The following is a 144,179-nucleotide window of genomic DNA, read 5'->3' as shown; positions in this document are numbered from 1 at the left end:
CTCGTACCAATAATCTATCAATATCAATATCCTGTTATCTCCTGGGAGCCCATTACAAACACCACCCTCGGCGAAGACTGGCACTTGAGCCTAGCTATTTAGCACTGTAGTTGGAGGAAATGCCAATGTAGAACCCGTAGCTTCGGGAAGGTAAGCCCAGCTCCCTGGGTTAGTGGGTTGGTGTCAGGCCCTACGAGCCAGCCGTAAAAAAGACTAGCACCGGAAAATCAACAAGAGAAGAATGCGAACCGATACCAAAGGCGACAACCACAGCGACGAAAAGGGACTTGGATTGGAAGCTCAGTACGTGGAACTGCAGATCTCTCAACTTCATCGGGAGCACCCGCATACTCGCCGATATACTAAATGACTGCGGGTTCGGAATCGTAGCGCTGCAGGAGGTGTGTTGGACAGGATAAATGGTGCGAACGTTTAGAGGTAATCATACTATCTACCAGAGTTGCGGCAACACACGTGAGCTGGGAACAGCTTTTATAGTGATGGGCGACATACAGAGGCGCGTGATCGGTTGGTGGCCGATCGACGAAAGAATGTGCAGGTTGAGAATCAAGGGCCGATTCTTCAACATTAGCATAATAAACGTGCACAGCCCTCACTGTGGAAGCACTGATGATGACAAAGACGCATTTTACGCGCAGCTCGAACGCGAGTACGATCGCTGTCCAAGCCAGGACGTCAGGATCATCATAGGGGACCTAAACGCTCAGGTAGACCAGGAGGAGGAATTCAGACCGACGATTGGAAAGTTCAGCGCCCACCAGCTGACGAACGAAAATGGCCTACGCCTCATCGATTTCGCCGCCTCCAAGAACATGGCCATTCGTAGCACCTTCTTCCAGCATAGCCTCCCGTATCGTTACACCTGGAGATCACCACAACAAACGGAATCGCAAATCGACCATGTTCTGATTGATGGACGGCACTTCTCCGACATTATCGACGTCAGGACCTATCGTGACGCTAATATCGACTCTGATCACTACCTGGTGATGACTGTGCCCAAAACTCTCCGTTATTAACAATGTTATTAACACGAGACATGGACGATGCTCGAGGAGGACCTACAAGCACTCGGAGTTTTCGAGCGACGGGTGCTAAGGACGATCTTCCGCGGTGTGCAGGAGAACGGTGTGTGGCGGAGAAGGATGAACCACGAGCTCGCTGCTTTTTTCGGGCGAACCCAGCATCCCGAAGGTGGCCAAAGCCGGAAGGATACGGTGGGCAGGGCATGTTGCAAGAATGCCGGACAACAACCCTGCAAAGTTTGTGTTTGCTAACCATCCGGTTGGTACAAGAAGGCGTGGAGCGCAGAGAGCACGATGGGCGGACCAGGTGGAGCGTGATCTGGCGAGTGTTGGGCTTGGGCGTGACCGACATTGGAGAGCTGCAGTTGCAAATCGAGTATTATGGCGGCAAATTGTTGAATCAGTTTTATCATGATAATGATGTTTACTAAATCAATGAAATGAATGGTAGTTTTTCTATAATTTACTGTAGAAATCCTGAACAGAACTCTTAAAAGCTTTTACTAAATTGCCTGAAATTCTTGGTATTTTGTTCATGCAAACCTTGAAGAATTTCTGAGGGTTTCTTCTTAAGAATTCCTGGAAGGAACCTAAAATGAAATTCAAAAATAGTTCTTAATATAATGTTCGTGAACATAAATGGAGGAGTGAAAGCTACTTGTGGCGAATTTCTGGAGTTTCTGAATTAAAAAATAATAGGAAAATACCAGACTGAATCTTTTGAATCTTCAAACCTTTAAATAATGTCCAGGAGAACCTAATCAAACGCTTTTAAAGCATACACGAACATTGATTGTTCTGAAAATAAACCACAAGAATTTCTGATATATGTTTAGTTGTTTTCTGAAAATTTAAGTATTTTTTTTTCACAATAATCAAATAAATTGAGTTATATATGCATTCTAGGATACCGTGAAACGTTAGTAGAATTCTTCAAAAGTTATAAGTAAAAAGAAAACCGGGTTAAGTACTGTTCCTTTTAATTCCACTTAGTATTTTTCTTTAAAAGTGGTCACGAAAATTTTGTATATCACGTAACATTTTGTTTGTCTCAAGAGCAAACTGATGTGTATGTGAAAGATTTTGGGCCGCTGAATCCGAATCCGGGCTCAGATTTGCTCCAGCACGTTACAATTTTGAGCTATAGGGTGCGGGCACCGGTTTTGGCCAGTCTAAGGGAAATCATTTTTATAAAAATAACCAATAATCCTATGAAAACAACCAAGGCGTCAAAAGAAAGGTTTTGATCTATATTTTGAAGGAAAAATGCAGAAATCATGCCAATACTTGATTTTTGTATTAAAAGTGGCACTGGCCAAAATAGAAGCTCTGCCGCAGTTTTGGCCATATTCTTAAGTTTGGTTTCTATTTTGGCCAATCACGTGTATTTCATATGGGAGTGGCCAAATTAGAAGCACCCTGGCCAAAATAGATATATGGGAGCAGATTTTTTAAGGAAATATATTTTTTTCTTCCAGTTCTTAATCAAAATGTGTGGTTTTCACAGCTGTAATCATCATGTTGTATTAGGATCTTCCAGTAAAAAATAAACTTACGCCGATTTAGATCGCAACAGGCTCAATACCGCACTATGGCCAAAACTCCGGACTGGCCAAAACTGAAGCTTTTACCCTACCTCAATTTAAAGGGTGAAATATGCGATGTTGGGCTTTTTTGATTGCAAACCATTAGGCATGAATATATATTTTTTAAGCATTCAAATGGTAAATTGGTCATTTAACATCTAAATTAACAACTCATGCACAATATTTCGCTTCACCAAATCAAATTTGACGGATTTAAACAACGTGCTCCGATTTTCATCCTATCAAAGCTAAAGTTAATAACCGTTATTTATTTATGTTTTTAAATTTTTGTATTATTTATTAGGAATGAACAGTACTGAAGAAAGGTACTCATTCCCTATATACAGATTACATCCTTTCCGCGTAGCAAATCAGTTTTCGAGCATAAGAAATTAAGCTACTACTGATTTTTTGTGGCATAATTGTTCCTTTGAAGTACATCATAGCTTTATCAAATTAGCAAATGAACCCACAAGCATTTTTAACCTTGTTACGGTTGTCCTTCAACGAATATTAACACTTTAGAACATGTAACTTGAATTTTAACTTCAAAGAATAAATGTAAACAACGACGGACGTGTGAATACATGTGTTTGTTTCTTTTTTCAGGTTTACAAGCCTTCCCGTACATTGTAGGCCTGTCTAAGTCCTTTGGTCTATTCACGTAGCAGCCCCATTTGGGAATTTTCGCCACATTCTGATTCACTTTCCCTCAAGCGATTCACCTATCTTCCCACGAACAAACAATGCAATGATAACGTCAGACAGCCAAGCCCTTCTTCGCACTTTTCTTCGACATCGACTTGCAGTCATGTGGAACCAACGCAACGTTTCTCGCATTCTCAGCAGCACTTCTCACCTATAGCATAATTTGATGCGTCGCCGACACGATGAGTCTCAAATGCCGTCGGAACTGACTGGCAGGTATCAGATGACTGACTCTTCGGAATCCATACAAGGAAACAAACAGTGTAGTGCGTTGGGAAGTTGTTGGCCTCCTGCTGCCCACCACCCCGTGGAAAAGAACCTTCGGTGAAGCGTTCAAATTAGATTTGTCTCTCAGCACCAGTCCCGCAAAATATCAGTCTCAGTGCCTGTTTTTCAGCCGAAAATGAATGACTGCGGCGGTCGTTTTCAGTTCCTCAATGTGAGAACTGACAGAGTCCGAGAGCTCCATTCGTGAGCGACCCAACAAGATCAATTCGCAATCATCCACACACTACTCATGCTGAAAGACCATTCGTCTCAAACGGTGGCTTGTGAGAGTGAGTGCCATATACGTTAGCACGGGTGAAAACACTCAACTACAGAAAATTGAATGGAAATTTAGCCCTGTCAGTTCTCGCTTTCAGCACGCTGCGAGCGAGTGTGAGTACCTATTTCATTTCGCTCCCGTGTTGCTGATCGGAAAGCAACTTTGACAGGAAAACCAAAACGGAGAAAATGAAAAAAGCAAAATATCGCTATCATAAGGTGAAGATATGACGAAGCCACAGCCTGAATTTTCAAGAGCACAAATCTGAAAAACCAAAAGTCCGTTTGCGCTAAAAAGTTGATCGATTGGTTACCCGGTGGTAGTGACCAATCGATCAACTTTTCAGAGCAAACCGTCCTGTGGTTCTTCAGATTTGTGCTCTTGAAAATTCTGGCTGTGGCTTCGTCATATATTCACCATAAAGGCCTGTCGAAAAATTGCAGCACTGCTCAGCACAGTCAACACTTGAGGCGTCCTAGTCGGCCAGCAACAGGAACAGGTTTCGCGGCTATGAAAATACGAACGGTATGGTACGATGTTCTTGGGTTTCGGTCCTTGGTTGCGTGAGCCAGACGCAATGTAGAGTTCAACCACGTGTAACTGAAAAGGCCGCAAGAGCTTATCGTCAGCCGGGCGGGTTGCACGAACACGAAGTCGCACAAGTGTCAACAACCTGTCTGTTGATGTTACATTGTGTACAAAATGTACGCATGTTTCATTTGACCATTTTCGATTATTTTAGTTGTGTAAAGTTTTTAATACCGTGGGCTGGGAGTAAATGACGCATAATAGAAGAATTTAGGGTAGGTCATTCATCAGTTGAAAGGTAACGAAACTGTGGGAAAGAAAATACTATAAATCTTTTCAGTTTAGATTAGGGCTTGCCTCTGCGTGTGAATTATCATGATAAGCTGTTGACATGCTGGTGTTACTGCAGTAAATATGTATATAGTGTCACACGCCACAACGTAGCCTGGCGAGATTACTGCGTCTTACCGGTTTAAATACAGAATAGAAGCGCAACGCGTATTATTGAATCCATTCTAGGATGGGTTGGCCGTTGTACTCACAGACTAGATGAAGTTCAAGGTTTCTATGGAGTTCTCAACTACGGGGGCGGTTCATTTTGAATAAGGCCTTATCTAATAAGAGCTTTTTCAAAATGGACGAATGTCAATTTATGCCTTCTTTGGAATTCCTCCTGTTTCAATATGAAGCTGAATTAAGGATGCGAAGCATTTTATGTGATACACGTTTTTATATAAAACATCCTCTTGCGAAACGTCTTGCGCAATAAGTCACCTTCTTCTCCATCTTATTCTACTACTAGCGTAAGGTGCCAACTGGGACAAAGCCTCCTACTCAGCTTAGTGTTTTATGGCAATTACACAGTTATTAACTGAGAGCTTTCTCTGCTCTCTGATCATTTTGCATAGATCTATCATGTATTGGTCACGACACGGTACTCTATACTCAAGGAAGTCAAAGAAATTTCTATTGCGAAAAGTACCTGGGCAGACTGGGAATCAAAATCTTCACTCTCAACATGACCTCGACGAATAAATAAACTTATTTGTTTTAGGGCAAACATCGGAGAGAACAAATAATACGTATCAATGCTGTTTGATAAATAAATAATGCGTAGTAAATTTGAGAACGTTACTGATATTTCCCAAAGTTATGCGTATTTGCTTACTCTAAAAATAATTTGGACTGGCGCTGTTTACGTTCAATGACATTGATAAGCAATGATGCAAATAACAAACAGTTTTAACCCAGACAAAGTAGCTACTCAGTTTAGGATTAGTCTGAGCAAGTGCGTTAAAGCCTGATCTTAAAAAAAATATCATTTTTTTGCCTTTCTCGTACACTAAGTGTACTGGAAAGGCTATATGTTCACTCCAAAAATGTCTTTTTGATAGAAGGCCCGGAGGGTCGAGTCACATATACCAATCAACTCAGCTCGACGAATTGAGGTGATGTCTGTGTGTATGTATGTGTGTGTGTATGTATGTGTGTATGTGTGTATGTGTGTGTACAAAAAACTCACATCACTTTTTGGCAGTAAACCTCAACCGATTTTAATGACTGACGGTTCATTCGACGCGGAATCTGGTCCAATTGTTTCCTATTGAAAATGGTTCGGATCGGTCCAGCCGTTCCGGAGTTATGGCCATTTAGGTGCTCCGGACCGGTACCCCAGGAAGGGGCCAGATATGAAAATGCTACAACCCTATGCATGCGACACATAAAACCGTGGCATTTTCCATAACCTGATGAACGGTATGCAGGAAAATACTCTCAGACCATATCTGAACCGGTAGTGTTCCAGAACCGGTTCCGGGTGTCCCGCTGGAAGTGGCCAAATAAATAAGTGAACCAAATCCATGCATGCGACACATCAAATAGCGGCTTTTTCGATAACCTGATTAACGGTATGCAGGAAAATAGTCCCAGACCATATCTGAACCGGTAGTATTCCAGAACCGGTTCCGGGTGTCCCGCCGGAAGTGGCCAAATATTAAAGTAGAGCAAACTTATGCACGCGACACATCAAATCGCGGCTTTCTCGATAACCTGATAAACGGTTAGCAATAAAGTAGGCTCACACCACATTAGAAACTACAGGTAGTGTTCCGGAACCGGTTCCGAGTGTCGCGCTGGAATTGGCCAAATACAAAAGTGAACCAAACCCATGCATGCGACACACCAAATTGCGGCTTTTCTGATAACCTGATGACCGGTAAGCAGGAAAAGAGTCTTAGACCATATCTGAACCGGTGGTGTTCCGGAACCGATTCCGAGTGTCCCACCGGAAGTGGCCAAATACATAAGTGAACCAAAGTAATGCATGCAACACATCAAATTGCGGCTTTTTCGAAAACCCGATGAACGATTAGCAAGAAAATAGAACCAGACTACATTAGAAACTACCGGTAGTGTTCCGGAATCGGTTGCAGTTGTCCTGCCGGAAGTGGTCAAATGTAAAAGAGAACCAAACCCATGCATGTGACACATCAAATCGCAGCTTTTTAGGTAATCTGATGAACGGTTAACAAAAAAAATCTCAGACCACATTAGGGAAAACCAGTAGTGTTCCAGAACCGGTTCCGGGTGTCCAGCTGGAATTGGTAAAATGTAAAAATGATCCAAACCCATGCATGTGACACATCAATTCGTGGCTTTCTAGGAAATTGGGTGAACAGTTAGAGGAAACTAGTTTCATGCCATATTTGGGACAATTGGTACTGTCCTGGTTCCAGATGTCTCGCCGTAAGTGGTAAAATGTAAAATTGAACCAAACTCATGCATTCGGTGCATCAAATCACGGCCTTTTCGATTACCTGATGAACGGTTAGTAAGAAAATAGGCACAGACTACATAAGTTACTACCGGTAGTGTTTGTGGTTCCGGGTGTCCCGCCGGAAGTGGCCATATACAAAAGTTAACCAAACTAATGTATGCCACACGTCAAATCGCGGCTTTTTTTTGATAACCTGATAACCGGTTAGCAAGAAAATAGGCTCAAACCACATTAGAGACTAGCAGCAGTACAGAACCAACTTTGGGTGCTTTGCCGGAACTACGAAAGTGAGCAAAATCATAGCAAGCGATAGATATGTGCAATTGTTCTCCTCATCATGACAAAACTAAAGTGATCTCAGAACTCATCAAATCACACCATTTCAGATTCCTACTCATCCTTACAGTCAACGTTGTATGGGAAAATTAAAATTTAATCGCAACAACCCTGAACATTTTTTTTTCAATCCCCTTTTGCGTCTAAAGTTACTACACAAAATTCTGATGTGATGGTTGCGCCCTCGCGCTATGTAATGTGGTTGAAATTTTATTGGGATTTAGTTTGGGAAATTTCACTTGCTTGCATTTTTTTTTGTTCAATTTTACATGGATCTTGTAATCAGCGATAATAAAATATAGCCTGAAGAGTACAGAAAAAACTTTGTCGACGACCCCAAAGTGATCTGTAGTTGTGAAAAAGGTTAAATCTTAGCTTGTAATCATCGTCTTCATATTGATTGGCCTCCAATGACAGTGAAGGTGGTCAGGCAGTCAACTCTCTCTCTCTCTCTCTTCTTGGCGTAACGTCCTCACTGGGACAAAGCCTGCTTCTCAGCTTAGTGTTCTATGAGCACTTCCACAGTTATTAACTGAGAGCTTTTCCTCTGCCAATGACCATTTTGCATGTGTATATCGTGTGGCAGGCACGAAGATACTCTATGCCCAAGGAAGTCAAGGAAATTTCCTTAACGAAAAGATCCTGGACCGACCGGGAATCGAACCCGTCACCCTCAGCATGGTCATTCTGAATACCCGTGCGTTTACCGCCTCGGCTATATGGGCCCTAGGCAGTCAACTGAGTTCTGATATTTTTAAGCTCTGCCTATACGTTGAACATAACGTCGGAATATGCGTCATCAATAAGTTATTATTATTATTGGCTCTTTATTATGGGGATTTTCAGCCCAAGACTGGTTCATCCCCGAAAAACATCATCAATAAGGTTTTCTATTCGAAAATGGCTTTGATAAAATTCTTGCTTTTCTCAATAAAGTATTCTCAGGATTCAGGAACACTTCGGCTTACGTCGACATCATGAGTACATATTCGTATATACATGTCGTTTAAATGTGTGTATGTAATATTAATTAATTTTATTCATTAAGCCTAACATGTCAGATGAATTATTTAAAATACAAGTACAAATACAAATACAAATATTCGACGAGAAAGGCGCTATCACCACTAGGTGGATTAATCAGGGTTTTTTTATTTTTTTAAATCCCGAGATTTGTTAGTATTCCGGTAAAAAATCATATTTTCCAACTTGGGTTAAAAAGGTTGGAAATGTGATTTTGAAAAATTACAATGGCTTTAAGACTTTTGTCAGATTTTGTTTTGGTTTTCAATAAATGTTCAACAATCTTTTTGAATGTTTCTTTGCTTTTTGTTAGAAATTCTTGTTTGTATTATATTTATGATACATATCACATTACTACTGGAACGTGTGATATGCAAGAGGCTATTTGATGAAAAATGCAGCTCAAAAAGATATGGTCTCACTGCTGGGCTATGCGTTTACCACGGCTATATGCTACATATCGCGTTTTTTTTTGTTCAAATAAATATCTGATGTAGTTTCTGCAGAAAACCTAGATACGGAATACCTTTTTTTTGTTATTAATATATCCAAAAATTCTACAAAATTCGAAAAGAAAATGCGTAATATCAATTCAATTCTCAGTCAAATATATTTCACCAAAACATACTTGTTTTCTTAACTTCTAGGGCCGAAGATGCTTACAGTGAAAGCTGAAATTGTATTTCAAATTATTTTCTTTTTCACATCAAATTCCCCTACATTATCGGTTTCCCACAACATGAAATTCGAACTGACTGCGAAAATTTACAAACTATAGTCAATTACAGAGTTGAGGATCTCCAGTTAGCCTAGTGGTTAAGGCTATGGATCGCCAATACGGAGACGGCGGGTTCGATTTCCGTTCCAGTCGGGAAAATTTTCTCGACTCCCTGGGCATAGTGTATCATTGTACTTGCCTCACAATATTCAAATTCATGCAATGGCAGGCAAAGAAAGCTCTTCAATCAATAACTGTGTCCTATTAAAAATCTGCTGGGTTTTGCTCACCATTATTGCCAAAACTGGTGCAATTGGTTTAAGTGCCAAAAGAAGACGTATAATCGCTATGACTTTGATATGCACGAGCGTTCAAATGTTTACAAACAAAAAATAAACGAAGTAAGAATTCTTCCCTGGGCTACAGGGTGCGACAGGAAAAAATACGAAAAGTTCAAGGCACGATTACACGCTAAATATGGGGTGTATATGACTATTTTTTCATGACAGTGTATCAGTCAATGTCTATATTCTAGCACTGAAAAATAAAAATGAACATATTTGATGTTTAACATGTGATAATGTAAGCCTAATAAGCGGGTATCAATAAACTGCGCGCCCAATGGTCATTAAACAAAATGACTATAACTGTAACAAAATTAGCTTTAATTCGATGAACAACCAGACCACACTGATGCAGAAACATGTAGTTCCACAAACTAGATAAAATAAGTACATATATTTGATGATATTGTAGAGAAACTTTAAAAAAAAAAATTTATCAGATACGAAATTTAGCGACCTGTGTACTTTTCTGCGGTTTAAAAATTCTGATTGTCTTCAGCTTCAGGCGCCGCCCTGTAAAGGTTAGTGACCAAAATGGGAAAACTTTTAAATTACTTTTCAGAAAACTAGCCTATTATAGATCATGGAACGTTGAAACATAGATTGGTTAATGTCAAATGTACGAAAACGAGGTTTGAATTTGAAAAACATTTTCGCATTTTTTCCTGCCGCATACTGTACATCCGTGCAAACAAGTAATTTCCAAATCTTTGTTGATTTTAACAACATATTCTGATATTTCATAAAAAAAATCGTACTGTATTACTTCTATGGTATGAGTTCCCTTACTCATCCTTAACCACTCTATTCATCCTATTTGCAAAAATGTTGTTTTAGACACCAACTGCTTCCCTTCTTTATAACCATGCCTGCTCACTTCTAACAGAATTGCAAAAATAAAAAACGAGCCTTGAGGAAGATCCAATCCAAGGATCGAAACGTTGACAATGATATAAAATTATGAACGCTTTTTCCCGTGACTGAAAGCCAGCTATCAAAAATCCCAGTCGAATATTTCCCATAAAAAACAAGGCCTTCTTATGAGAGGGATCACAATGGGACCACTATGTTTAACATGGGTACCGTTGCCCTACATAAAATATCAATCAGTCGGCTAGTCAGTCACAAATTTGGGTTAGTATAATCGGTATGCAAAAATTCGTTATCAGCAGTTAAATTTTTGCAATTTTTCCCTGTCATGGTTCGGCCACTCTTTGATTACGTATAAAAAAAAGCTTGGCAACGATGAAATAATTTTCTGGTTATTGAGCCGATTTCGGTTTCAATTTTTCTCTCTCTCTTCTTGGCGTAACGCCTCATTGGGACAAAGCCTGCTTCTCAGCTTAGTGTTCTATGAGCACTTCCACAGTTATTAACTGAGAGCTTCCTCTGCCAATGACCATTTTGCATGTGTATATCGTGTGGCAGGCACGAAGATACTCTATGCCCAAGGAAGTCAAGGAAATTTCCTTAACGAAAAGATCCTGGACCGACCGGGAATCGACCGAGTCACCCTCAGCATGGTCATGCTGAATACCCGTGCGTTTACCGCCTCGGCTATATGGCCCCAGGTTTCAATTTTTATAACATCCTTAAGGCTTAAGCATGAAGTAGTGGGAATCCCATTTTTAGTAGCTTACATAGTATTGTCTGTGGCGTTCAGTGGTTCCTAAACGGGATTTCATATTATTTTTCAACTGGTTCAATATCAGCTGGATGCAGATTTATTGTTCTCATTTACTCAAATGTCAATTTCGAAGGTATGAAAACTGTAAAAATGGAAAAAAGATAGTTTGAAATTTCAACACTTTTAATATAGTACTTATTCAAGTCCATCTAACACCGCATCACAAATCTTTAATACATTTTTTGTACAAACTTCCGCTTTAAAATGACTCAATTCTTCTATGAAGGTTCAATAACCCCCACTTGACAACCACTGACTAGACGTCTGAAATATGGGAACAGTTTGCTCATATTATAGTGTGGGTCGTTTTTCTACTTGAGATGATGATTGCACTCCGCAATAAAAGGCTTGTTTTTGTTTATCACTTAAGCTTCAGTCTAATGATGACACATTAGTTATGGGTGTTCAGCTAGTATTTTCTTAGTTGTCTGGCTTAGTTGCGACTTAGCTATTCCAGATCTCGTTGTCAAGATTTAAAGCTGTGATTTGTTTTCATGCCATAAATAACAATCCAAAGTCTGGTAGCAAATATTTTTGCTCAACATCATCCTTGAGCTATATACGTAGTCAAAAATGTACACATTTTGAATGGGTCCCCTCTATTATTATTATTATTATTTATTAAAGACACTTTACCACGTTTGGTAGTGGCATTCGTGTCTGAAGGGTCCCCTCTAGTTCAAATAGATTTAGATGCTAACCACGCCACAAAGATGAATGATTCGGCCAATACCTAAATAATCCGCGACATAGCTAATTGCGTCCAACATCAAACGATTTCTTATCAGGTAGTAAGTAAATCACCAGTAGCATGAGCTACTGCTCAAAGATCGCTACGTCACACGTCGAGAATGTGCTTAGTTCTAGAAACGCAAAAGATTTGTTGCCATTGCAAAATTGTCTTATCAACACGCGTGTACACTTTTTTTGGAATCTGCATAGGGTATAAAAAAAATGTTTGGGTTTTACATCTCGGTACCGTCAGTCGAGGTGACATTGGGCTCTAGAGGGAAAACTATCAAAAATAAAGTTAAATTTAATAAACTCACATACGCCTAACTGGCCATGAAAAGTGAATAGTATGTGTTTGACACTATGTGTTGATTGATTGATTGATTTGTCTTTATTAAAGAGACTTTCAGCCCTTGGCTGGTTCGTCACTATCCTAAACAAGAGGTGAGCCAGAAGGGCTCACCCGGGAAAATACAATATACGCTACAATATTCTTCAATAGCTGTAATTTTTTTTTTTTTTTTGGGGCCGGGGTCCAGGGGCCTTTCTTTCGTGCCTCGTCTTGTCGGTCGGGTTGGTCGCAGGGGGTCTGTTCCTTCGCTTGTTTGGAGGGGGGTGCGGCTTACCGCTCGGGTTCCGGAAACGGGGGTCCGAGGTGCGGGCTCTTCCGACCAGGCTGGTCGTGGTTGTGGGCGTGTTGGTGGGGGTCGCTTGGGGTGGGGCTTACCACTCGGGTCCCGGGGAATCCGAGAGGGCCGAGGTGCCCACGACCGGGTTGAATGACCTTGAGGGTCGATGTGGTCCCGGCGAGGCCGGGGGGTCCGGGGTATTGATGGTTTTGTGATTTGGTGGTTCCGTGGTGGTGGGGCTCTGCCCGCCGGTAGTTCGTGGTGGTTTGGAGGTACGACTTGTCACTTGGGTCCCAGGGAAGCCCGAGGGGCCCAGGGGGCCCACCGGGGGTTCTGGTTCGAGGTTCGTTGGGGTAGGCCTTGAGGTTGAGTGGGGATGGGACTTACCGCTCGGATCCCGGGAACCCGAGAGGTCCGAGGTGCCCACCGTTCCCGGTAGTTTTTGGATTTCGGTTTCTGCTGCTCCCATCGTCCTGCCGGCGCCGAGGTCGACCCGTCCATTCCGGTCCCCTGCCGGCTTCCGGTTGGACGGCGCCCCGACTGCCGGAGGGTATGCTCCGTATCGCCGGTTTCTTCCCTACAACGCCGAGGTCGGCCCGTCCATGCCGGTCCCCTTCCGGCTTCCGGTTGGACGGCGCCCCGACTGTTGCAGGAGGTTAACCATTGATGTTCTCCTTCGGTTGTATGTTGTGTAAGTGCCCGTGACGGGGACATTCTTTCCTCCTTGACGACCGGATTGATCGTGATGTCGTGGTGGAGGGGTGGGTTGTTTGGGGTGGGACTTACCACTCGGATCCCGGAGAGTCCGAGAGGTCCGAGGTGCCCACGACCAGGGTCCTTACGCCGATCGCTCAAATGTTGTCAAAGAGGCAAGCTTCCTTGAGGTAGTTGATCTTCACACTATGTGTGTTCCACTGGGTGAAATGCATTTTTGAACCTTCATCGGTTCAAAATTCATAACTTGAGACCTCTACCTATATTATGAATATGTTTTATGGTAACACGAGCCTACCCGGGTAGAGGTGAATAGCAAACCAATAACTAAAGAATAACATATTTTGTCATCATGTCTGAATTCGCAATTCTTTAGTTTTTTTTTTATGAATAGCTCAGGATGACACATAAATAACAAAATATGCTATCATTGTGAAACTTGTAATTGGTGAGTTATTATTAAATACTAGCTGTCCCGGCAGACGTTGTACTGCCATTTTGATTGTGATTGTTTGACAACTGCTGGGGAGCCATTTTGGCACCGCACTCTAGATTGGTTTTATTGTGATCGTTTTGAATTTCTTCCCCGCTCATAACAATTTCAGTAGTTTTACAATTGCTTTTCTTTGAAGTTGATTTTCATAACTTTTTTTTACTTATAAACACAGCAAATCGAAACGTGCAAGGGTCATGCTGATCGGTTCGGCCATTCGTGAGTTTTGTTGCCTCAAAGGGGCTGCATTATAATAACATAATAATAACAAATATTATTACCATACTATCAGCCATAATATCAAAACACTAACAAAATTTACCATCATATTGAAATTTGTTATTATTTTGACATTATTTTTGCTATTGTTTTGTTATTACAATGGCAAAATCAGTTATTCTTTAACAACTAACAACAACTGCCATAGAAATTAGGTTTTTATTTTTGTTATTTTAACAAACTAACGACAATTTTTGTCATTCCAACATTATATTTTCATGGTGAAATTTGCCCTTCATTTGCCATTTCGCTCTACCCGGGATACATTTAAGTATTAAATGGCTATGAGCCCGATGATATCTAAAAGTATCCGAGAACGCCCTGGAGCATAGGAAATCGGAAGAAGTGAAATCAGTGCTCTATTAGAACATTATGAATGAAATTCATGCTTACACAGCTACATGTAACTAGGGTAGTGGACATATTTTGTCCCGAAGCAGGTATTTTGGCCCACCTTGACAATTTTGTAACATTTATCATATATAAAAATGCAGTGGCATACGTGGGACCGCGCATAACTTGAGAACGGAACGTCAGATTTGGGTCGTCTTTGTTTTGTTTTATTAGTTTTCACCCAAGGAAGGTTTATGAGGCATAAAACATGGAAAAATTGAGAGTTTTTGTAAATCGATCATCCATACATTTCGATCGGGAATTGGTTTCGGCTAGAAACTTAAAACGTCAAAAAACGCAGTAGGCAAGACAAAGTTTGCCGGGTACAGCTAGTATGTATATAAAAATGCAGTGGCATACGTGGGACCGCTCATAACTAGCGAACGGAAGGGCCGATTTTGGTCGACTTAGTTTTGTTCTATATTTACTAGGTTTAATCAGTTTTGTTCTGTTAGTTTTCACCCAAGGAAGGTTTATGAGGCAAAAAACATGGAAAAACTGAGAGCTTTTGAAAATCGACCTTCCATACATTTTGTGACCGGGGACTTGGTCTTGGATAGATACTTGAAACGTCAAAAAACGCAGTAGGCAAAACAAAGTTTGCCGGGTACAGCTAGTTTATCATATAATCCAAGGTTGTTAATCGATAAATTACACTAGTTTACAGCATTTTTGAACTCGGTAAGCTGATGATCATTTTTGGTGTAGAATCATGCCCTGAGTTCGAAAACGCGAACGAAAAAAATTACAGTAGAGCGGAATCGACTTTCCATACAAGGTTGATGATTTGAAATCGATTTTTGTTCTATTTTTAAGCAAAGTCGCTCACTTCAAACATCTCATTCTCCGTAATCAATGCTCCGATTGAGCTGAAATTTTTACTGTAACTCGCCTACATATGATATGTCAAATAAACGTCGAGAAAGAATTTTAAGTTGGTTTTTTTCTTATTGAAAAAAAATACATTTCTTCAAAAAAATTTGGGAATTTTGCTAAAATTTAAGAAGATCGTCTCTAAAACTCGCCAATATCTTGAATTTCATCAATCTTACGCAAAACCTGTATTCAGATGATCGAATGGTATTGTATTCAGCTTTTAATTTATAGAAAAAGATTTAAAATTGGTAGAACAAAACGCAAGATATTTGAATTTTTGTAAATTACATATTTTGAAAAGTTGCAAAACACGATATTGAGCTAAAACTCAAAAACTGTTCTACTTAAAAATTTTTGAAGGTCGGTTTCGAAATCAGCACTAAATTGTGCTTCAAAAATTTTTGTCGTTGACATAAGTTCACGATTTTCATTTTATTTTGTAAACTTGTGTTATCGTTATCGTCGATAACGATAATTGCGTTCAACGTTATCGCTCACTGCGATGACGATACATTATCGCAAGATTAATCGGCCCTCGATAAATCATCGCAAGTTAACTGCAGTTAACTTACGGGAGTTTCAATCATAGCAATCTTGGGTGAAAATCTTTGACAGCAACATACAGAGATCCAATGATTCGAAAGTTAAGAGAAATCTATAAAGGAACTCCTGCCAAATTCCAGGACGGATTCTTGGAGGAATTTTGACATAAATATTGGAGCAGGTCTTGGAGAGATTCTTATTAGAGTTCATGTTGGACTTCTTGAAAGAATTTCTGAAAAAATTCCTTAAAGGAATTCTCGGTGGAATCCCTGGAGTTGTCCCGGGAGTATTTTCTTGAGGAATCTAAGAATCTAAGAAGTATTCATAAAGGAATTTCTGGAGGATTTTTTAAATAAATTTCAAAAGGAATTTCTTGAAAAATCCCTGGAGGAATTTCTAGCGGAATTCCTGAAGGGGTTATTGGCAGATATCTTAGAGGGTTCTCTGGTAAAATTCTTGGGAAAAGTACAGTAGGATTTTTTGGAATTCCTGGAGGGATTCTTGGCAGAATTCTAGACAGATGTCTTGGAGGAATTTCTGGATGAATTCTGAAGGAATTTCCGGAGCAATTTCTGGAGGAATTGCTGGAGGAAACTCTGGAGGAACCGCTGGAGAAATTTCTGGAAGAATCGCTGGAATCTTGAAGAAATCCCTGGGCTAGTTGCTGGAGGAAATCTTGGAAGAACTTCTGAGGGAGCTCTTGAGGAATTCCTGGAGGAATACCTGAATATATTCCAGGATGAATCCTTGGAGGAATCCATGCAGGAATCCATGCAGGAATCACTGGAGGTACTCCTGAAGGAATCCCTGGAAGAACTTCTAGAGAATCCGCTGGAGGAATACCTGGAGAAATTCTTAGGAAAATTCTTGGAGGAATTCCAGGAGAAATTTCTGGAGGAACTCTTGGGAAAACTTCCTTGGTGTGTTTTTAAGGAATGCATGAAGAAATCCTTGGGGGACTCCCGTGGAATCCTCGGGGAATTTCTGAAGGAATTCCCGATAAACTCCTGCAGGATTTTTCAAAAAGTTTTTGAAGTAATTCCTGAGGAACTCCTGAAGGAATTCCAGCATAGCTCCTGAATAAATTTTCGAGAAACTGCTGGGAAACTCTCGAAGAATTTCACGGGAAGTCCTGAGACATTCCCAAGGAATTCGTAGAAATATTGTCGGAGAATATCACGATGAATTTCTGAAGGAATCCTGGAGGAATTTCCGAGGAAAGCCTAGAGGAATTCTTGGGTAATTTCCGACTCTTCCAAATTCCATAAAGAACATTTGTATGTCAGTGGATGTACAAGTAACACAAATACTCAACAAATTATGAGATACAACATAGGTAATCGTGGAGGAAGTACATCAATAAAAAAAGATATACAATAGTAGAGCTTGTAGAGCTAGAAGGTCTTAATTTCAGAATAGTTTGGATGACCTAGATCACCAAGTGAATGTTTCTTAGTTATCAGAATTGCACTCAGAAGTTCTAAGAGTAGCGTAGATTATATTCCGCAAGCAATCGCTACAATAGAAATATCCTAAAATTATCTGAATTGCGACCCATACTTCAAAATACATTGGGTCCATTTGTATGCCAGTGGACACCCAAATAGCAACAAATACAGATACTCGTAATGAAATGAGGTGCAACAGACACAATCGTGAAAGAATTATGCCGATAGAATGAAGAAAAACAAGAGTAGAGCCTGTAGATCTTGAAGTTCCTAATTCCAGAATAGTTTGGATAGCCTGGAATATCCCATGAATGTACCAAAAGCATTATAGATGTGCACTGAGGTTCCATCAGCACTATAGACTACATTCCACGAAAAATTTTAACGACTAAAGCATGAGACAGTATGTAGATATCGAAAGCCAAACTTCAAAGAGTATTGGAGGCCATTTGTATTTCACGGAATGTCCAACTACCACAATATCAAGTTGCTCATAGCATTGTGAGGTGTAATGGACATCAACGTGTCTAAATTTCTTGGACAGAGTGAACACAAACGGTGGTAGATGTTTTAGATCTTAAGAAAATGAATTCCAGAGTAGTTTGGATGACCTAGATCACCCAATTCATGTACCATGAATTTTCGAGGGGTGCTTTGAGGCTTTTTGAGTACCGTAGACAATGTTCTGTAATCATTCATCGTGTATAAAATTTGGTTGAGAATATTAGATTTGTGTCACAAACTTCGGAGTACTTTGGAGGCCTTAGAATAGCTCTGGGATCAAAACTTCAACAGACTATGATGGGAAGTAATACGTCGCATGTCTAGGATCAGTGAAAACTATTGATGATTAGCACAACGATAAAATTTCAGCAAAAACATGTAGAATTTATAAAAAATACAAAAAAAGCCACGTATTTTCGCCTCCCCCCAAAAGGGGGGAGGGTGTAAAGGGGGGAGGTACCATGCATTTCTTAGCACAACTTTTCCCCTTGACTATAAAAAAAATCCGGGGTAAAATATTTTAAAACAAAGAAGATATTGCATTTCTGCCAAAAGTAGATCGTCCCGGGTGTTTGCGGGTTAACCGATCTCCAAGAAATCCATTGAATACTGGTCATCGGATCTACAAACTTTATCAGCTTGAAACCCTCTACATACATACATTTATTTGTTCAACATCACATTTAAGACAAGGCATAATCAACAATAGTACGCCACCATACTCGGTTTGTGGCTGCCGCTCTCCATCCTCGGTCGCGCCCAATGCTCGCCAGATCACGTTCATTGATCCGCCCATCGTGCTCGCTGCGCTCCACGCTTTCTTGTGCCAATCGGATCAGTTGCAAACACTAGCTTTGCAGGGTTGTTGTCCGGCATTCTTGCAACATGCCCTGTCCATCGTATCCTTCCGGCTTTGGCCACTTTCTGGATGCTGGTTCATCCTTTTCCGCCACACACCGTTCTCCTGCACACCACCGAAGATCGTCCTTAGCACGCGTCGCTCAAAAACTCCGAGTGCTTGCAGGTCCTCCTCGAGCATGGTCCATGTCTCGTGGCCGTAGAAAACCACCGGTCTTATTAACGTCTTGTACATGGTACATTTGGTGCGGGGGTGAATCTTTTTTGACCGCAGTTTCTTCTGGAGCCCATAGTAGGCACGACTTCCATGATGTGCCTTCGTATTTCACGGCTCACGTTGTTGTCAGCCGTCAGTAAGGATCCGAGATAGACGAATTCCTCCACCACCTCGAAAGTATCCCCCTCTATCGTAACATTACTATCCAGACGGATCCGGTCGTGTTCGGTTCCGCCTACCAGCATGAACTTTGTTTTTGAGGCATTCATCACCAGTCCGACCTTTGCTGCTTCGCGTTTCAGGCGGGTGTACAGCTCTGCCACCGTTCCAAATGTTCTGGCAATAATGTCCATGTCGTCCGCAAAGCACACAAATTGTCCGGATTTTGTGAAAATCGTTCCCCGGCTGTTGAGCCCGGCTCCTCGCATCACACCTTCCAAAGCGACGTTGAAGAGTAGGCATGAGAGTCCATCACCTTGTCTCAGCCCCCAGCGAGATTCGAATGAACTAGATAGTTCACCCGAAACCCTTACGCAGTTTTGCACACCGTCCATCGTTGCTTTAATCAGTCTATTCAGCTTCCCAGGAAAGCCGTTTTCGTTCATGATTCTCCATAGCTCTGCGCGCTCGATACTGTCGTATGCTGCTTTGAAGTCGATGAACAGGTGATGCGTTGGGACCTGGTGTTCATGGCATTTCTGGAGGATTTGCCGTACGGTAAAGATATGGTCCGTTGTCGACCGGCCGTCGATGAAGCCGGCTTGATAACTTCCCACGAACTCATTCGTTTTAGGTGACAGACGACGAAAGATGATCTGGGATAGCACTTTGTAGGCAGCATTCAAAATAGTGATCGCCCCAAGGATCGCCCTGAAGTTCTCACATTCCAAATGGTCGCCTTTCTTGTGAATGGGGCAGATTACCCCTTCCTTCCACTCCTCCGGTAGCTGTTCGGTTTCCCAGATCCTGACTATCAGCCGATGCAGACAGGTGGCCAACTTTTCTGGGCCCATCTTGATGAGTTCAGCTGCGATACCATCCTTACCAGCTGCTTTGTTGGTTTTGAGCTGGTGAATGGCATCCTTAACTTCCCTCAGCGTGGGAGTTGGTTCATTTCCGTCCTCCGCTGCACTGGCGTCGTCGTTCCTTCCGTTGCCGTGGGCTCTCGTGCCTACGTTCTCCACGCCGTTCAGGTGCTGATCGAAGTGCTGCTTCCACCTTTCGATCTCCTCACGTTTGTCCATCAAGAGGCCTCCGTCTTTATCCCTGCATATTTCGGCTCACGGCACGAAGCCGTTGCGGGATGCGTTGAGCTTCTGATAGAACTTCCGTGTTTCTTGGGAACGGCACAGTAGTTCCATTTCTTCACACTCCGCTTCTTCCAGGCGGTGCATTTTCTCCCAAAAGAGGCGGGTCTGCTGTTTCCGCTTCTGTTTATAACGGTCCACGTTCTGTCGAGTCCCTTGCTGCAGCATTACCGCCCTCACTGCGTTCTTCTCCTCCAAAATCGTTCTGCACTCTTCGTGGAATTATTCGTTCCGTCGATTCCGTTCCACGTATCCGATGGTGCTTTCGGCTGCGTCGTTGATGGCTGCTTTCACTGTACTCCAGCAGTCCTCTAGAGGGGCCTCATCGAGCTCGCCCTCGTTTGGCAACGCGGCCTCGAGATTCTGCGCGTATGCTGAGGAGACATTCAGTTGTTTAAGTCGCTCTAGGTTGCACCGTGGCGATCGCCGGTACCGTACATTGTTGATGACGGAAAGTTTTAGGCGCAGTTCGACCATCACGAGATAGTGGTCGGAGTCGATGTTGGTGCCACGATAGGTCCTGACGTCGATAATGTCGGAGAAGTGCCGCCCGTCAATCAGAACGTGGTCGACTTGAAATTCCGTCTGCTGTGGTGATCTCTAGGTGTAACGATAAGGGAGGCTGTGTTGGAAAAAGGTGCTACGAATTGCCATATTTTTGGAGGCGGCGAAATCAATGAGTCGTAGGCCGTTTGCGTTCGCGTGCTGGTGGGCGCTGAACTTACCAATCGTCGGTCTGAATTCCTCCTGGCCTACCTGAGCGTTCAAATCTCCTATGATGATCTTGACGTCGTGGCTTGGGCAGCGATCGTACTCGCGTTCGAGCTGCGCGTAAAATGCGTCCTTGTCATCATCAGTGCTTCCGGAGTGTGGGTTGTGCACGTTTATTATGCTGAAGTTCAAGAATTGGCCCTTGATCCTTAACCTGCGCATTCTTTCGTCGATCAGCCACCAACCGATCACGCGCCTCTGCATATCACCCATCATGAAGGCTGTTCCCAGCTCGCGTGTGTTACCGCAGCTCTGGTAGATGGTATGATTACCTCTAAACGTTCGCACCATGGATCCTGTCCAACACACCTCCTGCCGCACTACGATACCGAACCCGCGGTCCTTCAGTGGATCGGCGAGTATGCGGGTGCTCCCAATGAAGTTGAGAGATCGGCAGTTCCACGTACCGAGTTTCCAATCGCAAGTCCTTTTTGTTCGCTGGGGTCGTTGCCGTTGATCTCGGTTCGTATTATTCTGTTGCTGATTTCCGTTACAATAGTTTTTTACGGCTGGCTCGTAGGGCCTGACACCTACCCCCTACTTTCCGGAGGACCATAGTGCACAGTTGAGCTTAGAGTCCTTCCCTGGCACTCGGACGTTGATCAGCCGCCCCTAACATGGGGATCAGATGCTGTTGTGAGCCACTCCTGAGCAGAGGCTAGTGGATCACAATGGGATCTGAATTGCGCAGCATACCCAGCCTTTACCGTGCCTGAAACCCTCTAATAACCTTGAAATACCTCTGAAACCTTCATAAGATCTCCCGTGGAGATCTCCTGAAACCTTGTAATGCTTCTTAAAGCATCCGGAAACCCCCCTGATTTTGACGTAGGACTACGTCTCTCTTTTCTATACCGGGTGTCATTCCAAATTTTCAGAAATCGGCCGCGTTACGTTAAAAGTGGAGATTTTGAGCCTGAATAACTCAGCCATTTCTTGATGAAATTTCAAAATTTTGGCACCAATCGATTGCAAATCTTTACACCAATTATGTCCAATAATAACATTTACTGATTTTCAATAACAAACTATTGAAAAATTGGGAAAAGTGAACCCATGTTTATTCCAGCCAATCACGATCGAGCACATTTTCGATGCTCCCGTCGAATATAAAAGCTACTGCTTCTTCGCATCTTCCCTCATTTGCCTTTGTGGTCTCGAGGTGAACGCATCGAACGAGAGCTGCCCATTTCTTCGATTGCGTTTTCGCTGATTCTTCTTTTACGGCCGTGTCGGCTCGGCGTTAGTGGTTGTCGATGAAGGAGCTGCTGCGCATTCGCCTTATAACCGTCTAACGCGGCAGACCAAGGAAGGAATACTTTTCATCGATTGCTCGGCGGTGGTGGCAGAGGCAGCAGCAAAATCCACCAAAGAAAGATCCGCCACAACGAATGTGCGAGCTGCGTCGCTTTTCCTCGGGGATCGGTCGGACCTTTCGCGGATTGATTGACGGCGGCGCATTGCTGATAGCATCACGATGAACATCCAGGTCAGCAAGCGGCGGGCCAATTCTCAGTGGCGTCCAGCATTCAGCGCGAACAAAATCATTGGGTGGCATGACGAATTGATTTCAATTTCTTCCTAAAACCGCCCAAAATTCAAACGATTCTTTTCTGAACCATCGAAAACGCTTCCTAGAGAGTAAATTGGATAAATTTCCCGCATCGACCGAGAAAGTGTAGTGAAACCAAATAGTGAAAGATTGAATTCTTGGTGGTGGCTCAGCAACAGTGAAGGCGATCACTAATCTCATCCACGGCAGCAAGCGGCGGGCGAATTTTGGACGGCGTTCAGCATTCAACACGGGGAAATCTAACACGCATTGCGTGGCATGATAAATTCATGTCAATTTTCTGTATGAAATCGTCCAATATTCAAACGGTTCTTTTCAGGACCATAGAAAATTATTCCTGAAGAGTTGTGAATCAGATAATTATTTCATTCCATCGCTCGGTAGAAGTGTGGTGCAACCGAAAAGTGAAAAATTGTATGCTTGATGGCCCCGCAACAATAATGATGCCGGCCACTAATGATTCCACCAGGAATTTAGCAACGCTTTATCCTATCCAGACCATTTTCCGTGAAACATTGTTTAATTTAACAATTTTTCGAATTGAAATGATCTAAATCTTCCAATATTTTGGTTACTTTATTCGTTAAATGAAAGTTTTCTCATTTCTCGGTTGATTGATCGTTTGAAGTGTACGGAGCATACGGGGCGGGACATGCAATCGAAATAAACTGGCAAGCCAGCCGAATGGGAGGAGCTTCATCTGCCAATCTAGGGGCATAAAAGCTGTTCCCTCTGATTTCTTTCGTCATTTTCATTGGATCAGTCAGGGAGGGTGGAGGTGGATCACGTCCACGGCTGCGCAGCAGCACGTCAACTGCGACGAGTGATAGCACCAGGAATCTCATCCACTGATCACGGCTACGGTGGGCCCGGCAATGGAAGTTACATCCACCCACAGCTGGGTAGCTGCGCACCAACCCAGCGACGGTTCTCGGCTATCTATCTGATAGAACCAGGAATCTCATTCAGGGCAGCAGGCGGCGGCAGTTTTCGATGGCTTCCTGCATTCAGTGCGGATAATTTTCAATTGTCTTTCTAAAATCAACCGTTATTTGAACGGATCTTTTCAGGACCAGAGAAAATTATTCCTTAAAAGTTATGAATCGGATAATTTTCGGATATATTCCAACGATCGGTAAAATGTAGTGCATTCGAAAAGTGAATGGTTGAATGCTTGGTGGCTCAGAAACAGTAAAATCGATCACTAATCTTTCTACCCGAAATTTAGCAACGCGTTATCTTATTCGGACAATTGTACCTGAAACATTGTTTCATTCTAATATTTATCGAACTATAATGATCTTAACTGAATCTTCGATTAGTTTATCCGTTCGATTAGAAATTGTCTCAAAGAACGCTTGACTAGTCGTTTGAAGCGTCTGACACAATGTGGGCGGGTCATGCAAACGGAATAAACTGGAAAGCCCGCCGAATGGGAGGAGCTTCATATGCTAATCTAGGGGCATAAAAGCAGTTTCCTCCGTTATTTTTCGTCATTTTCCTTGGATCAGTCAAGGAGAAGGGAGATGTCACCTCCCAGCTAGGCAGCAGCACACAAACTCAGCGATGACTCTCGGCTATCGTGGTGGCAGCACCAGGAATCTCATCCACGACAGCAAACGGCCGCATTCAATATGGGTAAAATCGCATTGCGTGATGAATTCATGCAATTGTTTTGCGAAAATGATTCCTCAAGAGTTATTATTCGGATAATTAAAAGCGACAGACTGAAAGCTTGGTAGTTCAGCAATAGTGAAGTGGCTACTAATATGTTCTTCCTAGATGAAAACAACGTATTGTCGAAAGAGTTTCACGTTAAACTTTCGTTGAAAAGATCTATCTAACGCTGTTCAATTTTCTAATAATTTTATACGCTCGATGAAAATTCTCTCGTAGAACAGTAATTTAACCATTTCTCTTCAAAACAAAATAACTCTTGAACTAGTCAACATCTTTCCAAGTAACCGAACCAGCTGAATAACAGCTTCTTGAGCTAAAGTTAGCTTAAGAGTGATTTGTTTTACTCTTATACAGCAAAAATATGTTTTGGGTTATGAATGCGTTCAGCGAAAGCGATCACACAACAACTTGACTAACATATCAGTCCACCATTTGTATTATTATAACAACAAACATTGTATTATGGAAATATAAAAGTTGGAACCTCGTTCCAGCCTTTGTCCTACGTCAACATTGCGGTTATGTCTCAGACATTACCCACTCCTAGTTTTTTTTTTTCAGTTCACCCGAAAGCCTGTAAAGCCCCATGAAAATCTCAAGAAATCCTCTGAAACGCCTTTACATATCCTGAACAAGCTCAATACACATCTGTCATCCCCTGAAGTTCACCCCGGAAGCTTGTGAAGTAGCCAAAAGGCCCCGGGAGCCTTTTTGGGACCCGATGAGAAGTCTTGTAACGCCTCTGAAACTCCTCTGAAGCTCAGCTGAAGCGTCTCTGTCATCAACTGACCTATAAAGCATCAGGTAGAAGCTGGTGAAGAACAGAGCTATACAAAATACTTCTTACAGGTTGAAGAATTACACATTGTGAATTTAGTAAAAACTAACTAATTTACTCCACAGTTTAAACCAAATTTAATCCCTCAAGCTTCATACCTCCTAGCAAAAGGTAGCACTAGGTAATAATTCATCGAGTGACCGGTAACTTGAAGCTCATTATGTTAACTGATAGCCGCAGATCGGCAACGAGTCGCCAATTGAATCCACTAGTAACACACATATTGTGGCGATTGATGTCGATTTGCACCATCCATGCGCGTTGATCTGACGGTATGGCCAAAGACAAATAGACAACATATTTTCCTACCTCTGCAAACAAGCGTTAGATTGGAACCCAGCAGCAAATCGCAGCAAAGGCAGGCCCAGAGGCTCATGGAGGCGTTGCCTTAGCAACGAAATCAAGCAAGTCGACAGAAATTTGACCTGGCCACAGGTGAAGACGATTGCAGGCATTCACCCAGGATGGAGTTCTTTCAATCTGGATCTCTGCACTACCATGGTTGTTCAGGACTGAAAGTATGTAGGCTCAGTGTACCAGTTATGGCTATAGTACCTCAAATTCGTCATAGTTGGTTTTCAACCTTTAACAATGCAAATCAACAAAAAAAAATGTGGACGAAAGATCACGTTCACAAAAGATAATTGCACTCATTCAAACTTCACAATTTTCTTAAATTATGATAGAAATAAAGCATTTTCCTTAAAATTTGGGCTTCCTTGCACCCTATTTCGCCATAGTGTACCAGTTATGGCTAATCCCATTAGGAATGCATGTAAATAGTGCGAAATGGAACCGAAATTACAAAATGTGTCCATAACTGGTACAGGGTTCCTATCATTGGCACATGTCGAAATAAATACTGAAAGTGGATTTGGCTCCGTTTCTATATTGTTCCTGTAAAGTATAAAACAAATCATTTGACATATTGACGACATTCGTCGGTCTTTTTCTTATTTTGGTAGAAATAGTTTTCCTCAGGTAGTGCGATAACTGGTACAGACACCCTAAGTAGTATCATAATCTACACTGCAAATTTTGTTTGCTGGTATTCAGCAATTTTTGCTGATTTTTTTTGTGCTGATTGCTTTCAGCAATACGAGTTTACTGAATATCAGCAATTATTTTTCAACTTGCTGAACCATCCAGCAATTTTGACAGTTGATCAGCAACGTTGTGCTGATATTCAGCAAAAATGTTGCTGAAAATCAGCAATTTATTTTGCTGATTTTTTTTGTGCTGGAAGCATTTCAAAAAATTTGGTGTGTATATGGTGTCCAATGTTTACTAGGCCTAAATTAATTCGGTTAAATGTGTAACATAGTCAAATGAGACGTGACCCTCTAACAACGAGATTCATACTGATACAGAAAGATCGTTGGCAATGCCAGTTAAAAATTATGCCAGTATCACATCTGTTTATCTGTGATACGGCTATCATTTCGCTATCTGCCGTCGTCGTCGTCCAATTGGAGGCAAAGCAAAAAGAACTCCACTGCTGTACGCCGAAATGGCTCGTGGTTCGCCCATTCCAATCCATATCAAATAACGAAATACTACATATTATAAAGCATTCGGAAGCCGCATGAAATCTGTTAGTGTTATTCGGTCGTTGGAAGTGCAAACATCACTCTGTTCCCACCTCGAAGACGTGGGTCCTCTAAGCAAGGGTTTTCCAGTTACTAATCGGATTGTAAAAAAGTGACAACATTTGGAGAGGACAGCGCCGAACGGATAAACGGGATTTAACCAGCGGCCCAAAGAATGTCGTTGGCAGACACTCAAGTACTGAACAGTCCCGTGGTGGACGTTCACAGTGCCGACGAGGTGCAGACGGCTGCCTCGCAGAGTGCAAGCTTCTTCCAACTGGCGATGACTGCGTTGCGCATCACAGCGACAACAACCCCCAGCAATGACCGCAACAACAATAATCTCCGTCTGAGAAAGCAAATAACGCTCGATGAGGTGTCTTATCACGACACCATGCAGGACTGCTGGATAGTGCTGTACGATCGAGTGTACGACATTACTGGATTTTTGGAAATGGTAAGTGTGTACAGGGCAAGCGCATCCTGGAACGATCTATTTTAAGGCAGCGCAGTGATAATGCGAGGGTGTCCAGGGTGATCAATAATAGTGTGATGAACTTGTGAATGGTTGGGCGAAGCAAAGATTGTAAAATAGTGACGTAGGGCTCACGTTTTCATTGAGTGCCACACAGACGAGTAAACAGGACGGAAAAATATTTACATAGTGAAGTTCATGAATAGTTACATAGGTACTTGCTGGGCTGAGTTGTACTGAGAGTGAGATGGGGAAATCCAATCGCTAAAAATACTCAGAAAATGCAAGCTTGGCAGAAGGTCTTGTTGTGATATCTATAGTAGTTGCTGTTGTTTTATTTTCTTTGGATTTATGAAATGAGGATAGTTTTTAACTTCATTTTTATAGCGGGCTAACGTAAGTGGAACAGATTTTTATGAGTTCAGGACAAGAAGGATTTATTAGATAATTCAAGGTCGGAATTTGGAGAAAATTCCCCAGTATTTCATAAAGGAATAACTATAGGAAGTTAAACTTTCATAACAATTGTACGGTATTCTTTCAAATAATTACAAGAAAACATAATTTTAATGCGCTTAAAAAATAATTTTAAAATTTTGTTAAAAATTTTCAAATACTCAAAAAATTTGAAGATTTTTTAAGTATTTCTTTCTTAAGGATTGTTTGCAGTTCAAGGGGGAATTTTTCGCCCTATCTTGATGCATAGGAAATACCTTGCCTGAAACGCCCAAAAACCCCTTTTTTATCGATCGCAGTATGCAGTTGAGAAGAACTGACTATTTAAATGGCAGTCAGTGTAGAAAGTTTCTAGCAGGAATCGGTCAAATAATTTCTTGAGAGATTCCTTTTAAACACGAAACTGGGCTTTAAGTAAAAGAAAATTGAGTTCAGTATTGTTCCGTTTAATTCCAACTAAGGAGTGTATCGTACAGTAATAACAACAGCCTCAAAAATAGTGTGGTTTGGCAATTAAGTAAGGTACCCCGGGGCAAGTGGGACCTAAAAAAATGCTAATTTGGTTTTGTCATGCCAAAAATTGCAGAACACATTTTTTTAAATAATTCCAATGATCCCAAAAGACGTTGTTGGTATATTTGTACTTATTAACGTGCATTAAAACTGTTTATTTTTTTTTTACATTCCATATAGGTATTATGCATATAATGAAAAGTGTAGCAAATCTTCATTTACTGCGTTTCACGGGGCAAGTGGGACCTATTCAGAGTTTTTGTTCAAAGGGCATAATATAAGTTGCAACCTAGGTTGCAACAAATAAGGTAACATAATTCATAAATCTCTTATATGAATGACTTTGTTTAGAGATTAAAATAAGAAGAGGTTTAAGGTATCGTGTATAAATTACGTAACACATAAAAAATCGCTGGGTAAAAAAACTTGAATCAACTCTAGCAGCTCAAGCAAAATAAATTGTTTTTTTTTATACAAAAAGCGCCGTAAAGTGAAGAGGCAAAATATTTCGAAACTTGGTCTCTATATTATATAGTTGATGAATCTCACCAAAAGTAAATCTGGGGTTTCGAGATTTTCAGTAATATCTTCTCCCTTACATAATCTTACGGTTATTAAATCATGAATTTTGAAAAGGTCATTTCCCTATTTTATTTTTTTATGAACGGTTCCTGATTGTTCAAAAAAATTCATTATGCAGCGTAAAGTGAAAAAATAATGGAAGATATTTAGAGAAAAGCATAAAAAATACATGATTTTGTTTTTTTTTTCGTTTTACCCAAGGTTTTACCATTTTTAACATGAATTTTTTTTATCTATATAGAGGTAATAAAGTATAATTCAACAGTTGATTACTTGACACGTCAATTTTTATTGACTTTCGTGCTGATTTCATCTTAGGCTGGACAAAGCGAGATGAACCCATAAAATTGTGTTTGTTTATTCTCATAGGTCCCACTTACCCCAGATAGCGAAATGCACTGGGGCAAGTGAGAGCAGTAAACTAAAGGTAATAAATAAAAATAAAATACAGCTTTTTCGCTTGAAATCATTTGCAAGAACTTCAAATACTATCCTGAAATCGAAGAAGTATTTGTAGAATGACAAATCTATTTTTAAACGACGAATGTAGTAGAGCACGTCAATCTCACCTAGTGAATTGAAAATTACATATAAACAACAATAACGTATATGGTCCAAGATATGGTCTCTTTATGGTTGAAACAATAACATTTTTTGTATTTGAAGTATCCGTAGGTGTGATACCTATGTTTTCCATGAAGAATGTTAGTCTTAAAAAAAATAATAAAAAATATCAGCTATAGGTCTCACTTGCCCCGGGGTGCCTCAATTTTGCTATTTTATATACTCTATTAATCCTTGAAACAATAAATGCTAGTGTTGATTTTCTAAAAATATATTTTTATCGGGGGTTTTAACCTGGAATATCGACCAGTTTTTTTTTTTTTTTTGATTCCATACACCTAAAAAATTGAAATTGCAAATAAAGTGCTGTAATGTTTGGAAATATTTGTTTTTTGCTCTAATATATTTTTCCTCAAAATGCTCATGATGTACGCCATTTTTTTTAACACTATCACTGCATTTTAGCGTTATTCTCAATAATGGAAAATGCTATTTTTGAAGATCGTTTTTTTGTTATGCTCCTCCAAATCACGTTTACGCAAATAAAAAATTCGTAAGGTTAAAATTCGTATTTTTTTTAAATAGGGCATGTTTTTAAATAAATATTGTCTGTTAATAACTTACAGAATGGAATTTTAAAACTTTCGAAGATATTCAAATCAGAGTGTCAAAGCTTGACAATAAATAGAAGTTTTTCAGGATCGATAATTTTAAAAGTTGGTGTTGAATGATATGTTATGAGCACAGACAAACAGACGTTACACTCCGAACATTTTTCGATTCAAAACGTAGTCACGGGAACATATTCGCCCAATGCTAAAAATACTGAATTTGGCCAACCTTGAACTAGGTGGTGGTAGTGAGCAAACGTTAAACTCGAACAAAACCGATGCGAGCGCCACGGGCGGGTAGTTGGCCAACTTTCAAATTTAGAAATTGATCGTTAAATCGGTGTACGATGGGAATGATTAGAGTGTTACATCTGTTTGTCGGTGTAATGAGTATCTAACTGCTGACTTAAATCAATATTTTCCTGAATTTTTATCATACAAATTTTAAAGACCATTGGTTTTTTTACAACGCTGGATAATCTTTAAAAAAATGCATTTTGTACAGATGTTTATTTTGTAAGGTGTACTCGTTTAACCATATCTATAGTTTTTTTTATTAATCTGTACTTTAACTTATGAGCTACATCTACACTTATCTATATATATAAAAATGAGTTTGAAGTTCCTTTGAGGCAACAAAACTCAAGAACGGATGAACCGATCAGCATGGCTCTTGCACGGTTCGGTTCGTATTCGTGGTGGCTGTGTTTATATGTACAAAAAGTTATGAAACTCAGAAAGAAAATTGGAATATTACTGATTTTTATGAGCTGGGAAGGAAATCAACACGATCGAAATGAAACCAATCTAGAGTGCGGTAACGTTATGAGCTCTACAGTTGTCAAATCACCACAGCTTGGCAAGACAACGTTTGCCGGGACAGCTAGTCTTCTATATAAGGAAAAATGGAATGGTGTTTGTATGCCACAAAGTAAGCGGTTTTGTGTGAAGTTATCGAGCTTGCTTTATCCACGGCCGCTCGACAACGTACCAGATATTAAAAAAATCTCTTGGTCCCGATGCACCACCTTTCCATCGATTTCAAGCGGCGTACGACCGACGGCTTCTCCGGGAAGTTCACTAGACTGATTAAAGCGACGATGGACGGTTAAAAAAAACCTGCGTAAGAGATTCGGATGACCTTTCTAGTCTAGTTCGTTCGAACCTCGGCGGGAACTACGACAATGTGATGGACGCTCATGCATGCTGTTCAATATCACCCTGGATGGTCCGGACTCAACAGCTTGGGTACAATTTTCACGAAATACGGCCAATTTGTCTGTTTTGGGAATGACATGGATATTGTTACCAGAACATTTGGTTGCATTTTGTCTGAAATTAGTGCCACTGAGGGCAATTCCAATCAATCTAGCATTGCATAATATCTGTTCAAAACGAAGATTTGATATTCAATCCACTTCCTGTGTTCACACGGTTTCTTTACATCAATAGCGTAGAGGTATTTTACTTGGAAATTGAACCAAGCATTATCTGAGGAAAGATCAGCTAATCACGATTGCTTATCACCTTCGTTTTAGCAACAGTATTGAGATGCCATCTTTTGATTTTGATGATAAGGATGGAAACTCCATCTCAACCATTCTTCTCCATACTGTGCTTATTTCGAAGTAACATCGATTCATGATGCTGAAAATAATAATAATATGATGGATATATTTCCAGCCTTTCTTTAACACCAAAACCATAAAACATAAGTAATGTGTCAGGGGTGAACAAATGCATATTTCAACTAAATGGTATCAGGTTATGTTTACACCCGATTCTTTTTTTTTCTGCACAGGTTGATTTTTGGCTATAACTCCGTCAATTTTTAACCGATTCACATGGAAATTGGTACACCGAGATAAACCGTCAGTATTAGCCGTGTACGAAAAATCAAGTGAAGTCAAATAATATTGACTGATTTATGGCAGAAAAACGAGCCGTGCAAAAAAGAATCGGGTGTACCTTAGTGCATTTTTTTATTATTGTACAAACTTGTCTCAGACTTTCATGATTTGTTTTCCACAGCCAGGGTTCATGGATATATGAATAAAAAATGAGAAAAATTCAGGGCCACCTATTTTCCCAGAAAACTCAGGTGGATTTTTTTTATTGTTTCCCATGACACTATTAACTTTGAAAAATCATAGCTCAAGAACAAAGCATCGTAGAAGCAAAGTTTTTTTTAAGAAAATAAAAGCAAATTTTCTCAGTAATCCAAAAAATATGAAGTGGAAAAAGTTTTCCACCGTTGAGAAAATTCATAAAGAAAAGCCGGAAAAACTATGGCCGAACTCGTTAAAAATTCTCAAAAAAATATTTTTGAGAAGGTAATTTTAAAGCTTTAATCGCTGAAATTTTTGGAATGCACTTTTTTTCAGTTTTTTTAATGCCCAATTTTGTGAAAAAAATGTTCAAATGTGCCATATAAAACTTTTCTTTGAAAAATCATAACTCAAGAACGACGCACCCTAGAAACAAAGTTTTTTTAAATGTATAAAAATTTTCTCAGAAATAGGTACAAAGAAAAATATAAAGTGGAAAAAGTTTTCCATAAAATTTTCCACCGTTGAGAAATTTCATAAAGAAAAGCCGAAAAAATTATGCCCGACCCGAGCTCGCGGAAAATTTTCAAAAATATATTTTTGAGAAGGTAATTTCATTAGCTTTAATCGCTAAAATTTTTGGAATGAACTTTTCTTTTGTTCCAGAGTTATTCCCAATTTTGTGAAAAATGACCATATATTATATAAAAAAATACTACACCGTCTTCAACCAGAGGTTGCACAGACTGAATGATCACTAACATGAGATAACTATGGGAGTTTTTCGGCTTCAGTCATGGAAAAAGCGTTGATACTTCTATATCATTGTCAACGTTTCGATCCTTGGGTTGGGATCTTCCTCAACCCAAGGATCGAAACGTTGGCAATGATATAGAAGTATCAACACTCTTTCCGTGACTGAAAGCCGAAAAACTACCATAGTTATCAAAAATCCCAGTCGAATCTTTCCAAAAACTAACATGAGACAACGCACAACACACGAAACACCCAGTGGTCCAATGGAGAATTTTCCGTTCACCGACTGGAGCGGGAATCGATCCCACACTCCGAGGCTTACGATACGGCCAGACGACTGACGCCCCTGACCATACGGCCACGATGCCCACAAATATAGACTTATATGGTAATTTTTCACAAAATTTCAAAGTGCATTTCAAAAATTTCAGCGATTAGTGCTTATAAAATTACCTCCTCAAAAATATTTTTTGAAAATTTTCCGGCTTTTCCTTATAAATTTTCTCCACGGTTTTTCTTAAAAAAAAACTTTTCTTCTACTATCTTTCGTCTTTGTGTTACGATTTTTCAAAGAAAAGGCTTGTATGACACATTTGGACATTTTTTCACAAAATTGGGCATAACCCAAAATCGGAAAAAATGGCTCCCAAAATTTCAGCGATTAAAGCTTATGTAATTACCTACTCAAAAATATTTTTTTATAATTTCCGCGAGTTCAGGCATAGTGTTTCCGGCTTTTCTTTACGAATTTTCTCAACTGTGGAAAACTTTTTCCACTTCATATTTTTTTTTTGATTCCTGAGAAAACTTACTTTCATTTTCTTTCAAACTTTGTTTCTAGAATGCTTCGTTCTTCAGTTATGATTTTTCAAAATAAGTAGTAAATCTAGGTCCTAAGCATATTTAATTTAACTTCAAGTTAAACTGCGAGTAACATATCATTTTTGTATGAAAAATCATATTTTTAAAGAAAGTCAGACAATTTTGCAATAAATTGCCTACTTTTAGGCGTTTAATGCGAATCATTATGTGGGTAACCAAATTTTATTTTATTAATAACATTCGAAGTGCTCTTGAAAACTTGGGCAGGGGTTCTAGTTGGCCATTGTGGCAGCCCGCAAGGTTTTTTCAGTGATTCCACTATAAATTCCTTTTGGGATTTCTCCCAGAATTTCTATTGAAAAACTTCCGGAATTCGTGTAGATTCCTCCACAAATCCTTGCTAAGATTCCTGCAGGTGTTCCTCCAGGAGTTCGTCCGGAAATTCTTCGGGGAATTTCAGAAGAATCCCATCAGACATGTCCCTAACAATTTTACCAGGTATTCCTGTTGTGGTACATCCACAAGTTTTTCTTGGGATTCCTTCAGAAACTATTTCTGGGATTCCTCCAGAATATCTTGCTGATATTCCTGCAGGACTCTTCTCAGGATTTACTACAGGAACTCATCCAATGATGTATCCAAAAAATTTCTGTAGAAATGTCTGTAATAATTCCTTCTAGAATTACTTCGTGGATTCATACAGAAATTTATCTGTTTTCCAAGTGATTTTGTCAGAATTTTTTCTTAGGCTGGGAATTTTCCAGAAATTGTATCGAAGATTTCTCCATGAATTTCTCAGGAGTTCTCTAGAGATTTAAAAAAAATCCCATGAATGCCTTCAGTTGGCTCTCAAGAAGTTACTCAAACATTTTTTGTAGGTTTTCATTGGTTTTTCTCGGTGATATTATCGAGGCAAACCAATCAAAACTAGCAAATAAAGCAGACGGTGATCTACACCAAATAATATCAAACAATATATCCAGGATTTCTTCAGGGGATATCTCCTGTATTTCTCTATAGATTTCCCTATAGTACTTATTCTGTGGATTTCACGGGGGTTCCTCTTGAGGTTAATCCGGAATACCTTGGTGGTATTCCTACAGGAATTTCTCTTGATTTGGTCAATTCTTCCGAGAATCATGGTGATGATGTTTTGTGATGTCTTCAGGAATTCCCACAGAGATTCGTCTGGCATTTCTTGTTAGGTATTCCCCTGGAATTCATGCTAAAATCTCTCAAGCGGTTTCTACTGTAATTCCCCCAAGAATTGCTCCTGATATTCTTCCAGAACTTTTTTCTGTTATTCCTCCAGGAATTTCATCTGGAATACTAACAGGGGTTCCTTCTGAGATTTTAATGGGCATTCTTCTAGGAAATATTACTGGTTTTTTTTTTCCTGGAATTCCTCTTCGGATTTCTTCGGAGATAGCAGTAGGGATCTCTCCAGAAAATTTACCTGCAATTTCACCAAGAATTTTTTCTGTGGACTTTAAAAGTTTCTCTAAGCATTTTTCCTCAGAGATACATCCAAAGTTTTTCCATGAATTTCTTTAGGAACTGAGCTTACTGTAGTGGTAAGCGTGCTTTTTCTTTACTGGCGTAACCGCTTCCCAGTATTGGGTAAGTCTCATTCTCATCTTAGAATATTTTAAAAATTTAAGCTGAAAGTCAACGGAAAACAACCAGCTGTGCTAATCGAGTTCGCTTCCACTGTCGTCTACTGGTTTCACTACATTCTGTAGATAAGAAGGGACAAGGCTATGTTCCAGCAGGGATGTCATGCGCATAACATTGAAGATGACTGAAAGTCGCAGACGAAATAGGTATGTCTATCCAAATATAAACACAAATTATTCTTTTGCTTAGTTGGTTAAAGCGCCAGACTAACGATGCGCAGTCGTGGGTTCGAATCCCACCAAAACAAGTGTTATTTTTTCACAAATTAATATCTAAATTTGTCAATTAAACGTACTTTGTCTAAAAGTACTCCAATTTTTTTTGTCTCATTATACAGTAATGTTCCTGTTCACGCCGAACGTGAACAAAGCTTCTGAATTTTGGCCAATATTCTCCTACCACACACTCATGGTGCGCAGATGGTATATTTTGCTGTTTCTACAGTCGCTGAGGCGATCACACATGCTGGGATATAGCTGAGTACATCCGTACCTGTGACAATAGTTTTGCAGTCCGAGCCGTTTCTACACTGCTTCTAAACATTCTAGATGCTGATCCATACAGTAGATCTGGGTCTACGGTAGTAAAGAGATGTGTATATGGTGTGCACATCTAGCTATCGTATCGTAAGTTATACGAAGCAGAGCATCACAATTTTCTCTGCAGAACAACAACCCCCCCCCCCCCCACCCACTGCTACCTTTTCCTTTCATGTACTTCTACTGCAATAGAAATTCCATCACATCACCACTCCGGTCAGTACGTTAGTTGAACGCCAACTATTACGGTCCTGCGGCTCAGCCCGGAGCCGCGCGCGCTCGTTCTCCAAAGCGAAATAGACCCACAGATCGGGAGTGGTGCAAGACTAATTGTAATTAGTGTACATAGTCCGTATGAGTAATAAATGTTGAATTATTGTGAAGAGTTTGCCTTTTGCATTGACTATTGAAAGTTCACTTTAGTTCTACGGTATAAGTCTACATACTGTGTCATTTATCTGCGTTCTTGTGCTTCATCCCCGACCTGAGCTCGACCACCCGCACCGGCGTCAACATTGGTCCTTCGAGCCGGATTGATGCTCAGGTCTGGAGTCCGCATTGCTTCAGAAGATAAGGAAAGAAGCCCGTTTGCATATATCGCAATCGCCATTGCGACAACTCTGCGGATTCCATTGTTCGTTGATCTGTGAGGTCCTGAGTGCAATGGATGTTATCTACAATTGCAACAATTATTGTCACCGGAACTTATTACCATCTGTGAATTGCTTCGTTAATCGATTTCATCGCGAAGAAATTGTGCGTGTTACTAATTGTGGGCGAGCACCCAATGTTTGCTGCACACCATTGCTTAGCTCTCGACAACGACGGTTGTGTTCCCGTGTGATAATGGAAATAACCCTCCCCATGCTACACAAAATGGATGTACACGAAGCCCTACATGCGATAATAGTTGAATAGATCCAAAGAAGACAATGCGTTCCGATATCTGCACAACCAATACACACCACAATTGTCAATCCTCCGTCCAACGTACGCTTCATTGCACTCAAGTGGAGTGTGAGGTGTTCGGTAGCTTCGTGTTTGGTCAGCCTTGTGGTGCATTCCTTGGCAGTCTGCACGCAAATAAGGATCCCTCCGGTCCGACCACATGGTGGGGTCGAGGAACAGAATCTTTCTAGACGAACATTTGAAAAGGGCCTATCTGCTTTTTGTAAACAAACATGTTTTTGTCTCTGTAGGGCCCATCTGCATCCACCCACGCACATCAACACCCTTAACAGATAGCTTGGAAAACAATCTTTCTGATAAGGGTGTAGATGTGCGTGGGTGGATGCAGATGGGCCCTACAGAGACAAAAACATGTTTGTTTACGCAAAGCAGATAGGCCCTTTTCAAATGTTCGTCCAGAATTGTTTGTAGTACGATCTATTCTGTGGTGCTGTGTGAACGGCACGCAAAAGAAACTCCCTGCCCAACCACAAGGAGTGCGTTGCGGGAAGGATCCAACGAGAGGAGAAGAGTCGTGCTTGTAGTGTGATGCGTCAATCCTGTGGTGCCACGTTGCACCTGATGGACATCGCGACGAGATCAGCCCGATCGTACCACAGTGAGCCAGTACATCGACTACCGGCCGAAGCAGTGCAGAGCAAATATAAAAACATTCGTTTTGGGCGGGAGTATGTTGGATCTCGCTCCTCTGCTTCGGCGTCATCGTAGGCTACTTCAAGCGCAAAGCGCAGTGTGCAGAAGCAGCCCATTGATAGTCGGCTCATTGTCACCGGAGCAGCCTGATATTGCGTCGGGCTCCATGCAGGCAGCAGAGCAGCGCACAGCTGCTATTCATTCTCTATTACTTTTGTATCTCTGTTTTGTGTTGTTTCATATTCCGTACTAGCAGTCGCCTATAAAAGGCGCCTGCACAACCCTGTATGTAAAGTGTGTATCGTCATATCACCACTGAGTAGGAGCACTGCCTCTCAGCGGTGCGAATAAATAGTTAAACGTTTATTGCGTGTACTTCTTCTCCGCCGCCCGGAATCAAATTAAAAGTACACAACGTGGGGCTAGACATCCTGGCCGAATCATTGGTGCCGTGACCAGGATGGCATCTGGAGAGGATTACCGGACGTCGGAAGAAGCTACCCTCTGGACTGTGTGAATCGTCGTCGTCAACCCAACAGTGAGCACACCACCCGAGACATGTGCGTCTATCCGTTAGGACCGTTGCGTCCACCGTCAGACCCGTGCGTCATTCCGTTTGGATCCCTACATCCCCGTCGGACCCCTGCGTCCATCGTCGGACCCGTGAAGCAAGGCCGAAGCGTCGACTTGCCGAACCCCGTCGGACCCCTGCGTCCATTCCCTGGCCGCAGCGCCACTTTTCGGACCAAAGCGTCAACCCATCGGGCCGCAGCGCCATTTCGTCGGACTCCAGCGTTGAAGCGCAGTAGACGCTGGAAAAAGGAATTCTGGCCTGCCACTCCGAGCAGTCAGGCCGAGCTAGCGATTAGCAAGAATCTCCCGTCCATCATCACCGTTTCGTAAGTGCCAGCTAGTACCCCGGATTTCCGATCCAGCACTGGGCGTAGTCGGATCAAGTTGAGCCACAACAGGAAACTCCGGTCGGCGTCACTAGAGCACAGGACCATAGTCATTCACCACTCAAGCCAAACCTAATCATCACTACGGGGATCCAAGTTCCATTCAACCGAACCGCATTAAAATCAAGCCATCCATCCAGACGACGACGACGACGACGACGATCAACGATCAACCTCTGCACATCCAGCCAAACGAGTGATCGTGCCTTTCCTACCTACACGCAAGCACATCAACTCAACTGAAGCCAACCCGATATTACCTGAAAGAACGAGCGCGTATCGATCGTACAGCAGCAGCCGACTCCGAGCAATGCGAATATAAAAACATTGGTCCTTCGAGCCGGATTGATGCTCAGGTCTGGAGTCCGCATTGCTTCAGAAGATAAGGAAAGAAGCCCGTTTGCATATATCGCAATCGCCATTGCGACAACTCTGCGGATTCCATTGTTCGTTGATCTGTGAGGTCCTGAGTGCAATGGATGTTATCTACAATTGCAACAATTATTGTCACCGGAACTTATTACCATCTGTGAATTGCTTCGTTAATCGATTTCATCGCGAAGAAATTGTGCGTGTTACTAATTGTGGGCGAGCACCCAATGTTTGCTGCACACCATTGCTTAGCTCTCGACAACGACGGTTGTGTTCCCGTGTGATAATGGAAATAACCCTCCCCATGCTACACAAAATGGATGTACACGAAGCCCTACATGCGATAATAGTTGAATAGATCCAAAGAAGACAATGCGTTCCGATATCTGCACAACCAATACACACTACAATTGTCAATCCTCCGTCCAACGTACGCTTCATTGCACTCAAGTGGAGTCGTTTGAAGATATTTTCCAATGCGTATGGCTACAGTTGCTGTACCACAGGATTGACAAATCGCTTGCACAACATCAGTAGCTATCCTCCGTATGAATCTTCCCGCAATGCACGCCAAGTGATTGGGCTGGGGGATTTGTTTGCGTGCAGTCCACAGTCAGACTGTGCCACAGGATACGCTGCTACTTCACACTACTACGGTCAATCTTCCGCTTCCGAATCCTGTTCCTCGACGCAAACCATTGTGTTCGGACCGGAGGGATTCATCATTGCGTGTATACCAGCAAGGAATACACCACAAGATTGGCCGTAAACTCCATCGAAGAACGCAGTGCAGTATTGGAACGTAATATGCATCACCCACAACATTCCGGAGCAACGTCTGGACCGATTTCCAACGATCACCCTACCGCGCCAAGTTTTTATTCAACACTACTCTGCAATCGTCAATATCAACCCGTCAGTCGAGGGGACTCCTGACCCAAGCTCGGGGGAATCGAGTATGTTCCAGGATCATCTATAAAGAGTAACAAGGCTTTCCGTTTGGGTCCTCGGACCCAACGGACAGTACTTGGCCACAGGCAAGTACCTTTGATTTCCTTCTGTGTGCAGTCATTCAGCCGTTAAACCATTCTAGCTTCGGATGTCTCCTGGCTTCGACAGTGTAGTACCCTCATTTTCCAAGCACGATGATTACCTGCAATCATCTGTGGGATACCAGTCAGTACAACGTCGACTACAGAAACCATCACGACACCAATAAGAAGCAATTGTTACCAAGAACTACTACATAGAAGTCACCATTCTGGAATACATCCACTCCAGACCGCTTCGACCCTGCGTGACTGGCTATGACCCGTTTTATCGATGTGATCTTATCTAACGCACCTAACGACCTACACCACATGACGGAATTCCCAGTAACCCGCCTTCAAGACTCGACTATCCACAGCACACTACTGTTAGCAGTGATCAGAGATATTGCTGCAAAGTTTATAATCAAGTTGAACCCTTACGGGATTCAAGGCGGGCAGTATGTTCACGCCGAACGTGAACAAAGCTTCTGAATTTTGGCCAATATTCTCCTACCACACACTCATGGTGCGCAGATGGTATATTTTGCTGTTTCTACAGTCGCTGAGGCAATCACACATGCTGGGATATAGCTGAGTACATCCGTACCTGTGACAATAGTTTTGCAGTCCGAGCCGTTTCTACACTGCTTCTAAACATTCTAGATGCTGATCCATACAGTAGATCTGGGTCTACGGTAGTAAAGAGATGTGTATATGGTGTGCACATCTAGCTATCGTATCGTAAGTTATACGAAGCAGAGCATCACAATTTTCTCTGCAGAACAACAACCCCCACCCCACCCCCCCCCCCCCCCCCACCCACTGCTACCTTTTCCTTTCATGTACTTCTACTGCAATAGAAATTCCATCACATCACCACTCCGGTCAGTACGTTAGTTGAACGCCAACTATTACGGTCCTGCGGCTCAGCCCGGAGCCGCGCGCGCTCGTTCTCCAAAGCGAAATAGACCCACAGATCGGGAGTGGTGCAAGACTAATTGTAATTAGTGTACATAGTCCGTATGAGTAATAAATGTTGAATTATTGTGAAGAGTTTGCCTTTTGCATTGACTATTGAAAGTTCACTTTAGTTCTACGGTATAAGTCTACATACTGTGTCATTTATCTGCGTTCTTGTGCTTCATCCCCGACCTGAGCTCGACCACCCGCACCGGCGTCAACAGTTCCAATTTTATCACACACTCTGCGCTTCAGTCCTTCATTTTTAATTCATTGAGCTGATCGAGCCTAGAGCTGAAAATCTCTATAATAAAGCAATCATAATAATAAAAATAATAATTTAATTCATTTGCTGTTAAATTTGAGAGCAAGTGTTTCGTCTCTTCTTCAAAATAAATGTTGAAAGCGCGATTTCTAATGTTAAAAATATTGAAAGTGCGTTTAGATTTTGTAGAATATTTATAAGCATTTTTGAGCAGGGACGTATAAAATCGGAACATTACTGTATCACATTATTAAAATGATGATTAGTATGCATTAGTTCTGATTATTGACATTCAGAAACTACAGTACACAGTAGTTCAAAATTGTAAAAAGCTTGCTGTTTTTATGTTAAAATAATACCGCGCTTTGTCATAGTTTTAGTCTTGGCCGTTACAAATATTTATTTCACTTTTTGTCCCCCCACTTTTTCACTGGTCGAGGGGAGGATAAACATATAAATAAAAATTTAAAAAATAAAGGGGGGGATAGACAAAAAGCCAAAATAAAATTTGTATCAGCCTTATTATAACAAAATAAGTTTAAGTATTTTTGATTATATGTACCAGGTAACACATTGCTACGATTTAAGATATTTTAGCATCATCATGCACCTAGTTTATAACACAATAGTTTATTTAAAGTAATGACAAGATGGAAAACAATGAGATATAAACTTGATATACACGCTAAAACCGCTCAGCACTAAAATGTACAAGACCTACTCATAAGAGCATTATTTCTGGACCACTCAAAAAATGTGTAACAGTTACACATTCACAAAATCAGCTCCTGCGTTCGCAAAATCGTGAAATTCGCAATAATTTCTGTACTGCAATCTGCCTAGGTATACTGTGACCTTGGTAAACACAAATATCGACATTTCGCATCTAGAAGAGCGAGTTGATTTTGTGAATGTGTAACTGTTACACATTTTTGGTGTGGTCTAGAAACTATGCACTTATGAGTAAATCTTACACATTTTAGTGCTGAGCGGTTTTAGCGTGTAGCATTCGAGTCAACAATAAACTCAAGTCGAGTAATGAATGCTGCAATTCTGAAATGTGAAGTTCTGGTCCATCTTAAAAACGAACACTTTAGAGAACATTTTTTAATTGTCATAATTTTGTAAGGATGGTCGATCATAAATTAGGGAAATTAAACAAAGTTGTTTCTCACAAGGGTTCCCAGAATTAAGAATAAAGTCATATAAATAAAATTTCTTAGAAAGCCCCAAAGCTCCTTTTTAAATTTGGTTCTACCATCATAACCAGATAATTTTATAACATTACCATCCCCCCAAAATTGAAATAAAACTTCAATCAATTGTTTTTAAATTGGCTTAGCTGTAGCGAAAAAACGCCCTAAATAGAACTTCCTGTCTAAATGGTTTCGTACTCTATCCTAAAAATGATTCAAAACTTCACTACTGATCGTAACTACACTTCAGATGAACTATCAAAACTCCAAATCAGAAGTATTTGACCTGGTGCTCTATAGAATGGACCAATATTATACAATATTTAAACGCCTGATTTACTTGCATTGGCCCCAGAAAATATAACAAGAAGAAATGGGCAAATTCAATTCCGATAACCTTCTATAAATATATATAAACCGAATAATTATAATCAATCCCACCATTTATTTCGACTGGAAACCCCACGTAATGTAATATTACCAGCACGCGCCAAATGAAGAACCGCGCAATCCCGCACCGCACGCAATCACGACCATAGAGTCCAGTAGTATCTCTTATTCTCTTATCTTCTCTTTTCGGCAGCACCCGGGAGGGCACGACGTCCTGCTGGAGCACGCCGGCCGGGACGCAACGATTGCCTTCATGGGCACGGGCCACTCCAAAGCCGCTTTTGCATCGCTCAAAATGTACGAAATCGGAGAACTGCCGCCACGCGAGTGCATCTACCGGTGCAAGGGAATGCTCAGCGCCACCGCCGTGCTGCCGGATTGAAAATTCGGGGCGCGCGACTTGCGTCGACTGTGAAGATTAAGACTAAGACTTCTAGATGGGTGTGTGTGTGTTTCGATTAGTTCGTATACTATGAATTATTTTAATTACTTTAACTTTTACCTGAAAGAACCGTTTCTTATCAGTTCCAAGAGCTTCACAATTCAAGAAATGGTTTCCGTTTTGGTGGCAAAGCTTTAATTCTAAGAAGAATGTGCCGTATTGATAAGGCTTCGAGTCTGATACGCGATCCGTACGACAGTATTTGTAGAATGAGGAAACATTGATAGTTTGGCAAAAAAATAACAAAAAAGGACCTGAATTTACAAATTGCATCGAAAGCATCACATTTGCATGATATGAAATGATCAATGTGTAGGTATAGTTGCATATTTATCGATAGTGTAGACTGTTACTCTAATATTAAAAAGAAAACTGATAATGCTTGTTCAGAAACAATTGTTCGTGTATATTTCTGATGACATCCAATTCTATTTAACCCTCTTTGTGCATTACAATCATTGTTTACCCAAGCCGAATCGCAGTTGAAAGGTTTAATTTACAGACCCCATTAAGGCCTTTAAAAGCTCGGTACGTGGAACTGCAATTCTCTCAACTTCATGGGAATCATCCGCATGCTCACCGCTCTACTGTATCATGGATTCGGTATCGTAGCGCTGCAGGAGGTGCGGCTACACACAAATAGGGAACAGCTATCATCGTACCTTCATTTTCAACCGATTTTTACGAAATTCGGAAGATAGATCGCGTTACATATCTAGTTGTAAGGACAAATATTAGAATAATATTTTGGTCATTGAGGTCTGAATTACTGAAGAAGTTATGTGGGTCAAATCGGGTCACAACCCTCCTTTTTGTTACACATTCAAATCCGACGCGTTTCGAACCCTACCTGTCCACCGTACTTCTTCTAGATCTGTTGATTTCAGTGGCACTTCAAGGGGATACCGGGATGGCTCAGGAGGTGTTTAACGGGGTCTCCGGGGGTCATAGAGGCGATCCAGGGATCTAAGGGGCGTATCAAGTGATTTCAGAGTCGTTTCAGGAGATCTAAGAGGGTTTCAAGGGTGTTCCAGGGCGCCACAAGGGCTTTCTAGAAGGTTTCAGGTATCAGGGGGCCTCAAGAGTATTTGGAGGTCTCAGGGACATTTCAGAATGTCTCAGGGGGTTTCAGGAGGCCTCGAGAAGTTTCAGGCGGATTCCAGGGGATCTGTGAGTCACTTTCAGAGCCTCTTAGGAGCCCTTCAGGGGGTCTCAGGGACGTTTTAGGGAATCCAAGAGGGATTTAAGGGAATCTCAGAGGAGTTTCGGGGAATTTAATTGGGTACCAGGCAGTTCTCAAAGGCGCTTCAGGAGGCCCAATCGGATTCACGGATATTTCAAGGGCGTTTCAGGGGTCCCAGAGGGTTTCATGAGGTCTCATGAAGGTTCATGGGGTCGCAAGGGCGTTCCAGGGGATCTCAGAGACATTTTAAGGGGTTCCAAAGGTTGAAAGGTCCAAGGGGGTTTCGGGGGGTTTCAAGGGCACAAAAAATGCATCGGAAGACCCTTGAAACTTCCATAATCCCTGTGAAACATCCTTCAAATTCCCGTATTCTATTTAAAATACACATGGAACGTTTAAAAGGTTCTAGAGACTCCCAGAAGCGCCCCTGAAATGCAAACAGACGCCCCTCAAACCTGGAACACCCTTAACCTATTCCTAAAACCCCATGAAACTCTCTGAGAAAAAAGAACTTCGAATATTTCAAATGACCAAAGCACACAAAGGTTTTGTATTATCTATATTAAAATCAGTTTTAGAACGTAAAATGTTTATCCGAAAATCATACCACTCAAATCACAATAATCTTCCACTAGGTACATAAAGCTATCATCGCGGTTGTCTTCTTTCACTCTAGCAAGATTATTGCAAGTTTTCTCCTTCGCACTGTCCCGTCATGATCCTTCGTCCTCGAGAATCAATGGAACAACCTCACCAACAGAGCAGCAACAATCACCTGGAGTCCGAGTGTGACGGCAACGGCTCCGCTCTTGCCCGTCGGCACCGATTCATCCTTCGGTGATCGCTGCTTCTGCGACTTGATCGAGCACGAGTTTCCACAGTCTTCATTCTCGCAGATGTCGCACAGCCCAGCTGCCGGGCCATTGTAGAATTGACGAGCGATGCGAGCTGGAAAATGGGGGATAGTTTAGATTAGTTAGATTGAACAATCGAAACAGTAAAGGGATCACTTACAGTTATCGTAATAGTCATAGATGACCACAGGGGCGGGCTTTTGCTTGGCGACCTTATGCGTACGGAAGGCGGAAACCGTCGGGCACAGTTCGTTACGGTCCAGACTGTCAAAGTACATGACGACGACGGTGTCTCCGTCCTTCAGCTCCACTTTCTGGAATGGGAATAAACGGGTTTATAATACATTGTACAGACTTCAGGTTACCTTTACAGACCTTGATGTACTCGGTGTTCTCCAGCGAGGGCAGTGTATCCGAATCAGCGGTGAATCCACTTGGGAAACCAACCTCCATAACGGCCATGTTAGATTTATTTTGCCCGGCAGATGGAACGAAGTTCGTGCAAACAGTCAGATGCAGGTAGTCCTGATTAGAGTTCTTGTTGACCTGTGGATCCAGGACGAATCGCGGCCACTCTCCGGTGACATTCATGTTGTACTTGTAGCCCAACGAAACGACGGCGAATCCTCGTCCAGTTGCCTTGATGTCGATGTTCTTGGCTGACGGCGGAAGCTCGAACTTTTGCAAGATCATGTTGTTGTCAGCGTTGACCTTCATTTCCTTCTGCTGGTTTTCGTTGTATGTAACAACAATGGTAACGTCATTGTTCTTGGTGGAAATCTTAGCTGCCAGTTTGGCCAGAGCTTGCAGACCGACGACAGTATCCTGGGTTGACTGGAATCCACCTTTGTCGTTACGTTGCGAGATCAGCCACTTCATGATTGGCAAGGCATCGCTATCCAGTCCTGCTTCCATGAATGCAAGCATTCCGTATGCAGACATTTCCACGTTGACAGAGTTGGGCTTGCTGTACCAGGGGTTCTTTTTGTCGGCTTCCGGAATGGGCTTGTTCCACCATTTCTGGTCTTCATCGGTAGTAGCCTTCGTATCCAACTGGGAAAGAGTGTAGTCTTTAGCGCTGTGATCAGCCAACTGAAGAGCGTACGCTGCGATCGCCAGAGCGTAGTTATCATCTAGTCCGTCCGTATTTCTCACGATGTAGTCCAAAGCTTTGTTGATGACGTTGGTGTACTTGGGGATAAGGTTCTTGTTCTCCAAGAACGCAATTAAGGTGTAGGCGGTTAAAGCGATACCCTGTCCAGATCCACCCTGCATATCCGTGTGCGAAACCTTTCCTACCTCCGGGAAACTACCATTGGAAGATTGCTGATCACTCAACCACTCCAGCGACTTGTCGATGATCTTTTCGTCAACGCTGATGTGATCGGCGGCTTGCTTGAACGAGCGGGCGACAAACGCAGTCAACCAGGTGCTTCCCTTAGGATCCGACTTGCCGAATGCACTGAACGATCCATCATCATGCATGTAGGTCAACTCCCGTTGATATCCGGACTCCATGTACTTCTTTGCCTTATCCTCAATGCTTGTCGTAAGTTGATTGGTGTTCTTCAGATAATCCAAAACAACGATGTTCGGTACAAAGTTCAACATGTTCTGTTCGCCGCATCCGTACGGCATGCGGATCAACGAGTCCAGGTTTTGAATCGTTGAGCCCAATACGTCACCTACAAATCAATACTGACAAAATTCAAAAGATAAAACTATAGGCATAAACTTACCGATGACAGCAATCTCCACACGAGTCGAATCAGGAACAGCATTCTTGGGAACCTCAACCGTGAAGTTGTTGTTCACCTCCGGAGTAGCACGCAGATCGACGAACGCAGCCTTGTTAACGTACTGGGGTAGACCTTCCGGTTCAACGAGCAACTGGCGCTCAACACCATCTCCAGCCAGCTGGGTAGTAGCCGTAACCTTGATTGTAATGTGTCCCAGTTTCGATGGCTTTATCATGAACGGGATCGTTTTGCCGCTATTGGCAGGGACGTGGACAGCCTTCTTGCGGAATAGTTCAAGTTCTGCGACAAAGAGATTTGTTAGGAATCGTGTCCAAGCCAACTCGCACAACAATACTTACTAGCATTTTCATGAACCTCGTTCTCCACGTCGGCAAATTCAAACTCCTGTTCGGTATTGTGGAAGGTGACATCGGCCGTTTGATCTGTATCCATGTAATTGAAGACCACGATTGGAATCGACACCACTTCTCCTCGTTTGACCGAGTATGGCAGATTGGTGGATACGAAGAATGGCAAGAAGACATTCAGCTTCCTTGGCTGGCGAGTCAAACCCAGTCCATAAACTGGACTTACCGAGAAGCCAGTGATCATCCAGGAGGTTATGGTATCGGGAACCTTTTTAGTGATAGTCTTCTCGCCAGAAAAACTGTTGCACGGGATGTTGGAAGAAAATACATTAGAATTCATATTCTGCAATCGTGTTTGATTCTTATGAAAATCTAACATGCAGGTTAATTCATCACATTGCGGAAACATACAGACATTAAAATACCACACATGCTACAATTAGTTAGTATCGGAAACACTATTCTACTAAGCTACAAACCCTAATATCAAGCCATAAGCTCACCAACCACCAATGAATGTCCCAAACCACCCATTTCAAACATAATTAAGTTCGTTGAAAACCTTCGGTATTCGTCAGCAGCATTTTGTTATGCAAGTTGATTGATATTGACTTTAGTGATTGGTTATTGAACCATCGTCCTGGAACTCTCTGTGGGAATTGGGGAAGGACTGAAACCTTCAACAGCATTAAAATCATTAAACAGCAACAAACAGCGCCATCAGCGGATTGTGAGATTGTAGTTATTAATTCTTGGGGTTACAGTGTAATAACAAATTCGTGATTAACACGGCAATTAGTTTTGCGAATGCTGTTTGTTTGCTTGCGAGCGAGGGGGTCAGTGCACCAATCGTGGGATATTTACCCCGAGTAGGCATTCTCAAACAACCAGGTGTCGGCGATTTCACGCGACAGGAACACCCGAGGAATGTCCCGATGGGGTCGCGGAATGCGACTGAATGCGAACGGTCCAGCCAACGGAGGACGCGTGTTGGTCTTGAACTTGTGCACCGGCAGGAAGCGGGGATTCTTCTCGATCACCGTGTACAGTGGAGTTCCGTCGGGAGCTCGCTGTAGCTTGTACGTGATTGGCGGTAGACGGGTGTCGTTTGCTGAAAGAGAGTTGTTTGCGGGAAGGATAATTAAGGTTTGTAATGGGATGGGATAATAGAGGGCCGGGATACCAATAAGATGGAGTTGATGAGATATTTTGACGCACGGAAGCCCTTCGTTAAAGTTTAAGAAATTCTTCTCCTGTAGAACTCTTCATTAATCTCGATTGTTCCCCAAAGTATGAAATGCACAGTTCTCCGTTTGTTCAAAAGTTCAACTGCCACAAAACATACGCTTCATTTTGGTGAATGAATACTTCAGAACAACATGCAAAACTATCGAATTTTTCTCAGCTTTCTTGCCTCGAACACGATTGTTGTACATCCTAGTGCCGCTTCCACCTTTCAGTCACCTTTCAACTTTTGATTCGTAGCATAAGTAGCTCATTGAGCTTTTGATAATTTATTATGTTCTAAAGAACGGGAAAGCAAGTTCATAACCACTGTTGCTATTCATCAGTATTACCACAGACAAACAAACATCTCACTCAATTCACTTCCCATTGACACATTTTTCACGGCTCTTTCAAATACTCTATAGTTCGCAAACCGCTCGCTCACAGCGTTCGCTTTTTGTTCCTGTTTGACGTTTACTTACTACCGCCATCTACTGAGTGTATGTACTCGAGTCTTGAATAAGAAAAGTATTACTTTCCGTGAAACCCCTTCAAACCGACTTCGGGCATTCTAAATTACATCGATAACGTCTTTTTCTAATGCAACGTGACGAATGAGGAAGATTTTCATGATAATCTCGGTTTTGAAACAAACCTCGAGTGGTGCCATGTCCATGTGGAGTAGAAAATTTTACGAATTTTGCGTTGCTTACGGTGTTGTCGTATCATCCGAAGGCATTTTCCCGAACGGTTTCTGTGTGATGGTTTAGGTCCTTGCGAATAATACTTAAATATTTAGAATCCATTAGTTTAAAGTAAATTTACGACAACCAGTCGAAAAAAACGCAAACATCGACAAAGGCTCGAGGAACATTTGCAGCGCAACGCACAAATGCGACCTTTTTCAATTCAAATGAAATTTAGCTCACGTATGAGATTCTATCCGAAAAATTTGTTTTGAAATGATCTTCACCAAACATTGTGAAAGGCTGAAATAACAGAAGGCTGAAAACTAAAAATGCTGAAAGTACATAAACGCATGCAATGAGTTATAAGTTTGAGCTAAGTCGAAACAATAATGATGTATGAAAACATACAAATCCTCTCCTTCTTGGCATAACGTCTCAACTAGAACAAAGTTTTCATCACGAAAAGTTCCGTGGGACCAGTCACCTTTCAGCATGGGCTTTCCAAATTCCCGCGCACTTACCACGTTCCCAAGCAACACACATGTCATTAAAGAGATATGATAGCGTGGGATTGTAACATACGGCTGAATTTCAAAAGACTGAATGGACAAAAGGCTGAATACGAAAGGCTGAAATCAAGAAAGTGTAACAAAAGGCTGAAATTACAAAAGGTTGAAAATTAGAAAATGCATATATAAGCTATGATTGCTTTAGTATGGGGTTTTACGACTGGGAACTTGATGGAAAGAGGGATGGATTTCTCAGTCTTTGAATCAAGAACGATTTTTATCTACATTCCTGACGGTTCGGCCTAGGGATTTGGCCTTTTTCAAGGGTCGTAGGGTCTACCGTCTATTGTTTTTGTGGTTTTTGCATATGGAATGCTCTTCTGGGTTGCTTTTCATGTATACGTGTTGTTATTTTAGATTTTTAATTTTTGTATAATACAATGTGCACTGGTAACGACTGTTTTAAAAGAATGGTGGGAATATCTTTCTTTTTTTTCCAAAATTCCCACCATTCTTTTAAAACAGTCGTTTCCAGTGCACAGTGTATTATACAAAAATAAAAATCTAAAATAACAACACGTATAAGGTACCCCGGGGCAAGTGGGACCTAAAAAAATGCTAGTTTAGTTTTGTCAAGCCAAAAAATTTCAAACATAAATAATTTTATAATTCCAATAGTTCTAAAAGACATTGTTGGTATATTTCTTCATATTAATGGGCATTCAAACTGTTTCGAAATTTTTACATTCTGTAGATTATGCATATAATGAAAAGCGGAGTAGATCTTCATTTACTCCGTATCATGGGGCAAGTGGGACCTATTCGGAATGTTTATACAAATGGCTTAATATGTTTGCTGCTTATATGTAAGGTAGCATATATTATAAATATCTTGTGCGAATAACTATGTTTAGCGATTTATGTTAGAAGAGTTTTGTGGTATCGTGCATAAATTACGTAACACATATAATGATGAATCACTGAGAAAAAATGATTTAACTCTAGCAGCTCGTGCAAAACAAATTGATTTTTTTTATACAAAAAGCGCCATAAAGTTAAATTCCGAAAGATTTCCAAACTTGCTTTTCATATTACGTAGTTGATGAATCTTGCCAAAAGATTTTTCAAGCTTTGATGTTATGTTTTCCCTTACATAATTTTACGATCATTGAATAAATATTTTTAAATCAGGAACTTTGCATAAGTCGTTTTCTAATTTTTTCATACTTTATGGCCGGTTCCATAACACTCAGAAAAACTCATTATGCAGCAAAAAACGAAAAAATAATAGAAACTGCTTAGATGAAAATATATAAAAAAAGATGATTTCGAAAAAAAATATATTCTACCTAAGAATCAGCTATAGCATCAGAATAAAAGTAATTAAGTATAATTAAACGATTGATTACTTAAGGCGCCGATTTCTACTTCACTTTTGTGTAAATTCGACTTAGGCTGAAGAAAGCGAGATCAAACTATGAAAATGTATTTGTTTAGATGCTGAAATGCACTGGGGCAAGTAAGAGCAGTTATCTAAAGGTAACAAATGAAAATAAATTACAGCTTTTTCGCCTAACATAATTTGCAAGCACTCCAAATATTATCCTAAACCGAAAAAACTTTACTTAATTTGTTATTCTATTAAAAAAAAAAATGAATGCAGTGGGGTACGCTAATCTCACTTAGTAAATTGAAAATTACATATGAACAACAATAACATACATGGTGTCTTTATGATGAGAACAATAACAATTTTTGAATTCAAAGTATCCGGCTATGTGATTCCTACGTTTTCCATGAAGAATGTTTGCCTTGAAAACGAAAAATAAAAAATATATAGCTGTAGGTCCCACTTGCCCCGGATTCTCACTTGCCCCGGGGTACCTTACATGAAAAGCAACCCAGAAGAGCATTCTATATGCAAAAACTACAAAAACGATAGACGGTAGATACTACGACCCTTGAAAAAGGCCAAATCCCGAAACGTCGGGAATGTAGATAAAATCGTTCTTGATTCAAAGACTGAGAAAGCCATCCCCCTTTCCATATACAGGGTGTTAGGTTCCTGAGTGCAAACTTTTTAAAGGGTGATAGAGGACCATAAATGGAGAAAAAAATTGTTCTACGCATATGGTCAAATCTCAACCGTTACGTAGTTATTGAACTTCCCATGTTTATGACTCTTATTGCCTTACCTGACAATAACTTGAAAATGGTCAAACTTATCGAAGTTTTTTTACCCTTATTCGAAAGATTATTGAATTTTCTAACAAATGGCATCTTTGAATCGATTGGTTTAGTTAAATAACTAAGTTTTCTAGAGCAAAATAGCTAAAAATAGTGTATTTTTATTGGTTTTTGTCAATTATCTTTGAAACATGCGTGATAAATTAAAGTTCTTTCTTTGGCAAAGTTGTGGCCCCTGTTACACTCTACAATTCGTTCTTTGGCACCAAACTTCTATCTCTTATCGTTTTGTTGCAATTTCGATTTTACCATCGCATTTCAGATCATAAATTTGCAACTGTCATGGAAAGCACTTTTTTGCGCATTGTGCCGCACATTTAAATCAAAATTGCAAGAAAACGATAAGAGCTAGAAGTTTGGTGTCAAAGAACGAATTGTAGAGTGTAACAGGGGCCACAACTTTGCCAAAGAAAGAATTTTAATTTATTACGCATGTTTCCAAGATAATTGACAAAAATCAATAAAAATACACTATTTTTAGCTATTTTGCTCTAGAAAACTTAGTTATTTAACTAAACCAATCGATTCAAAGATGCCATTTGTTAGAAAATTCAATAATCTTTCGAATAAAGGTAAAAAAACTTCGATAAGTTTGACCATTTTCAAGTAATTGCCAGTTAAGGCAATAAGAGTCATAAACATGGGAAGTTCAATAACTACGTAACGGTTGAGATTTGACCATATGCGTAGAACAATTTTTTCTCCATTTGTGGTCCTCTATCACCCTTTAAAAAGTTTGCACTCAGGAACCTAACACCCTGTATAAGTTATAGCACGTAATCCTTTCCTTGAAGTAACGGTTTATGTAATTATTCCCAACTGCACAGAAAAAAATATTCATGTAAAATTCAGCGAGAAATCATGTACATAATGGGAATGCTAGAGCTAGCGCATATCTCATGTAAATGATATCATGTAAAATTACGTTACGATCGTGTAAATTTCCGCTAATAGTCGCGTAATAGGTTGGAGTCCATGATGGTTTGCGCGATAGTTGGCGGAAATTTACACGATGTTAATGTAATTTTACATTATATATCTTGTAAAAGTGCACCAACTCTAATATTCCCTTTATGTGCATGATTTTTCGCTGAATTTTAATTACATATTTTTTTCTGTGTGGCGTGATCTGTTTGTTTGAGTTGTTAGTGTTGAGGTTAGCATTTAGGCTGGTGCGTTTGAAAACTAGTCGAATCACTGTTTCAGCCGTATGCTATTTCAGCCTTTTAATTCTTTCAGCCTTCTGTAATTTCAGCCTTTCGTGTTTCAGCCTTTAGTTATTTCAGCCTTTTGTAATTCAGTCGTTTGTACGTAACCCGATAGAGCAAGTATTGGTTGTATATAAGCTAATTTGATGCATTACATGTAATTCCAACATTGTGTTAGAATAACGTCAAATTAACTTCTACATAACCAAAACTTGCGCTGCCGTAACTGTTTTATGACATGCGTGCTACCTGGGTTGGCTGTATGGGCCACACAATTACACAAAATGGGTCTGGTGTTATTACAATCGGTAATTTTTCTTTCTTTACACAAAGGCTTTTCTTCCGAGTTATGGTGTTGTAGTGATTATTGGCATTATAGTTGCCAACAATATCATCAGAAACTTTTTCTTCTATTTAAAGTAGGCTATTCTTTTGAGAAATATATAACCATGTGGCTGATCAATAATGCATTCCATGGACTTGACATGATCTTGAGAACGGCTGTTCATGGATTGACAGCGTCAAATTATCATTTCAGCCATTTGTGCTTTTCAGCTTTTTGATATTTTTAGCCTTTCGAGTTTCAGCCTTTTGTTCTTTCAGCCTTTTGTACATAACCTGATAATTCACAATCAATGATCATGTTTGAAAAAAATCTTGAGTAATAGTTTACAAGATCCAATAAAAAAAAATTAAATTTACATTATTTTTTTTTCAATTTGCTGCAACTTGAGAAACAATTTATGTAGGAAAATAACGAAAGATTTTTTCATTGAAAATTGCTTGTTGAATCTATTTTTAGTTTGAAGAATATCAAAAGTGCTTCTTTGCAAGTTTTGGAAAAATGAAAAATAAAAATTCATAATAGAAATAGTAAGAAATAAGTCATGGACTAAAACAAAAAAAAAAACAAAATGCGACACAACGAATGTTTTAATTAGGTGCCAACATATGTTAAACGGTTTCTGCTAAATGGCAATGTAAAAATTGGTTTTCACAAATAATTCTACTAGTACTTGAAACCAATATTTTTTAGCTGAATTAACTTTCGGATAGTTCTTGGCGTTCCAGTCATTTCGGGGGAGGAAAAATCAACAATTTATTCGATTTCCTGAGAAAGATCCAATAATGATCGGACACGTTCGATTGAGAAAACATATAGTTGATTTGACCCCCGAAAAGACTCAAACTCCAAAAACTACCCGAAAGTCTATGTAACTGTCGTCATCAATAAAGTTTCTAAACCAAGATCTATGGCTATACATAACTCGCTACATAAAGTTGATGACTAGAACGAAATCAATATGAAACTCAGTTAGAATTAATGAAAAAAAAAATAGTGTTTTGTGATCTCTCTTTGTGTTTCCAGCTATATTATAAGTAGCAGGACTGAAGAAGAAGGGACGTTTGGCATACGGATGTTTAGCCGGACGAGTGTTTGATTAATTTTTTTTCTGATAAAATGTTATTTTTCTTTTCCGAGACGGAGGGGACAAAAATATATAAGGATTGTTGTTCCTAAAAGAAAAAAACTAATGGAAATTCAAAAATTATACCTGCTATTGAAAAAAATGAAACTATTGAAAATTGTTGCTTGAAAACTTTTTTCTTTTGGAAAAGGAACCATCGGCCGCCATGTGTTTTTTGACCCTTCAATGATTTTTTAAGGGAGGAGTGACATAAAACAGGTAAAAGTTTTTTGCACGAAGCTATTAGCATTTTCATCAGTTCCATTCTGTTAAACGGTCAAATATTTGGACCGTTCATTGGTTCAAACAAGGCGAAAACATTTTTCATTTTTATTTTTTTCATTTTTTTTCATTCATACAAAAAAAGTGATCATGTTGTGGAACAGGTGACCTTATAGAGAAGTTAAATAATGTTCTGATACTTTCAAGTCCATTCATAACAAAAATACAGAATTAAAGTTCATATAAGTGTGTATCTAAAATAAAAAATGCTCTTAGCGATTGTGCTATTGGCATTTCAAATCATAGATCACAGGTTAAGGAGAATTTAATCACTAAGTTCCTAGAGTAAAAGCTCAAAAAATAAAAATTCTAGCGGAATCCCTGATGCAGCCTCTGGCAAAATTGCCAAATGATTTCCATTATTCATTACTGCATAAAAAGCATAGAAGCACAGGCGAAAATTCATATAGAAAAGTATATTTGATAGTGTTATTTCTAGCGGACATTCTTAAGTAAACTTTTGTAGAAATGTTATGGCAAATTTGGGATAAAATAACTAAACTTCCTGTGATGCCGTGTGCAGCATAGTTGTCCTATGTTAATAGGGATGGCCATAGAACATGGTTCAAGTTTGAAATGTTATGGTTAGTTCGGGATAAAATAACCGAATTTGCTGTGTATTTTCTGGAAATTTTTTGACGGATATCGCTGATGGATAGTCAGCGTTCACAAGTTTTTTTTTAATTTCTTTAAAATTAACAAAATCCTCAAAATGATAAAAATGTCTATTAAGCATTCTATGGAAGAGATCAGGAATTATGTTCCTAATCAATGTTGAAGACGTAGCAAATTATAAATAGATCTTTACTTAAATTGAGGAAGAAAATCTCTAAAGAACTCATATTTAAAAAAAAAATCGAATGGAAATTCTTGAAAAAAAAAACAACTTAAAGCCCTTTGAATAGTTTCTCCTAAAATTCTTCGAATAGGTTGAATGAAATCCCGAAATTCCAATTATTTTTCTTAATTTTACATGAAATATACTAACAATTCTTCCACGATCTCCATGAAAAATTCTTAAAAAGCTATTAGAAATAAATAAACAAAAATTTTCACCAAACACTTTTGGACACTTTTTTCTACAGAGTTTTGGATTCCGTGGTTAATTAATTTAGGCGCTGACCATAAACTACGTAGACTTATTTTTGGCCATCTCAGAACCCCCCCTCCCCCTCGTAGACTTTTGATCATACAAAAATTTCGAATTTTGTATGGAACGTAGACTTTGGCCAGACCCCCCGTCCCCCCTAAGAGTCTACGTAGTTTATGGACAGGCCCTGTTCATCAAGAATCCAGGCATTCATGTCCTTCTAGATTGCCGGTTGAATATATATCGAGCAATTGCACAAAACTGGCTAACTCAAATGAACCAATTTCAGGAATTAGTGGGCACAAACGGGAGTGTTTTGTGGATTGGCATCTAAGCAGAAAGAGAGATGAGTTTGTGAAATAGGGGTGTTTACGGTGTGGCTTCGAAGTCAGTTTGGCTTTCTATTTCGCAGAATCATTACTTGTTCTGTGGCTTAGTTGGTTAAAGCACCGGTCTAGCGAATACGGAGTCGTGGGTTCGAATCCTACCAGAATGCGATTTTTTCACAAATTTCATCTCTCAATTTGTCAATTAGCAACATTTCGTGCATTCTAGTTACAAGTTTTTCCAGTAGGAGTTTTCAATAAAATATATAAAGAGCTGGGCCTATAACTTTTCCAACAAAAACCAAGACATCTTACACTTCATCCATCCAGTAGATGGTAATTTGAAGTTCCTGTGATAAAAATCAAAAAAATATATTTCACATGCTATTTTTTTTTCTTTTTTTATATTTTTTAATCAAGAAGTAAAATTTTGAGGAAGCCCCTTTTCGGCTTTGCCTCAAACCAACATGACTTTCTGATATCCATAGAGCATTTCCAGCTCAATGCACGCATCGCGTAGATAAAACCTTTTTCAAATCAAATGAAATTTAGCTCATGTATGATATTGATAGAGAGCAACTCTGCATGTACGTAGCATCTATTTTTGATATCAAAAATTCAAAAAAATGTTCCCGTTTGCTTGTTTTAAAAACCAATGGGAATTAAAAATACGAAAAAAAATTGCTGCATTTGACCATCCTGGGAAACTTTTCAGGCTGCGAGTATAATTTCTACAGGAAAATATTAAACAATATCGAAGGGTAACTTTTTTTTTGAAAATTGAAATTTTATGACATCTAACATGGGTCCACGATGAATATTACTCTCGGGGTATTTTTTACTAAAAGACCATGTGAAAGACCTTCAAATATTCCTAAATATATTCGAAGACGCCATATCAATCGACAGGGCCGTGCACAGAAGTGGCGCCAAGGGAGGGGTTTTTCCCATTTTTGGCAAAAGGCGGAGGGGCGCCTAGTGTATGAAGCGTCGGTAATGGGGAGGGTTTAACCCCCAAAACCCCCCCCCCCCCTTGTGCACGGGCTTGTCAATCGAACAAACCGTTGTCGAGTTATATTAATTTTTAAGAAAGAAAATCAGGTTTTTATCACACGCCCTTTTCAAAGGTAGTAAAAATAGTTGATGCAAAAGTAAATGATTCATGAAATCCAGCACATGAAACACATCGAAACAAAAATAGCAATTTCTTGGGAAGCGATTTTTATGGAAAATTTCTTCGCTGATTCCAAACTTCCCTTCTAATTAGTTAATGAATGCTTTCGAAAACAATATGAGAAAGTGCTTTTCTGGAGGTACCCAATTCCCTCTGGTCTAAAAATGATTTCAAATAAACAAAAGATGATGTCACCAAAAAAACTAGAAGCATTTTAAACCTTTTATAAAAGAATACAATAAGATACTAAAAGTAGCAAAAGCATTATAGCCACTGTATTCCAGATGCTTCTTTGATATGTCGCATGAGTCAATTGTTCGATCAATATTTTTTTGTTAAAACGATCAACAAATTCAATGGATACCAGAACTTCTCAACATATGTAACACATTCAAGATGTTAACACAACTTAAATGGAAGAATTAGGTTTGCATTGAATTTCTAGTAGGAAGAGTAGCCCAAACATGTATTAAAAAAACTCAAAAGTCAAAAGTCTCACCACCTGAAATTGTTGTTTACAACTCCTAAAAGCCACATGGTATTATAAGTCAAATGGATCAAGCCGAAGAAGGAAAAACAGGAGGACATGCCTTTACCAGCAGTTTAAAACAACAAATTTAGATGGTTAAATATCAACGTAGATTTTTTCGGGAATGATAATTTCATACATGTTTAGGTAACAACAGTGAAATCAGAAGGGCCCAAATATATGCCTGTTTCAATTCTGCCGTTTCGTACACACCCTTCAACTTTTCCATAGCTTTCCCAGATCCACGTTTCGGGAAAGTCCGTACGCAACCGTCCGCAATCATAGAATCCTGCTCCACCGCCTGCTCCATATGGATACTCTGAAACTGTCATAAATAGCAAGTTTATTCGTTCAGAATCGTGACCATTTTTCTTTTCTTTTTATAAAACTTGTTGCAAAAATTGTTTTTTTTTTTTAATTGATCAAGAACAGTTTTAGAGCAACGAAAACCTCAAACGTTCCTATGTACATTAGCGTGGTTCAAAAAATCGTTTTTGCTCCACACCGCTCATTCGATTCCTAACCAGATTATATGCCTTCTCACAAAATTTGAGCTCATTTGGTTGAAAATTGAGACTGCACAAGCCCGTCAAAGTTTGTATGAGAATTACTATGGGAATACGATGTTTTTCATTCAATCAACCGTAGAATTTCCCCAAGTGCCCTAGTGGGTTGGTCGACCCTTGGTAATAGTAGGCTACTCTATCAGCTACAACTTTGCCGAAGACCGCGTTCAAATCGGACGCCTCATTAATTAGTTACCGATTTGTATCCAACTGGGAAAACTTTACCTATGATCCTCCAGCTTCCCAGCAGGCAACATTGCTGCATATGGCACAAAAGATAGCAGACTGAAATCATGGCTACTATGTTCCACTGCAGAATGCAGTGATGCCCACCGAATAGTTCAACCATCATGAGTAAAGATTTCGATTCTGGATAAAAATCGGTAACTAATTAATGAGGCGTCCGATTTGAATGCGGTCTTCGGCAAAGTTGTAGCTGATAGAGTAGCCTAGGATTACCAAGGGTTGACTAATTCACTAGGGCACTTGGGGAAATTCTACGGTTGATTGAATGAAAAACATCGTTTTCCCATAGTAATTCCCATACAAACTTTGACGGGCTTGTGCAGTCTCAATTTTCAACCAAATGAGCTCAAATTTTGTGAGAAGGCATATAATCTGGTTAGGAATCGAATGAGTTTTGTGGAGCAAAAACGATTTTTTGAACCACGCTAATGTACATCAACTTAATGCCCATTTTTTTTTTTTTGCAAATTTAGTCTACTGTTTCGAAAATACGTGGTTTTGAATCCAAAAAATAAAATTAGCTCGATTGCAAGAAAAACCAGTTCTAATTCAAGAAAATCAATAAATTGCGGTGGACATACAGTGGATGAATGTGCTCGGATCTACCGTGATGCCGTGGTATTTTTTTTTCTTCGGAAATTTTAAGAATATAGAAAACTAAAAAAATCTGTTTTTTTTTGTAGTGACCCAAATAAGATTCCCATATTTTTTGGAAAGACATTTCACCAATAACAAGCCTAGGTGGATGACAGGCCAATACAGAAGACCTAGCTGCAAATGAAAGCAATCAAAAATAATGCAATTACGAAAATTTTGGTTTGTTTTTTTTTTTTTGTAAATACTAGATTCCCAAGATGTGTGCCTTATCCTAAGCTCTCCAACCTGGTGCAAACCACAGCAACAAACCCATCTTGGTGCTCTCCCACAAACAAAACATAAATTCCCTTCAGCGGATTATTTACTTGTTTTCACTGTCGTAGAACCACACCGGTGCGAAATGTTTTCTAACTGAAAAAATCTGCGGAATCTCGATCGACCCATGCCGATCGAGCCTCAATCCACTGGCTTCATGTGTCCTCCTTGGATGTCCATGTATCGAGAAAATAACCATCCTGTCCCTCGAGTTGGGGAAGGGTCTTGGTCGGTGGCGCCTTAACTCTTCTGGTTAGACAAAATGTAGAATTCCCCGAAAACATCTGGTTAGTGCACGCTTGAATGGGAGAAATTTTTTGGGAAGACGCCGCTACCGATCCTATGCTTTCTACACTATCAATTTCCTCAATTTTCTGTTTCTGAATTTTTTATTGACCATAAGTTAATAAAATTGAAGTTATGACATATGTAGATACAAATATGAATGCTGGACGACAAACTAGTGGAAAATGAGTAGTTACAAATCACACTAGTATTTTCAAATTGAAAGTTTTTATCGCATTGGACCTAGAATAATGAATGAAATGTGTGAAATATACAGTTAGTTACAATGTAACGATGTTAGACTAAACCATACATCCAATCAATTAGACACATACAAGAGAAAAGGAGTAATGAAGTATCAAAATCTTTGATTAACACAAACCCATCAAAATGATCCCAGATCCAACTTTCCGGAAACGATTTACGAATGGTAGGTTCCATCGATGACCCAAATGAGACTCTGTTAGCCAGAGCAGGACCATCGACAACATCGACGTCAGCCGATTCTAGCATGAACACTGGTACGCGATGATGCTTCTTGAGTATCTGTAGAGCTAGAATGATGGTGATTTTAGTTGATGTTGGGTGGTACATGCTACCAGTTGGGCAGTTTCAAAACGAATATTTGGAAATGTTTGCACCATTGTAAATAGTGCTCGTGCAGTATTCCATTATTGTATACAATAGTCACTAGAATTCGTACTATGGTGTCATTGTGAAAACAATAACTTATCAAAGTTTTATATTTCCCCATTCGCATGAATTCTGATGATACATTAGAATTGAACCACGAAACATCTTCACAAAAAACTACGGATGAAAATAGTTAATGACATTCTTCATGGAACCAACATGTACACATGTTAGCAACCCCATACTACATAATCGCTTCCAAAACTAACCTCACCGCCGTCTCCCATAGCCAAGATTCCGGGAAGGTCTTCCTCATAACCGGTACAACCGGTGGTGGTGCAGCAGCACCAAAAGCCGCTGGGGGTCCACTCATTACTCCGGAAAATGCTGATGCAGACGGTGCTGACAACGCAACCGTCCCACCAACCGCAAGGGCTGGGCCCATCATATTGAAATATATCGGATAGTGGGCATACACTGGATAAAAATGTACATAAAAGTGTTGAGAACTAGGTAATCTAAATTTTCTAACATGCAAAGGTCGATGTGAACTCAAGGGAGACATACTCAAAAAGTTTTTCGCAGAAAAGCAACGCAAGGTAGATAATAGTAGAGCATTGTGTTCCGCTGAAACTGATTAGGCTGAAAGAGGATGAGGTTTCGGCGTCCTCCGTAACCTTAGACGGATTGGAGCTTAATGCTACGTTCTCGAGTTTGTTGAACAACTACATTGCACTTGAAGGAGCCTTTAGAAAACTGGTACAATACTCGGCGTGAAGCTACCTCGGGAGTTATACCGAGCATATTACGATAAAGATATTATCATTCAAGCTAATAAAACACGCCAGGCTGAGTTGGGCTGGTCACGTCACAAGGATGCCGGAAGGATGAAGGACGAAAATAAGTATTCAATATTCAGAAGCTGTTTGTTGTTTTGTTTTTCTGCATCAACGAGATTTTTAGCCCAGGGCTAGTTCATCTCGGGACCCACGCTTTACTTCCCTTCCGAAGGAAGAACTCACATTTTGTGAGTTTGTCGGGAGGGGGATTCGATCCCAGGTCCTCGGCGTGATAGGCATGCGCTTTAACCATCACACCAGTGGACCTGGTAGCGGAACCTGGAAGCGGACCAGCGGACCCACATATTCAGAAGTGGAGAAGGATGCTTCATTCGGCGTATGTTCAACGGAGCGAAGTGTGGACCATCAAAAACAAAAAAAAAAGTTTTCCCCTGATACTACTTACTTTAAAAAACCATAACTCAAGAACGAAGCATCGTAAAAACAAAGTTTTTTTAGGAAGAAATGAAAGACAATTTTCTCAGAAATCCAAAAAATATGAACTGGACAAAGTTTTACACAAAACTTTCCACAGTCGATAAAATTCGTAAATAAAGCCGGAAAAACTAAAATTTAAAAAAAAAACATTTGAGAAATTTTTTCATAAGCTTTAATTGCTGAAATTTTTGAAATGCACTTTTTTTAATTTTTAAGTTATGTCCAATTTAGCTGAAAATGTTCAAATCTGCCATATAAGCTTTTTTTTTGAATCATAACCCAAGAACAAAGCATCGCAGAAACAAATATTTTTAATGAAAAAAAAAAAACAAATTTTCTTAGGAATCCAAAGAAAATAAGAAGTGAAAAAAGTTTTCCACAAAATTTTCCACCGTTGAGTAAATTCATAAAGAAAAACCGGAAAAACTATGCCCGAATTCGTCGAAAATCTTCAAAAACATATTTTTGAGAAGGTTTGATAGCTGAAATTTTTGGAATGTACTTCTTTTTCTTTCCTAAGTTATGACCAATTATGTGAAAAATGACCATGTAAGCCTATATTATACGGCAGGGCTCATGCCTGTGGAAAAAGTTTCATGAAAATCTGATACCCTTCGGCCCTAACCCGTACGGTAAAAAAGAAAATCCCCTACGATTAAGTTCCCACGAGTTCATAAGTCTCTTAAGCAATTTGTAGATCTTGAAAGTGTATTTTTCCATGGAATATTTTGCTTTCGTAAATACCCCAAAAAACTCCTGGTGAAATTCCTATAAGCATATCTGATAAAGTTTCAAGAGAAAATTGTGTAGGAAAATGAATAGACATTGCATTGCTAACATGTGAAGGGAACCAACCAAACATTCAGATAGAACACTAGCGAAATCCTTTCAAAAATAGCAAAAAAAAAATAGATTTAAAATAATTACCTCAGGAGGATTTTAAATGAAATAACAGAAATTCTTACAGGTAGTCATAAGAAAAAATATGTTGATTGGTTATATATTTCTAAAGAAAATTCTGCTACAATCAATTTGGGAACAATTTCCTGGAAATATTTCTGTAATAAATCAAAATGATTTTCTTGAAGAATTTTAAGTATTTTTAATATTTTAAGCGATTTTTTTACAGAATAAGCGAATGCTATATTTCCATTTATAATGAAATTTATGAAACAGTCTCTGATTTATTTTTTTTATTCATAAGGTGAATTTGATAAACTGAAGAAAAATAAATAAATAAATCGCTGTACTGCTGGTAGAATAATATCCAAATTAACTGCAATAAACTTCAACGGAAATGAATTTTGTGAGCATAAGAGCTTGGTTACTTCCTTGAACATTTTATATGAAAATTTATAGAAATTCCTAGCAATATTTTTAAATATCAAAGAATTTTTTTTTTTTTGTTCCAAATTAAATTTTTGATGATTTTTCTTTTTAATTTCAAGCAGTTTGATATTCTCAAGTAGGTAATGTGCGGCCCACGAACAGATTTTGAAATAAATTATAATATGGCCCACTAGTAGTTATTATTATTGTTTGTATTAACGAGATTTTCAGCCCTTGGCTGGTTCGTCCCGTCCCACTAATAGTTTCAATCGTTGTTTAATTATTACAAACTTTCGTTAGTCAGTGTTTGAAAAATTGCATTTTCCTGAAGAATTGAATTTTAGCTATATTTACTATAGAACCTTCAGCATGATATTTCGCTTTCTTCGGCTAATAGAACTATGGTACGGCCAAACCAGAACACATCAGTCCCTTAATACAGCTATTCCATTTAAAACCGCAATAGTGCAACTCCAAATGTTGTGATACTTGGTGGGTTAAGTTCAACGAAAATAACTAAATTCATATTTTTGGTCCAAAAAATCACAATTTTTCAGAACTACAAAATACACAAATACAACAGAATTTTCAAAAAATGATAACTCTCTTGACCAATTTTAAAATTCTATTTTTTTTTTGAAAAATATTTATACAGAATGCAAGATATTTTGTAGTCTCAGGACCGAAGAGGAACCACACATTTATATTTTCATTAAAAAATTTAGAAATTTTTGCGTAACATATCAATAATTTAGAGATATATGTTCAATAGTGTTTGAGGTTCGATTTCTTTTTTTTTTTTTTTGAAATATAAGAAACTTTATTGATTTTTGATTATTTGAATTTTTATAAAACTCTGGATACAAAAAAACGTCGTGAAATACTCATAAATGCAATGCATAGTTTTATGAGGATATACAATATAATACACTTTAAGAGTAGCTATGTAGTGATAAAAAATATGCCTTTTTTAAATCAAATTTCGATAACTAAATTCAAACATGTTATTTTTTATATGTTGCGACACATTTTCTGATAAAAGCATAAAAAACAGGGTAGCCTTTGGTCCCAAGAGCACGAAAAAGTGAAAATAAAACGATATTCTTACAAATTTGATGCGACTAAACATAATGTGGCTTATTCAACTTTTTTTTTTTTCTTAAAACTACAATTTATAATTATTAAAAAAAAATCAAATCGGTTCAAAACTTATGATTTTTGAACAATTTAGGTTTAAAAATATTGATTTTTTGTACCATCCTATCTTAAAGTTGGTCACTCCAACGACGAATTAAAAAATACGGGGCTGATTATTATTGAGGAGCTACAAATCCACCTATTATTACGACATTCGGAGTATCCTATTATTAATTTTCTATGGAATGGCTGAGTAGAAATATATCGGCACGCATGGCAAAATAAGTATTTTATGGTTCTTTAGGTAGTTCAAATTCTAAAAAAAACGATTTTGTAATTCTTTCCGTAGTTTATAAAGAAAATTAAAACATACATTCAGCAATCTCTCTAGAAATTTCTTTGTAAAATTTGACCAAACTTTTTCAAATATAATCGGAAATATTCTTTCAGAATAACAAAATAACTTCTACACTATTTATCAAGAATATTGCTGTAAAATCTTCGTTTTTTAAGAAGGGCTCCTGGAGCTAGAGCTAGAAATCTTTCATTATTTTTACTTACAGTTTACAATGTTTGTTAGCCAAGTCTGAAAGAGCATCTTGGGATTCCCTCAGCCATACTTTGAAGATGTTGTGTTAACTTATTAAAGATGCTCCTAGGAATTTTGCCTGAACTGTACCTAAACTGTTCCCAAGAAGTTTCCACTTTTTAATTCTTCAGAATCATTCAGATTTACCAATAATGACAAGACATGTCTGTAAATTTCTGTAAACCTGATAATTGCTCAATATTCTTAAGAATTCAAACAAAATGGTTTCAATACTGTATTACCCAACCCCACCTTTAGACGGGGTATAGTTTGAGTATTTTTGTGTTTTTTTTTTCTTTCCTGGGCAATCAAAACTTTTATATTTTTGGATGACATTTAAGACTGTTCTGCATATCTCAAAATATTTTTTGGTGTCTCTTAAAGTGAATTTATTTTTATCATTGAAAAACTGGTTTGGTTACCTTGTAGATGCCATTGAGTTGAATAAATTCTAAAATTGGTATCCTTAAAGATACTCGGAAAATAAAAAATAATGGAAAAAACATAAAAATATTTAAACATAAATCATAAAACCTAAAACCTCTGGTGAAACTTCAGGGAGTAATGGGAAATAAGTAGTCTACTTACCAATACTATATTATATGATGGCTATAAGTTTGGGATTCTAAAAAGTATCAATCCACCTAAAAGTGTGATGTTTTATATACTAAAACCTCCATTTAGGTAGGTTCCATTTAGGTAAAATCCCTTTAGGAATTTGATTATGTTCAAAGCAGTTGAAGTACTCAAGATTACAGATGAAGTTGGTTTACGAAAAAAAAATCAGAATTAAGAGTTAAGGGATGATTACGGAGTATTCGAGGGTTGAAAGTTTAAGAATATCCGAGAACTGTCTGGAGTCAAGGCCACTTGATATACAAGCGTAAACAACGATCTATTGGTATGTGTTGTCAAGTAATGAATTCGTTGTCAGTTTGAGGATCTCCAAGAACGTCCTTGCGTATAGGTCATCGGATCTATCAATGATTCTTCTAGGACTCCCTTGAGTATAGGTCATCGAATCAACGCGGGCTACTAGTTGTATCTAAGAGCATTAAGAATGAGGTTTATACTCACACAGCCCCACGCATCTATGTTTTATCACTTGTTCTATCAAGTGGTGGGTTCTATATAATTGTATAGCATATCCGACAATTCCCTAGAGTTAAGGCCATCTGATCTACAAGCGTAACCAGTGATCTATTTGAGTATTATGAATAAAATTTATGCTTGCATAGCCTCATGCAACTATGTGCCCTAGTAGCACACATGTTCTTCAAATGTATATGCAACTCTTGTATGACTAAATTTAGTCCTATAAGAGTTGCATATGCATTTCCAGAACATGTGTGCTACTAGGGTGCTGTCAAGTGGTGAGTTCGTTGTCAGTTTGAGGATCTCCAAGAATTTCCTTGAGTATAGGTATTCGGTTCTACTAAAGTATATGGTTGTCTCTAAGAGATTTACGACTAAGGTTCATACTCACACAACCTCAGGTAACTATGATCTATCAAGTATTGAGTTCGAAGAATCTTTTGGGGTCTCCAAGAACTCCCTTGTGTATAGGTCATCGAATTAACGCGGGCTACTAGTTGTATCTAAAAGCATTAAGAACGAGGTTTATATACTCACACAGCCTCAGGCATCTATGATCTATCAAGTGGTGGGTTATATGATGAACCTGCTCCGAGAATTCCCTGGAGTTAAGGCCATCTGCTCTACAAGCATAATCAGTGATCTTTTGGAATTGGAGCATCATGAATGAAATTAATGCTTACACAGCATTATGTTGCTATGTGTTGTCAAGTGATGAGTTCTTTGTTCGATGGAGGATCTCCAAAAACTTCCTTGAGTATAGATCATCGAATCTATCAACGTATTTGGTTGTCTCTAAGAGATTTACGACTAAGGTTCATAATCACGCAACCTCAAGTATGATAATAATAATAACTATGATCTATCAAGTTTTGAGTTCAAAGATTTTTAAGGGTCTCCAAGAACTCCTTAAGTATAGTTGATCGAACCTAAGAGGGCTGCTACTTGTATCTAAGAGCATTTAGAATGAGGTTTATACTCACACAGCCTCAGGCATCTATGTTCTTTAAAGTGGTGAGTTCTATGATTGTACAAGCATAATCAGTGATCTATTGGAGCATTATGAATATAATTTATGCTTAAACAGCCTCATGTAGCTATGTGCTATCAATTGGTGAGTTCATTGTCAGTTTGAGGATCTCCACGAACTTGCTTGATCTACCAACGTAGTTGATTGTCTCTAACGCCTTGAAACGATTTGAAAAGCCTCTGAAACCCTCATGAAGCCTCCGTGAAATTCACCTGCGAGCCTCTGAAATCCCTTAAGCCCCCCCTTATACCTCATGACTCGTCCAGAAACGCTTTTAAACGCCCTGAAATGCCTTGAAATGCTTTGAAACGCATCTAAAACCCCTATGAAATCTTCGTCAAAATCACCTGTGAAAGCACCCTTAAACCTCCTGAAACCTCCTGAAAGGCCATAAAACGCCCTGAAACGCATTGAAACACTTTAAAACGCTGTGAACGCCTCTGAAACCCCCATGAAACCTCCGTAAAACTCACCTGAGTTTCTGAAGGCCCATAAAACCCCCATGAAACCTCCGTAAAACTCACCTGAGTTTCTGAAGGCCCATAAAACCTCTCTGAAACCTCCTGAAACGCCTTGAAACGCTTCTGAAAACATATCCATGTGAAACGCACCTGAAAGCCTCTGAAGCCCCTAAAATACCTCTGAAACTTCCTGAAATGCTCCGAAACGCCCTAAAACGCCTGGAAACGCCTTTGACCCCCTCAAAAACTCCCTTGAAATTCCTCTGACTCTCCCCCTTTTACATTTGAAAGCCTTTACACCTCCCTTTGCATCGGCAAGTTGCTTGCTCATCTCAAACTGCTTCATAACCTTGAAATCCATTTAGGTAATGAACTGAACCCATTTAGGTAATGAATCTATTTAAGTAAAAATTCTATTTAGGCAGTCCTGACTCGTTACCTAAACTGAGGTTTGAGTGTAGAGCCTCAAAAGTAACATTTTAAAAAGGCCTTAATTTCAAGCATTTTTCAATGATTTATTAAAAATTATCTAAATACTCTAGAAACCTAACTTTTTGACAGCAACTGCTGGCGAGTGCGAGGAAGACACCATCAAATTTTTGATACGATATTCGCAATATTTAATGAGATGTTTCAGATAATGTTTTGACCCGATCTCGCCCCTCTGACCCATTGTCACTTCCAACGACGGTAGTAAAACATAACCTGACAAAACGATCACAATGTCCCTTCCTTGTGTTTAGTCATAATAATGCTGTTGATGTTCAGTTAGCATACACGTATGTCGCATCTGGTTTGGCGAGTAATGTAATATATTTTCATGCGTTGCAACCATGGATGGGATCATGGAGAACATTTATTGAATGGTCTACCCAAATGAATATAACTACATTGAACAATTCTTGCCGATAAAAATGGGGTATGTTGAATTCTAAATGTTATTGAACCATTTCATGAAACGAACAAACATTTTGATTTCGCATGCAGTCATGCTAGAGAGATTCAATCCCACATGGAGGTCTACATCATCCCCTCAACTACTACATTTACGAAAACCAACCTGCCAACAGTCTCCCAAAGCCACGTTTCCGGGAAGGTTTTCCTCACTACGGGGACAACCGGGGCTACAGCAGACGAAACTTTTTTTCTCATTGCAGCTGCGGGCATTGCTGATAGTTGCGGTAATGGCATCGAAATTTTGTTGCGCACTTTACCACGCAAAAAGCCACGATTAGAAATCTCAACAGGTCGGCGATACATCGGAAAAGTTGCTGTGTATGGCGGAGAGATATTGAGGATAGGATAAACAAGGGTGATTTTCAGTGTGTTGATCGATGTTACGGAATGACCGACAATACGAATCCAGTAGCTGGGTACACGTTCGAACGTTAAATACAAACTTTAGATAAAACTTTTCTATGTGGACTATGAACTAATGTAATCAATAATGTATAATAGTTCTCAAATTCTGTTTCCGCCAAGTCCTCGTCTATTTCAGACACAACCTGAGTTCAATTTCCGGCACACCTCCTACGTGACACTATGGATGGAACATAGGATGGTTGGAAGGTATGATTTGACCGTAGGTGCAGTGATGTCAGATTTTTTCGCGAGTGCTTCCGTAGATGAAAATTGATGAGCGGGGGGGAGAATTTCAGAATTTTTATTCCGTAGATTTAGGTTGAAAATCCGTAGATTTCCCGTAGCTTTCCGTAGGTTTCCGTATAAAAACCGGGTTTTCTGTAGATTTATTCTACGGATCCGTAGTTCCGTAAAATAAGCGCAGTTCCGTAGATCTACGGAAATTTCCGTAGATCTGGTAACGCTGCGTAGGTGTTTATTCGAAAAGTCCGTCAAATGCTTCGCATACTTTCTCAGTGGTTGTGAAAAACGATGTTCGTATGCAGAAAATCCACGCACACATTTGCACACTGCAAATTTACAAACATTTGACCGATGGGAAAGCGATTGATTTGATTTATTGAACAGCGATGGCTGCATTTTGTAACCAGGGATGCCAGATGTGAAGACATGTCTTCGATTCGAAGACATTTGAACTTCTGTGAAGACATTTATTTTTGTGAAGACATATGGAAGACATTTCAAATTTTGTGAAGACTTTTGAATTTGTGAATTTGTTCATGTTGTTAATCTTAACCAATAATTAAAATCTTGGAACAATTTTAGATGAAATGCGTATCAATTTTTGTAGGCAAATAAAATTTTAAACTTCTTGGCGGAAATTTTGACGCAGTTTTTAGTTAGAATACGAATCAAATTAGACGACCACCATTTCATGGAACTTTTAGGAAGTATACTGAACTATTGACATAATTTTTCATCAGCAATTGTTTATAGAAAATAAAATTTTCTACAATAAAACTCCTCTGGGAATTCAACTGGGTATTCTCTAATTTTGAAAAAAAAATCTAAAAACAGAGATTGCTTCCAGAATTATCACCAATGATTTTTTTTTCGGAAATTCTCCTCAGAACTTCATTTGAATTTTAAACAGAGCTTCATCCAGAATTTTCCGCAGACATGTTCGAAGATTTGTCCAAGCCTGTTAAGATTTCCCCAGTAGTCGTTCGAGAGTTTCTCTAGGAGTTCCACGTGAATTTCTTCAGGATTTCATCAGGAATACCTTCAAAAGTTTCTCAGGAATTCTTCCAGGTTTTCCTCGGATATTCCACCTGGAGTACCTTAGGAATTGTTTCAGTTCCTCGGGAATTCCTCCAGGAGTTTGTCGTTTTTTTTTCAGGAAAGCCTCGAAAATTCCTACAGGAGTTCCTTGGGAGTTCATCCTGGAGTTCTTCGGGAATTAGGTGTTCCTCGAGAATTCCTTCAGGGGTTGCTCGGAAATTCTTCCATGAGTTCCTCGAGAAAACCTCTCTCGGATTTTTTTCCGGGAGTTCCTCGGGAATTCATCATGGAGTTCCAAGGGAATTTCTCCGAGAGTTTCTTGGGAATTTCTTCAAAAGTTCCTGTAGAATTCCTTTGGGTGTTCCACGAGAATTATTTTAGGAGTTCCTCGGGAATTCCTCCAGGAGTTCCTTGGTAATTCTTGCAGGAGTTCATCGGTAACTACTCCAGCAGTTCTTTGAAAATTCTTTCAGGAGTTCCGCGGGAATTCCTCAAGAAGCTCCTACAGAATACCTTTAAGAATTCCTCGAGAATTTCTTCAAGGAATCCCTCGGAAATTCCTCGGAGCTCCTCTACAAGTTCCTCGGGAATTCCTTTAAGAATTTCTCAGTTAATCCTCCAAGAGTTCCTCAGAAATTCTCCCCTCTGGAATTCCTTTGGAGCTCCTTAGAAATTCCTCTAGAAGTTCCTCGAGTATTCCTTTCCTCCATGAGTTCCTCGGGAATTCTTCCAGAGTTCCTCAGGAATTCCATCATAAATTCCTCAAGAATTCCACCAGAAATGCCTCAGGAATTCCACTAGGAGTTGCCTGGAATTCATTCTGGAGTTCCAAAAGAGTTTCTCCAGAAGTTTCTCAGAAATTACTTCAGAAGTTCTTTGAGAATTCCTTTAGGTGTTCCTCAAGAATTCTTTGAAGAGTTCCTCGGGAGATCCTCCAGGAGTTCCTCGAAAACTCTTCCAGGAGTTCCTCGGGAAATTCTACATGAATTCCTCGGAATTTTCTCCAGAATTTCCTCGAGAATTTCTCCAGGAATTTGCCAACAACTTTTTCAGGAATTTCCCAGGAATTCCTTGAGAATTCCTTTATGAGATCCTCTAGAATTCCCATAGGAGTTGCTATAAAGTTCCTTGGAAAATTGCTCCATGTATTCCTTGGAATTTTTAAAGAAGTTCCTCGGGAGTTGCTCCTGGAGTTCTTTGGAATTTTTTTCCAGGAGTTTTTTTTGGGGATTTCTCTAGAAGTTCCTATTTCAAGGGATTTTCGAGTATGCCTCTAGGAGAAGGTATCTTGGAGTTTCGTAAATTCCTCCACAAGTTTCTTTATACTTCTCAAAGGATTTTCCAAAAGTTCATCGAGAATCCCAATAGCATTTTCTCGGAAATTCTTTCAGGAAATTTTTGGGAAATGTATCAGGAGAGAAATTCATCTGGATATACATATAAATACCTCCAGGAAATCGTAGGGAATTCCCAGGAAACCCCTGGAGTATGTTTTCTGGGGACCAAGAGGAATTCCCGAGGAACTTCCGGAAAAGAACCTCGAGAAACTATGAAAAGCTGCTCAAGGAATTCTTGGAGGGATTCCCTAGAAATTTTTTAAGGAATTTCTGAAGGAATTCTCAATAAACTTCTCGCAAGGATGTTTTCGATCATCTGGCAATCATTTGACTCATTTGTCTATAACTCAGTTCAGAAGCCTAATATTAAAATGTGATGTTCGACAAACTCGTAGATTATTGTTTTCCCTATAATTATCACCAAGGACGCCACATTCTAACTCTTATATTTACGGCGTAAAAGTGTTAGTAATACTTACTCATACTGAACGATCGGATTTTTCGATCGTTTAGTTTGAGTAAGTGGTACTAGCGCTCTCACGCCGCATATATGAGAGTTAGGATATGGCGTCCTTGGTGATAATTGTAGGAAAAACACTTATCTACAAGGTTGCCGAACATCTCATTTCAATATTATGCTTCTGAACTGAGTTATGGATAAATGAGTCAAATGATTGCCAGGTGATCGAAAACATCCTTGAATTTCTGGAGGAATTCCAGAGGAACTCCTGCAAGAATTTTCGAAGAACTTCGGGAAAGAATTTACCTAATATCTACTGTAGAAATTCCAGAGGATCTCTGGAGGAATTGTTGACCATCTTTTGGAGAAATGCGAGTCGATTTCCTGAAGGATTTGCATGGATCTCCTGAGGAAAACTCCTGGAGGATTTTTCGATGATCATCTAAAGGAGTTATCCTGGCACTGCTGGAGGAATTTACGAGAATCTACTGATGGAACTCTCGAGGTTCTCCAGCTGGTATTCTCAAAACTCCAGGAAAAATTTCCGAAGAACTCCTGCATGAAATCCTTACGATCTCTTAGAGGAATTCCCGATAAAGTCCTAAAGAAATTCCCGAAGAACTCCTGTAGGAATTTCCGAGGAACTCCTGGAAGAATTCCCAAAGAATTCCTGGAGGAATTGTTAGGGAACTTTTGGAAAAAATGCCGAGGAGCTCCTGAAATAATCTCGGGCAATTTCTGAACGAATTCTTGCCAAACTTATGGAGGTAATCTCGAGGAACTCATGGAGGAACTTTCGAGGATCTTCAGGAGAAATTCTGCAGGAATTCCCAAAGATTGCCTGGAGGAATTAACGAGGATCTAAAGGAGGACTTCCCGACAAACTTTTCAAGAAATTCATGGAGGGATTCTCGAGTAATTCCCGATAAACTACTGGAAAAAATCCCGAGGAACTCCAATAGGAATTCCCAAGGAACTTCTGTAAGAATTGCTGATAATTTCCTGGAGGATCTCAAAGGATCTCCAGGATAAATTCTCGAGAAACTCCTTCTTCTGGAGGAGTTCCCGAGGATCTGCTGGTGGAATTCCTACAGAGCTCCTAGAGGAATCCCCGATGAACTCCTAGAGAATTTCGCGAAGAACTCGTGGAGAAATTTCCTAAAAGCTCCTCGAGGAATTCCCGAGAAAGTCCTGAAAGAATTCCAGAGGAACTCCTAGAGGAGTTCTCGAAGAATTCTAGAGGAATTCCTGAGGATCTTTGGGGGAACTCCCGAGGATCTCCAGGACTGGAGGATTTGCTGAGGATCTTCTGCAGGAAATCCGGAAGAACTCCTGGGATCTTCTGAAGGTATTCGCGAGGACTTTCTGGGGGAATTTCCGAGGAATTCACGAAGAAGTTCCTGGATAAATTCCCGTTTTTTTGTGCAACTCATAGAAATAAATTCCAGGAGCTTGTTTAGGAATTTTCAGGAAAACCCCTTAAAATTATCATGGAATTTCTGGAGAACCATGCATTATTGTTAGATGACCTCATGGTTTATTCCTTCATGCAAAGCCAAGTGAGAACATAAATTTTGATTTTAAACAAAAATTTTGATTTTAACTTTTAAACATCAATTTTATACTAAAGCCACAATATGGGGTGTGAAGACATGTGAAGACATTTTAGCGTGCCTTGTGAGGACATTTGAAAATTTCACCTGGCATCCCTGTTTGTAACAGTGAAAAACAACTTTTAAGTTCCACAGAGGGGGGTCTGAATTAAAGGTTGGTTCAACAAGTTCATCTGGCGAAATGAAAACTGAACGGCGATGAAGAACAAGTCGTCTAGTTGGTGCGGTTGCCTTCGGCATACGCAAGACGATAAAAAATGTAAAATCGTAAGTTGAGTGAAATTTTACATAATTATTGGATTTCCAATGCTCTAGGGGGTTGATAGTCTACATAGTTTTACTTCCATCTGATGAGTCATTGGCGAAGATAAGTTGTAACTTATGGAATTATCGGCTATTTTTCGTCTGATATGACGAGAATTAACGCATATGATGAAGTAAATTTCTATAAAGAAACAAGTCCAAAGTGTTCAATTAATCGTAAAAATGAAATTTCCAGAAATTTAGAGCCCTTTCTTAGATTTTAGTTGAAATACCTGGTTCAAAACATACTCAGACATTGGCTTAACCTTCCGTAGCTCACACAGATTTCCTTCAGAAGTTTTCCTTCAAAGATTTTTATGTAATTATCGCTGAAAATGTATAAACAACTCCTCTATGAATTCCTGCAGAGATATTTCCAAGAGTTCTTCTAAGGATTCCTTGAGAAATTCCTCCAGTGATCCCTCAGAAATTTATTGATGGATTTAAAAAAAAATCCATCAGGATATTTATCTGCAATTTTGGCAGACATTTTTATGAGATTCCATCAGAAATTTCTTAACGGATATCAGCACGACTCCTATCAGAAATATCTCAAGCAATTTTTCATTGAAATAAATTTCAAAGTTCTCAAGTTAACATCAAGTTCCAGTCGCAACTACCATCGAATCGAGTTCTCAAGAAGTTTTTCTCGATTTTTCTCTAGGAATTGAGTAGGTAGTTATCCTGAAGTTTATTCAGGAATAAGGGACATATCTTGAGGACCATTTTCAGGTAGTTATTTCAACGTATCTTAAGGAGTTATCCCAGGATTTTTTTATCCAAGATTCGCTCTAGAAAAGTTTCAAGAATTTTTTCTAGGAATCTCCAAAGTTATGATACACAATCATCCGGGGATTTCTTTGGAATTTCTCATGGGGTTCTAGAAGGATGCTTTTTAAGAATTCAAAAAAAAATTGTTAGATTTTTTAAAGAAAATTTTCGATTAATTTCTGTAAAACTCCATGAAGGAACTGTTGAAGAAATCCTGCACTGAAATTTCGGAAGAAATTCCTTAAACTCTGAAGAAGTCTCTGAAGATATTTTTGAATGAGTCCCTGACAGAATATCAGAATATATCCGAGTGGGAGTTTCTGAAAAATGTCGTAATCTGTGAAGGATTTTTTCAAGAAATCTCCAGTAAAAATTCTGTAAATAAAATCTCAGGAAGTACTTTCGAATGAATCTCCAGAAGAATGTCTGAAAAAACCGTGGGAAATTTCTGAAGAAATCCCAGCAGGAAGTTTTGAAAAACTTCTTAGGAAAATTCTCCGGAAAAGCATTGGGCGGAATTCCTAGAAAAGTAAATTATATAAACTTTAAGAAAATTCACGAAGAAATTCTTTAAGAAAATTCCTTAATGAAAACGTGGAATATTTTCTGAAGAAATCCATGGGAAAATTTCAGGACTTTTGATTTTATGTAGCTATCGCTGCAAGCATTTCTGGAAGTATTCCTGAAGCAATTTGTGGACATATTTCTGAAGAATTTCAGAAGAAGTACTTTAAAAACGCCTGGATAAGCTTCTGTAAAGATCCTTTGAAAACAAAAAAACTCGAGATATTTCTAAAGAAATTCCAGTAGAAATTCTTAGGAAACATTTCTGAATAAATCCCTAAAGAATTCGCATAGAAATTCTCACAGTGATCCGAAGGGATTTGTGAGAAAATTCTGAAAAAATCTCTATTTTGAAATCCTGGAGGAATTTATGCAGAGTTTTCTGGATAATTCCATGTAGAAGTTCCTGGACACATTCTGGCAGGAGTTTTCAATTCTTAGAGCAATTCCTGAACAAAATTTGAAAGATTGATTCTCTGGTGGACTTCCTGAACGAATTTCCTCACTAACAAAAGTAGCTATATAAAAGCTAATGGAGCAGATGCTTTCGAGAGAAAGCTCTTATGCAGCAAAGATGTTAGTTGGGTTCTTAATGAATCGCTGGGAGATTTTTTGAAGAAACCACTGGAAGAGTTTACGAAATAACCTCTGAAAGAATTTCTGAAGCAATCCCTGAAGAAAGGTTTTCTAAACGAATCCCTAGAAGAATTTCTGAAGTAATCCCTGGCGGAGTTTCAGAATGAATTCATGGGATTCTACATAAAAAAAATGCTTGGATAAATTTCTGGAGAAATTCTCTAGGGAATTTCTGAAACAATCCTTTTGGAAAAAAATTCAAATTTCTTTCTTGATTTCTTGATGCAATCTTTGAACAAATTTGTAAAGGTATCTCATAGAGAATGTTTGAAGAAATCTCCAGGGCTTTTTTTTTCAAGCAATCCCTAAAAAAAAATCTGCAAATAATTCTTAAGGCTAAACTGGAAGCATTTCCTCACTTTTTGGTTTTCGATTTTTTATTAAATAACGACGCAATATTCTAAAAATTGGGTTTCGTACACATGTAGAGTATGGGTCAAGGTATCTTCTGATTTTTTTTGTGGTGGAAAATGTTTCTCGTTTTTGCAGAAAAAGTTTGAACAAAATTTCACAAACAAATAGTTTCTGCAAAAATGGAAAACATTTTCCACCACAAAAAAAAAATCAGGAGATACCTTGATTCATACTCTACATGTGTACGAAAACCGATTTTGAGAATATTGTTTCGTTATTTAATAAAAAATAGAAATAAAAAAAATGAGGAAATGCTTCCAGTTTCGCCTTAAAGGAGTCTGTAGAAGATTTTCTAGAGAAATCCATGGAGAAATTTCTGGATGAATTCTGAATTTTTGATTTTGTGAAGGATACGCTTTCACTGAAGAAATCCGAGGATGATTTCCTAAAAGAATTCCCGTACGGAGTTTTGAAAGAATTGATGGAGGAGTTTCTGAGGAAACCCATGGAAGGTTATCTAGATGAGTTCTTGGAGACATTTTTGGAAGCTCGTCAAAAGGTAATGCTGAATGAAATTCAAGAGCAATTTTTGAAGAAATCCATAGCAAATGAAACTTTCGGACAGGAAATTTCTAAATGATTTCTAACAGGAATCTGTGGAGTAATGTCTGAAGAAATCCATGAAGTGTTTTCCAAGTGCATTCTTTGTGTGTGAAGATTCAGCCTAAGTTAAAATTCCGAAAAAAAAATGATTCTTTGATGAATTTCTGGAAGAATCTCTCAAAAAATTTCTGTGGGAATCACTAAAGGATTTCTGAAGAAATTCAAGGATAAATTTCTGAACTATTCTTTGCAAGGATTTCTAAAATAACCTTTGGAGAAATTTCGGAAAAATAGCTAATATAATAAGTGACTAAATTTCTGTACGAAACAGTAGAAATATCTGGAGAAAATTTAGGTATGAATCATTATAGATTATAGATTATTTCAAGTTATTTACGGGGAATTTTGTGGAGTAATGCGTGGGCGCTGATACTGGTAGGAAATTAATATGATTTATTTTTTTTTTTTTCATCTCAAGAGCTGCTTACCCAGTTTCATCACTGTTAGCCACTTCCGTCAACACCACGATAAAGCTGAGTACAAAAAGCGAGATTTTTTCAGCGTGTTGTACAAAATACAACAGAGTGTTGTACAACAGCGCGATCGCTGGAGGGTTAATTATTTAGAATTTAAATGTTAGTTTACAATATACATGAAAACATGTGTCGTTGAAATTTCTCGAAGAAATTTTGAAAAACAAACAAAAAATGCTAGAAAGATACTACAGGAGAGAAGCTTGTATGGAAAACTAATAAGAAGCTTCTACATAATAATGAAATTACAAACACGTTTTCTAGCTAATTAGATTTAATCGAAATAATGTGGAGAAGACAGTTTTTTATTTATTTTTTTCTACAAGACATAACTTTGGTTTTTAATTTAGAGGTATAGTTTGCATGGAGTTTTTAATTAAAACATAAAAAATGCATTAACGAATTCTATTTCTGGTAGTAAAGGTGAGAAAATTTCCGAAGGTTTTTTTAGTGGGATACACGATCTCCAAGGAAAACCATGATGCCTTCTTTGATGTAGCTCGTTACCCCCGTGAATATAATAGACACTTCATGCCAATCAATAAGGCTCCTTTTGAACCCCTTCTCTTATATATGTCAGAGCAAACAGGATGACAAAGTGTTGGGATTACTGTAAGTTTCTATGATTCAGTATTCAATGGAAAATTAGTTGCAAGGTTTCAAGCAAAATTTACCGGGACAGATGAAAGTAGGGTTGTTGAATATTTTATGGAACAAACACGTATGTTTATTAGAAAGAATGCATGCCGTCATGTTAGGACTTGTAATGTCGTGATCACAAAAAAATTGGAAAAATTCATCTCATGGCGAACCAACCTGAAAGATGTTTCCCATAGCCACGATTCGGGGAAGGTTTTTCTCACAACCGGAACAACCGGCTTAGCACCAAATGATGCTCCTTTCATCATTGCTGCGCCTGGCAAACCCGGTGATGCCATTACAAAATTGCGAAGCTGGAGACCACCGTCAAAGATCATACCATTACGGCGATACGGGCTGAAGTGATACATTGGATAGCTTCCTATGGGCAAATATGGGAAGAATGAAAAACAACGGTAACTTTCAGTGGGAACCTAAGTAGGATTGGGAAAACCAATTAGCCTTGAGGAGATTCGAAAAACTGCGATAAAACCAAACCATTTTATTGTGGTTGTAATGACTTCTCAGAGTCCGTTTGTCTTGAAAAAGTTACTTGGGTTGGTACATGTTCTGTATGAGTTTTTGGATGAAATTCAAATCCACACTCAGAAATTAGGTGGCTAAGTTCGTCACCGAGACAAACTCAGTCACTGAGTAGAAATATTTGAGGGTGCAGTAGTTGTACCCAAGAACTTAAAATACTCTGAGTTACTTATAAAGCTGAATCTAAAAAAAATCTCTGAAATGCTGAAAAAGTAGCTTAATAGTTTGGTAAAGGTCTCAATCCATATCTTGTACGCATACAGTTTTCTCTGGAAAAAGACCGAAACCCATGGCCAAATGTCGGGTAGAATAAAATAAATCGTCAGTAAATAAATTAAGACTAAGATAGCCGTTTCAACGCAATAACATCCAGTTCCAGCCGAAAAATCCCAAATCATGGTCTCAAAAAAAAAATCAGTAAGGAACTATCAATACATAAAGTATTACCATAAACAGTTAGGAACAATCAATACACATGACATTGCCATGCTTTATAATCTAGTAATAGCTAGTAATTGCTGTCAAAAGTTTAGAAGTAGTCTAGAATTTCTGTGTAGAGAAGGTTACACAATGACGTATGTACATTTGGTATAAAGTAAAATATACAGAGTAGAAATGACCAACAAAAGTTTGGAGATGAAGAATCAACCATGCGACCCTTGAGCGGAAAGAAGAAGCAAACTTGAGAAAATATCCCAATCCCGTCTCAAACTAGCCAGGCCACCAACCGTTCGTCGGAAATGTTGCGCCAAATCCAAGTCTCCGGAAACTCTCGTCGTATTTTGTGCTGCTCCACTGCTCCTGCTGCTGCTGCTGTTGCTGCTGGTGGAGGAGGCGGTCCAGCTTCGTTGGTTTCTGACTCCAGTGCGATTTCGGGTGCAAGAGATTCTTCAACGGCAATGTATTCATAATCTAACACTGATTCTGAAAACAAATGGCACCTCAATTAAGATGGTTTGCTGATACGAACTATGTCGTAAAACAAAAAGCTTCAAAAGCACTACAGTAATACAAATTTTTCATGAGTTTGTCACCCAGGTTCAAAAATTTCTTTTCTTCTTTCCGTCGAAGCATTTATCTATCTATTGATACTACACTTTTTCCATAATTGTAGTTTCAATTCATTAATTTCCAAATCAGTAATAAAACCTTGAAGAAAAAAACCTGAACAGCATTACTGTTCAGCACTTCTTTGATACTGGAAGAAAAACAATATTCGAAACTTTAGTATACAATTGACATGAACCATTTATACCAAACATAAAGATGAAAACCCCCTGCCAAAGATGTAGCTTATTTCCAGAACAGACAATATCATCAACGTAGAAAGTAATGGAAATAATGGACCACAATACTTTTGAAAAAAAAAAAACATTGTTAGAGTACAAAATGGCCGTCCTTCATTCCACTCGTAGCACAAATCTAGGAATCCTTCAAACGAAATGGTCTGCAAATATTATTCGTAGCTGGTTTACTTGCAGTAAACAACGAGTTGTATTTTCAAACCGATGAGTATGTCAGATCTTTTAATTTGCGCTCGAGAAGATGCAAGGTAAAAGGCATTGTTTAAAAAACGAACTTTCAATTAAAATTGAATAAAACGACAGAAACGTGTAAATTTCTTTGACATATAAAACAAAAAAATAAGCGTAGGATTTCAATTTATATAACTCGTCAATCTGACCACACGGAAATAACAAAATTACAACAAGTTGAGTTACCAAGAATAACAGAAACAGAAATATAAAAAATCTGAAAATTATTGTAAACATTTTTTAATGATGCTTGGTCTAACAAATTTCGGTATATATCTGTTTGAATAAATGCAGCATGTTTTGTTATTAAAATCATTAAATCAAATTTTGTTATAATTCTGTTATAAATATTCTCATAAAAATGTCCATAGAACAAAATCATATAAACTTCTATTATTTTTAACTGCAGTTATTTCAATTCTGTTATAATCTTGTCGTGTGATTCCAGTCGGAATATAAACTCCATGATAACATTAACACTTCCATTATAAATTCAACATGAGTTTATGTCATTACAGGACTTCCAACACAAATCGACATGATATACCAAATAAAATTCACTATACGAAGTGAAAGTGACCACGTTTAAAATAAACTTTCCGCGATAGGTAAACCTCGTTATTTTCTTCTATGAGAGCCATTAGTTCACAAAACATTCACAACGAGAAAAACATATTCAGCAACACCAACCAACCTTGAATTCACAAACGTCTGCCATATCCACGACTCGGGAAATTCCTTTCTTGTTACAATTTTCGGTGGACTTGCTACAGTCGGCGTGAAACTATTAACCACTCTCGGTTCAGGGAGATCCATATCCTCACTTTCAGCCATCATGTAGTTAATTTCAAAGTCCAAAGCTATCACTTGTACGGTGGGGAACCTAGGACGTCCTAGAGCTAGACAATGTTATTATGCGTTTTCTGGTGTGTATTTGACAAGTGTTTATTGAAGTGACCCAGATTGGGAAGAATTTGGTATTTCAACTCGAATCTGATAAGAATCCAATCCTTTGATATCAAAAGTTGATATGTGCACGATTGTCAGGATCTATCATGGTGCATCGACTGCAACACCGACTCTGATCACAACCTGATGATGGTCGAACTGCTCCGAAAACTTTCCGCCAGCAACAACGTACGGCAACGGCGACCGCAACGGTACAACCTAGAGCGACTAACACAACCAGATTTCACTTCAGTATTGTCAAGTCTCGAGGCAGCGTACTGTTACGGTTTGGCTTCGCAGTCTTAAAAAAGGTCGCAAACGGACCGAAACGTCGGGAATAATCAAGAACTAGTGTTTTCCATTTCCCTTAAGACTGCGAAGCCAAACCGTAACACTGGAGTACAGCAAAAGCAGCTAACAACGAGTTGGCGGAAAGAATGGTTCAACGAGGAGTGAAGAGCTATTTTGAAATAGAACAACGCAGCGCAGGCGGGCGGTAATGCTGCAGCAAGCAACCTGGCAGAACGTGTAACGCTACAAACAGAAGCGGAGGACTTGCAAATACTCGGCGAACTGGTAGGTGAAGCATGAATCTTGGGATAAATTATGAGCTCGCTACAGTCTACGGTGAACCTAGCATCCACAAGATGGCCAAAGTCAGAAGGATGCGGTGAGCAGGAATGCCGGACAATAACCCTGCAAAGTTACTGATCCGGTTGGCACAAGAAGGCGTGGATCGCAGAATTCACGATGATCGAGGATAAAGAGCGGCAGTCACAAAAAGAGTATGGTGGCGTACTATTGTTGAATGTGTTATCCCAATTGTGATGATGTGCAAAAAATGTTTATATGTAGTACTAGCTGTACCCGGCAAACTTTGTCTTGCCTACTGCGTTTTTTGACGTTTCAAGTCGCTAGCCAAGGCCAAGCCCCCGGTCATAAAAGGTATTGAAGATCGATTTTCAAAAACTCCCAATTTTCCCATGTTTTTTGCCTCATAAACCTTCCTTGGGTGAAAACTGACAGAACAAAACTAAGACGACCTAAATCGGACCTTCCGTTTGCAAGTTATGCGCGGTCCCACGTATGCCACTGCATTTTTATATATATATAGATGTATGCATGTATATTTTCAACTGATGACGGCCACGGCCATATTAAAAACGTCAAAATCAATCGTTAAAAACGTCACATCAATCGCCCCCGTAATAAACACCCCACATAGAGTGTTAGTCATGACTACAATCCAACAACACCAAACCAAAACGTTACGCTTCACCTTTCATTTGAAAATGTCTGCCAAATCCAGGATTCGGGGAAATCGGTCCTAACAGTGATGGCCACAGGCGCCAAAGCTTCGGAAAAAGGGCCCATTGATGCAGCTGGAGCAAACGCATGAAAACCACCAGAATCGCCATACGCCATCATGGGCATAACATAATAAGAGATATCTAAAATATGTGTAGAAGTCTAAAATTTTAAATTTGAGTGAGAAAAAAAATGTTTGGGTCGTTTTGCTTGATGGCCAATTTTTTTTAATAAACTAGGGAACACAATGTACGCTAACCATCCTGCACAAAAACGAGTAGTATCTACAGACAGAGATGGCATACACCTCAGAGCGCTAAGTGAGAAGATAAAAAAATACACATTACACGCAGCCTGCATGATGTGAAAGAGTGCGTGTAATGAATTATCTTCTGCGTAGTCCGACTGCACGCGCTCGGCATCGTTGTCGCATCGCGCACGACGGTGAGCGCAGGAAAGCAAGAGAAAGTACAGTCCAACACACAGCTCACATCACAGCGCTGCGCTACTCTGTACTGCCGAGAGCCTACAACTTGCAGCTCAGTCAGCGCAGATGTGTAGCACATTTCTAGAAATGAGCGAAGCTCACGCAGAAGAAGTTTGAGCTCTGCGATATCTCGCGCAGCTGGTGTGGCAACTTACACATTCGCACTCTCACGCATAGTTTTGCGGCTGAGCGATGTGTGTTTGTTGCCGGTCCACATTCGTAGCAAAAGAGAGCGGCGCTCATTTTATTGAAGATGTGTACGCAGAGCTGTTCATCAGTGTATCTATGCTTTCTCTGTCTACAGATACGTGCGACACATATGTGTGCAGTCTGAAACTTAGTGCAGTAAAGGTTATAATACCATACACTGAACGAAAACCCCATCCCGAAATCGACTGATTTGTCCGACCATCCAGTCCAAATTACCAAAATCGTGTTTTCGAATGACGAATCAGTCATAGGGCAATCATCCTAAAAAGCGGATGACGATCATCTTATTCGCGTATGAGGCGACGCACGCTATGTGAATGAACATTAGTTGCAGAGCGAAGGCCACACAGATGCACCGAATTTAGTCATCGATAGCGTAACAAGTTCCTTGATCGTCACACCCGGGACGTTGACGATATTGCTTCACATGTCCTATCCTGGACATGTCATATTTTTTGAAAAGGGTGCCCGCAAAGGTACCCTGGCCACTAAAGCACATAATTTTTGAGAAAGATAGCGGTGACATTATTGTTATCAATCGCTAAGAAACAAAGTTGCTCGACCATATGGTCGACCTACCGTTTTCATATCACTGTCATCCGGTTTTAAGATGACATCATTCGGTCGGTGGACCATACGGTTTCCGACCGAATGTCGTTAAGGGGCGTGATCGTATCGCCTCTCAGTCGATCTTGGGCGGGGGGTTTCGTTCAGTGTAGCGTGCCACGAAATACCGTCAAGTATCTCAAAACATCATGAAGTACCAAGTATGAAGTACTACTGAGAAAGAGGGTTTCTTTATGACATCAGCGCCGCCAATTATTTGACGTTCAAAGTATGAAAGTTTCAAAATGCATCTTGAACTGGACTTGGGCATCTTTAGCAGAGCATTGACACGAGAGGAATTTGTAACTACCACCAAATAAGATCTGGAACTGGAACACTGCTGAACATTTATTATGAAAAAAACGAAGCATTCTTCTTTAGGACGAAAGAATCCACTGCGCAAAACATGTTAGCAGGACATACTAGCTCACTACATACCCCCAACGACAAAAAAAAACACAAACCCGTGTCTTGGACTGTCGACTAACCTTTCATTCGCAAATGCCTGCCAAATCCACGACTCGGGAAAATCCTTCCTAATCGTCACAACTGCTGCTGCCATTGACGAGGGAGCTAAAGGAGGGGCTCCCGCATCAGATGAACAATAGTTGACTTGCACGTCCTCGTTCATTTCTCCTAAATCTTCATCACCCCAGCCATACACTAGACGATCTTCTGGAGTACAGTCAGATGGGTAAATTTAAAATTTTCGTTAGTGATATACGTTGCGCATTATGCAAAATTAGAGAAACTAATGCAACAAATAATGTACTACATCAATTGTGGAAACAACCGACGGATTGGCAGAGTTATACCTCTGTAGTAGGCTTTTCGGTAAAAAAAAGACGACCGAAAAGGCAACCATAGAGGGTATTACATCAATGCCGTCATCCATCCTACGTTGGTATTGTAAAATGAAAAGAACACGTACAAATCCAACCCAAAAGCAACACAGTTCATCGATGCACAATAGTTACAGAAGCAAAGCTGACGTCACAAACTTCTTTTGAATGAAAAAAAAAGAAATTCAATCAGCAAAATACACAAATAGGGCATTACTTCGCAACATTCCACAAAAATGCAAATCTGAGTCTTGGAACTAACCCTTCATTCTAAAAATCCTTCCTAATCTTCACAACTTTTGGTGGCATAAAGGGGTTTGTTCACCAGATAAACAATATACTTGAGGGTTGTCCACAACCACAATTCCAGACATTGAACGATATTCTTCTGAAGTAGGTACAGTCATACGGATAAATTTGTGGGGTACGTTAGTCAGATGCCCATTATCAATAAAAGAAACAAGATACCCAACTACCATAGATTACATCACTCAAAAATTTGTTAATTTCCAAATTTCCCTTTCCCCTTTTCTGTAAAGGACCTCTGAAATTGTTGTAACATTGCAGCACAACAGAAGCGTAACATAGTACAATAGGGCACATTGGGAGTAACAGCAAGCATATCGGTGGGGATGCCAGCGTACTCTGCCTACAAATGGATTAACGAAAGAAAAAAAAAAACACCGTATAGAAGTAATAAGGTAGTCTAAAAATCCGGATTAAGGCGAAACTGGAGGCTTTTCCGTTGGGGAGAAACGTGTGCTACCAGGGAATTCAAATTTTCTTGGTAGTAGTGAGGTGCATGAAATGCAAAAAAGGGAGTAAATAAAAAAATCTATGAATCAATAAAGAAGAATCAATGATAAGAGAAATAAAAAAAATAAAAAATTGATAAATAAATAAATCAATAATAAAATGAAATAAATAACAAATGATCGAAAGAATAAAAATAATTTAAGGATGAACAAATAAATAAATAAATCGATTTACAATCAGTAATAAATTTATAAATAAATAAGTCAATGAATGAAAAGACAAACAAATAAAACGATAAATAAATAAATAATTTAATCAATAAATCTATAAATAATTTAATACATAAACCAATAAATTAATGAATGTATGCAGAAATAAATAAAAAAAATAAATTGATGACTGAATAAATAAATGAATGACCATAACAAAATGTATCATACAATAAATAATTTTTCCAGGTATTTAGCCAGGTATTTTCCAGGGATTTCCCCCGGATATTTTCCAATCAAAATTCACCAAAAGATTTCTTCCAGAAATCTTACAGAGATTGCATCCAAAATTTTTCCTGGAATTATTCCCGGAAATATTCCAGTAGCATCTTTCAGAATATTTCCAGTGATTTTTCCAGTATTTTTTTGGAATTTCTTTTGAATTTGAAATTATTTCAGAGATCCCTTTCGAAAATCTTCCTAACACTGCTTCTAAGTTCTTCCAGAGAAGTCTCCGGCACACTGACAGAGATTTATCACGGAACTTTAAAAAAGGTGCATCCCAGATTTTTTACGAAGATCGGGGAAAATCTCTTAGGGACATCTTCCGGAATTCAGACATCTTCTGAGAGCTGGAAAATTTGTCCAGAAAATTTCTCTTTTTACTCAGCCAAGCCAAAAAGGCTTTGCTCCTAAGCTCTCCAAGAGTTCCCGATACTATTGCAGGAACTCTTCCTGGAAGTCTCCCATGATTGCTCCCGGGACTCTTCTAGGATTTTTGCTTAAATTTTCTCCAAGCCTTTTACCTGGAAACTCGTCAACGATGTTCTTCCGTCATCCATGGATTTTTTTTCAGGAATACTGCAGATTAATATCTGAATACGTCTCGGAATTTTTCAAGTAATTCCTAACACAAATTCCTTTCCTTTCAGAAATTTCTCCCAAAATTCTTCCTAGGTTTTTCTCGGAATCCTCAAAGAGATACGTTCCAGATTTTTTCTTAAATTTCATTAAATTTTAACATAGATTGCATCAACATTTTCCACAACTTGCTTTCCCTCATCTCTCTCAAGGATGTTTTTTGAAGCTCTTATAGGGTTCACTTCCGTACCTCATTCCAAGGACTCTTCCCGGATTTTTTCTATTTAACGGATTCTTCCCGGAATTGCTTACAGATTTCTATCCGAAATCTTAGGGACTTCATCCGAAAATGGCTGCTAGGGATCTTTTTGAATTTATTCCAGGGAATGCTCCCGAAATACTTCTAGCAATTCTTTTCAAACACATTTGAAAGCATTTTCAGAGCAATTCCTTCCGAAATTCTTCCTGAAATTTATTTCAGAGTTTTCTCCAGGATTTTAGCCGGTATTCTTGTGGAGATTCCACCTCGAGTTCTCCCAATAATTCTTCTCGGATTTTTTCCAAGATTCTTCAGGTTTCTTCGAAAATCATTCTAAAATTCGTCTAAGGATTTCTCTCCGGCGTTCTTTCTTGTTAAGATTTGACACAACATTTTCCTGGAATTTATCACTTTTTTCATTTTTCCAAAGATTTGTTTCAGAACTCTTTCCAATATTCAACAGGGAATTAATCCAGAGATTTTATTACTACTTTCATCTAGAATTCTTCCAAAAGTTCTTCTAGAGATTTCTATCAGAACTCTTCCAAGGGGGAATCAGAGAACTCATTCAAGCATATTCTATGTTTTTAACATGAAAATTTTTCAAAAAATCTTACACGGAAAATGTTCCAAGATTCTTCTCGGAATTTTTCTAAGAACTTCTCCCAGTATTATTCAGGAATTTTTCCAGGAATTATTCATACATTTCCGATCGACCTTCTTCCCATAAATATTCCATAATTGTAGAATTCCCTGAAGAAGGTGTAATAAACACCGAAACGTCGGATGAAGACCGATATTTAGTCGTTTGATTGCGTTTGATGACTGAGAAGCCGATAAACTTCCTCGATTATATAGAATTTTCAGTCGATAGCGCTCTACTATTCCATGGAATTCTTTCCGGAATTCTTCCAAGTTTTTTCTTGAGAATTATTTTTGAGTTCCTTTTACCATTCTTCAAGGCATTTCTTCCGGGCATCTCCCAGGCATTGATTCGAAAATTGTCCAGAGATTCTTCCCGGAACTTTGACAAAGGATTTTTCTTATTTTTTTCACTGATTGTTCCCAGAATTCTTTCATGGATTTCTCTCGCCATTCTCTCTGGGACGCTTCTCTCAATTTTCCCTTAATTATCGAGAACTTTCCATTTGACGAAAAGTTTTCCGCGACTGGAGCGGGAATTGAGCCCACACTCCAAGGCTTACGAAACGGCTAGATGACTGACGCCTCTAGCCGCACGGCCACGAAGCCCACAATTATATCAGTAGGTTCATACAGTTCTTTCCCCGAATCTTTCGGGTATTTCTTTCGGATTCTAACAAACGAATTCTTTCAAAGATTGCTTCCTTTTTAGGGGTTTTCCCAGATTTTCTCCTACGTAAACTATTGGAAATTCGTTCGGAAGAATTCCTCTCAGGTTGGACCTTCTTCTTTTCATTTTCCCACTATTATTCAGGCAGTATCTCTATTTTAATCCTAAAGAGTTTTTCTCCACAAAAGTCTTCCAGAAACTCTCCCGGAAACACTTTTCTCGAAATGTTCAGAGATTTTCAGTATTTTTCTAACGCTCCTCTTAGCATTCTGCCAAGCATTCTTCATAAAATTCTTCAGAAACTTCCCTGAAAATACTTCCAGGGTCTCATTTCGAAATTATTACAGAAAATGCTTCCGGCATTCTTCTATGGGTTATCTTTGGAATTCTTCCAAGGATTTCTTCCGGGAATATTTATAACAGTTATGTTTTTGGAATTCTTCAAGATTCTTTACAAAAACTTCCCAAATATTTCTTTTTAAAATACTCACGTTTTCAAAATACTGTTCCATTCTTTTTTTTTAACATAGAGAAAAAATACGGAAATGGATCCAGTTGCGAGGCGATTTTAAGATTGAAGCGGCAATTCCATGAGTTCCTGATGCGGAGAACGTAGGCACGACTCGCCACATGAGGAACCAAGGCAACGAAGGAAAAGACTGTCAATTCAAGAGAAGGCGGGAACGAACAAATCTAAATGGGGAGCGGACCTAGTGTGGTGGTTAGAACACAAGACTATCACGCCGAGGATCTGGGATCGAATTCCACTCCTGACATACTCACAAAATGTGGGTTCTTCTTTCGAACGGGAAGTAAAACGTGGGTCCCGTGATGAACTAGCCCAGGGCTAAAAATCTCGTTAATACAGCGAAAAAAAAAACAATCTACATGCCATCAGCTAGTTTAAAACAGTTTTTTTTTATTATCATACAAATTGGGACGAAGGTCCCCAGAATTTAATGAATTGTTTTTTCACACGTAGGATTCACATATGGGTAATTCTCGTTGAGACCGGCCCACTATTTACACCTTGTCTTCAAAAATGTTTAAGGTGCCGATTTTCTGAAAGCCCTCGCCTAATAAGTAAGAAAAATGCATTTGGTTACTCAAATTGATGGACCCCCCGTTAGTTAGAGCCTCAGCAATTTTTGCAGACCCCTCGATTTTAGTCAAATGGTGGCTCATTTAAACCGTTATTACTCGAAAATTTCTCCAACAACCACCTCAAAACGAATTGTTGTTGAAAAGAGGAAAGATAGAGCCACTATTTACAATAATAAAAAGTTGGGTCGGCCATATTGATTTTGGCCGCCATCTTGGATTTTTATACCAAAACATTTTTTTCGCCATGAGGGCAACCACCGATTTTCAAAATTTTTACGTCAATTGAAGGCTAGGACATTTATACAGAACATATCAAAAAATTAGAGATGTATTTTTCTTCTTTCAAAAGTTATCTGCCGTTTCGTAAATTATGCCACTTTTGCGCACTGGGCCCGATGCCGACCGTTTACATAAATGCAGCGTTATTTCGCAATGTTTACGAACACAAATTACAATTCTGAACCCACTAATGGAAAGCTGAAGGTTTAAGCTTTTCAAAACACTAAAAAAGTTATAAAAACAATGCCCGCATCATTGAGAAACAGGCAAAAACGGAAACGAACCTCCGATTTGGCCAAATTTTGCGGCACGCGCCTTTGTGTATACATGCAGGCGTAAACTCGGATGCTGTTGCATGTCTTTGCCGGTGCGCATGGGAATGTATGGAGAAAACGTGGCTTAATTTACAAAACTGCAGATAACTTCTGAAAGAAGAAAAAGACATCTCTAATTTTTTGATATGTTATGTATAAATGTCCCAGCTTTAAATTGATGCAAAAATTTTGAAAATCGGTGGTTGCCCTCATGGTGAAAAAAATGTTTTGTTATAAAAATCCAAGATGGCGGCCAAAATCAATATGGCCAACCCAACTTTTTATTATTGTAAATAGTAGCTCTATCTTTCATCTTTTCAACAACAATTCGTTTTGAGGTGGTTGTTGGAGAAACTTTCGAGTTATAACGGTTTAAGTAAGCCACCATTTGACCAAAATCGAGGGGTCTGCAAAAATTGTTGTGGCTCTAACTAACAGGGGGTCCATCAATTTGAGTAACCAAATGCAATTTACTTACTTTTTAGGCGAGGGCTTTCAGAAAATCGGCACCTTCAACATTTTTGAAGACAAGGTGTAAATAGTGGGCCGGTCTCAGCGAGAATTACCCATATATATGAACAAAATCTTAATTGAAAAAAATCTGGGTCACCTAATTTGCCGGAAAACTCCAGTGGAAAACAAACATTTTCCACAGACACCACCCACTTTGAAAATCATAACTCAAGAACGAAGCATCGTAGACACATTTTTGTGAAATCATAAGCAAATTTTCTCAGTAATTGGAAAAAATACGAAATGTAAATTGTTTTTCGCAGTTGAGAAAATTGGTTGGAAAAGTTGGAAAAACTATTTTGGAAGCCGGAAAAATTCTCAAAAAAATGTTTTGGAAGAAAATTACATAAGCTATGTTCTGTGAAATTTTCAAGATATGATTTTTCTCCGTTCCTGAATAATGAAAAATTTTGTGCAAATTGTCCAGGTGTGCTATATGAACCGTTATCTTTGAAAAATCATAACTTAAGAACGAAGCATCGTAGACACAATGTTTTTTTTTTCACGAAGTCGTGAAACTGTGAAATCAAATTTCATCAAATTCTGAGAACCTTCGTATCAATTTGTACGACAATAAAAAAAATCCCCAACAGCAAATCAGTTGATACAGACGAAATTGCAGCTGAATTCTTCCAAATATGGATAGGGCCCAGAAAAGTTTACCACCAGTCTGCACTGGTAAATCCAACAGCAACCGATGGAGTAAAAGAAATTTGCCCCATCCACAAGACAAACGACCATTTGGAACGATAGAGTTTGGAAGGACATAGAAGGACATTTCCTACTTTTGGGATAGGTAATTCAAAACAGTACGATAATTGAGTTGTTAGTCAAACACTGAACTACTAGGAATGGCTCTGTCTAAAAATGTCGGAATTTAAGAAGGCAATGAAGAAAACACTCAGCTGACGGGATGGTTAGATAGAAACGATGAGAAGAAATCGATCATGTCTTGGTTTTAGAAGAAATATTGTTATCAAAGCTCTAAAACTATAATTGAATAAAGTAAACAGAGAGCCGTTTTGACATAAACTAAGAAGAACGATATGCATTTGATTAAAGCCCATATGAATATCCAAAGATGATCATCCTAATCGATGCCTTGCAAAAACCAAAAGCACGTATTTCATCATCCAAACAACACGCTTGTTCCATCCCAATTTACATTTTGATGACCAATTACTCTTGTAGAGGTTTTCAAAACCGCCATAAAACCTTATATCTTTTATTTTGGTTTTATAATGGTTCTAAGAACACAGCAAAAAAAATCTTGTGATATCACATAATTTTCGCTGCACATCAGTCACGTCGTAAATATGATGTACAAATTACATTCTTTGGACGCAGCAAATCAGCCGCCGCAGTTTGAAAGTGGGTCTAGCAATCGCTAGAACCGGAACAATAGATGAATCATATATAAGTAAAATATTGGCATGGATTCGTACACTGATCCGTTGATTGTGAGGCATATCCCTTCCCCCTCGGCTATTTCACCGAGTTGGGAAGTAGATGATAAATATGATACTGTTTCTAAGTATCTGCTGGAATGGATTTGTTGGCATTTTCCGGTGCCAACCAGGGTGTACATGGTGAGTGTGATAATTGTTGGAAAACGATGCAACCGAATGAAATTATATTCGAAAATGGATACGTTGCCAGAAATTACGCGCCTGGATATTACAAAATTATTTGCTGTGAACCTCTTCTAGTCTATTTGACTAAAAAATGATACTTGGGAAGTCACGGCAGTGCAATTTTCGATAGTAGAGAAGTCGATGAAAAGGTGTTAATGTGAGTCCTAAATTTTGCTACTTATCTCATCCCCCATTCAAAATGCTACGAATAAATCTGAAGCAAGACCATTCCCGCTACCATCCCCTTCCCAAATCGCACCTTTCGTTGGAAAGTGACTGCCAAATCCAAGACTCGGGGAAATCTTTCCTTACGGAAAACTCTGCCCCGCCAGCGGCGTCGTGCGCCGATGCTCCAACGGTAGCCAAATGCATGTCTGTGTCTTCATCCGTTCTGATGTCAATGAACCCAGCCTCCAGTGTGGCAAACTCCCAATCCGCTGTGGACAAAAATATGGTTTGAAAGAAATAAATCGGTCTATCAACCTGGTTAACTGCCAACCTCGCCTTCATACAACTTAGTTTTTGTTTGCACAAGATTCTTCAAATGGCATCTCTTGTTCCAAAGATATTTAGGCCAACACTAAATCAATTTTTAAAAAAGCTTTACAGTGTTGGTGTCACTCAATATACGACTCCTGGTCAAAAATCAGCCGCTCTTGTTAGTTCATTATTCTCCGTATCCCACATGTTTCAAAACAGTTGAATGTCCATAAGCTAGCTATTCTTATTCCAATCGAAGGGTGTCGCTATTCTGAATTAGAAGTCTGAGATGTAGAACATCGCGACATACTAATTTTACAAACCAAAATTTTGATTGGCTGCAATCTAACGATTTTACATACCGTTTATAAACATTTGAAAATATTTTGAGAAAAAGTATTAAATAAAGATTTAACGACAGTAATTAATATTAAAATCTGAAAACCCATACACAACCCATAATTGAATGTCAAATTACTGCAAAAATAGACGTAAATAGTTGCACATACTTTCACAACAGAGGAAGATTTTTAAGATTGAAATACTACCATATTAACATGCAAAGAATTTACACGGTTATTCTCAGCTATGCCAAAAATTTGTTCCTATAGTCTCCTCACCATCACCATGATGCATTCACATTAAATACTTCCAACCGTAACTAACGTAACCCAATTCCTAATGACCATACAAATGAAGGAAGTGAGACCACGAGCAGTTCAGTGAAACTAACCTATCGTTGGAATAATCCTCCCAAATCCACGATTCGGGGAATGTTTTCCTTACAAGTACAGTGCTGCCGGGAGCGGGTGATCCACCGGAAATGCGATCTTCCAGCACTGGTGAAGCCATGGCAGCCACTGGAAAGGCTTGCGCTCCAAGCGCATAAACGGGCCCACCCCGGTCCGCAATTGCATATCCGTAGGCTTGTTGAATAAAATTGGATGATACATGTATAGGGTGGAAATGCTAAACTACAGTCTCGTGGCTGGTGTGCCACATGAAACAACCATCACTATTGTGCCTCTACAACAGATATCCTGGGTACATCGGGGAGGGGACAATAATCCGGAGGAATACGGAAAAAACTAGGTTCAACGCACTACTGAGGTTCCAACCTGACCCAGTGCTTCAATCAACCACAAGATCAATTCTGAACATAAGAATCATCTCACCTGTCCTCTTGCAACGCTTCCCAAAGCCATGCTTCGGGAAAAACTTCTCTAACTTTAACTGTACCAAGGTTCTCTATCATTTCCGGAGTAGCCCGGGCGTCATCAGACTTAGCTTTCGCGAAGGGAAGACTGAATTTTTGAAAAGTGGTCGTACTCGTACTGGCTGAGGCGATACGGTGAACTACGCGAGCTGGAAGATAGACGTTTGAAGCAGAAGATAGTGAAAGTAGTGTACCAGTATTGTTAGAGCTACGTGGCGTGAAAAGTGAAGGATTTATTGACATTGCGCGGCGAGGAGCGAAAAGATTGGTGTTAATCCTACATACTCGGGCTGGCTCTCCCAAATCCAGGACTCGGGAAATAGGGTCCTAATGGGGTGCGCAGTGATAACATTGTCTGCAGATGGTTTCATTGCCGGAAGTGCAACCGTCGAAGGAGTACTGATAATTACACCAGGTGGCGGTTCAATGTTGCCAAAAAAGGCTGCTGGTACTGCTGATATCGCTATGGGGAACGGGTAAAGCTCTGCAAAGTGACATTGCTGCTATTATGAGGCAAATCTTCTGTGCATTTATTGCAACTTCAATCTTTTGATCAATTGTTTTATGTGGGCTCCCAATAAAGGACATGGTACTTACACAAATAAGCGGACTCAACCTTTGCAGGACATAGCCTTATGGATAAACAAGCATTATTTACTTACCAGGTTGTTCGTTAGCATTGGTCATGATGACAGCTCCAGCATCCTGGAAATTTCAATAAAACGGATTAAGTTTGAGTAGCAAAATCTGGTTATTTTCGGGATATGATGAATGTACGAATATCGTAGTAGATGTTCTTAACCTGGGACGATTTTCGGCTTCGGCTTCGGCAGTCGCAATTGGACGTTATTCTTTTGGTAGATATGCAATATCTTCTTTATTTACAAACATTTTACCTAGGAGTCTTTTTTTTTTAATCAAAGGGAATAGTTGTGCTAAGAAACGTATTCGCCAAGAATTCCTCAAATAATCCCTCCAGGTATGTCTTCAAGAACATCTGCCAATCAATCCTCCAAGAATTCCTCCAGGAATTTCTTCAGAAATTTCTCGAAAATTCTTCCAGGAATTCCTCCAAGAATGCTGTCTAAAACTCCTAAAAGAATCCCACCAAGAATTTCTCCAGGTATTCCTCTAAAACTTCTGCCAAGAATTCCTCAAAGAATCCTTCTAGGTATTCCTCCAAGAATTTCTCCAGGAAGTCTTCCAAGACTTTTTCCAAGAAATTCTCCATAAATTTCTCCAGGAATTCCTCCAAGAATTCCTCTAAAAATGCTTCCAAGAATTCCTCCAGAAATCTGCATGAAATTGTCCAGGGATTTCTCCGAGATTTCCATCAGATGTCTCTTCACAAATTCCTCCAGGAATTCGTCAAGAAATATTCCCTTCAAAAATTACTTGCGGTATTGCGCCAGGAACTTCTACAGGGATTTCTCGAGAAAATCTTCCAGGAATTCCCCAGTGAATTTTCAAAGATTTTCTTCCAAGAAATTCCTCCATGAATACCTCCAGGATCCTTAAGAAAACCCTTAGAAATTCCTCAAGAAAATACTCCTGGGATAACTCTAAGAAATGGTCCGAGAATTCCTTCAGAGATTTTCTCAGAAATTCCTTTAAAAATTTCTTGAGGAATTCCGTCAAAAATTTCTCCCGAAGTAACTCTAGGAACACTTTCAGGAATCCCTAAATAAATTCTTCTTGGAATTCCACCAGGAAATTCTTCAGAAATTCTCCCAGAAATTACTCCGGAAATTCCTGAATTTCCGAAACATAAGAGGAATCTAGGAATCTCTGTTATTATATCTTCAGGAATTCCACCAAGAATTCCTCCAGGGATTCCACCAAGAATTTCTCAAGAAATATCTCCACGAGGTCTCCAGTTAGCCTAGTGGTTAAGGCTATGGATCGCCAATCCAGAGACGTCGAGTTCGATTCCAGTTCCAGTCAGGAAAATTTTCTCGACTCCCTGGACATAGTGTATAATTGTCCTTGTCTCATAACATACAAATTCATGCAATGGCAGGCAAAGAATGCCCTTGAATTAATAACTGTGGAAGTGCTCAAAGAACACTAAGTTGAAGATAGGCAGGCCAAGTTCCAGTGAGAACGTCGTGCCATAAAGAAGAAGAACAAGAAGATCTCCAAGAATTCATCCAGGAATTTCTCCTAGACATCTACCTAGAAATCCTCCAAGAATCCCTCCAGGTTTTCGTTCAGAAAATACTCCTGAAAAAGTCCACGAATTTCTTCAGAAAGTGCTCCGAGACTTCTTTCAAGCATTCCTCCAAGAATTTCTCCAGGAAATAATCTAAGAATTCTGTTAAGCATTCCTCTAAGAATCCCACCAGGGATTTCTCCTAGAATTCCTCCAAAAAATTTTCAAAAAATTCCTCCAGGATTTTTTCTTCGAATTTCTTCAGACAATCCTTCAAGACTTCTGCTATGAATTCCTCCAAGAATCCGACAAGGAACTTCTCCCGAAATTATTTCAAGAACTCCTACAGAAACTGTAAGAAGAATTTCTCCAATACCTGCTCCAATTCTTCTGTCAAAAATTCCTCCAAGAATTCCTCCAGAAATTTGGCCAGGGATTCCTTTATAAATTCCTCTAGGAATACCTCCAGGAATTCAACAAATATCTTCAGGAATTCTTCCACGAAATCCTTCAGAAATTACTCCAGAAATACCTACAGGAATCCCCTAGGAATTCCTCAAAGAATTCCTACTGGAAATCCTCCAAGAATTCCTCCACGAATTCCTCAAAGACATCCGCCAAGAATTCCTGCAACAATCCCTTTCTGAATTACCTTCCAAGAGTTTCTTCAGGAATACCTCTTAGACTTCTTTGAAGAATTCCACCAAGTACCTCTCTAGGAATTTCTCCAGGAACTTCTTAAAGAATTCTTTCAGGAATTCCTCCAAGAATTCCTACAAGAATAGTTTCAGGAACTTCTTCAGAATTTCTTGAAGAAATTTCTGGAGGAAATCCTGAAGGAATTCTTGGAGTACTTTCGGAAAGAATTCATGTAGTAATTTGTGAACATTTTGTTATAGAATTTCCTAGAAGAACTCTGGAGGAGTTCCTGGAGAAATTCCTGGAGGAACTCCTGGAAGAATTTCCTATTATTTTTATTTTCTGGAGGAATTTTCGAAGAAATCCCTGGAGTATTTCCGGTAAAAAATCATGAAGTTATTTCTGGAGGAGTTCCTATAACAGTTACTGGAGGATTTTCTGGAATAATTCCGGGAGGAATTCCTAACGTATTTCCCGGAACAATTCCTGGAATAATTCCCGGAACAATTCCTGGAATAATTCCCGGAACAATTCCTGGAATAACTCCTGGAGGAATTCCTGGAGAAATTCCTGGAGGAACTCTTGGAAGAATTCTTAAAGTATTTTTTTTTTATTTTCTGGAGGAATTTTCGAAGAAATTCCTGGAGTATTTCCTGGAGTATTTCCGGTAAAAAATCATGATGTAATTTCTGGAGGATTTCCTATAATAATTACTGGATGAATTTCTGGAATATTTCCGGGAGGAATTCCTAGCGTATTTCCCGGAACAATTCCTGGAAGAATTCCTGTTGGATTCCCAAGAATAATTCCTGAAGGAATTTCTGGAATATTTCTTGAAGAATTTCCTGGAGTGTTTCCTGACACAATTTCTAGAGGAATTGCTGTAACAATACCTGGAGGAATTCGTTGAGTAGTTCCTGGAAACTCCTGAAGGAATTTCTGAAGAAATTCTTGGAGGAATTCCTGGAGTAATTCCTGGAGGTATTCTTGGAGTAACTCCTACAGGAATTCCTTCAGCATTTCACCCATGCACCCTATGCACAGAAATTTCAACAAGAGCTCCATCAGGAAGGCTTCTGATGAAAACTACAGGAAATGTTCAGTACATTTAATGTTTTTTTGTTTTCACGCACTTTTACTGAAATATTTCCGTTTTTCTTTTTCATGGATTATTCCAGGAATTCATACAAGTACAGCATCAGGAATTTATATAGGATTGCATCAGGAATTTCTGCAAAGCATTCCTCCACGTATTCTGCCAGGTAACACTAGTTTACAGCATTTTTGGACTCGGTAAACTGATGATCGTTTTTGGTGTAGAGTCATGCCCTGAGTTCGAAAACGCGAAGGAAAAAAATTACAGTAGGGCGGAAATTTTTTCGACTTTCCATACAAGGTTGATGATTCGAAATCGATTTTTGTTCTATTTTTAAGCAAAGTCGCTCACTTCAAACATCTCATTCTCCGTAATCAATGCTCCGATTGAGCTGAAATTTTTATTGTAACTCGCCTACATATCACATGTCAAATAAACGTTGAGAAAGAACTTTTTAATTGTTTTTTTTTCTAATTGAAAAAATATATTTCTTCATATATTTTTGGAAATTTTGCTAAAATTTAAGGATATCGTCCCTAAAACTCGCCAATATCGTGAATTTCATCAATCTGACGCAAAACCTGTATTCAGATGATCGAATGGTATTATATTCAGCTTTGAATTTATAGAAAAAGATTTAAAATTGTTTGAACAAAACGCAAGATATTTGAAAAAAAAAGTTGTAAAACTCGATATTGAGCTAAAACTCAAAAACTGTTGTGCTTAAAAATGTTAAGCACGGTTTCGAAACCAGCGCTAAATTATGCTTCAAAAATTTTGGTCGTTGACAGAAGTTCACGACTTTCGTTTTATTTTGTAAACTAGTGTAATCAAAGAATCCTTCAGGCATTCCTCGAAGGGTTGCCTCACTAATGCCTCCCAGAATTGCTTAAGAAATTCCTCGGCGAAATTTTTCAAGGATCCTAGGTTTGCCATTAGGGGTTCATTATTTTAATTTTTTTTGGAAATTCCTCTAGGAATTCATTCGGATATTCATTAACCCACGAGCGCTCGCGCTGTTGTATTTTGTACAACACGTTGAAAAAATCTCGCTTTTTGTACTCAGCATTAGCGTGGTGCTGACGCAGGTAGTCAACCGCGCGAGTTACGGAAAGTTAAGAAAACCGTTTAAAATTTCCTCCAGGGTTATCTTCTGAAATGTCTCCAAAAGTTCACCAGAAATATCTTCAGTATTCCAAGTATATCATCAGGAGTTTCAAACAATAATTTTTCGAAAGTCTGCCATGTTTTTTTTTTTCGAAAATCACCAGCAGGATGTTTATAAAAAAAATCCTTCAGAAAGTTCTACAAGGATTTTTTCCAAAATATATTTTTTAAATATCTTCCTCCAGGGATTTCAAGGAAGATAAAAAAAGACACGGACACGTTCAATGCTTCCAATGAGCTATTTGCTCTTTGAAGGAAGCGCGACACTAGACAACGGACGAGCATGCAACGCCCAGTGGTACAGCCGAAAATCACGAAGCCACACAAGATCAGATTATATCTTTTTGAAAAATGATCAGGAATTTCATCAAAGGGTTATTTCAATATTTCTGAAAATATATTCAAGAGTTTTTATTAGTAACTTCTCCAGAAGTTTCGTAAGGGCTTTTTACCATTTCTTCTGGAATTTGCATTTGTTTCAAGTGTATTGTAGAGATTTCTAAATGAAGTCGTCCATAAAGTTCTTCAGAAAATCCTTTAGGGAGTTATTCGGAAGTTCCTTAAGAAATAAGTTTAGGCATTCCTCCAGGGGTTCCTTTTAAAATTCCTCTAAGGTTTCCGCAGAAATTTCTTCAGAGCTTTCTTCGGTATTTCATGATTTCCTATAGGAGTTTCAGCAGTGACTGTATTCAGAAATTCTTCAAACGGAAAAAAAATCCTCCAGGGTTATCTTCTGAAATGTCTCCAAAAGTTCACCAGAAATATCTTCAGTATTCCAAGTATTTCATCAGGAGTTTCAAACAATGATTTTTTTAAAATTCTGCCATGTTTTTTTTCGAAAATCACCAGCACGATGTTTATGAAAAAATCCTTCAGAAAGTACTACAAGGATATTTTTTTCCAAAAATTATTGCCTCGGTTTCTTCACAAATATATTCTTTCAAAGAATTCGCCAATATTTTTTAAATAATTTTCTCCAGGGATTTCAAGGAAGATAAAAAAAAGACACGGACACGTTCAATGCTTCCAATGAGCTTTTTGCTCTTTGAAGGAAGCACGACACTAGACAACGGACCAGCATGCAACGCCCAGTGGCACAGCCGAAAACCACGAAGCCACACAAAATTAGATGATATCTTATTGAAAATCGATCAGGAATTTCATCAGGGGTTATTTCAATATTTCTAAAAACACTCAAGAGTTTTTATTAGTAATTTCTCCAGGACTTTCCTGATAGCTTTTTTTCATTTCTTCAGGAATTTCCATTTGTTTCAAGTGTATTATGGAGATTTCTAAATGAAATCCATAATATTCTTCAGAAAATCAAATCCTTTAGAAATTTATTCGGAAGAAGAAATAAGTTAGGAAATTCTTCCAGGGGTTCCATTTGCAACTCCACCAAGGATTCTGCAGATATTTCTTCAGAGTTTCCTTCAGTATTCCAAAGATTTCTACAGGAATTTCAGCAATGATTGTATTCAGAAATTCTTCCATGATTTTTTTTTCGAAAATTACATGTGGGATGGTAATAAAAATCCTCCAAAAATCACATCAGGGAATTGCTCCAGGGATTCCTTGAGAAAGTCCTAAAGGTTTTCCAGAAATTCTTGCAGCGATTCTTTCGGAAATATATCCCAGGATTCTTTCAGTGATTTTTCCAAAACTTTTTCAAATGTTTCAGTTCCTCCAGGGTTTTTTGAGAAGATTATCTAATATTTGCTCTCACGAATTTCATTTATTTCAAGAAACCCTTCAGGAGTTCCATAATGATTTTCTTAAGCATTCCTTACATTTCTCCTGGAGTTTCCTCTCAATTTCTTCAGATATTTTAATGGGGTTTATTTTAAGAATACCTCCAGAGATTTCTACATGAATTCGTCCATAAATTTCTTTGGGAATTGTGTTATGATATTATTCGGAAATTCTTTAAGAAATCAGTGTAGAAGTTTCTCCAGGAATTTCTTCTGAAATTTCTCCAAGGAGATATTAACCAGAGTCTTCTTCAGTATTCCAAGGATTTCCAAGATTTCGAGCTGTGCTTTTTCTAAAAAATTCTGCGTGGATTTTTTTCGGAAATTACTAGAGGTTTGTTTGGAAAAAAAAACCCTTCAGTAATATCATCAGAGAATTGTTGTGAAGATTTCTCAGATAGTCGAAAATATTTCAAGAGACTTGATTAGGAATTCCTTCAGAAATTGTCTAAAGTCTCTTTTTGATATTCTTTGATTTTTTTTCCAGAAGTTTCCCTTGAATTTATTCTGATATTCATTTGGAATTAATTTTAAGAATACCTACCGAGATTTCTTCACGAATTCGTCCATAAATCGCTGTAGAAATTTCTTGAAGAAATTCCTAAAAAGATTTGAGTTTCTTGCAACTATTGTATATCTTCAAAAATATTTTCAGAAATCTTTCCAAGCGAAATATTCAAGGATACTTCGAGTATACCTTTAGGGATACTTGGAAAAAATTATCCAAGTATTCAATCAAGTATTTATTCAAAAAATCCTTCAATAGCTTTTTCAGAAATTTCTCCAATGATTCCTTCAAGAACTCCTGCAAGGTTTCTTTAAGAACTTCTGCGCGAATTCCATCGAAAATCACGGCAACTTATTCTGGAACTCTTCCTGTTATTTTTTACGGAAACAGCCACAAGGGCTCCTTTAGGTGACTGTGTTTACATCAACAGATCATCAGAGGTCCCACAGATAATGAAAGCTTCAAACAGCATACAGAATGCCACAGAACTCAAAATTTAATAACATTGCGAGTCATACGTGCACATTACTTCTCCACAGATTACTTCATGAATCCCTCCAAGTATTTTCCCGGAGGATTTTTTTTAGAATTCCACAAAAAATATTTTTTGTCCAAAAAATTAAAATTGGTGAGAGACGTGAACTTGTTCCGAAGGCAGCTTTAACTGAAATTTAGCAAGAGCTTCCAACACAAGCAATTATATCAAGGATTCTTTCCACAATTCTTTCGGCACTTTCAATGAAAATTCATTCATCAGTTTCTTTGGAATTCCTTCGGGCCTTTCCTTTGGAAATTTCTCATGCAATTCCCATGAAAAGTCAGAAATTTTCGATTGTAATTTATAAAGGAATTGCAATTTTCAATAGCATAGCCGAAGAAACCTGAAATCGGATTTGCCAAATCAATTTCCAAAGGATTTTTTTTCTAGAAGCTGTCACATAAATAAAACCAAGAATTTCAGAAAAACTGCCGGATGAATTTCCAATGGAATTACTGAGGGAATTTTCATAGCAGTTGAAGAAAAAAAAAATCTAAAACATTATCGAAGAATACCAGTGAGAATTCCCAAAGGAGTCCTTAAAGGGATTTCCGAAAAAGATTGAAATTTCAATAGAAGTAATTTCCCCAGAATTCATAAAGAATATAAAAGGGGATTCATATTTGCTCGAGAAACTTAAAAGTAATTTTGGAACGCTGTTTCAAGAGCAATGACAGAGAAATTCTTAAAAGAATTGCTGAAGAAATCCTCAAAGGAATCATTAGAGGGATTTTAAAAGGAAATCACGAAGGATTTTCCAAAAACGGTTTCCAACGGAACTATCGAAGAAATTTTGAAAATATTGCCGAAGCATTTTACATAGAAATTCTCGAAAAAAAATCCTCAAAGATATTGGATTGAGAAATGTTCAAAAGAATAATCGATGAGATTCCTAAGTTCCAAATGAATTGCCGAAACTGCCGTATATATTTCCAGAAGCAATCCAGAATGAACTCACAAAATAACATTGTAAATTCCTTCTTCAAAGAATTTTCAATGGGATTACTGGAAGATTTCTCAAATAAATTGTCGCCGGAATTTTGAAACATACTGGTTATGAAATTTCCAAAGTATTTATAGAAAACATTCGCGAAAAAAATGATAAGGGATTTTCAAAGGAATTGTCAAAAAATTAGCAATAAAATTTACGAAGAAATTCCAAAAGGATTGCCGTGGTGGATTCCAGAAAACAAAATAGCCAAAACAATTACATCGAAAATAACCGAAAGAACTGCTGCACAGTTGAAAAATATGCTTAAAACTTCACAAAATAATTAGTAAAAAAAACTTGCAACAACTTCCGAATGGTTTGCTGTTGAAATTGCAAAAAATCAAGTTCAAGTTCAATTGCCATAGGAGTTTCCAAATGAATCATGACAACCTTAAAGAAAATGCCGAAAACTCAATGAAGAAATTTTCTACGAATCTTCAGAAGGGGATCCAAAGAAATTTCTGGAGGGATTCCCAAGCCTGCTTCAGGAATTTCTTCAAAAAATATTTGTAATCTCTGATCCGAGCACCCACCATTCTTTCAACATGATCTTTACGAGTTCTTCGGTATTTTTTGTGAATTTCTTCGACCATTCCTTTCTAAATTTGTCATGCAATTGCTTTGGAAGTTCCCAAATTTCCAATTGGAGTTGCTGGAAAAATGTCGGCAGAAATTCACAAAGGACTTGCTACTTCTAAAATAATAGCCAAATGAATATGAACATGGGATTGCCGAATCAATTTCCAAAGGAATTCTTAAAAAAGAAACTCACACAGAGAAAAAACAACGAAGAAATTTCTGAAAAACTGCCAAACAAAATTCCACAGCAGTTGCCAAAGAAACTTTCTGGGAAATTGCCGAAGAATACCTGTGATAATTGCCAAAAAAATTCCGAAAGAAATTTCCGAATAAAATTGAAGTTGTCGAAGAAATTTCAATAGAAATTTCGGCAAGAATTCTCAAAAGTTGCTCGAGAAATTTATAAGTATTTTTAGAACGGCTTTTCAATAACAATGACAAGGAAATTCCAAATGCTGAAGCAATCCTCGAAGAAAAATCTGAAGCAATTTCCGGATGAATTTTCAAAGATATTGCCGATAAAATTCCAAAAAAAAATGTTTCGAAATAAGGTCCAAAGCATTGCCGAAGAAATTCACAACGAAACTGCCGTATAAATTTCTAAAAGCTTTACTTTAGAATTCACGAAGAAATTATCTAAATAATTCGTAGGAATTTAAGCACGAATTCACAAAAAAGCTTTGTAAATTTCTTCTGCAAGGAAATTTCAAAGAGTTTCCTGAAAGATTTTTCAAAGAACCGACGGAATTTCGAAAGGTACTGGTTAAAAAATGTCCATGCTGAACAAAATTCTCTGGGAACTCCAAAGAAATTGCCGAAGAAAATTCCAAAGAAATTTACGGTGAAATTCGTAAAGGAATTACCAAAACTAATACTAAAGCCATTACAGAACGAGTGCTGGCATGGCATACATATCCATGTCATTGCTCCAAGTTAATAAAGACTCACAGCCTTGTAAGAGTTTCAGCCTGTCAATGAATGCAAAGCATACTCACATTGAAATCATCGTAATAATTCCTCCGCAGCCACGGAGCGTAGCGTTTTCTCCTGTACTGCATGTAAGCCGCCTCCTCGTAGGTCTTCAGATCATCGAACACCTTTCCGGTGGTCAGATCGTTTCCACTCTTCAGCAGCAGTACACTCTGATCGACACCGAGCAGGCCGACGTACGAATCCGGATTGGTGCTGATGGTGATATCGACGTCCTGGCCGGGTTTGGACTCCGTCTTGGACAGTTGCACTTTCAGCTGTGAATGAACGATTCGTCATGGCGTGGCTTGTTAGAAATATTATTGTTTGGGATACTCACGAAATTTTGTAACTCGCTGGCAAATTCAATTTCAGCAAAGTCGCTGATCATTTGACCATCGGAATGGATGAAGTAGACCACCAAACGGGCTCTCGGTACCATTGCGAAGCTGGCCGGGAAACGGAACGTGTGGGACATGCGGTCCGGGACGGGAATTGTGCCTCCGATGATAACATCCCCGCGGCCAAGCACCTGGTAGTTGAAGTACTTCATTGGCACGGTAGAGGATACGTCGACTGTGATGTCTTTGTTGATGGTTGGACTGAGGGGAAGAACATTATGAATTCTACAATTATATAGAAAACACTGATACACTTACGTCTCGGTCAGAACTTTAGCTCGCATGTAGGCACTGTATTTCACCCAGCCCTGCGAGATCGATCCCAGGTAGAATGTCGAACCCAGATAATCCGCTCGGAAAGAGATCGAGTCCGATGATGTTTCCGTATCGATGATCAGCTTAGCCATGCCGTTCTTGTCCAGCTTGTAGGTGTGTTCTGTGGTGTTCTGGTTTGGCCAACCAAACTCTTGAGTCACCTTAACCGAATTGGTGTCATCCTGAAGAGGTGCCCCATCCTGGAATGTTGCCTTCAGCCACGCAGTGTACGGCAGTCCAGGCTTGAACTTCTCCGAACTCTTCACCAGCTCCATATTATAAGCGCGATCGTAGATTTTGACCTTCGTGGATGAATTCTGTTTGCGACCTGTCAACTCTTCCTCTACCACGGCCTCGATCACAATGGTTCTAGTATAATCGCCTTGTAGCTTGATCTCGTCACGTAGGTCGAATTCCACCGATCCCTTACCATCGATCGGAACGGTTTTTCTCGTGATCACATCCCGTTCGAAAGGCTGGACGTAGTGGAAATTGAAGTCCGGGTATGCCGACACGGTGGCCTCACCCTTGACTGGTTTTCCATAGGTGTATTTTGACCGAACGATCGCTTTGACCTTTCCATCCTTCAGAGTTGTGATTCCTGGAGATTCAACAGTGACTTCAAACTTGGGCAGTACGTACTCATCGACTTCAAATTCTTGGGTCTTTTTCTGTAAATACATTGATGATTAACATTTGAACAATATACAACTCAATTGTAACCTACAGTTCCCAAAGCTTCCACGTTGATCTTCCAATTCCCCAGAACAGGAGCAGACGATAGTGCGAGTTCCGATTCGAAAACCCCCTTCACCAACTTGGCGGTGTTCCATTGTTTGATACGGTTGTTTTTGCCGTCGGTGATGTGCACTTTAACGGTGTCGATCTTTTGCAAGGGCTTCGTGTTGGGATCCAGCACCAACACTCGGAACCGAACGGTATCACCCGGTTTGTACACGGCTTTATCTGTCTGCACAAACACCGAAAAACTCTTCGGTTGGAAAGTCAGTGAAGTTTCGTTCTTGAAAACGAATCCCGATAACCCCTCGGCGGTCAAACTGTAATCTCCTTCCGTTATGTCACCGATCTACAGTTAAATTGAAAACATTAATGAAGCATGCACTCATTCTAAGAAGGACTATCAGAAGCTTACACTGAAAGGAATCAACCGGGATTCACCTTGACCCAGAGATAGATCCTCGCTAGCTAGGGGCGTTCCTGTTTGTGTGTTGTTCAACGTGATTCGAAACCGTACCGGCTCACGAACATTCAAATTGCTCACCGACACGTGGTATTCTGAGTTCGGCCGCAGCAGTTTCGATCCAACGACGGTGTAATACCTGTAGGAGAAACATTTATAGGGATTAGTCATTAGAAGCTATCGCAATATTCAGTTTCATGTCCGTCCACGTCAATTCCAGCACATCACAATATTGACACTGTGCACACAAACATTAATCAAATAAATATAAATATCAATTGAGCAGATGGGTAGTTTCCTGTTCCGAATAATTAGCTCCACAACAGGTTGTTGTAATCGAGCGAGGTAATTTTAATTATTCGTGCTCGATGATGGGAAACGTACATGTAGGAGCGGTGATTCCCACCTACTGCTGCACCAGTATAGCTGGCACTTCCTAGTTTTAAAAATCAATTTCATCTGCCCAGTCGAGAAAAATATGTTTAGTTTTATCTGATTTGGTTTGAATTTGCGTTCACGGATGTGAGCAACCTGTCAATGCTGTTATATTTCATCTACAATATAACCCGTTACACATAAAAACATGGGGGTGGAAGCTCAGGTAAAATATTATCTCCTGGGCGCCCATTAAAAACACCACCCCCGGCGAAGACTGGCGCTCGAGCCTAGCTATTTAGCACTGTAGTTGGAGGAAATGCCAATGCAGAACCCGTAGCTTCCGGGAAGGTAAGCCCAGCTCCCTGGGTTAGTGGGTTGGTGTCAGGCCCTGCGAGCCAGCCGTAAAAAAGACTAGCACCGGAAAATCAACAAGAGAAGAATGCGAACCGATACCAATGGCGACGACCACAGCGACGAAAAGGGACTTGCGATTGGAAGCTCGGTACGTGGAACTGCAGATCTCTCAACTTCATCGGGAGCACCCGTATACTCGCCGATATACTGAAGGACTACGGGTTCGGCATCGTAGCGCTGCAGGAGGTGTGTTGGACAGGATCTATGGTGCGATGCGAACGTTTAGAGGTAATCATACCATCTACCAGAGTTGCGGCAACACACGTGAGCTGGGAACATGGGCGACATGCAGAGGCGCGTGATCGGTTGGTGGCCGATCGACGAAAGAATGTGCAGGTTGAGAATCAAGGGCCGGTTCTTCAACATTAGCATAATAAACGTGCACAGCCCTCACTCCGGAAGCACTGATGATGACAAAGACGCATTTTACGCGCAGCTCGAACGCGAGTACGACCGCTGCCCAAACCACGACGTCAAGATCATCATAGGGGATCTAAACGCTCAGGTAGGCCAGGAGGAGGAATTCAGACCGACGATTGGAAAGTTCAGCGCCCACCAGCTGACGAACGAAAATGGCCTACGCCTCATCGATTTCGCCGCCTCCAAGTACCTTCTTCCAGCACAGCCTCCCGTATCGTTACATCTGGAGATCACCACAACAAACGGAATCGCAAATCGACCACGTTCTGATTGATGGACGGCACTTCTCCGACAATATCGACGTCAGGACCTATCGTGGCGCTAATATCGACTCCGATCACTACCTGGTGATGGTTAAACTGCGCCCAAAACTCTCCGTTATTAACAACGTACATTACCGGCGGCCGCCCCGGTACGATCTAGAGCGACTGAAGCAACCGGATGTCGCCACCGCATACGCGCAGAATCTCGAGGCAGCGTTGCCGGACGAGGGTGTGCTCGATGTGGCCCCTCTAGAGGACTGCTGGAGTACAATGAAAGCAGCCATCAACAACGCATCCGAGAGCACTATCGGGTACGGAGAACGGAGTCGACGAAACGATTGGTTCGACGAGGAGTGCAGAGCGGTTCTGGAGGAGAAGGATGTAGCGCGGGCGGTAATGCTGCAGCATGGAACCCGACAGAATGTGGAGCGATACAGACAGAAGCGGAAGCAGCAGACCCGTCTCTTCCGGGAAAAAAGCGCCGCCTGGAAGAAGCGGAGTGCGAGGAAATGGAACTGCTGTGCCGTTCACAGGAAACACGCAAGTTCTACCAGAAGCTCAACGCATCCCGCAAAGGCTACGTGCCGCAAGCCGAAATATGCAGGGATAAGGAAGGGAGCCTCCTGACGGACAAACGTGAGGTGATCGAAAGGTGGAAGCAGCACTTCGACGAGCACCTGAATGGCGAAGAGAATGTAGGCACGGAGGACCAAGGCAGCGGAGGAAATGACTATGTTGGTGCAGCAGAGGACGGGAACGAACCAACTCCCACGCTGAGGGAAGTTAAGGATGCCATCCACCAGCTCAAAAACAACAAAGCGGCTGGTAAGGACGGTATCGCAGCAGAACTCATCAGGATGGGCCCGGAAAAGTTGGCCACCTGTCTGCACCAGTTAGTAGTCAAGATCTGGGAAACCGAACAGCTACCGGAGGAGTGGAAGGAAGCGATAATCTGTCCCATCCACAAGAAAGGCGAAAAGTTAATGTGTGAGAACTTTCGAGCGATCACCATTTTGAATGCCGCCTACAAAGTGCTATCCCAGATCCGTCTTCCGTCGTCTTTCACCTAAAGTAAATGAGTTCGTGGGAAGTTACCAAGCCGGTTTCATCGACGACCGGTCGACAACGGACCAGATCTTCACCGTACGGCAAATCCTCCAGAAATGCCGTGAATACCAGGTCCCAACGCATCACCTGTTCATCGACTTCAAAGCGGCATACGACAGTATCGACCGCACAGAGCTATGGAAAATTATGGACGAGAACAGCTTTCCCGGGAAGCTGACTAGACTGATAAGAGCAACGATGGACGGTGTGCAGAACAGCGTAAGGATTTCGGGTGAACTATCCAGTTCATTTGAATCTCGCCAGGGACTTAGACAAGGTGATGGACTCTCATGCCTACTCTTCAACATCGCTTTGGAAGGTGTGATGCGACGAGCCGGGCTAAACAGCCGGGGAACGATTTTCACAAAATCCGGTCAATTTGTGTGCTTTGCGGACGACATGGACATTATTGCCAGAACATTTGGAACGGTGGCAGAGCTGTACACTTGCCTGAAACGCGAAGCAGCAAAGGTTGGACTGGTGGTGAATGCCTCAAAAACAAAGTACATGCTGGTAGGCGGAACCGAAAACGACCGGATCCGTCTGGGTAGTAATGTTACGATAGACGAGGATACTTTCGAGGTGGTGGAGGAATTCGTCTACCTCGGATCCTTACTGACGGCTGACAACAACGTGAGCCGTGAAATTCGGTGGCGCATCATCAGCGGAAGTTGGGCCTACTACGGGCTCCAGAAGAAACTGTGGTCGAAAAAGATTTACCCACGCACCAAATGCACCATGTACAAAGCGCTAATAAGAGAGGTAATCCTCTACGGGCACGAGACATGGACCATGCTCGAGGAGGACCAGCAAGCACTCGGAGTTTTTGAGCGACGCGTGCTAAGGACGATCTTCGGCGGTGTGCAGGAGAACGGTGTGTGGCGAACCCAGCATCCAGAAGGTGGCCAAAGTCGGAAGGATACGGTGGGCAGGGTATGTTGCAAGAATGCCGGACAACAACCCTGCAAAGCTGGTGTTTGCAACTGATCCGGTTGGCACAAGAAGGCGTGGAGCGCAGAGAGTACGATGGGCGGACCAGGTGGAGCGTGACTTGGCGAGCATCGGGCGCGACCGAGGATGGAGAGCGGCAGCCACGAACCGTGTATTATGGAGAAATATTGTTGATTCAGTTTTATCTTGAATTTGATGTAATACTAAATAAATGAATGAATGGAATCTCGGGAGGAATTTCAGAAGAAATTCCAGGAGGAATTCCTAGAGGAATGCCAGGAGGATTTCCTGGAGGAATCCCAGGCGGAATTTTTAAAAGAATCCCGTGAGTCATTCCTGGAGGAACATCGGGAGAAAATTCTGGAGCAATCTCGGGTGGAATTCCTGGAGGAAACCCGCGAGGAATTCCTTGTGGAATCTTTAGAGGAATTCCAGGAGGAACCTCTGGAGAAATTTCTGGCGGAAAACTAGGAGAAATTGCTGGAGGAATCCCAGGAGAAATTCCGGAAAGAATTCATCGAGAAATTTCTAGAGAATTCACGGGAGGAACTGGAGGAATCCCGGAAGGAATTACACGAGAAATCCCGGAAAATTCCTGGAAGAACTTCTTGAGAAATTGCTAAAGGAATCTTGGGTGGGTTTCTTGGAGGTATTTCTGGGGGAATCCCGGGTGGAATTATGGAGGATTTTATGGAGGAATCCCGGAGGAATTTCTGAAGGAATTTCAAAAGAAATTTCAGGAAGATTTCCTAGAGGAATACCAGGAGGATTTCCTGGAGGAATCCCGGGAGGAATTCCTGGATAAATTCCGAGAGAAATTCCTGGAGGAATCTAGGGAGGAATTCCTGGATGAAACCCTGGATGAATCCCGCCAGGAGTTCCTGGAAAAATCCCGGGTGGGTTCCATGAATGAGTCTCGGTAGGAATTTATGGAGGAATCCCAGAAAGAATCCAGGAGGGATCCGGATTGGAATTGCAAGATGAATCCCAGGAGGAATTCCAGGATAAATCTCGAACGGAATATCTGAAGGAATTCCCATAGAATTCTCAGAGGAATCCCCGGATGAATTCGCCATTTCCCGAAGGAATTCTAAGAGGAACCTTGGGAGGAATTCCTGATTGAATACCTGGTGCAATTTCTGGAGCAATCCCGGGAGGAATTCCAGAAGGAACCCCGGAATGAATGGAGGATCCCCGAAGAAATTCTTAAAGGAATCCCGTAAGGAATTCCTAGAGGAAACTTGGGAGGAATTTCTGGAGGAATCCTAGTAGAGATCTCAGAAGGAAACACGGAAGAAATTTCTGCAGGAGTCCAGGAAGAGATCCCATGATTATTCCAGGGAGGAATTCCTGCAGGAGTCGCGCTTTTGATTCAAAAAATTACAAACATTTGCATGAAAAAAACTTTTTTCGAAAAAATTGTTGTAAAACAATTGGTTGATGTAATTTAGCTTTTCAAATCATCTGTTTGACAAAACATTTAAGTTGGATGTTCCTTGAGTGCTAGCGGATTTTACTGCACGGTATCCATTGGGCATGCAGTATCTTCGTGCCTGCCAGACGTCATATTCCATTTAACCAACTGTAGAAGTGCTTGACGACTTGAGCTAAGAAGCAGACTTATCCAAGAAGAATGTTACACCAAGAAGATGAACATAAGCGATTGGTACTTGATTCCCAAAAAAAGTTAAATAAGAAAACCAAACTTATTTGCTTAATTGTCTAAACATTATCAGTCGACTGAGGGCCCCCAGCTGTACGTTGGAAACAAACTTGCAATCTCATCATATCCCTTGCATGGCCAAAATTTCCCATTTTGAGAGCCGGTTCTATTCGCTCTTACTGCAGTCTACCTGGCAAAAGTGGGAACCCCAAAGAGTTTAACGAGTCTTTCATCAATTCTTCTTTGTCTAATGAATAATGAGTTGCAATAAACGAACGGTATTGCAGTCAGTGGTAAAGAGATGATCATTAATCATAAGTGATAATGAAGCAAAAAATTCAGCTTGAAGAAAAGAAAACATATAAATCCGGCAAACCCTAAGCACGCAATGAATGATTTCATCTATCAGCGGCTTAAACGAAAATCCCATTGCCTTTTGGCACAGCATGACCACGAAGCAAGATTCTACCCGGGTGATTGAAGCTGGAATTAGGCTCACATCTCAATTCATCAATTTTGTGTTTCAGGAATCCCCGGACAAACGACTGCGGGATCTCCTTACTGATTTGGTAGCGGTCAAATTTCATGGATACTCACCATCTACCTATTACTGGCACTACAAGTGATTTAGATGATGCCGTTGATACCACCAACGTCATTCATCATTTGCCCTCTGCGGTCTTTGAAGACCACAAGGGGAACCCCTATGGTGGAACTCTGATCTGGCCAAGCTCTGGAAACAACGTGGAAAGAGTTGGAACAAACGTTGTTGTCTACAAAACAGCTCTCCGGTCAGCTAAACGATGCGGCTGGAAAAACCTTTGTACAAATGTTTCCAGCTTGAGTGAAGTCAGCCGATTGCACAAAATTCTTGCAAAATCAAAAGATTTCCGAGTGAATGAACTTTGCCAAATAGCGATTTCAATTGCTCTGATGAGGAAGTTCTGGAATGCTTTTTTAGCACACATTTCCATCTTTGGATTGGATTTCATCTTTGGATGAGCCTGATGTCTTTTCTTGTAGTTATCATTCCATGGCTTTAGCTCGGAGTAGTGTAATCAGTGCTGGAAATGTCATTTCGACACATCTAAATTCAACCACATCAAGCTCATTTCAGAAGCTCAACCTGAGAATATGGTATATGAAAAACTTGTGTGGCTAGAGCAGCTCTACAAGAAAGTCATGGAAAAACCTTGTCTTTTTCGAATATTTAAGACAAATGTCACGGACTACCTTCGAAAAATGCCAATGAATGGTGAATATCAATTGGCATTTTTCGAAGGTAATCCGTAACATTTACCTTAAATATACAAAAAAAAAAGAGTGGGTTTTCCGTGACTTTCTTGTAGAACTGGTCTAGCCGCACAAGTTTTTTAAGTATCATAATCTAGGTTGAGCTTCTAAAATGAGCTGGATGTGGTTGAATTAAGATATGTCGAAATAACATTTTCAGCACTGATTGTAACTATAGCATCGATTGAGTGGGCACCAAATAGTTTTGCTCCTTTCAAATATCCTGGAGCAGATGGTTTATATCCTACTCTGCTTCAGAAGGGATTTGAATATCTCAAACATATTTTGGAAAAAACTACTTGTTTGCAGTTTTGCTACAGGGTAGGTATACATATTCCCATCCCTATCCTATAAAGTTTATTCTGAAAGAGGGTCGTGCGTCGAATGAAGAAGCAAAATGTTTCAGACCTATCAGTTTGACCTTTTTTCTTTTGAGATGCTTAGAACGCATGAACGATCATCACATCCGTGGTGTTCACCTGGCCTACGTGTCTCTTCATGTGAACCAACATGCTTACCAATCTGGAAAGTCCACTGTGACTCTTTTACACAAGGTCGTTTACGTTATTGAGGAAGCATTCACTCAAAAGCAATCTTGTTTGGGTGTAATACTCGAAGTAATATACTTCTGTTTAGAAATCCAGGCTACTATGAATGCACTTGCTTCGGCCAAATGTAGGTTGAAGTTAGTTATCGCTTGTCGAACTCAAATCGAGGAGCTGAATTCAGAAAAAGCTGTTCTCCTTGTATGGGTAACTGACCATTCTTCCATCGCTGGTAATGCAATGGCTGGGTCGGATTTACAAATGTGGGGCCCGGGGCTACAGTGTTGAGGGGCCCTTAATATAGAGGATACATTTTTGCCCATATAACGTGGAAAAATTTAAAAATATGAATCATTCTTATAAATATGTTAAGGCGCTGTCCATAAACTACGTAGACTAAATTTTGGCAATCTCAGAACCCCCTCCCTCCCCCTCGTAGACTTTCTTCCATACATTTTTTTTTTTTTTTTGATTTTTGTAAGGACCGAAGACTTTGGCCAGACCCCCCCCCCCCCCTCAGAGTCTACGTAGTTTATGAACAGCCCCTAATGTATTTGAGGAAGAATTTGAATGTAGAACAATAAGCTAGGAATATGTTGATATCTGGCATAACAAATTTGAAATTCTTGCGTGAAAACAATGATAAGAGATATGTATACAATGTAATGTAATGCTTTTCAAGAGTGTATTCGCGGCAATACATCCCAGATATGGTTAAAATTCTTGCCAGAATTTATAGAGAAACTGCAGAAAGAATTTCAAGCAAAACTTTTCTAGAAAATTTTAGAAAAAAATTAGCGCGATTGGTGATGTCGTTTTTTGCAAAATTCAAAGAGAATTTCTAGTGGGTTCTCAAAAAAACTAAAAAGTTTTTAAAAGTTCCTAAATTCCATTGTTTTCGGGTGAGTAAGAGATCTACATGATGCTGGCATTGAAAGTTCCACGGGTGAGGTGAGATTTCCCATCATTGGAAAAGAATTAGTAAAATTAATGGGAAAGCAAAGATTTCCGTAGGGCCAACCTGCCACACAAAATAAAAATTTCCACATTCATATCTAACATAACCTTTCAGAAATGCATGTTCATGTCGGCTTTAGGACAGAAGGTCGAATGGACAAAAGGTCGAAGGGACAAAAGGTCGAATAGACAAAAGGTCGAATGGACAAAAGGTCGAATGGGACAAAAGGTCGAATGGGACAAAAGGTCGAATGGTTCATGTTCTTGCTCATTGAGAGAAACATTATGGTGCTTTTATAGTAATCATATGTATTTCAGCCACTGACATTTCTATAGGAAATTTGTCCTTCTTTTGTTTATAGGCTATTCTTTCAAGTTGTGTTGGTGTAGTATTTAATGGCAATTTAGTTTGATGTTTTGTTCAGTAATTTTTCCTTCTTAAATTTATAGGCTGTTCTTTTAAGTTTTGTTACTGAATAATTTATCGACTATTTAGGTACTTATAATTTAAACAGAAATTTTGCCATCTTTAATTCAATAGCTGTTCTTTCTATCTCTACAGCAGAAAAAATTACTACTTGTGATTAGTGATCATCCGGGATGATTCATCCCCTTCAGGGATGATTCAGAGCTTCAGAGAGTTTTCGGCGGATTTCACAAACGTTACGGAAGCGTTACATAGCGTTTTCAGGGGTTTCGGAAGGTCTGAGGTGCGTTACATGGGGTTTCTGGGGGTTTAAGGGGGATTTTGGAGGCATTCCAAAGAGCTTCAGAGCATTTTTCGGCGGATTTCAGAAACGTTACGAAGGCGTTACATGCCGTTTTCTGGGGTATCGGAGGGTCTGAGGTGCATTACATGGGGTTTCTGGGGTTTTAAGGGGGATTTTGGAGGCATTCCAAAGAGCTTCAAAGCATTTTCGGCGGATTTCACTTTCATGAATAACATTACTTTATATCCTTCTATAGTCTAGTTTACGAAACGACAACAGTGTTGATATTGATATTAACACTCACGGGCTTGGGCGCAACCTCCAGTCAAATTTTCATTCATGAAATAAGTGATCAGCTGATCCGAAACGTCTCGTAAAATGGCTCATTGGCTTCTACTTTCTATCATTCTAGGCATCTATTTCGAATTGCAATGCGGTAGTAAATAGCTGCATATAAGCTAATTGTCGTTTTACTGACCACTTTATCATGTCTTCCAAATTGTCTACTGTCAATTATACCTTTTGTTCAATTCGACCTTTTGTCCATTCGACCTTTTGTCCATTCGACCTTTTGTCCATTCGACCTTATGTCCATTCGACCTTCTGTCCCATCCGACCTTTTGTCCATTCGACCTTTTGTCCATTCGACCTTTTGTCCATTCGACCTTTTGTCCATTCGACCTTTTGTCCATTCGACCTTTTGTCCATTCGACCTTTTGTCCTTCGACCTTTTGTCCTTCGACCTTATTTCTTTCGACCTTTTGTCATAGATTCGTTTATGTCAAACATGGATTGCATTTGCTTCAAATCTGACATTTGATTTGTTTCAAACAGTTTTATTTTTAGTGGACTGATCAAATTGACAATTTGTTTGAATTTTCCACAAATATTTTTTTTTATTTTTGAACCATAGGGAATCGCGCCACTTGGGCGGTGGCTTCTATATTCGTCTGTTTTCCACTATAACTCAGTCAAGTTTGAACCAATTGACATAACTTTTGGAATGTGGTGATATAGGTATGGTATCTACCCGTGTACAACATTTCAAGTCAATTGGTTCAAAATTGACTGAGTTATAGTGAAAAACAGACGAATATAGAAGACACCGCACAAGTGGCGCGATACCCTAGATATTTCTGCGTGCGCTTCACATTTTTTTTTCGTGAAGTAAAATTTTGTGGGTGCCCCTGAAATGTGGGAGCCCGGTGCCCTGGCCCCCTCTAAATCCGGCACTGGGAGCACCATATGACTTCATTGAATCTGATCCAGATTTTCCGGTATTAAAGTGTGGGGTAAAGCTTCAGATTGATATCGGGCTGCCACTTAACACAAACAATATTAGAATAGTTTGGAGCCAAGTCGTCAAACAAAATTGTATTGCACTGAGACATCTCTCGGGGTGGTGAAGTATCTAACTAACCTGTCTAGGCAAAAAGAACTTTGGTAATGATAAGCAGTATTTTACATCAGATCCAATTTTTCACGTGACTCCCAATTTTGTCATCGTTTTGAAGAAGTTTAGTTGATTTTGAAGTGCAAAATCAGCTTGAGTACATCAGCACAGCATGTTCAAATACATTATCCAATTGGCGAATTAAAATTAATTTTTACTTGAATTTGTCAGTTCGTCACTTAAGCTTGACAGTTCTCGTAAGGTAATAATTTTCGAACTGTCAAGTTTAAGTGTAAATTTATTTTAATTCTCCAATTGGAACAGACTCTAAACATCATAAAACACTGTACCTTTTACCCCACCACCCCACCAGAATTAAAATTGAACAATAGATGATGAAGATATCAACAAATCACTTTTCCATGTTTTACGAAGGTGACCCCAAACTTTTGGCTGTTACATCATATTGAGGGGTGACCCCAAACTTTTGGTCGATGACATGAAGAGTAAAATTACCTAATAACTTTTTTTCTAGAATTTTTTAGCTAAGTTCTGTAAGAAGCAGTTGAAAGCCAATAGAAAATGGGTTATATTACCACTCTCATCTTAAAATTTGGTCGACCCAATTTCCAGCGACACTGCCGTAAGTTTCTATTCATTTTTTAGAAAATTTGGAAACATTAGGTTAAGTTTACATACAAAATTTTTGGAAAAAGTTTTTTAATCAAAATTCAAAGTTTCTTTGACTTATAATCTTTTGAATGAGACCTAGGGTTTTGAAATCGGACGTAAATTGGCGGAGATATAGGCCTAAACATTGACATGTTTTTGAAGGGGGGGGAGGTGAACACAAACTTTTGATCGGGAGTGTACATTAGTGTGAGTCATCGGAACCGTTTTCTCAGATCAAAACTTTTTTGGTTCCGTTCCGGGTTCTGAGTATCTGTGCAATATTTGAGCACGATCGGTTGCGTCTACACTTTGCGCATTGCAAATGAAATTTGTATGGGATTCTGTATGGGAAAACATACTTTTTTGCATTTTTGTCATAAGTTGAAAAAGTTTGTCTGAAACTTTTTAACCAATACTGTAAAATGAAAGCCTAGGATGTTCAGAAAAACTTTGTTGAAGACCGCAAAGCGATCCGATGCTTGTGAAAACAGTTATAACCAACGCACCGCATGCATGTGTTTATGTTTTAACATGTAAAGGAATAACAATAGCAACAAAATCATGCAGTTTCGCCAAGCAATGTCAACGCTATAACTTTTTTCATAAGCATCAGATCACTTCGCGGTCTTCGACAAAGTTTTTCAGGACACCCTAGGCTATGTTTTCACTTTATTGGTTTCATGGTTTTAGAAAAAATCAAGCTTGTTATAAGAGAAATGCAGAAAAGTGTGTTTTCCCATGTAAAACGCCATACAAACTTCAAACGCGATGCGCAAAACGTAGACATAACCGATCGTGCCCAAATTTTGCACACTTATTTGGGTCCTGAGATGAGATCAAAAAAGTTTTGATCTCATGGGATACCATTCAATTTATCATTTTTCCATATAAACTATGACCCACTCTAGTGTACATACATATACTATACCTGAGTATCTGTGCAAAATTTGAGCACGATCGGTTGCGTCTATACTTTGCGCATTGCAATTGAAATTTGTGTGGGATTTTGTATGAGAAAACATACTTTTTTGCATTTTTGTCATATGTTGAAAATGTTTGTCTGAAACTTTTTAACCGATACTATAAAATGATAGTCTAGGATGTTCTGAAAAACTTTGTTGAAGACCGCAAAGCGATCCGATGCTTGTGAAAATAGTTATAATCAACGAACCGCATGCATGTGTTTATGTTTTAACATGTAAAGGAATAACAATAGCAACAAAATCATGCTGTTTCGCCAAGTAACGCCAACGCTATAACTTTTTTCATAAGCATCAGATCACTTCGCGGTCTTCGACAAAGTTTTTCAGAAAACCCTAGGCTATGTTTTCACTTTATGGGTTACACGGTTTTAGAAAAATTTGAGCTGGTTATGAGAGAAATGCAAAAAAGTGTGTTTTCCCATGTAAAACCCCATACAAACTTCAAACGCGATGCGCATAACGTAGACATAACCGATCGTGCCCAAATTTTGCACACTTATTTGGATCTTGAAAAGGGATCAAAAAAGCTTTGATCTGATGGGATACCATTGAATTTTTCATTTTTCCATATAAACGATGACCCACTCTACTATACATACATACATACATACATACGATATAATTTAATCAACTTCGAGAATCATATCTAATCAACATTCTAAATCCACCGGATCTAACTTACGAACAATGCATAAGTTTAATTGCTTCTTACAAGATCAAACACGTGATTGATATAGTACGCCAAAACACACGAGGTGCATCGCTCACAAACTATTTACCGCTACAAGGGGAGAAAAACGATTGACTCGAGCGCATTCGCATAAAAACCGGACTGAAACTTCTCATATCTTCACATGATTCATGAGAACGGAGTAAAAGCTGTTAGTAGCACGCCATATCTGAGTGTATTAAGAGATGATTATTATCAATATTAAATCTTGTCAATTGATTTGGGTACTGTTTTCTTTTTATCATAGTGGTTCATATACAAATTTGTTTGTATTTATTTGTGTGCCCAGGATCGGCGTGCTAAGCACTACAAGTCAATTTCACGAATCATACAAGAATTTTAAATATACATATATCCAATTCGAGCAACAATCTGTAAATGTTGGCAAAGGCATCCTTTGTTTCATTTGAATAACGCACAATTATTGCAAATTTCACAGGGTGGTTGCACAATGTTTTATTTTTTTTACATGAACATGTGTTCAGAAGAAAATCATCGATTAGATGATAAAAGGCAATACATACAGGGTGTTTGGTTCCGGGCTTTGGATATTTTCAGGGCTGATAGGTCTTGATGAGAGATGAAAAAGTTCCCATGGAACATAGGGTCGGAAATCACTGCTAAGTGAGTTAATCACATTTTAAGTTTTTAATTTTTGGTTATCTTTGAAGTCCTATATCTACTAAACTATCAATCGTACAAACTTTCTCAGCGCACGAATTGAAAGCTAATTACTTCTACTTTCTTAGTCTCTTGGACGTCAACTTTGTAAAAATAGTTTAAACGGCCTTAAATTGAAAAATAATGCAAAATTGGTCGAACAAATCGACTCTTTTTTGGACATTTTTGATGATTTAAATATGAAAATAAAGCTTTTGTTAAAAAAGTTCTTCTACAAAACATGCACGAACTTGTTCCCTAAAAATGTTTCTTTGACACCAAAACTCTATCTTTTATAGTTAAGCCAAAAAATGTTTTTGAAAATAACGTTCCAAATTGCATTAACTTCATGCCAAAACAATGGTCATCACCCTATCCGTCGTGCGTTCGTGTGCTGTTGCTCCACAGCATGAGGACGACTACTGCTGCTGGCTTGGCTGCTGGTGATGTCATCGCATACAGAAAACGAGCTCGCTCTTTGTCGCGTCACATCTCCGCCTGTGGAATCATTCGAGGCGGAGTTTGGATTTGCGCATACTAAGTGCGGCGTGCAGTTAACTTGTTTTTCGACGGAGCGAAAGGAAAGCGCCGACGAAAGTGTATTTACAAGAGCAACCATTTAAATTCTTCGCACTCGTAGCTCTGCTGCGGTGCTGATCAGATGGGGGGGAGGGTCTGTGCGTGCGGCAATTTAGAGCATGCACTTATTTGATGCATTTATTTTTTTTTTGTATGATGTGCAAGGATAATGATTCTTCTTATTTCTTGCATAACATTCCCACTGGGACAGAGCCTGTTTCTCAGCTCAGTTGTAAAACATACAGCAATAAATTCCTTTGGAACCAATCATGGGGGATCCTTGGGAAATGATACCTTTGGGGAATCTAATCAACAAGCTGGATATTTTAGGAGAAGTTAAGGATTCATAAGGAACATTGGGGACTTTTAGGAGATATTGGGGAGGATAAAGGGAATTTAGGAATCATAGGGGTCCTTGGGAAATGATACCTTTGGGAAATCTAATCGACAAGTTGGACATTTTAAAAGAAGTTGGGGATTTTGAAGGAACATTGGGGATTTTTAGAAGACATTGCGGATTTTAAGGAGATATTGGGGACTTTAAAGGAACATTGGGGATTTTTAGAAGACATTGAGGATTTTTAGAAGATATTGGGGATTTTAAAGAAATATTGGGGATTTTTAGAAGACATTGGGGATTTTTAGGAGATATTGGGGATTTTTAAGGAACATTGGGGATTTATAGGAGATATTGGGGAGGGTAAAGGGAATTTAGGAATCATAGGGGTCCTTGGGAAATGATACCTTTGGGAAATCTAATCGACAAGTTGGTCATTTTAAAAGAAGTTGGGGATTCTTAAGGAATATTGGGGATTTTTAGGAGATATTGGGGACTTTAAAGGAACATTGGGGATTTTTAGAAGACATTGAGGATTTTTAGAAGCTATTGGGGATTTTAAAGGAACATTGGGGATTTTTAGAAGACATTGAGGATTTTAAGGAGATATTGGGGACTTTAAAGGAACATTGGGGATTTATAGGAGATATTGGGGATTTTAAAGAAACATTGGGGATTTTTAGAAGACATTAAGGATTTTTAGGAGATATTGGGGACTTTAAAGGAACATTGGAGATTTTTAGAAGACATTGAGGATTTTTAGAAGATATTGGGGATTTTAAAGGAACATTGGGGATTTTTAGAAGACATTGGGGATTTTTAGGAGATATTGGGGATTTTTAAGGAACATTGGGGATTTATAGGAGATATTGGGGATTTTAAAGAAACATTGGGGATTTTTAGAAGACATTGGGGATTTTAAGGAGATATTGGGGACTTTAAAGGAACATTGGGGATTTTTAGAAGACATTGAGGATTTTTAGAAGATATTGGGGATTTTAAAGGAACATTGGGGATTTTTAGAAGACATTGGGGATTTTTAGGAGATATTGGGGATTTTTAAGGAACATTGGGGATTTTTAGGAGATATTGGGGATTTTAAAGAAACATTGGGGATTTTTAGAAGACATTGGGGATTTTTAGGAGATATTGGGGACTTTAAAGGAACATTGGGGATTTTTAGAAGATATTGGGGATTTTAAAGGAACATTGGGGATTTTTAGAAGACATTGGGGATTTTAAGGAGATATTGGGGACTTTAAAGGAACATTGGGGATTTTTAGAAGACATTGAGGATTTTTAGAATATATTGGGGATTTTAAAGGAACATTGGGGATTTTTAGAAGACATTGGGGATTTTTAGGAGATATTGGGGATTTTTAAGGAACATTGGGGATTTATAGGAGATATTGGGGAGGGTAAAGGGAATTTAGGAATCATAGGGGTCCTTGGAAATGATACCTTTGGGAAATCTAATCGACAAGTTGGACATTTTAAAAGAAGTTGGGGATTCTTAAGGAATATTGGGGATTTTTAGGAGATATTGGGGATTTTGAAGGAACATTGGGGATTTTTAGAAGACATTGGGGATTTTAAGGAGATATTGGGGACTTTAAAGGAACATTGGGGATTTTTAGAAGACATTGAGGATTTTTAGAAGATATTGGGGATTTTAAAGAAATATTGGGGATTTTTAGAAGACATTGGGGATTTTTAGGAGATATTGGGGATTTTTAAGGAACATTGGGAATTTATAGGAGATATTGGGGAGGGTAAAGGGAATTTAGGAATCATAGGGGTCCTTGGGAAATGATACCTTTGGGAAATCTAATCGACAAGTTGGTCATTTTAAAAGAAGTTGGGGATTCTTAAGGAATATTGGGGATTTTTAGGAGATATTGGAGACTTTAAAGGAACATTGGGGATTTTTAGAAGACATTGAGGATTTTTAGAAGCTATTGGGGATTTTAAAGGAACATTGGGGATTTTTAGAAGACATTGAGGATTTTAAGGAGATATTGGGGACTTTAAAGGAACATTGGGGATTTATAGGAGATATTGGGGATTTTAAAAAAACATTGGGGATTTTTAGAAGACATTGGGGATTTTTAGGAGATATTGGGGACTTTAAAGGAACATTGGGGATTTTTAGAAGACATTGAGGATTTTTAGAAGATATTGGGGATTTTAAAGGAACATTGGGGATTTTTAGAAGACATTGGGGATTTTTAGGAGATATTGGGGATTTTTAAGGAACATTGGGGATTTATAGGAGATATTGGGGATTTTCACGAGATACTGGATAGGGTAAAGGGAACTTAGGAATCATGGCGGTCCTCGGGAAATGATACCTTATGGGTATCTTATCAACAATTTTGACATTTTAGGAGAAGTTGGGTATTCTTAAGAGACGTTGGGGATTTTAAGGCGATATTGGGGAGGGTAAAGGAAACTTAGGAATCATGGGGGTCCTTGGAAAATGATACCTTTGGGGAATCTATTCGACAAGTCGGACATTTTAGGAGAAGTTGGGGATTCTTAAGGAACATTGGGGATTTTTAGGAGATATTGGGGATTTTTAAGGAACATTGGGGATTTTAAAGGAACATTGGGGATTTTTGGGAGATATTGGGAAGGGGAAAAGGGAACTTAGGAATCATGCGGGTCCTCTTAGGAAAAGTTGGGGATTCTTAAGGGACATTGGGGATTTTAGGCGATATTGGGGAGGGTAATGGGGACCTTAGGAATCATGGGGGTAGTTGGGAAATGTTTCCTTTGGGGAATCTAATCAACAAGTTGCACATTTTAGGAGAAGTTGAGGATTCATTAGGAACATTGGGGATTTTTAGGAGATATTGGGGATTTTAAGGAACATTGGGGATTTTTAGGCGATGTTGGGGAGGTTAAAGGGAACTTAGGAATCATGGCGGTTCTTGAGAAATGATACTTTTGGGAATCTAATCAACAAGTTGGACATTTTAGGAGAAGTTGGAGATTCATTAGGAACATTGGGGATATTTAGGAGATATTGAGTAGGGTAAAGGGAACTTAGGAATCATGAGGATCCTTGGGAAATGATACCTTTGGGGTATCTAATCAACAAGTTTGACATTTTTGGAGAAGTTGGGTATTCTTAAGAGACATTGGGGATTTTTAGGCGATATTGGGGAGGGTAAAAGAAACTTAGGAATCATGGGGGTCCTTGGAAAATGATACCTTTGGGGAATCTATTCGACAAGTCGGACATTTTAGGAGAAGTTGGGGATTCTTAAGGAACATTGGGGATTTTTAGGAGATATTGGGGATTTTTAAGGAACATTGGGGATTTTTGGGAGATATTGGGAAGGGGAAAAGGGAACTTAGGAATCATGCGGGTCCTCTTAGGAAAAGTTGGGGATTCTTAAGGGACATTGGGGGTTTTTAGGCGACATTGGGGAGGGTAAAGGGAACTTAGGAATCATGGGGGTAGTTGGGAAATGTTACCTTTGGGGAATCTTATCAACAAGTTGCACATTTTAGGAGAAGTTGAGGATTCATTAGGAACATTGGGGATTTTTTGGAGATATTGGGGATTTTTAAGGAACATTGGGGATTTTTAGGCGATATTGGGGAGGGTAAAGGGAACTTAGGAATCATGGCGGTCCTTGGGAAATAATACCTTTGGGAAATCTAATCAACAAGCTGGATATTTTAGGAGAAATTAAGGATTCATAAGGAACATTGGGGACTTTTAGGAGATCTTGGGGATTTTTAAGGAACATTGGGGATTTTTAGGCTATATTGGGAGGTTAAAGGGAACTTAGGAATCATGGCGGTTCTTAAGAAATGATACCTTTGGGGAATCTAATCAACAAGTTGGACATTTTAGGAGAAGTTTGGGACTCTTAAGGGACATTGGGGATTTTTAGGAGATATTGGGGATTTTTAAGGTACATTGAGGATTTTTAGGAGATATTGGGGAAGGTAAAGGGAACTTAGGAATCATGGGGGTCCTTGGGAAATGTTACCTTTGGGGAATCTAATGAAAAAGTTGGACATTTTAGGAGAAGTTGGGGATTCTTAAGGGACATTGGGGGTTTTTGAGAGATATTGGGGATTTTTAAGGAACATTGGGGATTTTTAGGAGATATTGGGAAGGGGAAAGGGAACTTAGGAATCATGGAGGTCCTCTTAGGAGAAGTTGGGTATTCGCAAAAAACATTGGGGATTTTTAGGAGATATTGGGGAGGGTAAAGGGAACTTAGGAATCATTTCGGTCCTCGGGAAATGATACCTTTGGGGAATCTAATCAACAAGTTGGACATTTTAGGAGAAGTTGGGGATTCTTAAGGGACATTCGGGAGACTTAGGAGATATTAGGGATATTAGGGATTTTTAAGGAACATTGGGGATATTTAGAAGATATTGGAGAGGTTGAAGGGAACTTAGGAATCATGGCGGTCCTTGAGAAATGATACCTTTGGGGAATCTAATCAACAAGTTGGATATTTTTGGAGAAGTTGGGGATTCTTAAGGAACATTGGGGATTTTTTTTTTGGAGAGATTGGGGAGGGTAAAGGGAACTTAGAAATCATGGAGGTCCTTGGGAAATGATACCTTTGGGGAATCTAATCGACAAGTCGGACATTTCAGGAGAAGTTGGGGTTTCTTAAGTAACATTTGGGATTTTTAGGAGATATTGGGAAGGGGAAAAGGGAACTTAGGATTCATGGCGGTCCTTGAGAAATGATACCTTTGGGGAATCTAATCAACAAGTTGAACATTTTAGGAGAAGTTGGGGATTCTTAAGGAAAATTGGGGATATTTGAGAGATATTGGGGAGGGTAAAGGGAACTTAGAAATCATGGAGGTCCTTGGGAAATGATACCTTTGGGGAATCTTAACAACAAGTTGGCCATTTTAGGAGATATTGGGGGTTTTTAAGGAACCTTTTGGATTTTTAGGAGATATTGGGTAGGGTAAAGGGAACTAAGGAAACATGGCGGTACTCGGGACATGATACCTTTGCAGAATCTAATCAACAAGTTGAACATTTTAGGAGAAGTTGGGGATTCTTAAGGAAAATTGGGGATTTTTGAGAGATATTGGGGATTTTTAGGAGATATTGGGGCGGGTAAAGGGAATTGAGGGGCTGTCCATAAACCACGTGGTCATTTTTTTGGGACTTTTCAAAACACCTCCCCCCCCCCCCGCGTGGTCATTAGTCCATACAATAATTTTTATTTGTCCATACTAAATGGTCATTGGCCGAACCCCCCCCCCCCCCCCCTATGACCACGTGGTTTATGGACAGCCCCTTAGGAATCATGGGGGTCCTTGGGAAAATCCCCAATCTCTTCTAAAAATCCCCAATGTTCCTTTAAAACCCCCAATATCTCCTAAAAATCCCTGGTATTCCTTAGGAATCCCCAACTTCTTATAAAATGTCCAACTTGTCGATAAGATTTCCCAAAGGTATTATTTCCCAAGGACTCCTTCTTCTTCTTCTTGGCGTAACGTCCTCATTGGGACAAAGCCTGCTTCTCAGCTTAGTGTTCTATGAGCACTTCCACAGTTATTAACTGAGAGCTTCCTCTGCCAATGACCATTTTGCATGCGTATATCGTGTGGCAGGCACGAAGATACTCTATGCCCAAGGAAGTCAAGGAAATTTCCTTTACGAAAAGATCCTGGACCGACCGGGAATCGAACCCGTCACCCTCAGCATGGTCATGCTGAATACCCGTGCGTTTACCGCCTCGGCTATATGGGCCCAAGGCCCAAGGACTCCTATAACTCCTAAATTCTCTTTACCCTCCCCAATATCTCCTAAAAATCCCCAATGTTCCTTAAAAATCCCCAACTTCCCCTAAAATATCCAACTTGTTGATTAGATTTCCCAAAGGTATTATTTTCCAAGGACGGCTATGATTCCCAAGTTCCCTATACCCTCCCCAATATCTCCTTAAAATCCCCAATGTTCCTAATGAATCCCTAACTTCTTCAAAAATATTCAGCTTGTTAATTAGATTTCCCAAAGGTTAGATTTCACAAGGACGGCCATGATTCCTAAGCTCCCTTTACCCTCCCCAATAACGCCTAAAAATCCCCAATGTCCCTTAAGAATCCCCAACTTCTCCTAATATGTTCAACTTGTTGATTAGATTCCCCAAAGTTATCATTTCCCAAGGATCCTCATGATTCCTAAGTTTCCTTTACCCTCCCCAATATCGCCCTAAAATCCCCAATGTCCCTTCAGAATCCTCAACTTCTCCTAAGAGGACCCCCATGATTCCTAGGTTCCCTTTTCCCCTTCCCAATATCTCCTAAAAATCCCCAATGTTTCTTAAGAATCCCCAGTATTCCTTAAATATCCCCAATATCTCCTAAAAATCTCAAATGTTCCTTAAAAATCCCCAATATCTCCTAAAAATCCCCAATGTCTTCTAAAAATCCCCAATGTTCCTTTAAAATCCCCAATATCTTCTAAAAATCCTCAATGTCTTCTATAAATCCCCAATGTTCCTTTAAAGTCCCCAATATCTCCTTAAAATCCCCAATGTCTTCTAAAAATCCCCAATGTTCCTTTAAAATCCCCAATATCTCCTAAAAATCCCCAATATTCCTTAAGAATCCCCAACTTCTTTTAAAATGTCCAACTTGTCGATTAGATTTCCCAAAGGCATCATTTCCCAAGGACCCCTATGATTCCTAAATTCCCTTTACCCTCCCCAATATCTCCTATAAATCCACAATGTTCCTTAAAAATCCCCAATATCTCCTAAAAATCCCCAATGTCTTCTAAAAATCCCCAATGTTCCTTTAAAATCCCCAATATCTTCTAAAAATCCCCAATGTCTTCTAAAAATCCCCAATGTCTTCTAAAAATCCCCAATGTTCCTTTAAAGTCCCCAATATCTCCTTAAAATCCCCAATGTCTTCTAAAAATCTCCAATGTTCCTTTAAAATTTCCAATATCTCCTAAAAATCCCCAATATTCCTTAAGAATCCCCAACTTCTTTTAAAATGACCAACTTGTCGATTAGATTTCCCAAAGGTATCATTTCCCAAGGACCCCTATGATTCCTAAATTCCCTTTACCCTCCCCAATATCTCCTATAAATCCCCAATGTTCCTTAAAAATCCCCAATATCTCCTAAAAATCCCCAATGTCTTCTAAAAATCCCCAATGTTCCTTTAAAATCCCCAATATCTTCTAAAAATCCTCAATGTCTTCTAAAAATCCCCAATGTTCCTTTAAAGTCCCCAATATCTCCTTAAAATCCCCAATGTCTTCTAAAAATCCCCAATGTTCCTTTAAAATCCCCAATATCTCCTAAAAATCCCCAATATTCCTTAAGAATCCCCAACTTCTTTTAAAATGACCAACTTGTCGATTAGATTTCCCAAAGGTATCATTTCCCAAGGACCCCTATGATTCCTAAATTCCCTTTACCCTCCCCAATATCTCCTATAAATCCCCAATGTTCCTTAAAAATCCCCAATATCTCCTAAAAATCCCCAATGTCTTCTAAAAATCCCCAATGTTCCTTTAAAATCCCCAATATCTTCTAAAAATCCTCAATGTCTTCTAAAAATCCCCAATGTTCCTTTAAAGTCCCCAATATCTCCTTAAAATCCCCAATGTCTTCTAAAAATCCCCAATGTTCCTTTAAAAGTCCCAATATCTCCTAAAAATCCCCAATATTCCTTAAGAATCCCCAACTTCTTTTAAAATGTCCAACTTGTCGATTAGATTTCCCAAAGGTATCATTTCCCACGGACCCCTATGATTCCTAAATTCCCTTTACCCTCCCCAATATCTCCTATAAATCCCCAATGTTCCTTAAAAATCCCCAATATCTCCTAAAAATCCCCAATGTCTTCTTAAAATCCCCAATGTTTCTTTTAAATCCCCAATATCTTCTAAAAATCATAAATGTCTTCTAAAAATCCCCAATGTTCCTTTAAAGTCCCCAATATCTCCTCAAAATCCCCAATGTCTTCTAAAAATCCCCAATGTTCCTTTAAAATCCCCAATATCTTCTAAAAATCCTCAATGTCTTCTAAAAATCCCCAATGTTCCTTTAAAATCCCCAATATCTCCTAAAAATCCCCAATATTCCTTAAGAATCCCCAACTTCTTTTAAAATGTCCAACTTGTCGATTAGATTTCCCAAAGGTATCATTTCCCATGGACCCCTATGATTCCTAAATTCCCTTTACCCTCCCCAATATCTCCTATAAATCCTCAATGTTCCTTAAAAATCCCCAATATCTCCTAAAAATCCCCAATGTCTTCTAAAAATCCCCAATGTTCCTTTAAAATCCCCAATATCTTCTAAAAATCCCCAATGTCTTCTAAAAATCCCCAATGTTCCTTTAAAGTCCCCAATATCTCCTTAAAATCCCCAATGTCTTCTAAAAATCTCCAATGTTCCTTTAAAATCCCCAATATCTCCTAAAAATCCCCAATATTCCTTAAGAATCCCCAACTTCTTTTAAAATGACCAACTTGTCGATTAGATTTCCCAAAGGTATCATTTCCCAAGGACCCCTATGATTCCTAAATTCCCTTTACCCTCCCCAATATCTCCTATAAATCCCCAATGTTCCTTAAAAATCCCCAATATCTCCTAAAAATCCCCAATGTCTTCTAAAAATCCCCAATGTTCCTTTAAAATCCCCAATATCTTCTAAAAATCCTCAATGTCTTCTAAAAATCCCCAATGTTCCTTTAAAGTCCCCAATATCTCCTTAAAATCCCCAATGTCTTCTAAAAATCTCCAATGTTCCTTTAAAATCCCCAATATCTCCTAAAAATCCCCAATATTCCTTTAGAATCCCCAACTTCTTTTAAAATGACCAACTTGTCGATTAGATTTCCCAAAGGTATCATTTCCCAAGGACCCCTATGATTCCTAAATTCCCTTTACCCTCCCCAATATCTCCTATAAATCCTCAATGTTCCTTAAAAATCCCCAATATCTCCTAAAAATCCCCAATGTCTTCTAAAAATCCCCAATGTCTTCTAAAAATCCCCAATATTACTTTAAAATCCCCAATATCTTCTAAAAATCCTCAATGTCTTCTAAAAATCCCCAATGTTCCTTTAAAGTCCCCAATATCTCCTTAAAATCCCCAATGTCTTCTAAAAATCTCCAATGTTCCTTTAAAATCCCCAATATCTTCTAAAAATCCCCAATGTTCCTTTAAAGTCCCCAATATCTCCTAAAAATCCCCAATGTCTTCTAAAAATCCCCAATGTTTCTTTAAAATCCCCAATATCTCCTATAAATCCCCAATGTCTTCTAAAAATCCCCAATGTTCCTTTAAAATCCCCAATATCTTCTAAAAATCCTCAATGTCTTCTAAAAATCCCCAATGTTCCTTTAAAGTCCCCAATATCTCCTTAAAATCCCCAATGTCTTCTAAAAATCTCCAATGTTCCTTTAAAATCCCCAATATCTCCTAAAAATCCCCAATATTCCTTAAGAATCCCCAACTTCTTTTAAAATGACCAACTTGTCGATTAGATTTCCCAAAGGTATCATTTCCCAAGGACCCCTATGATTCCTAAATTCCCTTTACCCTCCCCAATATCTCCTATAAATCCTCAATGTTCCTTAAAAATCCCCAATATCTCCTAAAAATCCCCAATGTCTTCTAAAAATCCCCAATGTTCCTTTAAAATCCCCAATATCTTCTAAAAATCCTCAATGTCTTCTAAAAATCCCCAATGTTCCTTTAAAGTCCCCAATATCTCCTAAAAATCCCCAATGTCTTCTAAAAATCCCCAATGTTTCTTTAAAATCCCCAATATCTCCTATATATCCCCAATGTTCCTTTAAAGTCCCCAATATCTCCTTAAAATCCTCAATGTCTTCTAAAAATCCCCAATGTCCCTTTAAAATCCCCAATAGCTTCTAAAAATCCTCAATGTCTTCTAAAAATTCCCAATGTTCCTTTAAAGTCCCCAATATCTCCTAAAAATCCCCAATATTCCTTAAGAATCCCCAACTTCTTTTAAAATGACCAACTTGTCGATTAGATTTCCCAAAGGTATCATTTCCCAAGGACCCCTATGATTCCTAAATTCCCTTTACCCTCCCCAATATCTCCTATAAATCCCCAATGTTCCTTAAAAATCCCCAATATCTCCTAAAAATCCCCAATGTCTTCTAAAAATCCCCAATATTTCTTTAAAATCCCCAATATCTTCTAAAAATCCTCAATGTCTTCTAAAAATCCCCAATGTTCCTTTAAAGTCCCCAATATCTCCTTAAAATCCGCAATGTCTTCTAAAAATCCCCAATGTTCCTTCAAAATCCCCAACTTCTTTTAAAATGTCCAACTTGTCGATTAGATTTCCCAAAGGTATCATTTCCCAAGGACCCCTATGATTCCTAAATTCCCTTTATCCTCCCCAATATCTCCTAAAAGTCCCCAATGTTCCTTATGAATCCTTAACTTCTCCTAAAATATCCAGCTTGTTGATTAGATTCCCCAAAGGTATCATTTCCCAAGGATCCCCCATGATTGGTTCCAAAGGAATTTATTGCTGTATGTTTTACAACTGAGCTGAGAAACAGGCTCTGTCCCAGTGGGAATGTTATGCAAGAAATAAGAAGAATCATTATCCTTGCACATCATACAAAAAAAATTAAATGCATCAAATAAGTGCATGCTCTAAATTGCCGCACGCACAGACCCTCCCCCCCATCTGATCAGCACCGCAGCAGAGCTACGAGTGCGAAGAATTTAAATGGTTGCTCTTGTAAGGGAAGATTCAAAAATTACGTCCATCGTTTTTCGGGATTTCTAGACCCCCCCTCCCCCCTCTGTCACGCAATTTCCCTATACTCAATACACGTACTGTCACACTTTTCTAGACCCCCCCCCCTCCCCCAAATGTTGGACGTAATTTTTGAACGTTCCCTAAATACACTTTCGTCGGCGCTTTCCTTTCGCTCCGTCGAAAAACAAGTTAACTGCACGCCGCACTTAGTATGCGCAAATCCAAACTCCGCCTCGAATGATTCCACAGGCGGAGATGTGACGCGACAAAGAGCGAGCTCGTTTTCTGTATGCGATGACATCACCAGCAGCCAAGCCAGCAGCAGTAGTCGTCCTCATGCTGTGGAGCAACAGCACACGAACGCACGACGGATAGGGTGATGACCATTGTTTTGGCATGAAGTTAATGCAATTTGGAACGTTATTTTCAAAAACATTTTTTGGCTTAACTATAAAAGATAGAGTTTTGGTGTCAAAGAAACATTTTTAGGGAACAAGTTCGTGCATGTTTTGTAGAAGAACTTTTTTAACAAAAGCTTTATTTTCATATTTAAATCATCAAAAATGTCCAAAAAAGAGTCGATTTGTTCGACCAATTTTGCATTATTTTTCAATTTAAGGCCGTTTAAACTATTTTTACAAAGTTGACGTCCAAGAGACTAAGAAAGTAGAAGTAATTAGCTTTCAATTCGTGCGCTGAGAAAGTTTGTACGATTGATAGTTTAGTAGATATAGGACTTCAAAGATAACCAAAAATTAAAAACTTAAAATGTGATTAACTCACTTAGCAGTGATTTCCGACCCTATGTTCCATGGGAACTTTTTCATCTCTCATCAAGACCTATCAGCCCTGAAAATATCCAAAGCCCGGAACCAAACACCCTGTATATTATAGCGGTGGAACATCAACAAGATAAGATAGTCTAGCAATACCGCCGACACTGAGGATTCAAACGGAAGCACACTATTGATTATACGAGAGAAAGTTGGCACTTCGGAAGTCAAAACTTCGGCGAAGTTCGGCGTCGGCATTCTAATTTGGGGTTCGCCGACGCATAAGAATTGCCTGTGTCGGCGACCTTCAATTAGATTGCCGACGTTTTTACTTCGGCGAACTTTTCACATATCGACTTCGGTCAATATGTACAATATAGTATCGAGACCGACAGGATGTTTCACCACGACATTGATTCCGTTACCATATGACTGCCGAGATATAACACAATGATCTCATTTTAAATGTCTCTATCTTAATTTGCACCTCCCCAGCTGAGGCATTGTTACGTCATAAAACTGCATCAACCGGTTAGCAGAGTGTAAACGTAAGCATGGACAAAACTCCAATTTCTCTGCTAAAGCTTCGATTACCTTCCTAGCTAAATTCTTCGCAATGCCAAGGTATGCAACAATTGTACCCAGCGCTGCATTTAAGCTGCTAGCAGATACCGTCACGAGTGATCTTCAATTTCTTCATCAAGGTCACTTAACAGCGCCATAAAAGGCACGCCTCAACAAGCGGAAGAATGTACTTCTCGGATATTTCTATGAGTATACATCCATTGTTCTACAAGCTTGGCTGGAAGTCAATGACTAACACTACAAGCGTTGGACTTGAAAAATGGGTGGGTGGACTCTGAGGCGTTCGAGTAATCTGAATATTGTCCGCTGCGATCAAACACCTCTGCTGCAGCTACAACAACAACAACAGCAATAGCCTCGGTAATCGTTCAGGTATGTTCCAAGATACGCCGACGCATCTTCTCCCGCATTACACTCTGTCTTTGCGTGAGCTCAGCATTTGAGTAGGAAAAAGGTCTGACTGGTCCGGTCGCCAGCCGTCCGTCCGTCGCTGGAATCCATCAATGCCCAATGTGTGTGACTCTTCCATCTCTGCACTGTTTTGTTTGTATTTCCTTCCAGTAGGTATACCTGGCAGGTACGGAGCGAGGGATGTGGATCATACAAGGAAACACGCTTTGCCCATAACAGGCAGATCAACTTTGTCAAGTATGAACGCACCGTCGTCGTCGTCGTCGCAGAGATTTCGTCATCGCTGGCTGGTGGCTGGTACGTGTTCAACGCCATCACCCTGGTCACCGATTTTTGCAACTTGTGTTCAAAAGAGCGGATTTTATTGGCACTAAGGAAACCCCAAACGTGATTATTGCACTATTGTCCGAATACGATACGCTTAAGTACTTAATGAGCTTTTAATTTTTGAATAATTTCCTGCAGCAAGAAATACTAACCCTTCGCAATTGCAGCTCACTATGAAACCCGAAAGTAACACCATTAGTGATAACGCCCACGGTGGGGACATCGTAACATGCCCCATTCTAATCTTTTTCACTAGAACTACCGTAAAAACACAATGTCACTTATAAAATTTTCCCAGAATTCTGGGAATCCCAGCACTAATGATCACTTGGTGCTCACGGCTTCCAACCGGTCACCTATCACTATTTATTATTGTTATTAGCTCGCCACTTGCTATTCAGATCACAAATTAGCCTGGGCTGAACGGACAGCCAGGGTACTTATTACTAACGCGCAATCCTACCGCTTAAAATTGAGTTAATCCACCGGTCGCGGCTGACGAATACGAACTGATCGCTGCCCGACCCGATCGGGTTGTTTTATTACACCTTGATGCTGGATTGCGATGCGAGGCTCTACTATAGCTTCGGCTCAATGCATCATGTTGTTCGTATTTCTTCCACTGTAGTATTGGTACGCGCAATGCAGCGATAAGCTTAATCCAGATCCGGTCGTCCACAGACCTTTTTTTTATTGATTTGATAAAATTGTTAGTGTCCATTCTTTTACCTCTGGATATATCAATCCAGTTGAGCGTGTCATAAATATTATCTATTCCCCTCCCAGTATCGCCAACATTCAACGGCCAAGGGCGCGTGGCAACCACTTTTTTAGACATCTGCCACGTTTGAGCATCCCTATGTGCGCAAAGCTCATTGGACAAACACACGCGAAAGACCGGCTTTCCCAGCGCGTTCGATTCATCGAAACGCCGAAAACAAACAGCATTCTCAAACAACAACACCAGAGTTCTTCGAAGAAGAACCGGCGTTAAAGCAAATGTTAATGCGTTGTTCTTGTGTGAGCACATGTTTTGTTTTACTTTTCATATAACTGATTGGAAGGTAATATCGCAATAAACATTATTGCTGTATAATAGATGAATAACCCGCTATTAAGCTCGACTTTTTTTTAATTAAGCTGTTATTCAGCTATCATTGTCAATTGAGATGCAATCTAGTAAATTTTAGCAGACTTTATCTAAAATAAAAACAATTCTGTTTATGATAACATTTCATGACCAATCTGAAAAGTACTCAAAAGACAACCTTACTTACTTATCTGACATCCTTATGTTCCTTGTATCTACAGGAATTTTAAGTGTAACAACAATGTCTCAAGACAATTGTGTGAGAAACCGTGATTCGTCATTAGCCAATCAAACACATTTCAAGGGAAAGGGATTTGATTTTATTCATTTTTTCATGGTTTCATGAATTTTATTCATTTTTTCATGCTTTCATCGAAGCATCATCTATTTTTATTGCAGTCTTTGCCAACTGTACATAAGCTTTGACGATGAATGGCTTAAAACCTTATTGTGAAACACACTCAACACTGTATTCAGCTAGACACTGAACACAGTCTGAACATTACACTAGCATTCCTACAGGTTCATGCTGTTTGGCAGTGCTCCTATTTTTATTCCACTCAAAACAAAGGAGTGAAGCTTCGCTTGGTTTGTTTTCCAAAATTGTGTGTTTTTTTTATTACAAGTTAAAAAGTAAGTAGAATTAATTGGTACACTAAAACCTCCATTTAGGTAATGAGTCGGGACTGCCTAAATAGAATTTTTACCTAAATGGATTCATTACCTAAATGGATTCTGTTTATTACCTAAATGGATTACAAGGTTGCAAAGAAGTTCAACAAGGGAGAGTTACTAGGAGATTTAAAGGAGATCATGCGGAGTTTCAGATGGCTTTCAATGAGTTTCAGGAGGGGGTGGGTTTCAGGAGGGGAGGGGCTTCAGGGGCGCTTTCGGGGGTTTTGGAGGGTCTTAGATCAGAATTGTCATTCAAATAACTAGCTGGGCACGAAACACGAAAAACCCTGCAAAATTCCGCCAGACTGAAAAATTATTGAATGTCGGGTCAAAGACGGGTCAATTTTTATCGTGTGTTGGGCCATTGTTGGACCAACATCGAACAACTGTTGAGTCTATATTGGGTTTGGTGGCCAAAATAAAAACAGGGGAATGATAGGTTGATGTCGGGTTTGACGTCATCAATGCTGGAGCTGATATCAATGGAATGATGGAAGGATGGTTGATTATCTCAATTTCAGCTGGAAATGACGCTGGATACTGGCACTTTTCAACACTGCATGAAGGGGGGGGGGTGTTTAGGGGGCAACATTGCACCCCCCCTCCCCCCATACCCACCCCCTAACACTACTCACTACTTCTTTCCCATAAACCAGTCTTATACCTAATCTTAAGTACTCCAACTGATTTGAACATAATCAAATTCCATTTAGGTAACGTTACCTAAATGGAGGGACCTAAATAGATTTTACCTAAATGGATCCTACCTAAATGGAGGTTTGAGTGTACCATAATAGTGTTGTAGAATAAATATGAGATCAAAGCAAAATTAAATTCTGTGCCAAAATCGAGAAAGCTTGAGATAAGTACAGCATCCCTAGCAGCAGTACCAACGTTGAATGGCTATTTGATATTGGGGATTTTGTTTTACGGTTATTCCGAAAAATCCCACCTCAAGACCGGACAAACGAAGAACAGGTCAGGAAAGAAGAACATGGAAAACAAATGTGTGTAGAAAGTTTGTGGTACATAATAATACTGCTAGGAGCACAAAAAACTATTGACGTAGTATTACTTTCTATCTGAGTTTGAAAGGCTTGATACGGTTTTTATGATTCTTCATTCTTTCTGTTTTTACTTGGTTTAACATCAAATTAATGATACATAAAACCACACACTAGTTCGTCTATGGATTTTTCCAACTCCACGCACGAGTCGCGTAGATGCAACCATTATCAATTGAAATGAAATTTCGCTCATGCATGTTTCTATCAGAACATTTTTTATGTTATTTGTTTTGCAATATTCTTCACCTAGCTGTTGAAAAAGGCGTATGAAAGAATTTAATTTTCTTCTTTTTTTTTTAATTTGTAACTTGAAAACGGTTTGTTGGATTTAAATAATGTCTTCGAAGGTGTTTAAGGATAAGGAGTTTCAAAAGAGATTACAAACAGGGGAGAGACGAAATTTCGCTCATGCATGCTTCTATCAGAACATTTTTTATGTTATTTGTTTTGCAATATTCTTCACCTAGCTGTTGAAAAAAGCGTATGAAAGAATTTAATTTTCTTCTTTTTTTTAATTTGTAACTTGAAAAATGTTTGTTGGATTTAAATAATGTCTTCGAAGGTGTTTAAGGATAAGGAGTTTCAAAAGAGATTACAAACAGGGGAGAGACAAAATAATCGGGACATGAAAAATTTTCACTTTTCAAAAAAAAAGTCCAGTCAAGTACAAGACACTGAAGATGACTTTACAGTTGAGGTCGAAATACGTATCTGTCAAAGGATGCAAATTCTTAGTGGAATTCAAAGGAACAGTACTTAACGCGATTTTCTTTTTACTTACAGATATTCTCCTAACAAGCCCAGGTTAATCATCATCTTAAAAAACAATCATCCGTACTCCCCAACTCCTACAAGAGCATTACGTAATTTGTATATGGTACCAAGTCCATATTCGTTTGTTTTATGAGCGATATTCCTTCAGCTTCCTCGAACGGTCAGAGTTTCTAAGTCTTCTTTTACCACTTGCAGTCAGTGCGTTCACTGCTGAATATTGTTTTCAGCTGTCTATCTTGCGATATTCGCACTTCGCGTTCAGCCCACTGAAGACAGCCGAACTCGCTTATTAACTTGCGATTCGTACGTCTCTATAACTTCGCTCTCAAAAACTCCGAAATCTTTTTGGTCTACCTTCTTTGACGACCATACCTTGAAGCAGTCGTTGCGCGTACTAGCCTAATAAGTTTTGCCGCAAAACCGTGTTTTAACTTTGTCGATACTCAATACTTTTCACCAGAGATGCCAGATTATTTTTATCAAAAATCTGTATCAATACAGATTTTTCTGTATCGTCGTATTTGAGGGTAGAAAATTAAAAAATGTACTACTTTTAGACGTTTTTTTTTTAATTTTTACTGGTATTTATTTTTCTAAAACAAGTGTGAAAATATACAAATTTTCCCAAATTCTTTAACGTTTAAGCAGCAATTCATAAAGTTTTCATTCAATTCAACTTCACATTTTACGGTTTCTGGAGAAATCTGTATCAAATATTAAAAATCTGTATTTTTCTGTACTCTGTATCTTGTCTGTATAGAAGGTAAAAAATCTGTATAATACAGAAAAATTCTGTATATCTGGCATCTCTGCTTTTCACTGAAACGTATGTTGCATTGAAATCAATGAAAATGGTGAGACTGCAATTTATATTACTTCCGAAATTTGTCTAAGATCATTCGCAGGATAAACACATTTCATCCGTCGTTGATCGGCTCTCACGAAAACCTGCTTCGTATTGGCCGAGAAAAGACTCCTCAAATGGTCTCAGTCTGTTGAAAAGGACACACCTGTCATGAATACCAGATCTCAACGCGTTCATCTGTTTCAAAGCGGCATATCGCGTTACCGTATCGGCCGCGCAGAGCTATGGACAATTATGGACGAGAACATCAGCTTTTCGGTAAGATTACCAGATTTATAAACCATTCCAAATTTCAACTTAAGAACAGTTTGGATGATGGTACAAGTATCATATGATTCAATTGACCTTTCATAACTATCAAAATGCACTCTACTAAGTCTGAAATGTACCCGATGCATTGTTACGAGTGTAGATATAAAGGCCTTTACTCCGGAATGATTTGGATGGCCTCTGAAGCAATCGTTATTGATGTGGAGTCAGTCTCGCATACTATAATTTACAAGTATGGATCTAATGAAATTAGTGCTGATATGCATACATTAGTTCAGAATCCTATTACAGGTAAGTATCTTACAACCAGAGCTTTAGAGCGTTTTATGTTTCCTAGAACATCAGGGCATGACCATCACTACTTCATGTTTTAAAATATATCTTTGAATGTAATAAAGTTCAAGTGATTTAAAAATTAAACAGAATTATTTGTATTCAGTAGACTAGTACATAAAACTTCTAAACGTTTTGGATAACCTGGATATAGGTGGTATATGTTGCACGAAAACGTGGAGGACCGTTGTGGAATGTGCAATTCAGTAAGAGAAACGAGCGGCTTCAGTATTAACTGGATCAGCTTATATCAATCGTCATAACAAAGAAGCCAAGATTGTGCACCAACAACTTGTTTTCAAGTACAAGGGATAGACAAAATGATCGAATATTCTCAATTTTTTACTGTATTTTATGCACTTTTCGAAAAGTTACAGCTAATTGGACATTTTTTGAAAAGTGAAAATTTTGCCTGTCCCGATCATTTTGTCTATCCCCTGTACCTACAACTTGATCGACATAATTGTATTCTACTACAAGCACCAGCCAGATCCGATTCTGGAAAACAGTCGCTGTACTGGGATTACGAGAACATTACGAATATCCTCATTCGTGCCAACAGACCCGTTATTGTGGTTTACGACAAAAGGATGACATGGGTAACCCTCGCCCTAAAAGAAATATTTTAAGGATTCATTCAAAAGCTCGTCTCGGTGTTTCTTCTAAAAATTATTCACGGAGTACTCGACCCCATGAATTCCCTCAGAAATTATTTTATTGACTCTTCTGAACTTTTTCGGAAATTTTCTCTGCCTGTAGATATAACCCCCATATTTTTCAACATATTATCTTGCATGATTGCTCTAGAAATTCCTCCCTGAATTTCCTCAGAAATCCTTTAATGATTCTTTCAGAAATATTTTAGAGATTGAAAAAAAATGTATTTATATAGAAAACCATCCGTAGATGTCGTAGATTCCTTCATGAATTCCTTTTAATAATCCTTTAGTTATGTCTTTAGAAATTGCGTCAAAAAATCTTCCAGCGATTTTTTTAGAAAATCTGTTAAGAATACCTTCGAAAATTTCTCTGAGAATTTCTTCAGGGATTATCCCAGAAATTCTTTAAAAATAATAGTATACTCCATTAGAATTCACTCTCAAGTACTCTAGAAACTACCCTAGAAACTAATTTCATATAAAACATTCTTTGGATTTCTAATCAAATTGCACCATGGATTCATTTAGAAAATCCTCAGGATATTCCTTTTGAAAATTCTTCTAGAACATCTTCAACATGATCCCATCTCTCCAAAGATTTTTTTCATAAATCTGTATTACTCCGTATAACTCTTTCAGGAACTCATCTTGAAATTTCTTCTGAAATACTTTCGATTCTGAAGGAAATCACAATACCAGAATTCCATCACAAATTTCTAGAAGGATTTCTGTAGAAAATCTTCCACTTCAGCATTTCTTCCAAAGATTTCTTCAGGAACTTTCCGTAGAAATTTTTCTAGAATTTTTACTGAAGATTCCATCAGAAATTTGTTCCGATTTTCTCCATGAATTTGTCTTAGAAATCCATCAATGTTCTTCCAAAATTGCTTTATGGTTTCCTTCAGAAATTGTTCCAACATTCGGTCTTAAAATCTACCAAACTCCTCCAGCGATTCCTTTAGAAATTTATTTTTCGGAAATTTTTTTTTCTGGACTTCCTTCAGAATATCTCCAGAAATTTCCCCAAGAATTATTTTAGGTAGCTTTCCATGGGTTTCTTCTGAAATCCCGCCAGGGATTATTTTTTCTTGGGATTCGCTTAGAAAATCATCGGAAAATTTCTCCAGTAATTCCTTCAGAATTCTCCACATAGATTTTTCAGAAATTCTTTCAAGGATTTTAAATTATTTTTTTTAGTGTTTTTTTTTTTTCAGAAAATTTCCCGGAGATTCCATTGGTAATTCATACAGTCCGCCGAAGATTTGTTCTGAAATTCTTCAGGGATTCATCTAAAAAATGCTGCAAGAATTCCTCCAGAGATTCTGCGCAATCTCTAGAGGAATTCTTGTAGCATTTTCTAGATGAATCCCTGAAGAAATTTCTGATACTTAAAATAGAATTTCTAGTGCAATTTCAGAACAAATCTTTGGCGAACTATATGAATTTCCAACGGGGTCCGTGGGAAATTCCTTAAAAAATTGCTTCATGTTTTTCCCCAGAAGTACCTCCGACATTGCCTTCAAGCATAACTCCAAGATTTTTTTCATTAGTTTCATTAAGTAATTTATTAAAAAATATTTCCCTGAACAGGATTTCCTTTAAAAATATTTAAAAAGTTTTTTATATGGACTTTGTAGAAGCTTATCTTAACGTTTCTAGGTATTTTAACAGGAATTCTTTCAGAAATATGTCCTCAGATTTCTCTAGAAATAGTTTCAAAAAACCTTCTACGAATTTTATGGAAATTTTTCTAAAAAACCTATATAAACTTTTGCAGGAACTCTACTAAGGTTACCCGAATAGATTTTCCATGTATCCCACCAGAAAACTCAGCAAAAATTCCCCCTGGGATTTAATTTCCCTGGGAGTTTTTCAAAAAATCATGCTCAGTGTGTTTCTTTTGAATGTGTTTTTGTCTCAAAATATCTCTAGAGACTTCAGGAGTTTTAACAAAGGATTTCTTCAAAAGTTCTTTCATGATTTTCCTAATTTTCATGAGTCTCTCTAAAATTTCCTAAAAAATCCTGCTGAGATCTCTTCGGATTTTTTTCACAGGGTGCCTTCAAGAACTGTTAGAAAAAAAAATCTTCTGGGATTCCTGCAGAAGTTGTTACATGGATTTTTTCTAGAAATTGTTCCTGTGATTTCGTCAGAAACTTCTCCTAGGGTTCCTTTAGAGATCCTTGCAGGAACTATTTCTGATATTGCTCCAGGAATTTTTTGACAAGTTCTTCCACAAATTGATAAAAAATAATACTAGAAGAATTGTTAAAAGGATACCTGAAGGAATTTCAAATTAAATTCCAAGGGATTGTTTGAAGGAATCCATTAAGGGGTTATATATGTACCTACAACTTGATCGACATAATTGTATTCTACTACAAGCACCAGCCAGATCCGATTCTGGAAAACAGTCGCTGTACTGGGATTACGAGAACATTACGAATATCCTCATTCGTGCCAACAGACCCGTTATTGTGGTTTACGACAAAAGGATGACATGGGTAACCCTCGCCCTAAAAGAAATATTTTAAGGATTCATTCAAAAGCTCGTCTCGGTGTTTCTTCTAAAAATTATTCACGGAGTACTCGACCCCATGAATTCCCTCAGAAATTATTTTATTGACTCTTCTGAACTTTTTCGGAAATTTTCTCTGCCTGTAGATATAACCCCCATATTTTTCAACATATTATCTTGCATGATTGCTCTAGAAATTCCTCCCTGAATTTCCTCAGAAATCCTTTAATGATTCTTTCAGAAATATTTTAGAGATTGAAAAAAAATGTATTTATATAGAAAACCATCCGTAGATGTCGTAGATTCCTTCATGAATTCCTTTTAATAATCCTTTAGTTATGTCTTTAGAAATTGCGTCAAAAAATCTTCCAGCGATTTTTTTAGAAAATCTGTTAAGAATACCTTCGAAAATTTCTCTGAGAATTTCTTCAGGGATTATCCCAGAAATTCTTTAAAAATAATAGTATACTCCATTAGAATTCACTCTCAAGTACTCTAGAAACTACCCTAGAAACTAATTTCATATAAAACATTCTTTGGATTTCTAATCAAATTGCACCATGGATTCATTTAGAAAATCCTCAGGATATTCCTTTTGAAAATTCTTCTAGAACATCTTCAACATGATCCCATCTCTCCAAAGATTTTTTTCATAAATCTGTATTACTCCGTATAACTCTTTCAGGAACTCATCTTGAAATTTCTTCTGAAATACTTTCGATTCTGAAGGAAATCACAATACCAGAATTCCATCACAAATTTCTAGAAGGATTTCTGTAGAAAATCTTCCACTTCAGCATTTCTTCCAAAGATTTCTTCAGGAACTTTCCGTAGAAATTTTTCTAGAATTTTTACTGAAGATTCCATCAGAAATTTGTTCCGATTTTCTCCATGAATTTGTCTTAGAAATCCATCAATGTTCTTCCAAAATTGCTTTATGGTTTCCTTCAGAAATTGTTCCAACATTCGGTCTTAAAATCTACCAAACTCCTCCAGCGATTCCTTTAGAAATTTATTTTTCGGAAATTTTTTTTTCTGGACTTCCTTCAGAATATCTCCAGAAATTTCCCCAAGAATTATTTTAGGTAGCTTTCCATGGGTTTCTTCTGAAATCCCGCCAGGGATTATTTTTTCTTGGGATTCGCTTAGAAAATCATCGGAAAATTTCTCCAGTAATTCCTTCAGAATTCTCCACATAGATTTTTCAGAAATTCTTTCAAGGATTTTAAATTATTTTTTTTAGTGTTTTTTTTTTCAGAAAATTTCCCGGAGATTCCATTGGTAATTCATACAGTCCGCCGAAGATTTGTTCTGAAATTCTTCAGGGATTCATCTAAAAAATGCTGCAAGAATTCCTCCAGAGATTCTGCGCAATCTCTAGAGGAATTCTTGTAGCATTTTCTAGATGAATCCCTGAAGAAATTTCTGATACTTAAAATAGAATTTCTAGTGCAATTTCAGAACAAATCTTTGGCGAACTATATGAATTTCCAACGGGGTCCGTGGGAAATTCCTTAAAAAATTGCTTCATGTTTTTCCCCAGAAGTACCTCCGACATTGCCTTCAAGCATAACTCCAAGATTTTTTTCATTAGTTTCATTAAGTAATTTATTAAAAAATATTTCCCTGAACAGGATTTCCTTTAAAAATATTTAAAAAGTTTTTTATATGGACTTTGTAGAAGCTTATCTTAACGTTTCTAGGTATTTTAACAGGAATTCTTTCAGAAATATGTCCTCAGATTTCTCTAGAAATAGTTTCAAAAAACCTTCTACGAATTTTATGGAAATTTTTCTAAAAAACCTATATAAACTTTTGCAGGAACTCTACTAAGGTTACCCGAATAGATTTTCCATGTATCCCACCAGAAAACTCAGCAAAAATTCCCCCTGGGATTTAATTTCCCTGGGAGTTTTTCAAAAAATCATGCTCAGTGTGTTTCTTTTGAATGTGTTTTTGTCTCAAAATATCTCTAGAGACTTCAGGAGTTTTAACAAAGGATTTCTTCAAAAGTTCTTTCATGATTTTCCTAATTTTCATGAGTCTCTCTAAAATTTCCTAAAAAATCCTGCTGAGATCTCTTCGGATTTTTTTCACAGGGTGCCTTCAAGAACTGTTAGAAAAAAAAATCTTCTGGGATTCCTGCAGAAGTTGTTACATGGATTTTTTCTAGAAATTGTTCCTGTGATTTCGTCAGAAACTTCTCCTAGGGTTCCTTTAGAGATCCTTGCAGGAACTATTTCTGATATTGCTCCAGGAATTTTTTGACAAGTTCTTCCACAAATTGATAAAAAATAATACTAGAAGAATTGTTAAAAGGATACCTGAAGGAATTTCAAATTAAATTCCAAGGGATTGTTTGAAGGAATCCATTAAGGGGTTATATATGTTGAGGTCGAGAAAAAAAATGATTTTTTATACTTTTATTTTAAAGTATGAGTTCCTAAAAATGCTCTGTCAAGTTTTTATAGAGATCCAAGCAGTAGTAGCAAAGATATAGCGTTTTTCGTCTCGTTCTCTTTCAAATATACACTACTGTTTCATACTTAAACGCAATTATCTGGGAATCCTTTTATCCCAAAAACGCCGAAGCGGTGACTACGTTTGCGGAATCAGTTCTCAACCGATTTCAACCAATTCATGTTTAGTGTTCGCTTTTTACTGCCGTTTTACGCCCCTTTGTACCATGATGTATGGAAATTCCTATAAACATGGGACAATTATGGTCCTTCAGTAATGTTTTTGTTTTAGGTTTGCGCTATCAGTTGAGCCGTTGGACTGTAATCATAGTCACGACTAGCTTCTTTAAAGAAAATCGTTTTACGGAAATTGTTATAGCTTTAGTAATTATCACTATTTTTTCATGTTCTCAAGCTGATGTTACACATTAAATTTTGTACTATGCATAACGTATAAAAAGATTTTTAAAAATTATGTCCACATACTTTTCCTTATTTTAACGCATTTCAACATAACAAAAGTCCTGGTGATACATTTGGAGACTCGGAATACATTTGGAGACACGGAATACATTTGGAGACTCCTGGAAGAATGTCTGCACGAATTCCAAGATGAATGCACTGGAGAACACCTGAAGAAACTTCTTAACCCTTTATAAGGCCGAGAAAACTAGAAGAGTTGTCAAAGCGTACTATTATGGAAATGATTACATACATGATAACATGTACAAAACAATTTTTGTTCGAAAGAAACTCTCAAAAATCTAGGTGGCAATATAGTTGCCACTGCCCGTTAAGCCCAAAAACGCTGGTGGCAATATAGTTGCCACTGCCTGTTTACCCCAAAAATGAGCTTTTGAGGTGGCAATATAGTTGCCACTGCCCGTTTAGGCCACCAGCGCTGG

General features: G+C 39.0%; 2 protein-coding genes across 14 annotated transcripts; one reads left to right on the top strand and one right to left on the bottom strand.

The window, feature by feature from the left end:
- Positions 1–26,629: 26,629 nt before the first annotated feature.
- On the top strand, positions 26,630–43,399 carry LOC109420731 (uncharacterized). Its single transcript, XM_029853063.2, has 2 exons — positions 26,630–27,200; positions 42,755–43,399. Exons 1-2 carry the CDS (start codon positions 26,919–26,921, stop codon positions 42,941–42,943), a joined length of 471 nt encoding a protein of 156 aa, XP_029708923.1. The 5' UTR covers positions 26,630–26,918; the 3' UTR covers positions 42,944–43,399.
- A 1,330-nt stretch (positions 43,400–44,729) lies between these two features.
- LOC109419933 (thioester-containing protein 1 allele R1) lies at positions 44,730–133,089 on the bottom strand. Of its 13 annotated transcripts, none has more exons than XM_029853055.2 (13): positions 132,717–133,089; positions 105,589–105,775; positions 105,163–105,522; positions 104,379–105,106; positions 104,060–104,321; positions 103,746–103,997; positions 93,992–94,034; positions 93,615–93,813; positions 47,139–47,446; positions 46,780–47,079; positions 45,416–46,725; positions 45,201–45,354; positions 44,730–45,134 (listed from the first exon to the last, which is right to left on the bottom strand). In XM_029853055.2, exons 1-13 carry the CDS (start codon positions 132,800–132,802, stop codon positions 44,923–44,925), a joined length of 4,401 nt encoding a protein of 1,466 aa, XP_029708915.2. In that variant the 5' UTR covers positions 132,803–133,089; the 3' UTR covers positions 44,730–44,922. The 13 variants fall into 13 exon arrangements, with proteins under 13 accessions (XP_029708915.2, XP_029708918.2, XP_029708917.2 ...); XM_029853058.2 differs by lacking the exon at positions 93,615–93,813 and adding an exon at positions 93,289–93,478; XM_029853057.2 differs by lacking the exon at positions 93,615–93,813 and adding an exon at positions 92,847–93,039.
- Positions 133,090–144,179: the final 11,090 nt, after the last annotated feature.

The sequence above is a fragment of the Aedes albopictus genome, chromosome 2 (genome assembly GCF_035046485.1).
Source record: "Aedes albopictus strain Foshan chromosome 2, AalbF5, whole genome shotgun sequence".
NCBI classification, from domain to species: Eukaryota; Metazoa; Arthropoda; class Insecta; order Diptera; family Culicidae; genus Aedes; species Aedes albopictus.
Note: the sequence above shows the minus strand (reverse complement) of the source record. Positions and strands in the feature narration are given on the sequence as shown.

Excerpts from the sequence above, each read along its gene's own strand:
- LOC109420731 (XM_029853063.2), top strand. The coding sequence starts at position 26,919 with ATGTCGTTGGCAGACACTCAAGTACTGAACAGTCCCGTGGTGGACGTT. Across the intron at positions 27,201-42,754 it reads TTACTGGATTTTTGGAAATG|CACCCGGGAGGGCACGACGT; the intron begins GTAAGTGTGTAC and ends TCTTTTCGGCAG.
- LOC109419933 (XM_029853051.2), bottom strand. The coding sequence starts at position 132,802 with ATGGGGCATGTTACGATGTCCCCACCGTGGGCGTTATCACTAATGGTG. Across the intron at positions 105,776-132,716 it reads GTGAGCTGCAATTGCGAAGG|GTATTACACCGTCGTTGGAT; the intron begins GTTAGTATTTCT and ends TTTCTCCTACAG. Across the intron at positions 105,107-105,162 it reads ACGTGGAAGCTTTGGGAACT|AAAAAGACCCAAGAATTTGA; the intron begins GTAGGTTACAAT and ends ATGTATTTACAG.